Here is a 128,436-nt window from a genome sequence, read left to right on the forward strand (position 1 = left end):
ATTAGTAATAAAAGCAAATTGCCAGTGCACTGACAGAAAAAACTATGCAAGTTGTAATAGAATAAACAAAACTTAAGCAAAAGCTACTTAAATAAATTAATACTAAAATTATAATATATTAACAAAAATTATATGAAACGTTTATAAAAATTATAAAATATTTTTATCTTAACTTTATAATTTGTTATTGCTTATATACAAATAAGAATTTATACAATTACCAACAAAAAATTATAAATTTATTGGTTTCTGAATTTTTAAGATTTTTTAATTACAAAAATTACAAATATCGAAAAAAATTATAAATTTCATGCGTTTATGATTTTTGTTAATATTTTATAATTTTTTGTATAAGCAATAAGCAAATTAAAAGTTAAGACAAATGAATAACAAAGCAATGCAAATATCTTAGCAAATTAAATACTTAATTATTTATAAGCTTAACAAACAATGCATCACAGCTTACTATTTTAATTTATTTACGCACTTCACTTGTTTATGCATTTCAAACTTTAGCTATGCAACAAATCTCTTTGACTTGTGGCAATTGCAATGTGCAAACAACTTTTCCCATTAGCAGTGACAATTAAAAAAAAACAAGTGCAATGTTTGTTGCTTGCATTTGATTTTCAACTTACTTTAGTTGTCAACACTTGCTGGCGCTTAATTTAGTTTAAATTACTGTTCAACTTGGCGTATGCGCAATGGCTGTTATTATTTCATCAGCAGTAGTGCGCTTCGCTGCGCTTAATCAAATGCTTAATTTTCAGTAGCTAATTGTCGTTGTTTTAATAAAAAAATTTAATTTTTTCGTAGCAGCAACAGTTGCTGCTGCTGCTTTCAGCTTGAACAAACTTGAAGCAGCTGCTGCTTAGTTTTACGCAGCCCTGAGGGACGACTGACTGACGTTATTTAGTTAGCAACAATGTTACAGTAATTGAAATAAAATGTTTCAAATCAAATATTATTCTAATTATGCGCAAAGAAAATAATGGCAAAGCAACAAAAAAAAACTTTTGAGCGCTAGCGGCAGCAGCAAAACCTGCGCAAGTTCGCAGCGACGCTTGAGCTTGAGTTGAGACATGGGACTAACTGTAAATGTAACTGTCTATAATTAGTGTAGCAACTGTAGCATACTTAGCTGCGCGCATATACAAAAGACCAATAAAATAAAATTGAATTTGCGCACAACTTTATGGCACTTCGCTTTGCACTTATGCCAAATTAAAAAAAAAAAAAATAGCAGCTAACACATACACGTAGTTCGCGCCGGCATGCGAAATATGCCATTAAGTTTAATTCAATTACAATTTCATATAAGAAAAATATTTTTTGAAGCACAAGACGCCGCCGCCGCCGCGCGTACAAATTCAATTCAATTCAATTTGCCATTAACCCATTATGGTTGAGCGCGCAGCAGCAGCATAGGGCGTGTTGCTGGGCGTGGCAACGCATATGCAATAACACATAAAATGTGCGTGTGTGTGTGTGTGAGCTATTGAATACTAATATACGCTCACATAAGCACACACAAAGCGGTGCTTTGAGCGTTGTCATCTGCCGTGGGCTAAATTGCCAGCCAGCCAACAACAAAGAGCATTGAAGGTGTGACATGCATTAAAAAAAAAAGTGTAAAAAAAATGTGAAAAGTCGCTGAGGGCGCAGGCAATGCAGAAATTTTTCAATTTTCCAGCTTTTGTGTGTCAATAAACGTTCAATTCAGCAGCATCCGCAAAGTGCCTACAACTGCCAAGACACACACACGCACACTCGCGCACACATATGTGTCTGCGCAACAGTTTTTTGCACACTAACCGTTGCTTCTATAAACATTGCAACATCTCAGCGTGTGGCAGCCACCACAAAAAGCAGCATCGTTAGTGGCTTTACGCTCTATTTTTTTTCACTACATTTTTTCTACGCTTTTTTTGTTGGCCAGCTGCTGCTTTTGTAGGCGGCGTTGCTTTTGTACTTAATAAGCCAGCTTCAAAGACAAAGCCAAATAATTGCAAACGCCAGCAGCATGACATACAACATAACGTTAAAAAAATAGAGTTAATCAATTTTTGCCTTGACACCTTTGTATCAATGCCTTTGATGGCGGCCAACTAACGCGTCATTTGCTGAACTTGCAGCAGAGTCATAAAGGACATGAGCTTAGTCTTGATAGGGGAAAGTGCTCAACGCTAGCTTATGAAAAGTTAAGTCTAAAATATATTCTTATTATATATTTGGTTAGAAAAATTACATTAAATTTAACTATGAGTTGAAAATAACACGTTACATTTAAATTAACATTATCATCTTCCTATATTGGTTAGCAAAATTAAAGTTTATTTTTAGTTTAAATTTAAAACACTTTTTTTTTATATTAGCATAATAATTCAATTCAAATAAATTCTTTAAATATATATTCAGTTAGCTGAGAACTTCTTCTGTAGTTTATTAAATTTAAAACAATTTTATTTATATATAAATTGCATGCAAATTAGTCAAGGCGCTCAGACATAATTCAATGCCTTAGTTAAAACAGATTAAAAATTGTGGCAAATTGAAATTTGTTAGGAGTGCGGCGCTTGACTTAACAATGAAATTATTACAAGTTTAATTTATCAAATTTAAAAACAAAATTGCATTCTTTTTAACTTTTAAATTTTTTAATATTATTGTAATCATTTTCTTTTATCGTTGACTGTTCATAGTTGACACTAAACAAATAAAATAAAAAAAAAATAATAAGCTATTTTTCTGTAATCCTTTCATTTAGTTAACGTTTAAAAAATGTTGCGCACATTCGTTTTTGGAAAGTTGCAAAAATATAAGAAATAATTATAAATTTAAATATTCTTTTTTTTTTTTAACTAGCAAAAACAAGTGTAGTCAATTAGCTTAGTTAGTTAGAATTGAAAAATTATTGACTAATAATTTGTTGTTTGTTTTAACATTTTTAGACTCTTTATTACTTAGTTAATAAAAATTGCAAAGCACAAAGAAAATTAAGCTGACATTCAAAATTTAATTCGATTTCTTCTTTTTATTGTATTTATATTATTTAGTGCCTTTAATTTGGCTCAATGTACTTATTAGTGTACTATTTAGATGATATGGCACAGTTATATTATAAGCTGCCATAAAGTGTTGGGCATATAATCAAACATACTATGGCACTAAAACTCTGGGGAGGCATCATAAATTCAAACGGTTATAAAAACTCAACCCAAGTGCCCCCATAGCAAATATTTTTTGGCCCCCATATATTGTTTATAGAGCTGTGCTAATTCGATAAGTTCGAGTACGCAGAAATGTAATAGATGCGACTAATGAAAAATCAAGCACACACTTGTACACCAAACTCAGTTTGGGGGCTAACGACAAACATAACAAGCATTGATATGACAACCTGAACTGAAGTGTTTCCTTTCTAGTTAGCAACTAGTACAGTATGAGTCAGCTTAATATTTAACTGAATTTTTTTTTGTCACACTTTTTATATTTTGCAGAGATTTATTGCAGCAACAATTCAACATTTTATGCACTTCACTTTAGCACTATAATTATGATTATTTCATAATTTTTTTTTTTTTATTTTAATATATATAATCTATATTATAATGAATTTAAATAGATTTCTTCATTACATGCTTTTTATTTTATTTAGTGCCGAACTTTAATAAGTTTGCTAACTGTTTGAATTTGAAAAACAACGCTTAAGAATATTTTAGATTTTTAATATTTAATTTAGTTAAGACTTAAGCGCTTTGCCATAATAAATGTTAACTGCTTTGCTTTATATAAAAGTAAAGCGGCGTCTAACTAAGTGAGCTGCTGCGTCATGTTGTTGCATGCAACATATTATGCATTAAGACTCTAGGGCGAGAGTGCAGCACACATAAGTAGCAAGCACTTGGCACTCAACTCTGGGCGCTTTGTATAAAAATATTGCATATAATTTTGTTTAGTTTGTTGCTGAAAGGAAAAGGAAAAGGAAAAAGGCGTTGGGAATTGCTGAAGATGGGCGCGCAACTTATGATCTATGCTGATATATATCAATTTGTAAATTTATGCACACACACACACACACACACACATGCAGGCAGACAAGCCCTTGAGCTAGTTTTGTTGTGTGTGCTTTGCATATTTGAATAGTTTTTATTTACTTGAACTTACAATTGCACTTTTAGCCATTACTATGGCTATTACACTGACGCTTTTAGCGTGTGTGTGCTCATTATTTATGCATAGGTGTTAGCGTTTGTTGGGGTGGCTTACGCTGTTGTTGTCTTGTCTTTTCTTTGCATATTTAAGCAACAAGCAACGCTACGCTCTTCTAAGCTATACACATGTGGGTGTATTGGTGTGTGTCTGTGAGGCTATTTATTGTGTGCACAACAAAGAGTTCAACGCATTACGTATACGTATTGCAATTTTAATATGTTTTGCGTTACAATTTATATTTATTATTTAGCGTTAAGCGTTGTCTGTGCTTAGTAAATTTTCATAATTCAACGCGCTGCAGCGTCGCGTCGCGTCTTCAACTTTTTTAATTAAATGGCTGCTGCGCTCGCTCTGAGCACAAATCTTAGTTAATGTCAGCCTGACACTTGGCGGCGGCCGCTGTCTTGACAAATAACCAGTGCAACGCTTTTTGCTCATGCACTTTATATTTTCTAAGCAATTTATACAAGTAGCCATAGCCGTGTTACCTGCACTTTGCCGTTATCTGCTGTAATTACGCTGCTGCTGCTGTGAAAAAAATTGTTTATTGTCGCAGCAGCAGCAGCAGCAGCTAGCAAAAAGTTAATTGAGTTTACTTTGGCTAAGGGTAAAATACAATAAAGCGCAAAGAGCAGAAAAAAAAAAACGTTGACAAAGTTGTAAAATTACAGACGCTGCGTCGCCCCCGCGGCCGTTTCCTTTTTCCAACTGCAACCCCAAACGTCATGTTAATAATATTGCCAACTACTTAACATTTGCCAGCGGTTTGTTTGTTAAACGTCGCAGCAGCCCGAATCGATATTCGATGCCCTGACGAGTAGCAAAATAATTAAAATGTTAAAAAGAAGCTGCCAAACGGTGCGCCCCCTTTCAGCTACTCGACATTACAGCTAATTGCAATTTACATTGACTGAAGTTGCAACTGCTGCTTGTTGCTGCTGCCACATTGTTTATTTGCTAATTTTTATGCCCGTTTTTATAAGCCGCTTATGCGCAACGCAAGACGAAAACTATGCAATTTATGCTATTCAACATTCAACATTTTGTGTCATTCACATTTGTGCAGCAAAAGGCGCTTAACTCAAGCAGCTTTTAGTTTTACTACAAAATCATGCATCGAAAAATGCAATTTACCTTAGAAAAATTTGTGCGTATGTGCAATTTGTTTTTAATAAAGTGCATTTCGCATATAAATGTCTCTCTGCTCTATTCAATTTCAATACTTTTCCATCAGCAGCACACACACAGAGAGCGGAGCACAGAGCACAGTCTAGTGGCTTCCTGTGGTGCCCCCATATGGATCGCATTGATGATGACGCACGCATCGGTTTAAATATGCTTTTGTATATTGGCTGCTCACCATTTTGTGTGTGTGTGTGTGCCAGTCAGGGCAGCAGTTTTAATAAATGGAACAGCTTGAAGTATTCAATTAAATTTGCTCAAAGCGCTTGACACCCTCAAGCGTTTGATTGAACTCAAACCAAATGCTAGAGGCATGACGTATGTATGTGTTGCATACACAGTTAGAAATAGTTGTGAGTTCATTTGAATTAAATTTAAAAGCTATAATAGTTATAAATTATAATTTAAAGCTTGCATATTGCAATATACTCATTTAAATCGAAAGCGAGTTATACAATTTTTAAGCTTATTGCTTTTTTTAAGTGTAGCTTTCAAAGAAAGTATTAATGTTGTATGCTTTGGTATTTTATCTTGTACGTAAGTTGCAAAAATGTAAGAAACACAAATGGAAAACTTTAGCAAATATCAACCAACTATGCTATACACTTAGCAAGTAAGTTTCAAAGCAATATATAAGCAAACTAGTATACTACTATATACAATATTAAACTCAGCTGACTATATAAACTTTGCTATATTTTATAAAGTAGAAAAGATGTCAGAAAAATAAATAAAGCTCGTAAGCTTAAGCGTTAATACACTTAGCCTAGTATTTTTAAAGGCAAATATTAGGCAAGCATACTACAGGCGATAGTTGAACTCAGCTGACTAAAATATACGCTTTGCTATATATATATATATATATTTATTAAGTGTATTATTTATTATAGATGTTTATTATTTATTATATATATTTTATTAAGTTTAAAATATGTCAGAAAAATAAATAAACAAGCTCGTAAGTTTAAGCTAAACGCATTCGACTATGTAAAGAAGAATTTATATAGAAAAGATAAGCAAGCATAATACAGAATACGCTTTGCTAGTATATAAAGATAGTTCAACGCAGCTGACTTCAATATACACTTTGCTTAAAGCTTTAGAGCTAATCATATAAAAAGACTATAGTAAAAGTTATACACTTTGCTATAAGTTCTATTATTTAAATACAAACAACTGATTTAGATATAATCCTCTAAACAATTCCTCATACTATAGTAAAAGCTATCTGACTACAATATACGCTTTGCTATATTTTATTTTATTTTGCACATAAGCAGAAAATAAGTTAGAAAAGCAAATAAACAAGCTCGTAAGCTTAAGCTCAGAATTTTTATTGTAACTAATTTTATAAGCAAACTACAGAATACGTTTTGCTTAAATATATATATTAAATATAAATTTACGCTTTGCTCTGCGATAGTTGAACTCAGCTAACTAAAATATTCACTTTGCTTTGGATATAATCCTCTAAACAATTCCGCATACTCTACTAAAAGCTTACTGACTACAATATACGCTTTGCTATATTTTGCTTTATTTAGCACATTAAGTTGCAAGTATGCAATGAAATCTAAACGCATCAAACTACGTTATACACTTAGTCAATCATATTTAAAGTCAAATATAAGCAAGCAAACTACAGAATACGCTTTGATTAAATATAAAGAAGTTTGACTGACTACAATATACGCTTTGCTTAGTAACAGCAAAGTTAAAATACATTGCAGACGATTTGTTGAACTCAATTGACTACAATATTCACTTTGCTAACTGCTTTAGTTATAGTGCTATAAACAAGTGTGCATAGCATACTAAAAGCTAACTGACTACAATATACGCTTTGCTATGAATGTTAGAGTAACTTGCCTGCCAAATTGTTAAGATAAAATCTAATTGTAAGTTATTTACGCAATACTAACTTTTAAGCTTTAACAATTTGTTGCTGTGTACTAACTATAAAAATAATTTGGGCGGCACACACAAACGCAAGTCTATGAAAAACTACAACAGCAATAGTAAAACCCATAATAACAATAACAACAGCAGCAGCAACAACAACAACAATGTGTCTATGAATGAGCAACAGTCACGTAAATCCTGGCAAAAGGCACTTGCTTAGCTTCAACAAAGTCGCCAAGTCTGCGCGCTCTCGCTCACACACACACACGCACACACACACACACTTAAAGCGTATGTGTGTGTATGCTTAGTGTTGTCATTCTACATGCTGTTGCTTATTTTTTTTGCTATATTTTTGACACTTTTACTTACGCACTCATATGCGTGTGTGTTTGTTGTTTTTATTTTGCTCAATTGCTTTGTTGTTATTGCAATAGTGTTGGAAGAAGAAGAAGAAGAAGCCATGGAGTAATTTATGTAGCGAGAAGCTTTAGACTGACACTCAGCTCAAGATAAAGAGGATAACAAATTGCGCTCATGCAACAGATTTCCATGCCAAGACGCTACGCACACACAGACAATCCAACACAGACTAATACAAATGCAAGCACAGCTGAGAGCAAGGCAAAGAGAGAGCGACTGAAAGAGAGCGAGAGAGCGCGCGCATAACGAACTTAAGGCTGCAGCTATAATAAATAATTAATTTATTTATTTGTTTATTAATTTTAAATTAAATGCAGCTTAAATTAATTAAATTATATAGTTAAGTTTCAAATTTAACATTTGCCGCTAACAGCTGTTGGTCCTTGCTGGGCGCACGCTCTCTCTCTGGCGCTCTCAAACTCACCACAGCGAGTGGTGAGCGGCCTGTGGGCAACTCTCGCTTGTGAGTTGAGTTTAGTAACGAATTGTCAAGGTGCGAACAAATCAACGCGGTTTTTGGACGCTGCACACACTGCGTGGTGCTTTAGCCGAAAAAAGAAATTAATAAAAAATTGTTAAATAATACGTTAAATGCTAAGACATGTGCAGCGAGCAGAACAAACGTGAGTGAGTGCAACTGCGTATGTTGCATGTGGCAAGGGTGAGTTGACAGCTGTTTTGCCCGCAAATTGCAAATTACGGCATCACAACCAAAGAGCCAAAGAGCCAAGCGCGTGTATTTCGAAAGGTGTATGTGTGTGTGTGTGTGCGTATACACGTGTCTCTACGTCGAGACTCTCGCGCGCGCTCTCTCACGCATACAGCCACAAAAGTTTGTTTATATATACGTGTGTGTGTGTGTGTTTGGAAGGCGACAACGTGCTTAAGCAAAGGCGCGTGTCAAAACAATCAAACAATTTAATAAATGAAAACAATAAAAATATTTTAAATATTTAAAAAAAATTAATTTGGTATTAAAAGTGTACGCTGGCATATATGAGTTTAAATTATAATTATAAACTGCAACTAAAACAAAACAATTGACATATTAAGGCAAAGGCGCGTGTCAAAACAATTTAATAAATAATAACAATAAAAATATTTTAAATATTTAAATAATTTAAAAAAATTAATTTGGTATAAAAAGTGGCACATATGAGTTTTAATTATAATTATAAACTGCAACTAAAACAAAACAATTGACATATTAAGCATACGCCCCGCAATGCCGCTAAGTCCAGCAGCATGCCGCTGTTTGCCGCCTTATGCAAGTGCGTGCATAATTTAGCGCATTTAACGCTGCCAAGTGAGCTTAATTACTCAAAACGCTTAAAAACACAACAACAACAACAACAAACTGTGCGACTGGCTGCTATCTCAGTCCACACACACTACTATATAGACTGGGCTTACATTGTTTCAAGGCTGTGACTCGCTGCTTATCTTAATAGCAAGCAACATACACACAAGTGCCACTTGCAGTGGCAACAACGCCAACGCGCACGTGCAACGTGCCAAAGCAGCGACCGAGCGTAGAAAAGTGAAAACACTTGAACATTTGACTTTTCAGCACACGTCAAGCTGCTGCCTACTGAAGCGTTGCTAAACCAGCAGCAACAACAACAACAATCCAAAAGCAATAAGACCGCAAGCCCCAACCTAGCGACCATCATAATAAAATAGCACAAGCACCTGACCCACTGTAACGACAGCTGTTGCCGCTATATATATATATATATATATGCTCTGCAGCATATGTGGCGCACTAAAAACCATAACTACAATAGCAGCAACAACAACAACAACAACAACAACAACAGCAGCAGCAACAGCAACCACAACTACTCAACGCAAAGAGCGCGCTAAACAAAGAGGTGAGCATTAAAGTTAGTAACTGAAAGTTGCTTAGCTGTTTGGCAAGCATTGATATTGATAACTGCGCCGCACAGTGTCTTGCAAAAGTTTCGCCACATGCACATTTTATTAGCGGCATTTAACATAAATTATAAAGTTTATGCCCCAGCGCTAAGTACTGACTTTATATAATGTTTCTATATATATTCGCTGCATTATGTTTTTATATAATATTTCATATACATTTTTATTGGTTTATTTTCTTTTAAAATAAAAAATTTTATATTTATTTTTTATGCGTTTGTTTTAAATTCTTTTGTATATTATATTTATTATTATATTTGTTTCTTTTCTTATAATATTTAATTTGACTTCCTTTCATCTTATTTTTGTTCTTTTCAACCAAAAATGTATTTTAGCATTTTATTTATTTATTTATTATTTAGCATATTATTATGCCAGCGCTAAGAATTGACTTCATATACAGCTTGGACTTATTTTTTTTGTGTTTTATTTTTATATTATATTTAATGTATATTTTTATATAACTTTTTTGTATATATTTAGTTTTAAATTCTTTACTTTTACTTTGAATTCTTCTTAATTTTAATACTTTTCATCATATTTTTAATTTTTAATTTTTTAAAATTTTTTTAAGCATATATTATATTTTATAAAAATTTATTCTTGTTAAATTTTACTTCATTTTGCTGTTCATTTTTTACTACTTTTCATCATATTTTTAATTTTTATTTATTTAAAATTTTTTTTAGCATATTTTATATTATAAAAATTTATTTTTGTTAACATTTATTTGTAAAAGTTTAAGTTTATGTATTTTATTTAATTTTGTTGTTTATTTTTTACTACTTTACTACTTACTACTAAATTTTTTTTAGCATATTTTATAAAAATTTATTGTTGTTACCATTTATTTGTCAGAGTTTTAATTTATGTATTTTAATACAATTTTTTTTATAAAATTATTTTTTATTGTTTTGTAACATTATTTTACTTAATTTTAGTATAGTAATTTCTGCTTTATTTATAAAAATCTACATTGACTTTTAGTTTTTGTAACTTTTTTGTTTGTTTTTATGCCATTTTAACCCACTGTGCGCGCGATTATGTAGGACATTGCTTATTGTTAAAACATATGTATGCTTAAATACAAAATAGTTGTATAGTGGGCGAGCTATAGTCGCTGTTTTTTGTATGGAACGCTTTTCAAATGTACCACTGGCTATTCATTTCCGCTTCCGAGTGCCACATCCGCAAAGGGTACATTGTTATGCTAGACGCACAGATCCATCTTCATTAGAAAAAAAAGGAATGAAACGAATATATATGTGTATATATAGTATATATAGCATGGCAAGTACAGTTGAAGCGGCGGCACTCGTGGCATTTCGTCAGCTTCACTACACTTGAGTTGCGTCTTGCAGCAGCAGCGGCAGCGGCAGCGTCTTGTGGCCAGAGTTGCCCTCACGCTGATGCTGATGGCGGCAACCCAAATGTCATGTCTTGCTGTCAAATCAAATCAACTGTCGTGGCTGGCGCTGTCTGCCTCGCTGGTTTGCCAGTCAACGACCACTTGTTAGTCTGTAATTTGCGCTCACACATACACACACATAGACAGAGCAACCCTCTAAGCACACACACACATACACATGGAAGCAGCAGTCACGTCAAACACAGACACAGACACAAGCAGTGAGGCACAAAATGCTTACACTTTTTACTTGCCAGGCTTAGCAGCTCACACACACACACATACATGCGCTCTCACACACACACACACCCACACACTGTTAGCTTAGCTGCCTTACTGTTGCTTTGTCATTTGTTGAATCTTCGCGCTCTATGCGCGCGTGTTTATATTTCTGCTTTCATATCCCAGTATTTTTCTAGAATTTTAACGAGTTTTCTTGCCTCAGTCTCAGCCTCAACCTCAGCCTCAGCCACAGCCGCTTGCTTATTTCTTTGTTTTGCTGTCATTTGCTCTCTCATATGCTCAAATATTTTATACGCTTGTGTGCTTATGTGTGTGTGTCGCATTTATGTGTTTTTATTCAGTTAGGAAACTCACCACGCACACACACACACACACACTAACACACACAGCTTACAGTTCAATTCAGTTCAGTTGAGTTCAGCTCAGTTCGCTTGAATTTTGCTCAAGTCAAAAACGTTTGCATGGCAAATTCAATTTTTATTTTCCTTTGCGCACTTTGCGTGGGTGGTGAAGACCAAACACACTATCTAAAGAGGGTGTAATGCTTAATTTGGCAATTTCAAAAAAATTATGCGAACGAAATTTTAATTGAGTGTTAAAAATTTATTTAGTTGCTAATAAAAATGTTAAAAATAAAAACTCAACTCATTTTTATTTAAAAGAATACAAGCATAAGACTTACAAAATATTTAAAATTCATTAGTTTGTATAACAAAAATTTTAAAAATAATTGTTTGAAATTTTATAGATTTTTTTTATTATTTTCTTAGTTGCTCATTCTCAATTTACAAGCTAAATCAAGCACAGAAAATTTTCTTTTGAAGCTAGAATAAAATTTTAAAATACTTAAAATTCATTAGCTTGTTTTTTAAAATATTAAAAATAATATTTGCTGATTTTCTTATGCTCAATTTACAAGCTAAGTCCAATACAGAAAAGTTGCTTGCTTGCTTTTGAGCCAGCATAAAATTTAAAAAATATTTAAAATTTATTAGTTTGTAAAACAAAAATTTTAAAAATAATTGTTTGAAATTTTATAGATTTTTATTATTTTTCTTAGTTGCTCATGCACAATTTACAAGCTAAATCAAGCACAGAAAAGTTACTTGCATACTTTTGAGCAAGAATAAAATTTTGGAAAATATTTAAAATTTGTATAATAATAAACAAAAAAAAAATTTGTATTTTAGTTTGTTGTTTGTAGCGCTTGCTTGAGTTTTCAACTAACAAATATTATTACTAAATTTAAGTTTAGTGTATTTTTGGTTTGTACTTGACTCACTTTTGCTCTGCTTAACGTTTTTGACTTGCTGCCAGCAAATTTGCCTTGTGCAATTCGATAATGTGTGACATGCAGCTGCTGTTGTCAGTCTAATGTTCATTTCTTCTGCTGCTGCTGATGCTGCTGCTGCCAGTTGTGCTTTTTGCATTACAGTTTTATACTTTACAGCATGATTAGTGTGTCATTGTAAGCACGTGACTGGCATAACAAATGACAAGAGCAAGAGAGCGAGGGTGAAAGCGTGGCGCATGTACTAAGTGGCGCTTCAAGTGGCATTTTTTTGTTTTTGCAGCTCATTGACAAACCGAACTAATGACAATTTTTACTTTAATAGTGCCAATGCATGTAATTTGTGTTGACTTTAAAAGCAAAAATCAGCAAAGCTTTTAAATTGCATTTGGCACTGACAATTCAATTTTCGCAGCCAAGACAGCAGTTGGCTATAATAACAACAATACGGCTGGTGTCGTTGTTAATATGCCCAACAACAAATAAAATCAACAACGTTGTTGTTGGCGCGCAAATTGAGTTAAGTGCCTGGCCACATGCAATGAGTGCTGGCTCATGTTTTAGCTTACGATATGGGTCAGTATATATAAAAGTTGAGTACGCCGCAAATAATTTGACAGGCTGTGTGTGAACTGAGTTAGATTTTCAATAAAAAGCAGCGCTGACGTCATAGCGCAGGCAGGCAGCGCGTTAATTAAGTCAGTTTGCAATACACACACACATACACATACACATTAAATATGCGTATATAGCTTTTAGTTGCACTGCACTATGGGAAAAATTACCAGTTTAAGAGGCCAAAATTAAAAACACAAAAACGGAGCAAGATATTTCAGTTTGGTTTTTTGCATTAGGCTTATGTGACCGTAGGTTATTACTTTAAAAAATTGTGGGCGTGGCACCGCCCCTTTAGGAAAAAACAACAATTTTTTTTAAATTTAAAAACATTGGCATAGAATTTGTGGAAAATGCTAAAATAATTTTTAAGGATATTTTTTTTGACGACAGTGGCGTGGCATCACCTTAAAATACTGAAATCGATTTAACTAATGCTTCACTTGTGCCAACGGTAGCTAAAATTTTTTAGTCATTAATTAAAGCTTTATTTGAGTTTCTAATTGTGTCTCAGGTTTGGTAGACCTCCCTTTTGTTTTTCTGAACCGCTTCATGCCATTTTCCACGAAATCTCCATTTTCATATCTGAGGTTATATCCTAAAAACTTAAATATCTCGGAAAGTGGCTAAAAGTGGCTTTTCTAACTATATCCATTTAAAAGAGAATTAAAAAATCTACAAAACCGAATATATTTCATTGATGGACTCCTCTGGACTCATTTTGAATATCTATTGAAAAGTGAGACATAATGCAATTTCTTTATTTGTAAGACTGCCTACACATTTCTCATTATTCTGGGAACAGCAAGAGTGATTTTAACATTTGAAATTCACAAATACATAATAAAAGCCTCACTTCATCGAATGCATTTCAAAAATTTTACTTCTATCGCGTATTTGTTAGTTTTTGATGAACTTATAAATTGCATACAAAACTTAGCAAGTTCAAACGCACGTGCTTTGCTATTGCAACAGCTGTGTTTGACAGCTGATATCTTTGTAGTGGCGCCATCTATTGAAATTTCTGGTACGCAACATTAATAATAATTCTTTCCTGAATGAGTTCCAATTAAAAAATTTTTAGTTTTCGACTTTTGAAAAATGGGTTTTGGTCTCTTAAACTGGTAATTTTTCCCATAGTGCACTGTGGGTGGCGCGCACTATGGAGCAGCTATATATAAATTAATATTTAGCTGCAACTAACTTCAGTACGAACGCAAGTGTTGCCTGCATATGCATATATTGCTGCATGCATTTTGCATTTTAAGCCGATTTTTATTGTGGCACATCCATTGTGCTTTGGCATGCTTAAACGATTTCATCATAATGCGCTGCTGCTGCTGTTGCTGTTGCTGCTGCTGAGGCGCCCCGTTGCGTTTTAGCATTTTGGCGCAACTTTTAGCACAGCAGCCAACCAGCCAGTTAGTCAGCCAGCATCTATTCTCATACAGTGGCGTACACAGCGCACTGCCTGTTGTTGGGTTTGTTGCCGCCTCAGTGTGTTTTGTGTAGCGTCGCTGCAAAGTATGCAACAAAATTTGGTTAACTTTGACTAGTGTTAACTTTTGAAACGCCCCAGCACTTCACACAGCGCTAGTTACCCGCCTAGCAACTGTAACTTATGCTGCTAGGTAAGTTAGTTTAACGCGCAAATGTGTCTATTGTCAAAAGCACAATTAACATTTGCCTAATGTTAGTTAGCCACTTTATTTTAAATGTGACAACTTGTCAAACTTAAGCAGCAACTTTTGCTTTAACAAACTGTTTGCATTGATTTTATAAAAGGATATTGCGTTACGCAAACGGATACAATTGTAATCAATTGATTGTTTTATTGTGAATTAATTGTGTACATGCACATGAGCAATGCGCGCGGCTCCATTGAGCTGCTGCTGCCTTTTTTGTTGGCCACGCTTGTTGCTGTTTGTTTGTACTTGTGGCCTCTGAGCCTCTGTTACTTGTTGTTGATTTAAAACAACCAAAAATGCTAAATGAGTTTTCCAAACGGAAATTGAGTTTTTGGTTACTCTTAACGAAAAACTGTTTATTTGTGTTATTCTTTTTTTTTTGTTGAACTGTCTGTATAAAGTAATGTTAGTATGCCTGAGGTAAAATGCGTTTTGAGTAAATTGGTTGTGCTCGTTGTGCAAAAAAATGTTAAGGTTGAAATTTTTGCAATAAAGTTTGCACAGGTTTTAATTAAAGTTTGGCTACCAGAGGCAAAATCATAACAAAAAATTCAAAAGGCAGTTGCAAGTTGCATGCAAAAAATTCAGCATTGATTTTACAGTTAGCTATAAGCAATTAGACTTGTCTATATAGACTGCACATTCATCATAATTAGCTAGCAAACATTAATATGGCTAGTTACTTAATTCTAAGTGCTTAATTAAACAGTTTTATATACTCAACTGGCCTGGCTCATCAATGTTGAGTTAAGTAAAGTACTTGGCTTTGACTTCGACTTAATTTTTGGCATATCTAGCGCCCATGACAAATGACAAAGTCGTCGAAAAAGTTTTGCGGCCATAAAAACAGACGGAAAAAGTTAACAAGCAAACGCGTCGGCGTCGGCGTCGGCGTTGCGTCTTCTCTTCGCTTGACATTTTTGCTTGTGTTATATTCCCATCATCATTAACTCATCAATGTCAAAGTTTATCAACGGCAGCAGATTTAGCGTAAAATTAACACAATCTAACGCCAGGCCCAGCCTATTGCAAATCAATTTGGTGCCTGTCTAAACTGTCGTTGTCCTCCGCTCATGAGACAGCACGTGCAAATTTCTCTGTCTCCAGTCGCTGCTAAGCTGCCTGCGACTTAAATCAATTATATGCTCGGCTTATCGTATGTGTTCTGTCTCTAGTGATGAATACGCAACGCGGTCTACATTGTTTGCTTGTCAAAGATTTGCGTCCTAATGAGTTTTCGGGCAAATCTTTGGTTTGCAGATTGGATTGGCCTAATATGCGAGGCCATAGCCATTTATACATTTGAATTATCATCCATCTTGTAGTAGAAATTATCATAAATGTACAAAATATATTTATAGATTGAATTGCCAGCATTAAGCATTTTGAATTGTTAGCTACTTAGTAGTAGTAGTATTAGTATAAATGAAGAAAATATATTTATACATAAAGCGAACGTAGCAGATGCAGAGTTTAGTGTTAGTAACATTTATATAGCTTTTGTGGCTGATAGATTTGAAATTGGGGGCCAACTTATTGGCAATTAATGTTCTGCTCTGTTAATTTGCAATACTTATGTTGCTTTAAATACTAATGTTGTCTTCAGAATAAAAAGAATTCGGAATTTGCATATATGTAATTTTTAATGGATTAAGATATCCATTATCATCAAAATTCATTTAATTGAACAGAGATTTAAAGACGAGCGTCAATAACAAATAATAACTAATCAATGCTAAAGATTTCAGCTCAATATTAGCAGCGTAATTGCTCAAAATAAAAACTAATATATACTTATTTTCGATTTTAGATTTACATAGTTAATAAGCTTAAAGTGCTACTTAAATTATTCAGTATCATTCAGTTCTTTCATATATATGCGAAACTTCTAATGAATTATAAAATTCAATTTATTTCCAGATGTGTGTTTTGCTTTTAAATAGTGGCTATTACCTATGTGGCAACTTTACCTATTTAAAATTTACTAAATTAAACTAAACTATACTATAATAAAATAATACTATAATAGGCTGTATGAATAACTAGGTTATAAACCTAGTTGACAAGTCTTGGGGCTGTGGCCTCTTAAGTCTTCTTCGACCCGCGTAATCCAATCTATAATAATAATTTTTGGCCTGTAGTTGCAGCATATCTCCAACCTGTAGGTCTCTTTCTATGTCTCTGGCTCGCATATTTTTAATGGATTAAGATATTTCCATTCCAATAACATCACAATTCATTGCATTGAACAGAGATTTAAGAATAGGGTTAATAACAAATAATAACTAATCAATGCTAAAGATTGCAGCTCACAATTGCGCAAATAAACTTACCAGACTAATTGCTCAAAATAATAACTAGTATATCCTTATTTTCGGATTTGTGAACCACTTTACAAGCTTAATACAAATTCATATATACTTTTATACTTTATAAATAAATCAGTAAATTGTGATATACAAAAATAATCTAACTACATCAACAAAATGTCAATATCAAGCAGCAGCTTCAAACCCAAAGTGATGATTTTTAGAAAAATGATTATAAAATGACGAAGTAAACAAATTAAAAAATGTTGTTGCAATTAAAACATGAACTCCGTGTAATCCAGTTGCAGACCCATAAACGGAATCGGCGATAGTGAAAGTTAATTCTTCAAATTACTCTAGATTCATCAGTTCTTTCATATGTCTATGTATGTGTTACTTCTAATGAAATGTGCTGCTCTTTATAAATTCATTAACTTAACTCTACAGTCTATGCCCTTTAGCTGTTAATTGTGTTAACAATAAACAAAGCCAACGCAGTATCAGCCACATGTCGCAATTATATTTATGTTATAGTCTATTTAACACTTTTCTCTATGCTAACAAACGTTGTTACTAAAGCTTACAATAAGCTTTGTTAGAAATATGCGAATTTTTCATAAATAATTGTTAGCGCGCTGCGACTATTTTAATGATTGCGCACTAGATGACGCGTGTGTCTATATATAGATTGTATATATAACTGTAGACCATATGCTGGTTTTTCTATATTTGCAACACGTCACGTGCATGCCACAATGTATGCTACATTATTTTTCACTTTCTTTTTTTCGCTTTCCTGCTGCTGCTGTTTACTTTGCGCTGCACTTTGCTGCAGTTTTACAAATATTGTGCGCGTTTGTTTGTTTTTGTGTGTGTGTGTGTGTGTGTGTGCATTTATATATTTAGATATCGCTGCATTGGCATTGGGTAATACACAATATTTGCCATCGATTTTTAGCGTTATTGTTTCAATCGTCAAGCTGCAAATCGACACTTTGCTAAGCACACACACACACACAACTATAAAAATATGTGTTTATACACATGCAGCTTTTAGTGTGTGTGTGTGTGTGGCAAGTTGTGCTGTGTGACAAGTAAATTTTTATTTAATTGAAATGCCAAAATGCTGCACAAATTTTTGTAAATTGCATGCAGTACTTTTGCTAATAAATTAAATTATATGCTTTAATTTAAAAATTAAATTGCACTCAATTTGTTGTCAGACTTGCAAGCAAATTGAATTAATTTAGTTGCTAGTCAAGCTACAGTTTCTATGTGTGTGTCTGTGTGGTTTGCTGTTATATTTGTAATAAATGTATAAATAATATGCAAATGTGATGTGCACATCAATTTTTAATTAAAATATTTGTAGGCAAAAGCCACTGGCTGCTAATTAGCCGCCCCAAATACAACTGTTACTTATGTATGCGTGTGTGTGTGTGTGTGTATAAGGATATCCGCTTAAAAGCTTAGGCAGCAAGCGTCATTAGCAGCTGCGGCTACAACAACAAGCAGCAGCACAACAGTCAACGTCATCATGAGGCTCGATAATATTTTGAGCGTAATTGTTTCAATATCGAAGGCTGCTTAAGTTTAAGCCACAAATTGGTCGCCAGCTTGCAGCACTGAGTCATCAGTTGTTGTTGTTGTTGTTGCCATAGACGCGACGCGTAAGAATTGTTGCCAAATGCTAATTAATTAAATTCAGTTGAAAGTCAAAGCGCTGTCTGCTCTCCCCCCACTCAATGTTAATTACACAATTTTTGTGCTTTGTTGTGTTTTGTGATTTTGCGCTTTAGCTTGATTAACATTTGGCGGCGTCGACGGCGTCCAAGCGGCAGCTGCTTAATGACCATTGAGTGAAAACTTTCTGCGCTGCGCCATATTTTTGCTTGTAATTCATTTAAAAACGAAATGCACTCAACTGCAGCAAATGCGAGAGAGAGCGCAGCGAGCTGAGCTGTTGTTGTTGTTGTTGGTTACAGCGATTAGCATGAAATGCGTTCTTAATTGGTTAGAGTTTCTAAGCTTTGAGTGCTTGGGCAATGTTCGTTCGTACAGCTTGGGGGATTTGCTATTTGTAGTAATCAGTTTATGAAAAGTGAACGCCCCGCCCCGCCCCGCACAGTTCGCTAGCTGCGGCGCTAAGCGCATTATTTGTTAAGTGCTTAAGTCAATGTGATTATCAGCAGCAGCGGCAGCAGCAGCTTGTGGTTTTGGCTACGCAGACAACTTGGCGTATACTTGATCATATTTAGCCACAGTCCATTAATCAATTTTATTAATAAATTAACAGGCAGCTCACCTGAGCAGCTAACATGCAACATTGGCTTGTTGCAACGCCAGCAACACACACAGACTGTGGCACATATTTCAATTAATTATTACTGCACTGTTCAATAAGCTTGCGCTGCTGTCCTCTGATATTGTCAGCCGCATTTTAATTACATTTAACACAATGTGCACAACAATGCACAAAAACAATGTACAATGTACCACAAAGCTAACAATATACGACTTTAGTTGGGGTATATAAATGCGCTGGAATTTAGCGCAAACATGTTTGCCAATTAAATTTTTAAAACAAGCCAAAAATTACATTTTTTATAAAATAAAAATCATCAGCAGCCCAAACGTATGCAACAAAAATTGTACAAGCGCCATTTTATAATTTATAACTATGCAGCGCAATTAGAGCGTAAAAAGAATATGCAAATTATTTTATAATTTGTTACTAATTAAATTTATACGCACATATTGTTCAATTAGAAGCAAATGCGATTAAACATGTTTTTAACTTTTGCTGACCCCCCCTTGGGGTAGCCAACAAAACAATAACTAATTTTTTTGTTTTAATTGCAATACAAAGGGCATAAATAATTGCATATGTGCCAACATTTATGTTCATTATTATATGTTAATTAACGTGGACAATATGTGCAAGCGAATAAAACAAATAATTTGACAATTTGTTGTGGTTGAGCATAAGCTCAATGTTGCAATGTGTCGTATACTTAATATGCCATTTAGTTTGAAATGCGTGCACGTCGTGCACTTAATTATTTTTTATACGCTTTTTAATGATTTTCATATCACACACACACACACACAAATAGTTGCTCGTTGGTTGTGCAAAAGTTTCGCCGCCTGTTTGTTTGCATTGGTAATGAGTTTACTTTGGCTGTAAGTTGCGCAAACAGACCAGAGCGGCACCCCAACCCACTCAACCCCACCCCACCCCACTACACAACCAACTCATTGCCTCAAAGCTAAGCGCGTTGAGCAAAAAACTTGTGCATTAAACTTTCGCTTTATTGTAAACTTCTGTCAACAAAATCTTTTTGCCCGCAAAAATGTGTGTGCGCTCTCACTCACACACTCACTTGCGCTCTCACTCGCACTTGCCACACATATGTGCATATATTTTTTTCTCTGTGGTTTGTTTTGGCAAATTGCTTTGCTGACTCTAACTTTGATAAATATACAATTTTTAATTAGTAACAAAATTATTATAAAAAAATTTGCTATTTGCTGCGCTTGCACTTAAAATTTCGTAGCTTGCGCTTTGTATAAATCACAGCTGCTGCTGTTTTGACTTATCGAAAGGTTTGTTGCTGTTGCTGTGAGCGATAAGCTGGCGCTCCCCTTTTAATTTTGATAAACATCAGGCGCCGGCACATAAATTATACAGCCGCAGTTACATTTGTATAGTTCATTATATTTCAATGCTTGTTTGATTTGGCAGCTACCAAAATCAATTCATTAGTGTACCAAAATTTAATAAAATTAGCACAAGTCATAGCCAACTTTAATATACATTAGCGTTGTTGTTGTTGTTGTTGTTGTTGTTGTTGATGAGCAAGCCATGGCTAAGTAGACAACACACACACACACACACACCTATACAAAAAATAAATAAAAACATATACTCTAAGAACTTCAAACAGCTCCAGGGACTTAATGTTGTTGCTGGTCGCGTTTGGACGGCAGCAGCGTTTGCTATAAAAACAAAATCCGCCACTAAGTAGCGGTGCTTATGACATAATAGCATTGGTGCACAGTGGTGCAAAAGCTATGCGAACTGTATGCAAAATAGAACATAAATATCTATAAGTTTATCAAATTTAAAAATAAAAACATCATTTTAACTAATTTTAAATTCAAATTTAAATATTTTATGTAATCTTTGCCTTTTATCGTCGACTGTTCATAGTTGACATTAAATAAATAAATAAAATAAACATAAATCTCGCTAATTTAGGCTTAAAGCAAAATTAATTGATTGATAATAATAATAATTAAGACAGAAAACTGTTTTTTTTTTTCAAAACTAAAGCAGAGCAACACTTTTTATAAGTAGTAGCATTTGTATACTACTATTTACTACGTTCTAAAAAGTTGTAGCATGTGTATACTACTTTTCACTACGTTCTAAAAAGCAGTAGCATTTGTATATTACTTTTTACTACGATCTAGCATTAGTATACTACTGTTTGCTACGTTCTAAAAAATAGTAGCATTTGTATATTACTTTTTACTACGATCTAGAAAGCAGTAGCATTTGTTTATTACCTTTTACTACGATCTAGCATTAGTATACTATTTTTTACTACGTTCTAAAAAGTAGTAGCATGTGTATACTACTTTTCACTACGATCTAGAAAGCAGTAGCATTTGTATATTACTTTTTACTACGATCTAGAAAGTATAAGCATTAGTATACTACTATTTACTACGTTCTAAAAAGTAGCAGCATATGTATGCAACTTTTTAAAAATGGCGATCAGCACTGCTCAACAGCTGAGCTCAACTGTTGCGCTCTGCTAAGCTTAACAGCTGTTAATCGCAAGCTAATTAAACACACTGTCATCCAGCAACAAATGGCGCTAGCTTAAGCTCGCCAACGCCTTGCGCTATTTTCGTTTTAATTTCAAATTTATTAATTTATACCACTGTGCGCGTTTCAAGTTGCTGACAATGGGGACGCCTTGAAAATTGTTCATGTCCTGCTTTGCTTTTAGTTTTTTTTTTTAATGCTGCTTCACGTGTGCGAACAACATTTTAGGTAAATTAAAAAAAAAGCAAAACAAACAAGAATATTATTTGCTTAGCGTACGCCGCTTGTTAGTACATATTTGATTTATAATGTTTATAATGTTGACGAAAAATTGTCGTATAAAAATTATGCGAGGCTAATTTCTTTAAAAGCTTTGGCTGCAGCGCTGTAATCTCAGCTGTGCGTGTGTGTGTGTGACTGTTAACTGTGCATATGTCAGGGCGTTTGAGCTGACAGTTGGCAAAAGTAAATGTCAAATTAATTCGATGCCTTTTACACATGAACACCTTTAGCACAGCTGGCGTCAATTGTAAACAATGGAGCCCAAGCCTGCTGGGCAGGGCAGGGGGCGGACTTCAAAGCCAGCAAAAAGGTGAAGGACAACAATGAGGAGGAGCTGCTGGCTGGCTGGGCTAGCAACGTTACCTGCGCATGCTGCTGGCTGTCAGTTTCATTTATGTTTTCAATCGATTGTGCGGCGCTGATAGCAACGCCCACACACACACACATGCACACAAAGCGCAGCCAATATTGGTTAGATTTTTGACAGCTCAAATTGAATTTGCCTTTGGCCTTTTTGCCTGTCAGCCAAATGCTGTTTGCTTGACCAACCCACAGACAAACATTTCCCATTGTTTAGGTACAAGAATAATTTGTCTAATTTTTTTTTGATTGATTGTTTAGCTCTCGCATTGACATAGGCCAACACACACACACACACACACATATTTGTCACTACAGCGCTTGACATGTTTATTTATTTGTTCTAACTAAAAACATTTTATTTATTTATGGCTTACGCTGCTATTGACTTTGCATTAAGCAATATCCGCAGTATAACGTCTGTAAATTGCAACTAACGCGCTGTATTTATCCCAGAAATTGGGTGTGTGGAAATTTTCGGGAAAAAGTGACGTCATACGTTCCACAAGATAATTAGCCAAGTCTCGCATATGCTCTGCTTCATATCTATCGTTCAAACGACGCGATTTAAAGCGGCACAACTCTTTGATAGCATCCACTGCCTCCTTATTGCGCAACATCAGCAACGGGCTCAACTGGTGCATCTCGAGCAGCTCCTGAAACGCCAATTGAGCTGCCGCATAGTTTTGATTTTGCCGCGTTAAAGTGCGACGCAGTTGATTCACTTGTTGTATAAAAAATGGCTCCACCTCCAGCAATGCGCGTTGGCGTCGCAATTCATAGACAAAATCCAGCTCCCATTTCTTCTGTTTACTTCCCTCGCACATTTGCTCGCTTTCCCTCATTGCATCACTGAAATCTTCATAGGCCAGCGTATCCGCAGTTACGAATCGCGCTTTGCTTTGCTCATTGTAGGGCCAGAGTTTGGCATAAGTTACCTTATAAATGCCTTGAGTCAATACGAACTGCACTTTGGCCTGGCGTTCATGTGAGTTGTCCAAGAGTCTGGCCGGCCATGGTATGTAGCCGGTCATTTGGGCAAATACCAGATCGCCAACAAGAAAATTAACTGCAATATATAAAGTTTATAATAGTTTAAACAAGTCAAATATAAAAGAAGAATTCAGAAGTAGGAATTGGGAAGTAAGAGCTAAGAATTAGGAATAAGGCATTAAGAATTATAAATAAAAAATTCAGGAGTAGCAATTAAATATTAAGAGCTAAGGATTAAGAATGAAGAATTAGGAATCACGAATATGGAAATAAGAATTAATAATTTACAATGAAACAAGTCTGAACTTAACGTAATTCGCTTAGAAACTTTCGAATTTAGAAATAAGAACTAGAAAGTAAGAGCTAAAAATTAGGAATTAAAAATTATGAATAAAGAATTAAGAACTAGGAATTAAAAATTAAGAGCTAAGGATTATAAATAAAGAAAATATAGATGAAGAATTCTGAAATAAGAATTAGGAAGTAAGAGCTAAGCATTAGGAATAAGAAATTAAGAATTATGAATAAATAATGAATTAAAAATTTAAAGATAAGGATTAATAATGAAGAATTAGGAATTAGGAAATAAGAAAAAGAAATTAATAATTAATTTATATATGTTTATATATTTATTCAATGTCAACTATGAACAGTCAACGATAAAAGAAAAATATTACAAAAAATATTTAAAATTATATATAAAAGTATTTAAAATATGTTTTTGTTTTTAAATTTGATAAGCTTATAGATTGGGAGTGGTTTAGCTCAGTACTAATTATTAATAGTTAAAAAAGTTAAAAGAAATATATTAATAATACAATCAGAGGCAATAGAATAAAGTTTGTTGTAATCAGCAATTAAGAATGAATAATTTGAAATCACATAAGAAATAAGAATTAATAATTAACAATGAAGTTGTTTTCAAATTGTTGGAACCTAATTAATTAAATTGCTATAACACTGATTGCTAATTTATTAGAAGTTTGACATGTGCTAATAATGCAGAACTATTTGTTATACTTTAAACTATTTTGTGTTAAAATTTCGTTATACTATTTTGCATGCTTAAGGCATGAGCGGAGTTTAAGCTGGAAATGTCAATTAAGAATTAGGAATTAAGAATTAGGAGTAAAGAATAAAGACTTAGCAACTAAGAATTACAAATAAAGCGTTGAGAATTAAGAATTAACAATTAAGTTGTTTTCCAATTACTGAATGGCTAATTTATTAGAAGAGTGGCTTAAGTTAATAATGCAGAAATATTCGTTTGTTATAATCTATAAATTGTTGTGTATAAATTTCATTAACAAATCATTAATGAGTAGAGCTTGGGTTGGAAAGGAAATGCAACTCTGCTAATAAATTAACTATATATAGTATAGTCTAAGAGCTAAGGATTAAGAATGAAGAATTAGGAATCATTAATCAAATTAGAATTAAGAATTGTTTTCCCATTGCTGGAACTAAATTAAACAAATTGCTAATTTCTTAGCAGAGTGACATGAGCTAATAATGCAGAACTATTTGTTATACTATTAAAATATTTTGTGTTAAAATTTCATTATACTATTTGGCATGATCAAGGCATGAGGCGAGCTGGAAATGCCCATTTCTAAAATATGCCACTCTTCTAGTTATTAACTACATATTTAAACAAATAGCTAAAATTTATTACACGCTTTAAACTAATGCTATATCTTTATCTCTTGCAGCTTAACGAGCAACAATCTCACGCTTAACGGTAAGCAGCTTAAACAATTTTTTAAATCTACATAAACACTGTTTACTCTATCAGCTCTACTTTCAACTCTATAAAGCTCTACTCTACTTTCTACCTATGTCTCTGTCTATTACCTCCCAGTAGATAAATTATGTTCTTGCCATTTAATCTTCTAAAATTTTACAGTCTGCTGCTGTTTGTTGTAAATGTCGTTTTAGTGAAGTTCTTAAGTATATTTCTGTGCTATTGTCCTTTTCATTTTTTTATACATTAAGTTGGCCAAAATGGCCGTGCAACATGTGGCAGCTGCTTAGACGCAACTTGAGCGCCGCTTTGGCTACTGGCGCTGCTAATTTGATTTATATTTATAAAGCCAGAATCATTTGCTTTCGATTGCCGTAATAATAAAGCGTCGTTACATTTAAATAATGACCAAGTCGAGAGACGACGACGCCGACGACGACACTGACGCCCTGGTAATGGCTATGAAAATTCAATTATAACCCAGCCGCAGCCTGTTGGCCACACACACACACACAGAGAGACGCCTGCGAAGAAAGCACATAAAACATGCTGGCCGGCAAGATTAATTGTAGCCTGTGCTGTGCGTATATTACGTAGCGCATACGCCGTGTTGTACATGTGTAAATAAAAAGGCGGCGACGGTGGCGGCCCCATCAACATTGTCGGCTGCTGCGACTGCTTTTTTGGTCATCATATTTAATTCAAGCATAAATTTTTGCACGCATATAAAAAAGGACACGGCAGCGAAAAATAAAAAAGAATTAATACGTTTCGGTTAATTTATGTTTTTGTGGGGACGAGACGAGCGACGAGAAACGTGAAAAATTGCTACGACTACCCGAACCCAATGAGCCACAAACGGCCGTGACGAACGGCCAGACTCAACCCACCAACCCCACACCCCACCTGGCGCTTTTGTCTCGTCACCCTTTTGGGGGGCGGCCAGCTATGACCATTTGGCTGCCTCTTTTGTTGGATAATTACGGCGGCTGTTGCATGCAGTGCGCATGTGTTGGTTAGCTGGACTCACTGACTGTCTGACTGACTGACCCACCTGCTATTGTTCAAACGCGCAGCGCTTGGCTGCATTTTAATTTGTCATAATTTAGCTCGTTCGCTGCCTAATTAGCCAGCAAAAGCGCAAAAAGCAAAAGAGAAAAACTCACCAGCTGATGCGTTCGCAGCCATTTGAAGTCTCCACACTACAGCGCAGTTTGTTGTATCAGCAACTGCAATTTGTTTATTAACAAATTAAATGCAAACAAATATTAATTTACTGTCTACGCAGCGCTGCGTCTCGACGATGATGCGGCACAAAAATGACTGTGACTCTGTTTATTTGTCTAACGTCAGTTCACACACACACACACGCACAATATTAATCGTAAAATGCAACCTTGCAACTGATTTTGAGTTGAATTACAACTGACAAAAGGCAAAATCCGGGAGAGAGCAAAAAAGCTTTGCAGCTCACATGAATTCATTGGAATTGGCTGCTGTTATGTTTGCAAATATTTTGCATAAGAGCGCAGCAGCGCTGGGAGCGAGTAGTTATGTTAGCTGATAAGAGTTAACTTTCCTTTTTTTTTGCTTTTGGCAATTTGCAACACTTGGGGCTAACTATAGTAAAATGTATCGAGTAACTTGTATTCATTAAGTTGCATTTTTTTATTTTTATTTATTTAAATAGACTTTAATTTATATTTTATATTATAATTTTGCTATATTTGAGGTACATAAACTCTATGTTAGGAGATCCTTACATTATAAGACATTATAGCGCATATTTATTATTTATGTCAACAAAATCACAAAAGATATATGACTTAAAGTAGAGTTTACTTCTAATAATATTATATTCGATTATTGATTTATGACAATTTATTTTAATCAAGTATAATGTATAATATAAACAAATCTAAATAATAACTAACTACTAAAGCCATCGAGCTGATCTAACTTATCTATAAGTAAATTTAACGTGAATATTTATTTAGCAAATTGCTCGCAGGTATTATGAGCGAGGAATATTAATTAACTATATAAATTTTTTTTATTTATAATGAAAAGATATAAGTACATAATAATAAATAATAAATAAAATAAATATACCTACTAATAATTAAGTTATTATTTATTTATTTATTTATTTACAAGTTTAGTTATTATAGCAAACTAATATAATAACTAAACTACTAAAGCCATCAAGTAATTAACTTATTAAATTAAATTAAAGTAAAGCGAATATTTATTTAGCTAATTGGCATATGTCAAGTAACCAATAACGAAGCATCTTATAATTAACTTATTATTTATAACATAATAACTAAGTGGCGAGTGCTAGCTACTAAAGCCATCGACTGATTAACTTAATGCATATTTATTTAGCTAATTGGGCTAAGCTGCGCTTTATAATTACTTTTAATTTCTTGTAATGTCAACTAACCAAATATATATCAAATATAATTTTAAATGTATATCAATGTACCTACTAATAAATTAACTTTAATAATTTATTTATTTACAAGCATTAATTATTATACAAACTAATATAATAACTAAAAGTGTTGATTGCTATTGACTGTTTAACTTATTAAATTAAATTAAATGAACTGCATATTTATTTAGCTAATTAGCAGCTGCTCTTATTTTAATTACTTATTATCTAAATGCTTTTAAATGTTTAAGTGGCTTATTATAAGCTAGATTCAGCTTTTTTTGAAAGTGAAATAGAATTTGCAAATAGCTTGAAATTTAGCTTATTTTAATTTTGCTCGTATGTCAAAAAAACAAATTTTACATAAGAGCGTTTATAATGATTTATTTCTGGTATAGCCCTGATCAAAATCAAAGAAGTAATTTTGCTCTATCTTTATAACTATAGAGAATATCATTCTAATATTTATTCAGATGATAAATGATGGACTTTAGCACAAGTTTGCATTAAAATCTCAATTTTAATAAAAAGTGACATGCGATACTTTCGCGGAAATACGTCGATACGGTAATTTATTTCATAATTCAATAAAATTTGCAGGCAATGAACTTTTTTTTTAGCTCTGCACATGAGTTTTGACACAAATTTTGTGTTTAGCTTATTCTAGCTTATTTTTTCTTAATCTAGCTTTTATTGGGTCTCAAAATTTGGCAGCTGTATTTATCATTTCAAGCTGGTTCAACTTTTTTAGCGAGCCAAACATTGTGCTTATCAATTTGTAGCAGTGTTGGAAAACAACTAAACTAAATTGACAATTAAAATTATGTTAACTGTCATTTTTTATATGAAATTTTTACAGCCATTTGCAGTTGATTTACTTAGTAGCTAGGCCTGCCTTACTTTAGTTATTGCTTAGCCTGTTGCATAATAATTAATTATCAAATAAATTAAATAAAAATACAGCGCATTTATCTTAAGCGCTGACGCACTCTTGAGCTTTTGCCTCGCTCTCTTATGCACTAAACTCTGCTAAGTGTCTGCGAATTCGTTGCATGTTGCTGACATGTTAGCCATGTTAGTTGCTAAGCAACAACAGCAGCAGCAGCAGCAGAAGCTACTCAAATGCTTAGCTCAACAGACAGACAAGCCACCCAGCCAGGTAGCTGTGCGCTTTGGCAACCATAATCTGGATGCCTCATCACTTCCGGCATACTCAACACTTGCCACACACTATCGAGCGACTTAATTTTTCAGCCAATAAACCAACAACACGCCAAATAAACTCGACAGCAGCTACAACTGCAACAGCAACGACTACGGACTGGCAACCACATAAATCAATGTCTGAGTTGGCCAAACAAGCCACAATAAAAGCGGTAGTATGCAGCATGCCACAAACCCTTGCCTCAAATCGTTGCCACGTTCGCAGTGACAGAAATTGCAAAATATTTGATTTGTGCTTATTTAATTTGAAATCTTCTAAAGCAGCCGCCCACACAGCAGCGCACACTATATGTGTGTGTGTGTGTGTGTGTGCCTGTGTGTGTGTGCGCTGGCTACTTTGACTGAAGTGCAACGATTTAGATGAATGAGCAGCAACAAACTAGAGCAAGAGCTTTGCCTGCCAGGCGGAGGCGCCACAAGGCGTAGCCAAGCCTTTCAAGTGTGTGTGCGTGTGCGTGCGAGTGTGTGTGTGTGTGCTTCAAGTGTATATTTGCTGCAACTACTCAACTCTATAGCTGATGAATTTTCGTCGTAGCTACAAAGCAACTGCAACTGCAACTGGAGTGCGCCTTGCCACTGGAATTGGCGACTGCTGCTCGTGCTGATGATGGTATGATGACATTGGTAATGCCAAAGGATGCCATTTCATGTTCAATTAGTGTTGCTGCTGCTGCTTCTCGTGCAATCGTCAGCAGCAGCAGCAGCAGCAGCAGCAGCAGCAACAACAGCAGTTCATATAAAATGCCTGCAAGTCTAATTAATTACTGTATCAGCCTGCTGTGTACCACTCGCTCGCTCTATGTATTAGTGTGCTTGTTTGTATGTGTGTGTGTGTCGTTTGGCTTGTGGTTTAACCCGCTAGTTGCCCCAATGGGAGCCCAGCAGCAGCAACATTATTATCAATGTCAGAGGCAACCATTTGGCAGCTGCTGCTGTTTTGTGGTTGTTTGTGCCGGGTCCGGGTCCGGGTCCCGGTCCGTCTGCATGTTCGAGCCCCAGCTAATGACAAAATATGTTGATACTCAAATGGATTTTGGTTAGCGGCTAAATGTTTGTATGCAGCCACTACAATTGACAGCCACCTAAAGCGCACACACACACAATAGTTGTGACTACAGCCGCTCTTGTTACTGTTTATGGTTGCTGCTTTACGATGTGTGCTCAATTAAGCAAAATTAATAAAAAATGTGCAGCGTAGAGGACTTGGAATATTATATTTTAGCATAGACTGCGTGCGCTACTTAAAATAGGCATAAAGTGCAAATAAAATGGCAAGGAAATGTCCAAGAAAAATTTATTTTAAATAATTGTGACTTTTAATGTTGAATTCTGTTAGCTATATGCTATTTATTATAGTAGCTGGCAGCAAGTACTGCATAAATTATATTATAATAATAATCTGCTGCAAATTATTAGTTAAGAGTTAGAGCAGCTCGATATGACAAAAGCAAATTAGAATCAAATGCTGCGGCCAAAGTTATGTTGACAAAAACTACAAAACAAATTAGAAAAAGTATAAAAAAAATTACATAGCTATAAATTTAGGCGCTACAATCATAATTAGTAAATTTTACACTTTTTTATAGTTTTAGCAATAATTTTAATTAATTATTATAGGTCGAGTTGACATGATGAGAAAAACTACAAAAACAAATTAGAAAATTTATAAAAAAATATTGCAAAGCTATAAATTTTTTAATTTACAATAATAATAAGTAAATTAAAAAGTCTTAATATTTATTTTAACAATAATTTTAAATAATTATTATAGGTCAAATTAATGTAGATTGTAGATATGATGAGAAAAACTACAAAAACAAATTAGAAAATTTATAAAAAATATTGCATAGTTTGAAATTTACGCTTTGTTTGCTTTGCTATTTGTTTTAGCAATAATAATATTAATTATTCGAGGTTGAATAGAATTGAATTGAATTAGTTTGCTATCAGATTGAGTTGTATTGATGCAATGTTTAGCTATAAATTTACGCGCTACAATAATAATAAGTAAATTTAATAGTCTTAATATTTTTTTAGGAATAATTTTCATGAATGATTATAGGTCGAATTGCTGTAGATTATAGATATGATGAGAAAACAAATTAGAAAATTTATAGAAAAAATTGCATAGTTTGAAATTTACGCTTTTTAATAATAATTAATAAATTATATAGTTTTAATTTTTTTAGCGTTAATAATATTATTAATCGCGTTGAATTGAATTGAATTAATTTGCTATTAGATTGAGTTGTATTGATGCATTGTTTAGTTATTTAACTAACTTTTAATTAGCTAACAATTCAAATTTGGGATTTACAATAATTTTAATTAATTATTCTAGGTCGAATTGAATTAGATTGCTATTAGTTATCTCAAATTCAGCTGGATTGATGGATTATTTAGTTATTTAACTAACTATTAATTATGTATTAGAATTAATTTGAATAAATTGCAGATGTAGCTCGAATTAGGGATGTGTATTGAAAATAAATGTTATGTATTTAATAACTTTAGCGCTTAATGCTGAAAAACTAGCACAACAAAATGTTGAAGTAACTTCAATCGCTCTCAATTGTCTTGCTTATAAAAAAAAGTTAACTTTTGCTTTATTTATTTCTGCTGCTCTGACTGTTATATTTATGCAACTTTAAGCTACCCCTTTTGCATTTTGTTGCAAAGTGTATGGAAAAAAACTGCGCTGCAAATTGTTGTTGTTAATTTGCATATTGAATTACATGCATTGTTGTTTGTGTGTTGTGTGGCATGCCTTGCGGCAAGCGCTTTTGCTACACTTTTTGATGCCACTTTGAGTGGCATTGACAATGCGCCCAATTGGCAGCTGCCAAAATGACACAAAGGCTTTTGTTAAGCAACAATAAGACAACTTGCAACTAAATAGCGTCAAGCTTATGCAATTTGAGCTTTGATTAAGCCAAACAATTTCGAGTATAAATAAATTTAAAACTTGATTTAGTTGCAGTAGAATTTCCTGCTGGGCTAATGGCAAAAACATTTGGTCAGCAAACGTTTTAATTTCTAAAGTTAGCACAAGTGCAAATTAAATTCTTAACTTAATAAGAGAGAGCGAGATTTTGATTGCCTTTATGTGTGTGTGTGTGTGTGTGTGTGTGCGTTTTGCTTTTAGTGGCAGCTGCACTCACCTTGTTGATGTTGCACAAACTTTTTCAGGGGGGGGGGACTAGCGCACATTAATTAGAAGCTGCCACGGATAGGCAGACACGCTGCACCGAAACTTGCAACACGCGTATGTGTATGTGTGTGTGTGTGTGTTGCAAGTTTGGTTTTGAGTTTTAATTTGAGTTGAAGTGCAAGTTGTTTGCCTGTAAACTGCGCAACAATGAGCAGCAGCTAAAATTAACAGCAGCTAGTAAAGGGTATATGCTAGTCGAGCATTGTTTTAATTATAAAAAATTTTTGTAAATTTTTTTTGTTGCTGCCAAGTCATCAAATTGGTAGTAGAGATGCTTTTAATTAAGGAACTAGCGTCATGCAGCGTGGCGCACAAGCGTTGGGGGTGCTGCTTGCCACTGCATGTGGCAGGTGTTAACTTTTTAAAGTTAGCTTTAAGTTATTTTATTTTGTTACGTTTGAAAGCGCGCTGTACCGTTATAAATAACGCAATCTTCACGCACGTAACAGTAAATGAGGCAACTAATGGGCGCTGCACTGGGCATGGGCGTGGTAAACCGCGTCGCGTCTCATTTAACGCACGTATACAAATAATGAGCGCCAAAATGTACTGATGACCAACAGCGCGTATACATAATGTGTAAAAAAAATGCGCATAGGCTATAAAATATGCTAGCCAAGTATATAAAACAATTAATTTTATAAAATAAATTTTTTTTTGAGTTTTTATATATTTTTAATTGCAGCGTAATTCAATATTTGCTTGCTAAGCTGCAGTTTAAATTTAGTAAATAAAGCAATTAATTTTATATTAATTTACAATTAAAATAAATTTTTTTTATATATTTTATATATTTTTAATTGCAGCGTAATTCAATATTTGCTTGCATTTATTTTTTTTTTAGTCTAGCATACCCTATATTTGTGTCTAAAGGTCATTACAGTTACACGCTGCGTGTGTTTTGTAAATAAAATAAAATGAAATGTTTTATCAACGTGCCAAGCGCACTAAACAGACAACAACAGAGCCAACTTGACTGATGTTGCTTTGACCAGCGAGCAGGAGCAGGAGCAGGAGCAGGACTCGCCGCCCTTATTATCGCCACACACACCATGTGATATTTGTTGTTGTAATTGTTTTGCTGCTGTTGTTGTTGTCGTAAATGCGAAGATAGATTGCAATTGCCACAGGCCCATTACCAATGGAAATTACGAGCCGAGTCCAACCCTCCTCATTGTCATTAAATTAAAAATAAACGACAATATTTTATGCGCCTATAAATATGCAACGCACAAAACAAACTTGCAACATTAAGTGTAGCAGCTGTTTTATTATTTATACGCCTCGTTGTTTGTTTGTCTCGCCTTTTGTTTTTCTTTGTTTTTAGTAGTTGCCACAGGTGTGGCTAAGATTGAAGACAACTGATTTGCTTAAGCCTTCAAATTTTAAGCCATAAATATTGCTTACAAATATTTGTAAGTCACTTTTGCAAAAATTTTAGTCTGCCACAATAAATTTGCATAGATTTTGATTTACTTAACAATGGATTTATGTTTGTGCAATTTACAACCAAAAAGTAAAGTTTGCAAATGACTTAACTTGGGCTAAGTCAATTGCAAAAATATACAAAGAAAATTTATAACTATAATTTATGGGTACTAACGAAAAATATTAATAAAAAATTATAGAACTTTAGGCACTTTTATTTGATATAATTTGAATTTTGAATGTAACAATAAATAATTAATTTTTGAGACAAGCACAAATACAAAAATATATTCAATTTAATAAATAAATACAAATTATGCACGTTTATTTTATATAATTTGAATTTTGGCTGCTAAAAATGTAATAAAAATAAATAAATAAAAATTAGAACTTTAGGCACGTTTATTGCTTATAATTTGAATTTTGGCTCATAAAAATTTAATACAAAAATTAATTTATTTTTTAGACAGGCAAAAATATAAAAATATATTCAATTTAATAAATAAATAAAAACTATAGAGCTTTAGGCACGTTTATTGCTTATAATTTGAATTTTAGCTAAAATATATTCAATTTAATAAATAAATAAAAATTATAGAACTTTAGGCACGTTTGTTTTATATAATTTGATTTTGGCTGCTAAAAATTTAATAAAAATATAATTTAAAAATATTTTCTCTGCAGTACAATTTTATTTGCTAAAAATGTAATACAAAAATTAATTTATTAGCTATGATTTATAATTTATTTATTATTTTAACAAAAATATATTTTCTTTTAACGCATTTCAATTTTAATTGCTAAAAATGTAGTACAAAAATATTTTGTATGCTTATTAATTTATTAAAAAATTATACAATTGGCTGCTTTTAGTTTTTATTTGTTAAAAGTTGATACAAAAATATTTAATAATGCAAAATTTGTGCTACTTAGTGTAGAAATTTTTTTTTATGAATGCTAATTAAGTAATTGCTTACAAAACTAAATTAGTAAGTTATAAAATTTGAACACAGCGTCTAGGTAGTTGCTATAAATTGAACTATTGCTGCAGCTGCTTGAGCTCAAGCTTGGCGCCTTCAAAGTCGCGGGTGTCGTCATCAAGCTGTGGTTCAATGTTGTTCCAAGGCTGCGTAACAGCTGTGCCCCATATGAGGTAGACAACATTGCCTAGAAATAAAACCAGGGCAGCTATGCTGAAGACCAATTGCCACTCACTGCGCTCGCTGGGATGTTTCACCAGCAGGCCAACAACTAAAGGTGTAATGAGAGCTACCAGATTGGTAAAGGTGCTTAGAATGCCAGCCAAGATGCTGGCATGCACTGGAGACAGATCAATGGTGTTGAGTTCGCTGCCAATGGTGGCAGCGCTGCTGACGCCGACGCTTAGCGTAACCAAAGCTAAAGCCAAAGGCTGCTGCGTGGACTCAACAAAGCCCAGGGCCAACATTATGGCCGCTGGAGTCCAAAGCGCAATGCTGTTGTAAGTTTTGCGCAGCGCAGTCAAGCTGAGGCAGCGACGTCGCAGCAGCAAATCAGCGGCAAGCAAATAAACATAACACATGGCCCACATAAGGACAAAAGGCAGCGCAGAGTAAAGCGCATTGCTTTGCATGCGCAGACCCAAAACGCCGCTTAGATAAGCGGGCAGCTCCGTTTGCATTGTGGCCAAGCCCCAAGTGTCGGCGCAGCGCGCGCAGAGCAGCGCATAGAAGGGCGGTGAGGTAAAGATGCCGCGCCAGGGTATGGCCAACTGACGCTCGCGTCTAACGCTGCGCTGCAGATCGCCCACAATATAACGCTGCTCAGCTGCGCCAATGCAGCGCGACTCCTGCGCACGATTTGCGCCCAGCAGCAGCCAAAGCAAACACCAAACAAAACACAACGCGGCGGATGCGTAACTTATGCCAGGCCAACCCAAACTGGAGCTCGCTAGCATGCCAGCTGCATACATGGCCAGCACATTGCCACAATCGAAGCCTGTGTAAGCAAAAGCGCCCAGACGCGTGCGCTCCACTTCAGGCGCCCAATTGGCCAAATGCTGATGTATGCAGGGCAAAGTGACACCGAAGCACAGACCCTGCAACCAGCGTATGGCACAATAAGCGCGCCAGCCTGCCACATAAATGCACTGCGGCGTCCAGGCGCTGAGCAGCGCAGAGCCAAAGCTGCCGCCGAACAAAACGCACTTGGCGCCAAAGCGTTTGCATAAATAGCCGCCCAGAAATTGCGTCAGCGCCGAGCCCCAATAAAAACTTGAGAGCACATAAGACTTTTGCACCTCACTCCATTCAAAGTGCTGTAATTTAGCTTATTTAAACAATTGTTTTATTTTATATTTAATACTTACTGGCAGCGCTGTGCTATTTCCACTTTCTTTTGTCATTGCCACCACAGCCACGCCCACATTCAGTTGCAGTATCGTATTGACAGCCAGTCCCAGAAATAACAGCAACGCCTGCAAGTGTCGCAGCCCCAGGCGTGGCACTATAAAATGCAAATTTTTCACAGTCATTGCCACACATGCCACACTCACTCACCTTTCTCCAGCTCCAGCTGTGTATCAACCATTGCCGCCGCTGTGGCAATCTTTGTGCCTGACACTCCACTTAATTGTCAATGATGCAGCAGCGTCAACCAAGCGTGGCGCTTATATTTAATTTATTTAATATGCCTCGTCTGTGTTTTTATTGTCGCACTGTAATCCAAATAATTAGTGCAATTGTTAACAACAATTTGTTATTGAGTTGTCAGCGTTAGCAGCCATTGAGTTGTAATGAGTTTTTAATGTTTATTTAATGCTTTTAGTTGAGTTTGTTTATCAAATTTACGCATTTTAGTGTATTTATATTTTATATAAAATCTATATAATTTTGTTATTTTTACTGCTTTATTTCTCTTTAATTTTGTTCATTTTTTATGCCTTTCTACATTTTTTTTTTAATAACTTCTGTCCATCTGCATGTTTGAGCGCCTATTTCGCAGCAACTATAAGAGCTAGAGTAACCAAATTTTGCATATAGCTGCTCATATATCCTACCCCAAACGCTTTTATTTTATTTTATTTTTTATTTCCTGCCCCTCCTCGCTATACGAAAAAAACTGATTACAACGTAATTAAAAAATATAAATAGAAAATCTGACTAAATCACAAATCATGTTTGACAAATGACAGATAAATTTCAGAACGATCAGATAAATAACTTAGGAATTATTTACTTTTCAATTTTCAATATATATATATATATCGCTGCCTTTGAATTTTTTTTTTTTTATATTTATTTTATATTTATATTTTTTATGCATGTGATCTAGTCAAAGTGTATACAATAGTTGGCTGCGCCCAACTTTAATGCGTCCACTTGTTATGATAGCTTTTTTTTAATAATTTAAACCAATTTTTTAAGTTAAGCATAGATGTATTGTTTATTTTTTTAAACATTTTCATCAGCTGTTAGGCTGAAAATTTGAAATTTCTATAGAAATCAAAATATGCTACATCTTTTGCTTTAGGACATGTTTAGGTTTGAGAAATGGAATTTGCTGCAACTTTTTCATAAACTTTTTTGCTTAAAAACTAAAATTCAGAGACTGGCAAAAATACAAAATCCCAGCTGAAAGTTTTTACTGCCAGTTATGCATACATGCAAAAAGCTGAACTCAAAAAGCGTTAGAGAGCTTGTTTGTTGTTTAACATTGAGCGTAGAGTGGGGTGGGAGGGGTAAAAAGAGATTTGGATGCACAATGTGTAAATTTGTACGATAATATCAACGAAAAAAATGCAAATCTCAGAATTTACAATTGTAGCTGCGCAGCTAACAAGATACTTGCCATACACAGATACAGATACGCACACACACACACACACACACACGCACACATGTGTAGACAAACGGATACGCAAACATTTTGCAAATGCAAACTATGCTCGGTCTTTGTTTTTGTTTGTTGTTGTTGATGATTTCGTATGCCTTTTCAATTGTTCTAAAAGCTGTCAATACAACAACAACAAACGGACATGAACAAAATTGTAAATCGTATAAAAAGTTGGGGGTGGGGATTGGGCCGTCTAATGCCGCATATAACAACAATACAGAGCCCGAACGACAACAATTGCAATTGCAATGGCTGAAGCATATTTTTGAGGCCCATGCAAATATTTGCACATTCGAATTTTTGTTTACATTTTAGTGCAAATTTTGCAAATTACTCGCATAGCCCCGCACCCAACTGCAAGCTATACAGTTATATATATAGTTATATATATACACCCCCAACTATAGCCACACAATGTATATATGTATTAAATTTTTTGTTTGTCGTGCTTGAGCATTTAATTTAAGTAAATCTGTCGCATGTGCAAGCGCATGGGTGGCGCCTAGGAGGGGTTTTAATAATAAAATTAAGCACTCATTGTTTGTATGTGTATTTGTTTAAAACACTTGCTGCTTATATGCTTTGCTCGCCCCCTTTTGGCGCCGCCACTGCTCAGTTTCTAATATTACATTTTCTAGCGCACATATTAAATACAAATAGTTAAACAACGCATGCTACATACATATATTTATTATAAAAATGCGCACAAAATGTTTTGCGTTTTTTTTAAGTTTAAATAACAATTTGATTGTAAGAATTTGTTTTAGTATAAAGTGTGTAGGCGCCAACACTTGCCAAATACTAAACTATGCATACAGCAACATACAAATACACATATACACACATACATACACTATTTATTTATATTTTCAAGTATGCATGAACAAATACAACATTGTTGCGCGTTTTTATAAATAATAAAACAAACACTGCAGCCAGTAACACTGCAAATAGTTAACGCTTTTTTTAACACAACTTTTACTGTCAACTTTTTTATATTCTTTGTTACGTCTGTTTTAATTCAATTTATTGTATTATTTGCACTAATCGCGTTGCTTTTGGCTAATTGTTGCTCGTACGTTTGTTGCTGGCGTTTTGTTCAACTGCGCTTTGTTTATGCGAATAAGTTGTAAACGAACGCTGCCAATCAATTTAAATCTTGCTTAATGAATTCTACGTTTTGTAGCTGCTGCCCAGAACAATGGTCATGGAAATTTTTATGGAAATATAATAGCAACGGCTACAGTTGATTGATTTGTTACGGCGCCTGTCATCTTGACAGCAAAATTACGCTTAAATTTATTGCTAATTGTTTTATTATTTATAAGTTATGTTGAGTGTAAACAAACGCGTTAACTTTAAATATTAACGCTTATTTGCACGCTTGCAATAGCTAACTGCTATGTAACGCAGCCTAAACAGCTGATCTGCAGTTATCGTGAGCAGCAACACAACACGCAACTGCAACATGTTTGATCGCTAATGCGCGCTCGCTTACACACGCGCGCTGCACTATTGCTGCACTGCTCACAGCATGTTGGCTGCTTGTCTGATAACAATTGCCGGCTACGATCGATTGTAGCGAATCGAATTTCAACTTGTTCTTCAGTTTGTTATCGAAGGCGAACGAGTGCCGATCGTACTGCGGGTGTTTTTTAAAAATTATAAACAATAAGAAAACGCGTAAATATTGCAAATAGAATTCGCGTGGACAAGACGTGCAATCGAGCAAAGCGCGCAACGCATAACAAAAAAGAATCTGCAATTGTTTAAGAAAGCGTGTAAACGATTTAAAAAGTTTTGCAAAAAGAAAAAAAACAACGTGTGTTGTATGCCGTGCGATAAAATACAATAAATAGTGTGAGTTAAGTGCAATAAATAAGGCAAATTAGTTGGTAAATAAGATAAAAAGAAAATTTAAGTAAAATGCGCTGAGTCGGCGTGTGCGTGCAAGAGAATAAATACGGATGCGTGTATGCGTGTGTGTGTGTGTGTGTGTAATTAAATTGTTTAAGCAAGCACCAAACAGCAGGCAGCGCGTTTGTTTAACTATTTGATTGCGGTAACAACAATAACAAAAGATGACGCGATAAAACAACAGATAAATTTAATACGTCATAAATATTATAAACAACAATAGCATTTGATGCTAATGTCAGTGTCATTTTACATTTGATATTTGTTACTCTTTTTTGCTTTTGATTTCGGTTCTTTTTTTTATTAGTTGTCATTTTTGTGTTTATCTTTTAGTTTGCGCGTCCTTTTAGCTCTGGGGCAGTGAAAGAGAAAAGCGCGCGAAACTTTTGACTGCCTATCAAACAGTCCTCGCCTACACCTTCTTTACCTCACACCCACCCCCATCCCGCTACGTATTCTTTTTTTGGCATTCTTATTGCATTCCCCACGTGCGTTTCGTGTTTTTGTTTGTCTCGCTACCGTCTCGCCGCCTTCTTTTAAACATTTGTATGTATTTGTAACTTACAACGCTCGCTCTCGCTCACACACACACTCACGCTCTCTCAATCGCGTTGTAATTCCAGTGCCTTAATTTTAAAATTATCTGCGTAACGTCTTAATGAACGTGTTGAAAATTAACAAAGTGAAAAAGTAACCAAAAAAATAAAAAAAAAACCAAGGCAAGCTCAAGTTCAAAAAAAATTGTTCAAGTCATCGATACCAAAAGCAACAACAACTTTAACTGTTGCGCTACGTTTTGTAAGTTTCTTTTTGCATACACGTTTCTTTTAGCTTATTTACACACATTTTTATTTACTGATATCTACTTTACTTTTTTGCCTACTTCTTTGTATTCCTTACACACACATACAAACACTTAAGTACACACATACATGCATACATAATGTTTGTGCGTATTTACCCTGTCGCCCTCAAAATCCTCGTCTGTTTGCTACCCCTACTCGTTCCATATACAAATTATATATACATATTTACATAACTACATACATACATAACTCTTTGCTCATTGTCAACGGTTATTTTTTTTATGATTGCGCGCCTTGCTTATTTCCACTCCCTTCTAGTTGATTTTCTTGTTGGCAAGCTTCACCTTTTGTTTAGCTATCTACGCGTCTTTTTTATCCCTGCAGCTGTATTTCAAGCATTTCTTGTATTTTGCGTGCAATGTAAACAACAAAGTTATAAACTTTATTTTCGAAACATTTAAACTTGCGCAAGTCTCTGCGATTTAATAAGCTGCAATATTTTAATTTCATTTTAATTGCAAAAAAGTTTCATATTCAAGGCATCAAGTCAGCTGGCTTGTTAAACAAAGAGATTGAACTGGCACAAAATTCAATAAATTTTATTTTAATTTTATATGTTATTTTTATTATTAACAAAATTTAGTTTTAATTAATTGTTTTAATAAGTTCCACAAAATTGTTTCGTTTTGTTCTCAATTTGTTTCATATGCTTTTACCTAAGTGTATCTCTGCCTCGAACTGCCTGTTGAGCAATTATTGCTAATTCCTTAACCCACCACCAATTGCCATAACCACCAGCTACATAACTGTAGCCATAACAATACTAAACAAAAAAAACCTCACGCACTTCAGCTCAAAACAAAAACTCGGCTTATCTTTTTTTCAACGTTGCTCATTCTCAGCTCAAACTGCGCTCAGTTGCGCTCGCTCTCACTCTCCCGCTCTCTCTTGCGCTCGCTCAAAGACGCGTTCATTTTCATTTTCATTTGCTCAATAATTATTACCTTTGCTTCCTTTTCAATGCATGTTATGTGTATTTGCATAATTCCGCTGACTCATTGCTAAGTATATAAAGTTTTATTAACAAACTATATACAACACGTTGTTGTTTTTTTAATACATAGACCGCGACGCTGCTCTTGTATCTGTTGCTGTTGCCTTTGGCTTCGGTTGCGGTTTTTTGACCACACGCACAAATTTTTTAACGCCGCTCACTTTACTAGTCTGAGTTTGACTGTTGACTGGCCGCGTTTTGTTGGTTTTCCATTGTGTTGACATTTTCGCGCATTCGCTCCAGGGAGGAGGAGTGCGTGTGTTTCTAGCTGTGGGTGTGAATATCTCACTCTCTCTCTCTCTCTATGAAGTGTCAGGCCTTTCAACTTTTTTTCGGGTTACGTTTTGTCAGGGGCTCGTTGCTGATAGCGTGTCAACACCTAAACTTAAATATGCTACACGGCAATTTATTATTTGCTAAAATTGTAACTAAAGCATTGCTAAATTCTTTTGATTATTTATTTTCGAAATTTATAACTATGCAGCCCTGGCAACTTAAGCGCTGTTACTGCTGTTTACTTTTTACTTAAGCACACGACGTTATGCGTACTTAAATAAATTGAAATCGATAAGATTATATATAAATTAGAAGTTTGAAAACTGTTACACTCAGAAAAAAATTGCCTAAAATGAAAAAACTAAACTTTGTTATAAATTAAAGCTATTTTAATTGAATTTGAATGTTTAAAAAATAGTTTTATAAAAAAGCTGCATTAATTTCTTAAATATAATTCTAGATTTCAAAAACTTGTTGTTGAAAAATGTTTCTCCAATTTAATGTACATTTTTTTTGGCTGTGTATACAAACCTATAACTATAGTAACTATACAACCGACGCCGTTATTTTGAATGGAGCTTTACTTATAGCCTAGCTGTGATTATGCAGCTATATATCGCCCAGTTGTAACAACAATAACAATTGTTGAGGCAACAGCAGCGTGTAATTTGCAAAAAACACACAAAAAGTCGTAAAAAAATATCAAATTAACGTCTGGAGCGTAAGTTGATTTTTAGTCAAGTGGCTTTAAATAGTTTTTTCCAACGCAGGCTATAAAAATCGAAAGTATATATAGAACCCGCATAAAGTTATGTTTGCTTTTTTTATGGTTTCATGCAATTGGAACGTCTGGGCGCACAAATGAATTTTCTCAGAAAAGTTAACTAAATTAATTTCACTTTTTATGTGTTAAAAGTGTAAACTTTATCGATAGCAAACAATTTACATGCCACACAATCAACATTTGTGGGACCATTGTCAAGGTCGTAGATAGTAGCTTGAAGTGGGCTGAGTGGGGGGCGCGCGCGCATTTGTAATGTGCAATTAGCGATAAACAATAAAAAGAGCTGAAAACACGTTTTAGACTCTCACACAAAAACAAGTTATGATTCATTTTCGAACGCGAGTTGAAGGAACTTACCTACAAATTAGACTTAATTTCTTATACGCAACCAGTTTGCGGTTCTTTTGTTTAAACATTTTCAAAACATTGCAACAATTGCAGCTTTAATAGCAATCAAAAGCATTAAGCGTTTAAATTTATGACGACGTCTACACAATTTACAAAATTATTATTATTTTAAGCATCCCAGTGACTTATCGGCGCAACGATCTTTCTCACAATGCCGGCCCATCACTTGCTCCATATTTGGATACAAATACAACTAAAAGATACAGTATCTATGTGTGTGAGTGTGCGTTTGTGTGTGTGTGTGCAAAGTTCTCTTTTGTGGAGTTACCCTACCCTCAGTTATACATGAACGCGTTTAATAAATTATCAAGTTGAATGCCCAGTTTTGAAATTTGACCTTGAGCACAAATTTCGGGTTCTGCCCTCTCTTTACTTTACTCTTTGTATATCGTAAACTGTGCGTGTGTGTGTGTGTGTGCGTCTGCTGAATCAGTGTTGCCAGATGTTGTGCACACAAAAAAAGCTAAATTCGAAGCTAAAGGCGACAATTATTTATAACTTTTCGGCATTTTGCAAGCTTGTGACTTTTATTTGATTTCACAATTTTATAAAATAAGCTAAAATAAGCTAGTCGCTATTTATTTATTTATAATACGTAACTTTTCGTTATTTTGCAAGCTTGAGACTTGATTTCACAATTTCATCGGTTAGACAATAAATTTACGATTCTATGCAGAAAGTCTAGCTAAAAATCGAAAAAAAGAAGCTGCTATAATTTTTGTGCTTATAAAATATATTTTATTCATAAAACGAGCACATTTATTATTGAAATATGCTTTTAAATGTGCTTGACTTGTATTAATTTTCAAAAATATGCTAAATCTAGCTTGAAATAAGCTTAGCTGGCAACACTGGTCTGCTGATTGTTTGTTTGTGTGTGTGTGACAATCTTTTTGTATTGTGTGTTTAGTTTCTTTAAGCTTCGTTGCTCTGCTGCTCAGTAAGTGAAACTACAAGTAAAACTCACGCACTTGGCTTAACTTAATTAACGCAAGCATACAAATTAACTAACGCACATGCGTAACCTATGTACAAAAAAAATAGTCATAATTATATATACATACAAATTTGGTATACGCATGAATTTGATTAATGTATATATTTTTTTTGTATAAAATTCGACTCTGAACTTGGCTTTAATGCTTGGTAAAATAAATTGGTTTTCGTAGGCCGCCGCTCGTTTATCACTTTGCAAACCGGTTAGGCCCTTGAGGTTTTATTATAAGAGAGTTGCCCTTGATTATGTGTACAGCTCGTCTGCATATTGTAGCTTCAAAAAAATTATAGCTATTTGAACATTGAAAGTAACCATTGTTGCAACAATTAAAGCTTTATTAAGGCGAGTATTTTGAATACAACAATGAGTTTTAAGTTAACTTTATTTATGAAAAAAAGTATGTTGAGGCTTAGAATTAATGCAGCTAACAAATCTATGCTTTAAATTATTATTTAGCATTTGTTTTAAATAAGCTTTGAGCAATTTTTATATTTATTTAGCTAAGCACAGATTCAAAGGCAATTTGAATTTTCTTTGAATACAACAATGAGTAGTAAGTTACTTTTATATACAAATAAAAAGTATGCTGAGGCTTAGAATAATTATAATTTATTTATTCTAACAAATCTATACAAAAATATAAAATATAAAAATATAAAATCAATACAAAAATAATAAAATATAGCTAAGCACAGATTCAAAGGCGAGTAAATTATGAATTTTTTTTGACAGCAATGAGTTTTAAGTTATTTTTATTCAAAAATGCATTATAAATTATTATTGTACATTTTTTTTTAAATTTTATTTAAATTTTTATATTTGTTTAGCTAAGCACAATCTTCTTTGAATACAGCAATGAGTTTTCAGTTACTTTTATATTTGAAACTTAGAATTAATTTGCCTACAAATATGTATTATAAACTATTATTAGGCATTTTTTTAAATTTTCTTTAAGCACAACAATGAGTTTTAAGTTACTTTCATATAAGAAAAAAAATCTATACAAAAATGTTTTATTATTATGTTTATTATATTATTATGCATTTGTTTTGTATAAGCTTTGAGTAATTTTTATATTTGTTTGGCTGTATTATAAACTATTTATTGCTTGTTAACTAAGAAAAATATTTTTAACTGCATTAATGTTAAGCCAGACAGCCAACAGTTTGTACGCTTATTGTTTATATACACAGGCTACTTAATATTACTCAAAGTAAAAACATTTATGCTAATCAACTAACTCATGCTGTTAGATTTGCTTGCCAACCAATATAAATAGCAAAAAACACATATAATAATAATAATAAACACATGCAAAGCAGCTGTCGAGCACAAAATATTTATTGATATTTGACATGATCGATCAGCAAATGTGTGGGTGGTTGGGAGGTGCTAACGGCTTGGCACTGATGAGCCAATTTGTTAAGGTGTTGAAAATATGCAAATGTTGTGGCTGCTGCTGCTGTCATAATATGAAAGATTTTCCACCACTAATAGTGGGGCCAACAAATGATTAACAACAAATGACAGCTTGGCTGAGAACTTTTGCTATCTGTGCGCGTCGCTCGCTATCGCTCAAGCCTTTTGCTTTTGCTTTTTATCAGAGTGCACGTAAATATAAAAAATTAAGTCTACATAATACTAAAATACCACATGTGTGTATATGTATTGGTGTTGCACGTTTTTTTTTTTATTATTGATAGGCAAGCGGCGCCGACAGCTGTGCGAGAAAATTTCTTTGTATAGTGTATGAGAAAAATGCAATATATTAATAGCAACATATATGTTGTTAGTACAAGTAAAATTAAAGCAACATTTTTTGCAGTGTATTAACAAATAAATGCACATTAATTCGTTTCAATATCAAATTTCCCACAATTTATTTCACTATGGTTAGACTTTTATTGCTAATCTTGTTAATTTTATTGCATTTTAAATTAAATTATTAATAAATTTTGTTAAATTTAAATTATTGTATAATTTTAAGCAATATTTTTTGCAGTGTATTGACATATAAGTGAAAGTAATGCACATTAATTCGTTAATCAATATCAAATTTCCCACAACTATAGTCAAGACTTTTATTGCTAACAAAATTTCAGTGCTCCACTCTTATTTATTTTATTGCATTTTAAATTAAATTATTATTTAATTATTGTTAGTTAAAGTTAAATTATTGTCTAATTTTTAGCAATATTTTTTGTAGTGTATTAACAAGTTAGTAAAATTAATGCGCATTAATTCGTCAAATTTCCCACAATTTATTCCACTATGCTCAAGCCTTTTATTTCTAACAAAATTTGAGCGCTCCACTTTTATTTATTTTGTTGTTAGTTAAATTTAATTTAATGTCTAATTTTTTTTGCAGTGTATTTACCAAATGATTGTGTTGTAATATGCTGTTGCCATTGATTAGACTTATACTATATATGTTGGCTATATCTGCTGCCTGTTTGTAGCTGTCCTATTATTATCTATAAATGTTTTTTTAATTAATAACACACAAAAAAATTCAACAATTTATTACATTAATGCAAAATTTTTGCTTACACCATTTATAATTAAATTAATTCACATTTATTCGTTATGTTTCAATATCAAATTTCCAACAACTTATTCCCTACTCTTTATAATTTTATTGCACATAAACCAAAAAACCGTAAACAATTATGCTGTCTATCTAGATATTCAAAACTTATTTGATATGTTGACCATTTCACACATACTTGCGCACTTTATTGTTTATTGTTGATGCGCTCAACTGTAAACCACACACGACCACTAAATTAAATGCGATGATCAAACAAATAAACTGCAAATAAACAAAAAAAAAAAAAGAAAACCAAACTAACAATGCCTCGTTTTTCCACATAAATGTTTATATATATATGTGTATATTTATATATGTATTTAGCCACATCAAAAAGCAATATATTTCACTATATAAAATACAACAACAAATATTTGTACTATGCTCTATGCGCTGCTGTGTGAACATTTTGTGTGCCGAATTGTTTTCTATATATTTTTATTTTGTTCACACTTGCTGCGCTAGCTTTTTAGCTGTCTTCTTCTTCTTATATATGCTATCTCTGTCATGCTCAATATGCCGAGCTTGTCGGCTTTTTGAAATGATATTCAAAACATTTTCCTTACACGTTTTGTATATTTTTTTTTTGTTGCTGTCATTTTCACAATAAATTATTGGCTCTATGCATATTTCCTGTCTCACTCTACAACAAAACTTGCTAAATGTGCAGTCACCCACGCCAAAACACACACACACACACACACACACACACATACACAAGCTGTCAGTTACACACACACGTACACACACATATATGTATTATACTCAAGTGTTGTGTCTAAAGCAAAATCTTTTAACATTTCCTTCCTTTTTGTTGTTGTTGTTGCCAAATGCATTTTCATACGATTTTCGAACGACTATCCCCAACTAAAATATATATCTTACTATATGCCCTATCTCTCTATCTCTCACACACTCTTCTGTCTATCTCTGTCTCTTTCTATTACTTGCAACGCGCCTATGCCTGCATTTGTTTCTTCTGTCTCAAACTCTTTATAACCTTGATATATTGTTATATTTATATATAAATCTAGTGTCTCATATATCGAAATTGTTTTGTTCTCTTTCGATTCTTACAGGCCCAGCCCAGTCGTTTAATAATTAATCAAATAAAAAAAAAACAACAACAGCGCATTATATTAATTTTCATTTAAATCTTCGATCAATTATTTGTTACATTTAAAGTGAAAAGTCAGCGCCCCGCCCCGACGACTATAAATATAAACAAATGCTATATATATATAGAATTTTGTCAAGTTTCAATTTCAAATGAAATTACTGCTGTGTATTTAGCAACAATTTATTTATTGTTACTACTACTGTCTTAGTGTGTGTGTGTGTTTTATTATTTGTTTGCTGCTGCCTGCACAATTACTATAAATTATTTGCATTCAGTTTTGCTGCATTAAACTATAAACAATACCAAATATACCAAAACGGAAAGCTGCCTCCAACTCTGCTACACGAACGTGCCCCAGCAAAAACAAAAGCCGGCTCACATGTGTGGGTTCCTCTAAAGTGGGTGAGTAAGTCAAAAAAAAAAATCAGCCCAACGATTTCGCTCTCTCTCTCTCTCTCTCTGTCTCTCTCTCTCTTGCTGTTTTATTTTAATTCTTATTATTTTTAGCCAGCCAACAACATCTGCCTTTAACACATGTGTGTGTGTGTGTGTGTGTGCATAAAAAGCAAACAAACATACAAACTCAATTATATTATAAGTATGTAAGCTATAAATTCATTCATGCATTTGACTTTGACAATAAGTCAAGCCTTGCTGCTGCCCTTTGCGTGGCTTTCGTTTCTCTGCTCTCTTCAGTTGACTTGTCAAGGCATTTATGCATAATTTTTGCTTTATATTGCATGCACAGTGCGTTAATAAAGTCTATGCACTGAGAGAAATAAAGTATGCTGCAAAAACTGCGCCTAAAGTTGCAAATAAATTGCTGCAAAAATTAAAAAAGTTGGCAGCAGCTGCAAGAAAGTTGCAGATTAATTGCTATAAAAAATTAAATAAATTAAGCTTTGTGCTAATTGGCTAAAATATTAAAAATTGTTGGCATTGAACATTCTTTTGCAGCTAAATTGCATTAAAAAATTGTGTAAAATTCTCTTAAAAGTTACACTGGCATAAAATTTTTAACTAGCTATTAATATTTCTGTAAACTTTTATGTCTATGCATTAAATAAACAAAAAACTGAAAGAACTTTGTGCTAAAGTTGCAAATAAATTGCTGGAAAAATTAAAAAGTTGTTGGTAACGAAGCTGAATGAATTTTGCGCTAGGGTTGCAAATTAATTGCAATAAAAATTAAATAAATTAAGCTTCATGCTAATTGTTGGCATTGAACTTTTTTCTAAATTTGCAGTTAGATTGCAGTAAAAATTTAAAAGTTTTTGGCTTGGAAAATGAAAGAACTTTGTTCTAAATTTGGAGATCAATTGCAATAAAAATTAAATAAATTAAGCTTTGAGCTAATTGTTGGCATTGAAATTTGTTCTACATTTGCTGATAAATTGCAGTAAAGATTAAAAAGTTATTAGCTTCGAAAATTAAAGAACTTTGTTCTAATTTTGCAGCTAAATTGCATAAAAATTTAAAAGAAAAGTTGGTAAAACCTTTTTAAAAGTTACAGAAATTCAAAAATTGTTCGAAACATAAGATTATCTTAGCTATTATTATTATTTCTTAGCCTTTCTTTTTTAATGCACAGTTCGTTAATAAAGTCTATGCATAGAGAAAATAAAAAAAAATGTCAGCAAGGCTGAAAGAATTTTGTGTTAAAGTTGTAAATAAATAGCTAGAAAAATTTGATATTGAATGATATTTTGATCTAAAGTGAGGTTCTCTAAAAAGTTACCCTGGACGAAAATTATGAACTAGCTATTATTATTATTGTTATTATTTTATGAGCCTTTCTATATTAATATTCATGCACAGTTCGTTCATAAATTCTATGCATAATTCAATAAAAAAAATTGAAAGTACTTTGTGCTCTGAGCATAAAATTATGCACTAACTTTTATTATATAAACTAGCAGCTCACATCACACTTATGGCACTCAATTTCTTTAAGTGTAGCATTAAATATATATACATTGCTTTTATGTATATAACGCTACTCTGCGCATTCTTTATGCCTCTAACCCATGGGCTATAATTTTTAGTGACACTGCTAACCGACTTTGCATGTTAAATAGAATTTTGGTATTTAACCCATGTCTTGGGTCTTGCCTTGACACTGACTGTCAACTTCATTGCTTTTCCTTGCTCTTCTTCTTCTTCTTCTTGTTAGTTTAACTTACTAAACTCGTGTCAAACGCACTCTCGAGCCACATCATCATCATTATTAAAGCCACACTTTGAGCTAAAGGCGTAGAGCAAACTTCAACTCGAGCCACTTGGCAGTTATTATATTTCATGTGTGTGCGGCAGCTTCATTATATGCAACAGCTGCAAGCAATAGCTAAACTTGATGCTGCTGCTGTTGCAAGTAGAAAAATAGTTGCAACAACTAAATGGCTGCAAGCAATGAAATGAATTTGCAAAGCAAGTTGAGCGAGGGATTTGATACATTTTTATTAAACAGCAGTTTATTAAAATAATGAATAATATGAAACTTTAGTATAACAGTTGAATATAATAAATTATGCATTAAATAGCTGCACTGTTTGCTTAATACATTAAATTAATGATAAATGACATAAAAGTTTTAACCAAATAAAAATTAAAATTAATTTTAAATTTTCTATAACTTTAATAAAGGATAATTTAATAAATTTGTGTATTTGGCATAAAAGTTTTAACCAAATAAAAATTTAAATTAATTTGAAATTTACTACAACTGAAATATAGAATAATTTTAATAAATTTGTGTGTTTATCTAACTAACTAATTAGCTATATATTTATATATCTAAACTGCTTGCTTGATCTGCTAAATTTGCTATCTCTATTTTATTTGCTTAACTCAAGCGCATCGCGTGACTTTTTGCCAAATCAAATTGTAAATATGGCGCTATAGTATTTAAAATTATTTTTGCACCTACTTAGTATGCGCGTGGGCGTTTGCTAATCACTTGTACTACGGCAATTGAAATGTCAGCTGGCTCAATTGAAATAAATTTGAAAGCAGCGTAGCAAATAAAGCGACACTTGCAACTGAGAAAGATTTCTATGCTACAGCTACAATCTGTTGCTCATTTATTCAACTATTTTCCTTTTTTTTGATGTTCGAATGCACTTAAAAATTTTGTGCTGCACACAAAACACAAAATGTGTCTTCGGTTGGCCATTGAAACTTTTTGGCTCTTGTCAACTTGAGCGCAACTGGGAGCAGACAAATAGCATAAATGTATATATAGTCCATATATATATGTCTCTTCACCACAGCACACATGTCAACTTGTTGAAATGAGAGTCGCGTGGGACCAGCGCGTTCTCTATATAATAATAAAGCAGCTCTATATACAAAAAAAGAAATAAAGCTGAGCTAGCAAATTTATCTAAGCTCAGTGCGTTGCTATTGTGTTACTATTTTGTTTAAATTTTTAGCTACGCAACAGTTTTGGTTTAAGCAAAAATTCATAATAAATAATAAACATGCGCTTAAGTTACATTTGCAAATTCAAAGAAATAAACAATTAAAAGCAAAGCTCAGCGAGTTTTTGTTTACACAATTCTTAAAGCAAATAATACAGTTATATATTCATATATAATATAAGTAGCGCTTAATTAATATGCTAATGAAATTAAATTTAGTAAGAAAGTTTGCTGCGTATACAAAGAATAAATAAATAAAATATGCTAATTATAATATTATAATAAATATAGCTTAATTAATGTATTTATTTTATTATAATAATAAAATACATTAATCAAAATTCTTTACAAACAATGTAGTTAAGATTAAATACTTTTTTATTTATTTTTATAGTTATTAAGCAAAAGTTCGTTATTTTTAAATGAAAAATAAATAAAATACAGCAATAACAACTCATTATAGATAAAATATGTTAAGCAAAAAGCGAACAATTATAAAAATTTGTTATAACTTATTTTATTTATTATTTATTATTTATAAATAAAATACAGCACACATTTTAGTTCAGCTAGCAACTTATCAATGTATTTCATTATATTATAGATGACTTTTATACTGTTTTTATTTATTTATTATTATTCATAAATAAAATACAGTAATAAAACTCATTATAATATAAATATAGCTTAATTAACTTATTTATTATTTTTTTACATTATATTTATGCAATTTTTGTCACAATTTTAAATTTCTTTAGTTAAATTTAGAAGCTTAAATTTCCCACTAGACTTGCCGCTTGCTGCTTTTTGTTTTAAAAGCCATTGAGAGCGAACTTAAAACTCGCCAAGAGTATTTAGCAAATTAGCAGCTGGCAAAGCGCTAAACGAAAAATTGGCTAGAGCATTGGGCATACACCTGTTGCCAATTGTAAGCTTCAAAAAATATCATTAAATTTCACTTAAGCCAGCAGCACAAAAGTTAAGCAACTGCCAGTGAAAAAAAAAAATGGAGCAAAGCAAAAAATTGTGACTTAGTTTGCTGCTTAAGATTTTTTCTTTTTTGTGTGGCACGCGTGCTGTTGATGCCACACGCTGCATACTGAGCGTGTTGATGTCTAGGCAGCTGCAGCTTGTTTCCAGCTTGCCACACCACCCCACTGTGGCAGTGTCTGTTGCACGTTGTTGTTGTTGTGGCTGTGCGTGCGGCACTTTGCGCTTTCGACCCACATTTGTTGTTTGTATTTTTATTTTTTTTGTTGCTGCTGCTGCTGTGTGGTCGCCGCGTTGGATTTTCCGAGGATTTTCACAAGTTGTTTGTCTACGTTTTTATATGTTTTGTATTTAAGCGAAATGCTTGCGCATTCTTCTCAGCCTGGAATGCGGTCTGGCTATGCTTTTGCCTCTTGCCGCGGTCAACACACTGCCCTGCTGAGATTTTTCAGCTTCAGTTTTTTTCGGTCTCTCACTCAGTGGCACAATTTAAATTAAGTTAAATTTGCTTTTGCATAATGCACTCGGCTGTGGCGCCTTTGGTCAAGGCGTTGACGTCTCTCTCTCGCCTTGGCTTGTTCTCGTTTTCGTCGTGCCCCTTTGTGCTGCAAGTGTTAAGGCATCTGAGCAATTTTTACTTACCATACACTCAGACATGGCAAATATGCAGCTTAAGCATTTCTTTCGGTTTATTTATGATGGCAATTCGTATTTAGCTGCATGCAAGTGACGCCAGCGTCTGCCACATGCAACCTGTTGACACCCCAAAAGAATTTCAGACTTTGTAGTATTCAGTTCAGTAAAATAAAACAACACGTAGCACTGTAAACTAATAAAATTATTAAGCAATTTTAATTCTTAGCCATTTATGAATGAATTAAATATTCTCAAATATTCAAATATATAATTATTTTCTATCATTTAAATTGTAAAGTTTGCTTAAATAAAGCAAAATCTTAATTTTGTGTATGATAAGTAAAATATAACAACACATGATAATAAAATAATTAAGCAATTTGTTTCTTATTCAATTATGAATGCATCAAATATTCTCTTTAATATTTTTTGCTACATTTGCCTACAGTAAAATATTTATATAAAATTATTTTCTATCATATATTGGCTTAACTAAAGCAAAATCTTAATTTTTGTGTATGAAAATTATTTTCCCTGCATTTCCTTAATTCGTTTTATTCAATTATGAATGCAACAAATATTATCTTTCATATTTTTGGTTACTTTTTTCTACATTAAAATATTTTTATATAATTATTTTCTATAATTTAAAATGTAGTTTGATTAAATAAAGCGTAAATGATTTTAAAATCTTAATTTTGTGTACTCAAATATATTTCACTGCATTTTCTTCAATATTTTTTAAAATGTTTGTTTCATTTGTCTATATAAATTATTTGCTTGCCATTATTTTAAACATTTTAAATATTATCTAAAATATGAATGAAAAAAAAATATTCTTTTTATTTTATGAGTGTGTTTATTTATGAATTTTAACTTTTCTTTGTATATAAAAATATTTTTCCATGCATTTCTTTAATTCGTTTTCATATTTTATTGCATTTGTTTATAAACGAATATTTTTTTACTATTATTTTGTTGCATTTCTAAATTTAAACATTTTAAATCTTAGCTAAAATATGAGTTATACAAAATATTCTTTTTATTTTATTAGCGTGCTTATTTTTGAATTTTGAAAATATTTTTCACTGCATTTCTTTAATTCGATTTAATATTTTATGTCTATTTGTTTACTATTATTTTGTTGTATTTCATATATTAAACATTTTATAGCTTAGCTAAAATATATATAAAATATTTCTTTACTATTATTTTAGTACATTTTTGAATTTTAAATTTGCTTTGTAAAATATTTTTCACTGCATTTTGTGCTTTACTTTTATTACCAACTAAATGATTTCCATCTGTCAACTTGTGCTCGAAATGTAAAGCACAATATTTTTTTAATTGAAAAATCTATTTGCTACATTTTGTTGCCTTTTTGTGCGCCTTGCATTCAAATGATTGAAAATAAATTTCGAATACTTCAAATGACAAGACAAACATTTTTAGTTTGACATATCATTTCTTGGTCTGCTAAAAAGATTTCAATTTTAGTTTTTAGACACAGACATACGCATTTTGGTCTTGACTTGTCTTTTGTCACTCTGCGGCGTAAATAAGATGAAGATGATGATCAGCAGTTTGTCTGGCCGCACACGCGTATTTGACGAATTGCCAAACATGAGGCGCATCTACAGCCAACATATGTTTTGCCAAAATAATTGAGAAGCAGCGCAGTGTCAATTTTTTTGTGTTGCGTACATTTAATTTCAAGATTTGGAAGCGACGCTGGCAAACAATTGGCAAATTGCCCATAAAAATTTATCAAAATAATACACAGAGCCCTTTTGGCCAAGTGGCTGCTGCTGCTGCTGCTGCTGCTGCTCTGCTCGGCTATCTCTATGACAGGCAAGTGTCAACGCTCTTTGCACTGCTGCTGTATGGGTAATTGCCATGTAAATCAAGTATGCAAAACTTGTGCTAAATAGGCGCAAAGATTTAGCTAAGCATGCAAAAGATAAACATGCTGTCATGTTGAGAGTGCACGCTTTATTGTTTATATTGTTATTGTTGTTGTTCTTGTTGTTGCTGTTGCTAGAGCTGCTGCTTAAAGTGCTCAGCACTCAAGCAGACAATGAACTAACAACTACAACAATAAGATATATATATATATATGTATAAGTGATGACATCAGTACAATGTTTCTATGTGTGTGTGTGTGTGTGTGCCGACACTCACTTGAGCGCTCGCCTCGTTGTCCATATGCTGCCTGTCTGCTGTCTGCCTGGGCGTTGTACATTTTTATCAATTTAACTAATAAACTGCATTGTTCTGTAGCTTATTCTAATTGTTGATACCCTGTAGTATAGTTATATATAACTAACATATAGAAAAGGTAAGAAAAGTTGAGCTATAGTAGTTAGACAAAAGTATTTTGATATCAATTTGCTTTTTATAGAATTCAAAAATATAAAATAAATTACCTTACTATAAAATATATTATAAAAATATGTAAAAAATATTTTTATAAATGATATATATAATATAGTTATATATAATAGCTAGGGTCATTGCACTGTTATTTCTGTTAATTCCACAATTTACTTATTGTTTAAACAAAAATATTTTAAATAAAAAAGAGACAAAAGAAAAAAATAAATGCACAAAAATAATAGAGAACAAATATTTTGCTGTAGACAAATTTAAAAAAAAATTTAAGAAAATAATTTTTTAAATTGTTGAAATTTAATTTCAAAATTATTTATGCTGTTTAGCTGTAGGTTATATTCACAGAGTCTAAACTTTTCCTTCTTTTGCACTACCAATAATGTGAAAAATTATTTTTCCCTTACTATATTGACATGAATCAATATATAATGTAATGAAAAATATTTTGCTGTAAACAAATTAAACAAAAAAAATTAACAAAATTTTTTTTCATGCATATTTTGTTAAGATTTTAAAACGTTGATTTTTAAGCATAATTCAAATGTAATGTAGTGAAAAATATTTTTATAAATGCACAAAAATAATAGAAAAGATATTTTTCTGTAGGCAAAATTTAACAAAATATTTTTTAAATCGTTGATTTTTAAGCATAATTTCAAAATTATTTATGCTGTTTAGCTGTAGGTTATATGCACAGAGTCTAAACTTTTCCTTCTTTTGCACTAATAATAATGAGCAAATATTTTTCCCTTACTATATAGACATGAATCAAAATATAATGTAATGAAAAATATTTTTAAATATTTTTCTGTAGAAAAATTAAGCAACCAAATTTAACAAAATATTGTTTCATGCATATTTAGCGAAGATTTTAAAACGTTGATTTTTAAGCTTAATTCAAATGTAATGCAGTGAAAAAAAATTTTATAAATGCACAAAAATAATAGAAAACAAATATTTGGCTGTAGAAAAATTCAACAAAAAAATTTAAAATATTTTGTTCATGCAGATTTTGTTAAGATTTTTAATTCTTGATTTTTAAGCATAGTATCGATATTATTTTATGTTTTTTAGCTCTATTATATTGATATTAATTCATAGAAAATTCATAATGCGCATACATAAATCAAATCAATTAAAATACAATTAAAAAGATTATTAACAATTGCTGATTTATTGTTAGATAGTTGCTACTTGATAGTTGACTAACATAAGCTTAAGTAACTCACTCATAGCTATTTATTAGTTAACAGTTATCAACAAAAGATAAGTTCCAAAACGCATAAATTAAAATGCAATTAAAATAGCGCTACAAAAAGCAGTTTAAACTAAGTAAAGGCAGCATATTGATAGTTTTATTTATTAATCGATGCTTGACTATATTATAGGGTATGCTGCAGTCACGCTTAATTAAAGCTTTAATGCTTTTTATGCTTAATCTTTTATGTATGTGTGTGTGACGCTCATTAAGCTGACTAATAGCTTGTGGGTTGCCATTAAAATCGATAATAATTTACAGAGATTTTGAGCAAGGCATATAACAAACGAATGAGTTAACCTCTGTACACATTATGTGTATGTGTGTGTGTGTGTGTGTGTGGGCTAGTTGAAATGTTTGTTGTCGGTCTGCAAAAGGTAAATAACAACAAAGTTATAACAAATTAGATAAGCGGTTTATTAACGTAGATACCAGTCATACATATGTGTGTGTGCATGTGTGTGTGTGTGTGCAGCACAAATAATTTACACATGTATTTTGGGCGCTTGTGTAGCAAATTTCCCACAGCAGTTAATAGTTGCTAAAATGTTTGTGAATTGTTAAAATGTAGCTGAAGTTGTATTACAATTAATATTGCTTATTTTAATTAGCAGCAAGCACTACGCTATATATAACTTTAATTTATAAAGACATAAAATTATGTACGCTTTGTTTTGTTTATACATGTGTTGCGTCTTTTGTTTACAAAACTGAAGAACATAAACAAAACATAAATATGTAGCTAACTAAATTGAGTATTTAATTAAATGTCTGCTGTTTTTTTATTTTTATCATTTTAGGTAAGTTGTTTGTTTTTGGTTATTGACAGCAGCGCGCTTAGCATGAACCAAGCTGTAAGTGTTGATTTTATTATTAATTTAACTAGTTTAAGCATTGAATGCATTGAAATTGTGCAGAGCAGACAGACAGACATATTTGACTATTTGATCTGCTGCTGCTGCCAATTTCCTGCCATTTGGCAATTGCATTTTAGCCAGGCCAAGTGTGTGCTTGCTTTTCATATTTAAATCTATTTTATTTTATTTGATTTGTTGCTTCTATTGGCAATTGTATTGCCAATATTTGTGCAACAATTCGTTGCTTCAAATGCAATTTATATGCATTGCGTATACGCAATATGTGCGCCACTTTAAACATAAATACGCAGCTTTGTTTACTTTAGCGCTTGTTATAAATAAATTCAATTTTAGTTGCTGCTACTTTAATGTTTATGTCGTTTTGATGTCTTGGGCTACAGCCTATGCTTATAATTAGACGCTGCTCGCTGTTGGTCATAAGTCAATAGTTAGCGACGTTTTAATGGGCCTTGTAAATCCAAGCGCTAATGAAAAATTATGAATTCATGTTGCTGGGCGCAGCATTAGCAGCTAATTCATGTTTATGCTCAACACACACACACACACACATAGACAGCTACTGTGGCAGCTTTTCGTCAGCCACGTGTCTAGAATCAAAGTGAAAACAGTTTGTGTTGAAGTTGCAGCTACAAACGTTCGCCTAATTGAATTATATATTAATGTAGCATAGCTCATAGTACATGTGCTAAGTTTAGAATGCATTTAATTTTCACTTTGTTATTAATGGCGCCGCTCGCTCTCGCTATATTTATAGTCCAAAATTTTATATATTAGTTTAATATTTTTGAAAGCATTTTTTCGCAAGTCGTATTTTTAATGTTCTGCACGTTGTGGGAATTAAAAAGAAGCGCGCGCAATAAAATAAGAAAATGCCAAGACAACAGTTTCCCAGAAATTAAATAATCCGCTTGGCTAGAGCTGGGAATTAAAATTCGAACGAAATTTTTGAGCAATGTAGAAAAATTCTTTAGATAAAAATTAATTCAATTGGCAAAAGTTTTTATAAATTTTAAAGTATAAAAATTTGCTCAAATTTCACAGTAATATTAGACAAAAATTATAGAAATTAAATTTAGAAAATATTTATAAATTCTATTTATTTTAATATACACAAAAATTAGGAAATTTATTGTATTAAATGTTAGAAAAATGTTTATAAATTTATTTCACAGTAAAATAGACAAAAAATAATAGAAAATTAATTAGAAAAATTTTAATAAATTTATTTCATAGTAATATACACAAAAATTAGGAAATTTATTGTATTAAAATGTTAGAAAAATGTTTATAAATTTATTTCAGAGTCAAAAGTTAATAAATTTAATGTATTAAAATGTTAGAAAAATGTTTAAAAATTTATTTCAGAGTAATAAAGACAAAAGTTAGTAAATTTATTGTAGTAAAATGTTAGAAAAATGTTTATAAATTATTTTCAAGTAATATACACAAAAATATTAAATTTATTTAAGTTAAAATGTAGAAAAATGCTATAAATTTATTTTTCAGTGTAAAATAGACAAAAAATTAATAGAAAATTAATTAGAAAATATTTATAAATTTATTTCATGGTAATATACACAAATTAGTAAATTTTTGTAGTAAAATGTAGGAAAAACTGCTTATAAATTTTTTCAGATATATAGACAAATTAATAAATTTGTTGAAAGTAAAATGTTAGAAAAGTTGAATTAAATTTATTTAGAGTAATATAGAAAAGTTAGTATATTGTAGTAAATGTTTATAAATTATTTCGTTAATATAGACAAAATGAAATAAATTTATTGTAGTTACAACTGTTAGAAAAAGTTTACAAACTTATTTCAGAGTCAAAAGTTAAATAAATTAATGTATTAAAATGTTAAATGTTTCACTTGCTAGCAAACTTTACGCAAAAGTTAGGTAAATTTTATTGAAGTAAAAATGTTTATAAATTTATTTCAGAGTAATATAGACAAAAATAAATAAATTTGTTGTAAAATGTTAGAAAAATGTTTGTAAATTTATTTCAGAGCAATATAGACAAAAGTTAGTAAATTTGTTGTAGTTTATAAATTATTTCAGAGGAATATAGACAAAAATGAATAAATTTGTTGTAGTAAAATGTTAGAAAAATGTTTATAAATTTATAAACTGATAAAATTCGATTTTTGCCAGCTCTATTGCCAACTTATATGTTTATAGCAAATTAAGAAAAATACAAACATGATTTATATGACAGTTTTATACGCTTTGAAGTGTTCATAAGCATATTTAAGGTTCATGTTTTTAAATAACAACATTTTGTTGCCTGGCGCTTTAATTACCGGAAATGTTGACAAAGAAAAATGCAAATTGTTAGCAATCAAACGACAAATGATTTGTAGTTGGCTTATTGCAATTTGCCACATTAAGTAGACTAATCCCGAACTAAGCAAAATTTATGCGACAACTAAATATAAATAAAAAACTGTTACTATTTAATGTCTGTATATTTGCTTAGCTGCAAAAATAAATACGCAGCTAAAAATATAAATTTATAAAAATGTTACTTAATATTGTTTTATGTTTTTTATACAATTTGTTGTTGACCGAACAGTTGGCGCTCGTAAAAAATGGCTTTTTAATATTTTATAGCAATATAACATTCTCACAATATATATATGCTATATAGTTGCTTTTATTTTATATTTATTTTTCGCGTGGGTCGTTGGAGCGTGGCCAAGTTATGTATGCACTTCTTTTTTGGGCTGAACAAAAATAAACCGCAATATAAACAGACAGACATATATGCAAAGTATAAAGCTATAGATATGTTAATAATGTCTGTGGCAACTTAAACGCAACGTCATCAAGCTATAGCTAATGCTTAATTAATTTAAACAGCTATTGGGTGTGATGTATTAAGTGAGTGCTGCTCACCTGTTGTTGTCGTCGTCGTCGTCATTGACGTTGCTTTTGTTTATAATTTAAATTTAAACTCAATGAGTGATACGTATACGTAATATTGGCTGCTTATTTGTTGTTGTGTGCTATCAATTAGCTGAGGCTAGACTAAATCAATTGCGGCAATTGTGTGGCAATCAATTAGCGTATCGATCTTTGCTATAGCTGCAGCTCTTTCATATTATAGATAAATTGAGTCTCTCTAGTAAGTAATACTAGCGAGCCTTTTAGCTAATGAACTTTTGTGGCGTACGCGAGCAAACTTTGGCAGCAGCAGCATAATAAGAGCTATTATGATGCCTGAGTTGCATAAAATCAACGCACACATACACAGAAACACACACATACACACACATAGAATTGCTAGCAGTGCTGCCAGCTGTTGAGCTAAGGCGTAAGCTAAAGTTGGAGCTAGTCCGCGACTTAAGCTTGCAACTTTAGAGTCAAGCATATGGCATAATTTTTATATTTGCAAACTTGAGACTTTTATTTGATTTCAGTATTCCCAACTCGTTTAGAAAATAAATTCAGTTTATGTAAAAATCGAAAAATAGAAGCATAAGCTATAGTCGGAGCCAGTCTGCGACTTAAGTTTGCAACTTTAGAGTCAAGCATATGGGCTAAGTTTTGTTATGTACGTAATTTTATATATTTTGCAAGCAAGAAATTCTGAAATTAAAGAAAAGTGTTAATATTTTATTTCAGAATTTCCCGCTTGGTTAGAAAATAAATTCAGTTTAGGTAAAAATCGAAAAATAGAAGCATAAGCTTAAGTCTGAGCTAGTCCACGACTTAATCCTGCAACTTAACAGTCAAGCATATGGCAAAATTTTTGATACATATGAAATTTTAGATATTTTGCAAGCTTGAGAGTTTTATTTGATTTCAGCATTCCCAACTCGGTTAGAAACTAAATTCGGTTTATGTAAAAATCGATAAAAAGTAGCATAAGCTAAAGTCTTGCAACTTAATCTGGCAACTTTACAGTTGAGTATATGGCATAATAATATTTTTTTATGTATTGCAAGCTTGAATTTTCTTTGACATAACAATAGACGCGTTTAGAAAATAAACTTACGATTGATATGAAGCAAGTTTATGTGAAATTTAAAAAAATAAAAAGTAGCTTAAGCAAAAATTTCATTGATATTTTATATGCATTTATTATTAGAATATGCTTTGATTGGTATTATAATTGCATCGGTTAGATATTATCTAATTTATTAATTTGCAATTTATCGATTAAGAAGAAAGTTTAAGAAAAAATCGAATAAACCAGAAGCTGCTAAATTCTTTTGCTTAAGCAAATATTTCATTGATATTTCATATACATTTATTATTAGCATATACTAGATATGCAGACTATAAGTTATTTGCAAATTTTTTAGCCCTTTTTGCTATACAAATCTAGCTTGAAATAAGCTAAGCTTGGCAGCACTGCTTGCTACGCATATGAAGCTCAAAACTTAAGCAATGTCCATTTCACATAGCCAAAGCTCACGTGCCACACTATATATATATATATATATATATATGTGTGTGTGTGTTTGTGTGTCTTTCAACAATTCTTATGTGTGTGTGTGTGCGCAATTTGTATGCAACGCTGCGCTAAGCTGCTTGATGGCAGCAGCAGCAGCAACTGAACGATTGCGCCTCGAGTGTGTGCAACGTGTGGCATGCCCCAGAACGTACATACAGCTGCTTAGCTGTTGTGTTAACCTTGTTAAAGAGCTGACCTCTCTGTGCATGTGGCATGCAGCAGCACCACCTATGTATATGCCACACACGCATTTTGACATAAGCAACGTCAATTTAATTGCAATTTGTTTGGCATAATTAATAAAAATGCAGCAGCTACAACTTGGCGCTGTGACTTTAATCTGTCTGTTGACCTCAACAGCAGCAGCAGCAGCAGCAACTTGCAACACATCAATGCATTTTTAATTTGATTGCCCCATAACTTTCGACAGCAGCACGAGAGCGCTGGAGATTCGCTTAAGTGTGCAACAAAATGTTAAAATTAAAAATTAATCACTACACATAAACACACACACACACACACAGCTACACTCAACTAACCACTAAGCGTCTTTGCTTGTCATGCATACAAACATACATACGTGACACAAATGATTGCTCGGTACTCAGTCTGGGTCAATAGACATACAATATAATACTAAGCAATTTCCTAGAGATAATATAATTTGTTTTAATTATAGCGTGCTGTCTTTTGTCGCTATCACTAGCTGCCTAATACAACTTTTCGCGACATCTATTTCATGTTTATTCAAGATTTTAGTATACAAAAAGGGCTTGCAACACTCTATATATGAGTTAGAACTATTATAATAGAAGTTCAAGCTTCGCAATATGCATATTAAAATGACTATTATGCGAGTTTATTGACTACGCATAATCAATATATCAATTTATATAAATGCCTTCTCTTAAACGCTAAATTATCTAATACACTCCGTTTATATGCCATACCCATTCATAGACTTATGCATCGTGTATTGACATGCTCATAAATTTTATTATATAGCTATAATTCTATAATATTTAGTACTCTCTGTTCTATAATGGTTAGATTTATAGCTATAGCAATAGACTATTAAATTATTTGAAATGAGCGTTTCTAAATGTAGTTGCAGATTGAATAGAACTCTTACTTTTTGCATACAGTGTCATATTATAACTCGAGAGGCGTTGTTACTAAAATTTTTAGTGATTTTTTCTTTGTCACTAAACATTAGCACATATTTTAGTAACAAATACACTGTGATACTCATTTAAATATAGTTCCTTATATAGGGACCCAGTTGACAGGCTTCCAACCTACTATTTTCTTATTAGTTTGTATTATTTGTGTATAGTGCTACGGCAAAAGGATTGCTTTTTTTAAATAAGCACGTGGCTTTCATGATAGATTTAGCGCTACTAATATATATCGATACTTTTTCAACTAGCTTTTCCTTTTTAAGAATAACAGTGCTTTATAAATTTTTAAATATAAATGTTATTATAAAAAATGTGAGTAGAGAATATGCAAGCCAAGAGGGTGTTCGCGCCAATATGGCTAATGCGTTTAGTTGTTAACAATTAAATCTAAGCTCGCCAGGAACTGTACATAACTTTGTATTAAATCATTTATAACTTAAGCTATTTTGCGATCATGATTATCAAAGTTAAATAACTATGACATTCACTATAAAGAAAGACTTTTACTTAAATTAATTAGTTGAAAGCTCTTATAGCATTTAAGTAATTTATAAAAACTCAATTTAGCAATTTAAATAATTTCTATGCTTTTTTTTGTTTGCATAGACCTTGAATTAATCAACGGGCTAACACACCTGTGGAAATCACCGAACAGAAATGATCTTTCTAAGAAATTATCGCAATCTAACTAAATTTTATATTAAAAATGCGTTACAGGTTTTCTTAAAGTTGTATTATTTTTTTAAGCGGCCAAAAGGATTTTAAAAGCGTATAAATTATTTAAATTGCTAAAACTGCATTTATAAATTTAAATCTAAAATGTTATATAAAATGCGTTCAGGTATTTCTAAAAGTTGTGTTAAGCCGTTGAACTATTTTCAAAAGGTTCTTAATGCAAACAAAAAGCATATAAAATTATTTAAATTGCTATTTAATTATTATGCTATTATTGAATGCATATAAGAGATTTATAAAATTTTAGTAAATTTGCTTTGATTGTTAAAATTGCAAATTTACTTTGCGTTCAGCTATTTCTAAAAATTGTGTAGCAGTTGAACATTTTTTAAAAGGCGCGAAAAGGATTTTAATGCAAACAAAAAGCATATAAAATTATTTAAATTGCTAAAATTGCATTTATAAATTTACTACATGCATATAAGAGCTTTATTACATTTTAGTGCATTTTCTTTAATTGCTAAAATTGCAAATTTATTAACATAAATTTTATATAAAATGCGTTGAGTTATTGCTAAAAACTGTGAACTATTTTTAAAAGTATTTTTATGCATTTAAAATTTATTTTAAATTGCTAAAGTTGCGTTTTTGAATTTACTAAGCATAAAATGCGCTAAGAATTTGTTTAAAGTAAGCTAAAATATTTTTTGAATGCAGTTTATTATAATGAATTATATTTAATAAATTTGCATAAATTGCTAAATCAGCTGTAATACATTTTAATATATTCTCTTGAATTTGCATCAAGTTTGGACTCAAATTCGTGCAGTTCTTAGCAAGTGTAGCAGCTTTAAAATTCTTGCAAGCAAAGAGCAGCAGCTAAGCAGCTAAGTTGCAACTTGACTTAACTTGCTACATGCTGCTGCTGCTGCTGCTGAAACACAAAATAACACGTGGAAATATTTTTTTTGCAACTGCAACAGAGCGCGGAATGTATTTAGCGCCAGTACGTGCTGCTTGCCTAGCAATCGTAATTTGAAGTTATCATTTATTTAGGCAGCCATTAACGGGGGCCACATATTGATGGCCACACAGCCAGCGTAGAATGGAATGTTAGAGCGAGAGGTGGGCGTTAGGTGGGCGTGGCTGCTCTACTAAGCAATTACTTTTGAGTTAGTTGGCGTAATAGAAATTCAACGAGCGTATTTTGTTTGTCTACTTTGCCGCACAAATGATGCTGGTTGGCCACTCCCACGACTGTTGTTGCGATTTCCCAGGACACGCTTTGATTTTCATAGGTAAATGTTGAAACAACTTTTGGCTTCAAGTACGACGCACACACACACACACACACACTTTGACCCCAAGCTGCGCTCAGTTTTGTTTGCACAAAGCAAACAGCGACAGGAAAAAACTTGAACGTTGCCGTTGTGTCCTGCGAATCGATTATGTTTTATATTTGACTTGCGTAAAATGACTTATGAGAGTTGCAGACAATGGAGTCGACAGCACACACACATGTGTGTGTATGCGTGTGTGTGTGATAAATGTTTGCTACACTTGCCTCATTGTTGCCGCTTATGTGACACTAATAAATTAAAAGCGTAGCTTGATGTCTATTGAATTTAATTTAAGCATTTTATGATTTATATTATATAAATGCGCATAAATCAAACCTAAGACTAACTAATTTTATTTTATATTTTATTTTTCAGGTAAGTTTGCACTACGAAGAAAAAGAAAACGTAAGTCGTTGTATTTTATTTAATTCCCCAACACTGTGCGCCCTTTTAAATAATTAATGCGTCTAGGTAATCGATATTCATATTAATTGAGATTTATTTCCTTTGCTAAGGCAAAAATTCAGCTAATTTATTTTCCCAGTTGCGCATTTTTATAGTGCAATTATCACGCCCTGTTGAGTTGGCTAAGGTAGCCCTGGCTATTGCTGATAAAAATCTTATAAATTAGTTAAAGCGCCCAATGCGGCCACAAAAGTCAGTGGAGCTATTTGGGCAGTTGATTAATCGCCTTGCATATTATGCTGCGTGCTAAGCTGGCCACACACACACACAAAGGCCTTAGCCAATTAGCTATTGAGTGTTCGATTGTGTGCCGCTTAAAGTGTCATCAATGTAGCAATATCAATGGAAAATTAATAGCCTGCAAATTTTAGGCAATTCTCTGATGCTTTTGCCTATATCATGTGGTCGCATTCCATTATCCATTATTTTGGGCAGCCTTTGTGTTGTGTGTTGTGTGTGTCCTGTGCCACTTGAAGTGGCACTCTGGCCAATTACTGCCACATAGCTGTGACTAATTTGTGCTCACCTTGCGTCTTGCCCTTTTCTTTTTCTTACTTCAAAGCATTTCATGCTGACTTAAATCACAAGTGTCAGTCGCACACACACACACACACTTGCCACACTTAGTGGCATGACTGTGCGCATAAATTGGCTTTTGTCGCAAGTTAAAGAGTTGCCTCGATATATAAACTAAGCTGTTGGGCATTTTAAATTTACAATTTATTTATAAAAAATGTTGTTGCTGCTGCCAAATTATGAAAAGAAATTATTAAGTGTTAGCTGCGCTAAATTAGCGCGCAATTGAGTGTGGCCGTTGTGGCATAGGCACGAGTGCATAGAACCCACCCCACCCCCACCCATTCCGCTCACAGTTGAGTGTGTTGCTGTTAGCGAAAAAGAGACTAAGAGTGAGCTGTCTCAACTCAGTTCTCATGCAATGTCTTTTGCGGCCTGCCTGTGGCCTCTGCCTCAGTCTCTGCCGCTGCCGCTGCTTTGTGTTGTTGGCTCATATTTTAGCCTCATAATTTTTGCCTAGGCAGAGGCGGCACACGTCAAAATAATGCCACAGACACAAAAAGTACACAGAGAAAAAATACGGCATTACTAATAGACCGAATTCAAACCGAAACGAAGTATAAAAGAAAAGCTTGGAGTTTCAAAATTAAAATAGATTTCTTAAGCCTTAAGCCCTAAAGTAATTTACATTTAATGATACCAAAATACCTAAATTAATCCTATATAAGTAGCTCGAACTCAATCAGAGTTTACAATTAAATAAAACTACACTGTTTAGATTAATATAAACTTAAGCCAAACATTTGCTTAATGTAATTTACATTTAATGAGGTTAAAATGCTCAACACTGCATAACAAAATGCGGCATAAATAGCTCAGCTTTAGTACAAAACAATAACAGATGCTTAGGTCTCAAATATTCTTAATCCAAAGTATGAAATACTTCACTTTTTGAACTGCGTATAGTTATAAATTCAATCACAAGTGGCCTGGAGTAAACTTTGCATATTATTTTTAATTTATTTATATAGCTGTAAGCTTAAAGTTGAAACTAAAGCTATAGGAGTGGCAGCCATAGCTACTAGGGCGGCCTTTCGTATATGAAATACTCAAAACTCTTAAACCAAATCGTAGCAGCCATATTAGCTAGACAGCTTTATTGCTTGTCATATTAAGTTATGTCAGCTACCTATATAAAAAAATGGCTTAAAATGTATCCATTGCCCACAAAAGTGGAATTCGAAGCTCATTGTGGGTTGGTTTAAAGTCCATTTGAAATTCTGTGGCTAGCTAGTTTTAAAATAAATGGAGTATTTACCTTATAAATAATGTCTTCACATAATCCCAACGCTCAAAAAATTGGAAACTGTAACGCCTGAAACGAAATTCGCAGCTGATTTTGTGTGGGTTTGAGCTTGATTTGAAATTCTGTGCCATGCCAAATAGTTTTGAAGTAAACGCAGTATTCGAAGCTAATTAAAATATTTGCATACTTTAGATTACATATTAGAGAATTAGTTACGTACCAAGTTAGGGCAGCAATGATTAGCTATCTATATAACAAATGGCTTAAAATGTATCTGAAACGAAACTCAAAGCTCATTTTGAGTTAGTTTGAAGTTTATCCAAGATAGCTTTGAACTAAATGAAGTATTTTAAACTAATTAAAATATTTGCATACTTTAGATTTCATATTAGTTTAGCTAGCTATGTATATAAAAAAATGGCTTAAAATTTACTTATTGCACACAAAAGTGGAAACTGTAACGAAACTTGAAGCTCATTTTGGTTTGGTTTTGAAGTCGATGTGAATCACTAGATAGTTTTGAAGTAAATGCAGTATTTGCTGCTAATTAAAATATGTGCATACTTTAGTTTATATATTAGAGCAGTAGTTACTTACTTATTAACGAGTACAGCAGTTGAAGGAGGAATCTTTAACGAAATTCGCAGCTGTTTTTGTGTTGGTTTGAGTTTGATTTGAAATTCTTCTGTGGCACTCTGAAGTATTTAATGCTAATTAAAATATATATAAACTTTTGATTTCATATAAGAGTAACTACTTCACTTACTTATTAACGAGTACAGCAGTTAAAACAACAAGCAACGCATTAAGCATTTGTACTTTGAATAAAAACGTATACTTAATTTATTCCGCCTGCTGTTTTTTGCTGTGTAGCAACAAACTAACAGCCAAGTGCTCTACTGTGGGCCATAGCTCTAGCTCTAGGAGCTGCTCGCCTTGCATGTTATAAATGGCGCAAATTTTGTGCATTTCATCTGCGTGATTTGCCAGACCCCAAAAAAAAGTAAAGCACAAATATGCAAGCAGTGAGTAACATGCTGCTTGTTGTTGTTGCATGTTGCATGTGGTGGTGGTGGCATAAGTACTGGCTGATGAGCATTATGATAATGTCTGGGGCCACAGAGCGTGAGTGACGCACTGCATGAATTTTATGTCTGCTGCTGCTGGTGGCAACAGGTTGTCAACGTTGGAGCATTGCTACTTAGTTCCTTGCAGCTGGACACGTGCCAGCAACTTGCAGTTGCACAATTGAGCAGTCGCCTGTCTTATCAGGCCCTGTGTACGTTAATGAGGCATTTACATTTTGCTGCTGCTGCTGCTGCTCCGCATTTCATCAAATTAGTAGTAGATTATTGCTTAATTGGCTGTGAGTTTAGCCACACGCTGTTTTGCCTTTGATGCCAGCTTCAAGATAAAGTTTGTGCAACAAGCAAATTCTATATTTTGTTGCTGTTGGCGGCAGTCTTAGCCAAATAAACAATAGGCGACCCACTCAAAGGCAACAGTCTCAACATAGCAGCAGCTGCTTCATCATTAACATTTGCGCTTCAAAGCGCTTCAAATCAGATCACTCACTTTTCGTGGCAACAACAAAGCCTCTGTGGGGGTGTGTGGGGGGCACTAGCTAAATATTTATGCATGAGTATGGAAATTTGCGCTGTGTGCAGCGAATGAAATCAACATTTGATGATATTCCTTGGAACTTGAACGAATCTTGTTAAAGTTTTTTTTTCGCTTCTGCTGCTGCTGCTTTTATTTTTACATTTTTATGTGCGCAGGCAACAGTTACGCGCTGCTTAGATCGGCAGTGCACGCAAAGAAATTTTAACAACAAAACTATAAATTTTACGCTAATTTTCATTTAACAGCCAACACTTAACGCTGATTTAAACAATAAATATGCAACTCTAAAATAGTAGAAAATGCTGCACTCATTCTAAAGCTAATATTTAAATTAATAATGGCAGCTTAATTGCTTAAATATTTAACTCTAATATAAAAGAAAATTGTTTTGTAATAAATTTATAAAATTTATGGCAATCTTAATTGCATAAATATTTAATTCTAAAATAGCAAAAAATTATTTATGATAAATTTAATAAATTTATGGCGCTAATTGCTTAAATAGAAATAAAATTGTTTGTACGATAAAAAAAATAAAAAATAAATATAAAATTTTTTATTTTAAAAGAAAATTTAATAATTCTAAAATAGCAAAAAAATTATTTTTGATAAATTTATAAATTTATGGCAGCTTAATTGCATAAATATTTAATTCTGAAATAGAAAAAAAAATCGTTTGCCTTCAGCTATAAATTTTTAAAATTTGCAATAAATATTTAGCTACAAAATTGAAAAAGAAATGTGGCTATTAATTTCATTTTAATATATGAAAATTTATGGCAGTCTAATGCAATAAACATTTAGCTCTAAAATAATAGAAATTCTATCACTCTATAATGGAAAGAAATGCTGTTCTCATTATTTAAAATAATAATGGCAGCTTTTAATTGCATAAATATTTAATTCTAAAATAGAAAAAAAATTGTTTGCCTGTAAATTTTTAAAATTTATGGCAGCTTAATGCAATAAATATTTAGCTTCAAAATTGAAATATAAATATGGCTAATTTTATTTTAAAATTTAAAAATTTATGGCAGTCTCAGCTCTAAAATAATAGAAACTCTAGCACAATGTAAAACGTTTTAACTTTGAAATTTTGTGTCTTTCTTCTTTCTGTTAAAAATTCCAATTTTGTCATTGTATTGGCTACACTTGCTTTTCTCGCAGTGCACATCTATTGATTCATTGAATTATTAAGCAATGCCAAATGAAAACTTTGAAGAAGCAACTGGCTGCAAGTCTTAGACGCTCAATGCAAATTGAGTACGAAATTGCGACTTCAAATTCAAACCTAACACAAAAAAATAACGGAAACTTTCCATGGCTACATAATTTACGGAGGCAGGCAAGCGAGCATCTTGAATGAATTTCAAAATTAGTTCAGGCTGTTTAAATCGGTCTCACTAGTCATAACAGCAGCAGCCAAGAGCGTGAATGATCGGCAAACAAACTGAGGGAACAACAAATTTTGTACAGTTGTTGCTTTTTCATTTTGTTTATTATGCGACGCAGCAGAGCAGATCATTAACACACGTTTGAGTGTGTGTGTGTGTGTGTTTGTTTTTTTGCGCCACATGTGTCTGAACGGATACAACGCAAAAGGGAAGTGAACAATTAAAAACAAAGCTGCAATGCGTATAGTTTGTAGCTTTAACTTTTAATATGTTTAACTGCTAAATCGCGTGCGTTATAAGTTGACATACATTTTAATTGAACGCAGCTAATTTGCATGAATTGGCTTGGCCTATATTAAAAATGGATTTATGCCAAGTTAAATTTGCAAGCTTCAGTAACAGGCGGGCGCATTGTTTGGCATTTGATAAGCGTTAAATGAAATTAATTAAAACTACACAGCAAACTGCAGGCGGACAGACAGACAGACAGACAGGACTCTCCTGTGTAGCCTGGGCGCTTGATTTTAACGTTTATTATTTTATGTGCGCGTCAAAAATTCAGTACAACGCTGCGGCTACGTCATTTCACTGTCACTTGCAAAACACAACACACATACGCACAGCTAGCTGTCGTTTTATTCAAAGTTTACGTTGTGTGTGTGTGTGTGTGTGTGTGTATTGCCCGCTGGCATAGTCATGCCGCTTAATCGGATATAAAGTTATAGTTGCTGTTTAATTTTTGCTGCAGCGTTTTTTTGATTTACTTGATTTTTTAATTTAAGCCAAGTTTGTAGCAACACACAAGTCGCGCCTAATGAACTAACTTAGTTTATAAAAAACGCACGCATATGTTGCTAGTTTAACAAAAACCCTTGCTAGCCATTTACAACAGCTCGCTAACTAATTGGCAACACGCTTTTGTAGCTGCTCGTCTGGCTCTGACTTTGGCTCTGGCTCGTGTGTGTTTTAGTCCTGTTAGGATTTTAGCTGCTGGCTACGCGTCGCGCCAAAGAGCTTAACTTGTTGCACTAGCTGTTAGCCCAATCAGTCAGTTTTGTTGCAATTTGATTGAAGAGCTAAGCGGCAGCTTTAAGCTTTCATTTTTTTTAAATATTTATGCTGCAGCAATTGGGCGCAACACGTTCGCAACATCGTCCTCAGTTTAATTGCTAATTAGTCACGAGCAGCCCTTTTGAATTTTCGGCTGCCCCCCAAGCGCTTTACAATGTAATTGAAATTGGCAGCTTGGCTAAACGTTGCTAGCCCCAGCGACTTGCACGTGATTTTATTGCTAATTATTATGTAGACCACTGGTCTCTCCCAGACGTCGCTGTCTGCTTAAAGTGTCACTTGGCATTGGCTACGTGTTAACAAGAAATGCTCCTTTATTAATAACTTAATTACTAATTAGTAATGACAGTCATTAAATGCGGACTTGAATTTGCATTACAAATAATTCTTAAGCATTTCTGCTGCTTAATTCTTGAGATTACAATCTTTGACTGTCTACAAATAATGTTGGGCCAGCTGGCAAATGAGCCACGTTAAGCTTTGATTAATTACTTCAATGCCAAGTCGGCAAGGTCATGAGTAATAGTCTCATGCCAAAGCGTTTGCTAAGTTAATCACAATAAAATAACAATAACGAGCCAAGCGTTTAGTAGTTACTAAGCTTCAGCACTAAGGCTCTGGCTCTTGTGTAATAATTTTTATTATTTTTATTGTGCTGCACGTTTCGTTTGCTTTCTCACACTTGTGTCGGACTGAACCCTGGAACATTAAAAGTTCTGCGACAGTTTCACATGTTTTACGATTTTTGTGTTTTGTGCTTTTTGCTTTTCTAGTTAAATTTAGTTAGTTAGTGCGTTAATAAAGCGAAACTTGTATGCGCTGCAAGTAAAAATTGTTTGTTAAAAGTTTTTAGGCAATTAAAAAAATATATAAAAATAATTAATTGTAATAATATGCCCAGCAGCTAAATTTACAATTAAAAAGTAAATAAAAAGGTTTAAAAATACAAATATTATATGAGGAATCTAAAAAAATTAAAAAAAAAATACATAAAAAATTAATAGATTAAAAATCAGCTGAATTTAATATTAATAAATGTTTGATATCACTTTATAAAATGAATAAATTCGAAAATAGCAGTTTACAAATACAAATATAATAAATAAGTAAATAAAAAAGTTTAGAAATGCTAAAATTTATATTTAAACAATCTGCAGAAAAATACATGCAATAAAAAAAAATACATAAAAAATTAATAGATTAATAATCAGCATATAAGCTGAATTTAGCAATAATAAATATTTGATAAAACTATAAAAAAAATTAATACGTAAATTCGAAAATAGCAGCTTACAAATATAAATAAGTAAATAAAAAAGTTTAGAAATGCTAAAAATTATATTTAAACAATCTGAAGAAAAATACATGCAATAAAAAATACAAAAAAAATTAAAGGCTGATTTTTAGTCTATTAATTTTTTTTTTTTATAAAAAAAGGCTGATTTTTAATCTATTAATTTTTATGTATTTTTTTATAAGTTGAATTTTGAACATTAATAAATATTTTATAGAACTTAAAAAAATGAATACAAAAATTCAAAAATAGCAGTTTACAAATATAATAAAAAATATATACAATTTATTTAAACTTTACTTAAATTCTTAAGACTTTTAAACATGCATTTCTTTATTTACTTTTTGAAGCAAAAATTATGTAAAATATATAACAAGTTCAATGTACTTAGTGCATGTTAGTTCAGCTCATAAGTTTATGCATTTCATTAGTCTAAGTCGTTTACAAACGTCTAACATGGCCAACTGAGTGGGCACTGGCGGCTTGTATTATATGAAATTCATTCAACGTTAAGGTCTAGTGCGCGTTGTTGTTGGTAGTGAGTAAGCCAAGCCGGCCGGCGTACATAGCCGGGCTAGCCAAGTTGCTTGACAAGTTTTTCCACTTGCTGTAAAACTGATGAGCTCATCGGTCTAGCGATCAGCTGTTAAACTCTACAAATGTGTAAAGTCTACACCGCGCACTTGTTGCCTAGCGCGCTCTCGCTCGCTCCATAATGCGTGCGTGTGTGTGTGTGTGTATTTTGGCATTTTGGGGTATCATTAATTTGACGGTTTGCTAAATGAGAATTTATGTGTCTGCTGCAGCGTGTCTCGTTTTTGTTTTTGGTTAAGGCAATTTCTCATGCACAAACATTTTTCAGCCTGCGCCGCTGCCGCCGCCGCTGACAGCGACGACTCGTGAACAAGAATAACAACTCGTTCTGAAATACAAATGTCATTAACACTTGCTGCGCACCAGGCCTGACCAAAAACCAAACAAACCATCCAAAGTTATGGCAGCAAGAAAAAAACATTTTGTTTTAAAGCTCGCCTAGCTCAGCTCAGTTGCTTATTATGCAGTCCAAGTTGGGCATAGACTTTGAAAATTTAACAAATTTATTAATATGAATTGCATGTTGCAGCACTTAAAAGGCGCTAGACATGTAGCTAAGTTAAGTAATACAGCTCGCTATACATTTATGTTTATTAATAATAGTGCAGTCCAAGCAGCTGCACTTTTTATGGCATAAAAAAACAAAAGACGACACTTGTCTGCATTGAATATCACACTCCAGGCACTTCGCTTTAAGCTTAAGCCATATCCAATGGCTTCACAGCTTGTTTAAAATTTACTGGGAATTGCTTTTGTTTGTGCGCCTTTGTCTCTCTGATTTCTCTGTTTTTAATTCGGTTGCTGATTCTGATTCTCACTTGACAACTCAATTGCGCAGTCGTGACTCTGTCGCAATTCAATCCAAAGCGCTTCGCAGAGCCTCCACTCAGTTCAAGGCCAATTGTTTGGATTTCTTTTGCCATACAACGCTGCTCCGTCTGCTTTTGTCTTTTTGCTCTTTTTTTGGTTGGGGGCGTTGCTTTCAGCAAAAGCAAACTAATTTCATTGAAATGCTGCTGAATTCAAAACTTTACACTAGCCAAGCGATAAGCACATTAGTTTTCAATATAAATTGCAACATTTGATTTTATTTTATTTTTTTTTATATATAAAAATTAATTTACTTGTTTATTATTTTATTTTTTATTTATTGCCATATATATTTAATATTTTTATTTTATTTTACTAAATTTTTGTGTTAGTTATAGCTCAAATTTAAAAAAAAATCAATTTTTAATTTAATTTTTTGTGCAGTTTGTATTTTTTTTTTCATATATTTAATATTATTTTATTTACCTCAATTTTTGAATTAGCACATTAGTTTTCAATATAAATTGCAATATTTGATTTTATTTTATTTTTTATACATAAAAATTAATTTACTGCGCATGCATTTGTCTCTTATTTTAATTTTTAATATAAATTGAAACATTTTATTTTATTTTTTTATATATAAAAATTAATTTACTGCGCATGCATTTTTCTTACTTAATTTCTTTTATTTATTGCCATATTTATTTAATATTTTTATTTTACTTAACTATATTTTTTATATAGTTATATTAAAATCAAATTTTAATTTAATTTGATGTGCAGTTTGTGCGTTTTTAATTTTTTTTGTGCTTTTATTTATTGAAATAAATATTTTTAAAAATGTATACAACAATTTCTGCGCTTCTTATAGCTTAAGCTATTTTTATAATATTTTTTATGCAGTCATTTCTCTAATTTTCAATATGCAAAGCGTATTTGTAGTTCGTGTTCGCTTGCAAAACTCTTTGCCTTTTGTTTGCTTCGCTGTAAACTAATTTTTCAATACATGTGCGAGTGCGAAGAGCTAAAAAAAGGCAACGAAAAAAACAGCAAAGTAAACAGAAACTTTAAATGCGCTGGCAACGTGCTGCCCATTTGCTTAACGCTTCAAAATTGGCTGCCTTCGTCATGGTTTGTTTTTGTATATATAAACACACACAGATATAGACAGATATATATAGCAAATTGAATTGCAGACAACAATGACAGTAGATTCAGTTCTGAGCTGTCTAAAAGTTAAAGCTTGACAGTTAATATAAGTTAATATAATTGCAGAAATAGTTCACAGCAGCTGTGACTAACTGCAAATCAAATGCCAATTGTTGCTACTCATTTTTTTTGCAATGTTTGCGCAGCTTCAACTGCTGCTGCTGCTGCCTGCTGAACAATGCAATGAAATAATATTTGCTTTGGCCATAAGAAATTGCTAACATGGGCGGCAGCGAACGTTGGCAACAACATTTCAAAATATCATCAGGTGTTTTCATTTAATTTGCGAGAAAAGTTGTTGCCTGTCTGCAGCGCCCAAAACACTCAACGCGCTGGAAATGATGAGAAAAGCTGCCAGCAATCCAAGCTGCAACTCAACTCTATGTGTGTGTGTGTGTGTGTGTGTAAAGCAAACATGGCGCAGATTTGAGCAACGTCTGTAGCTTTATCAGTGACGTTTTTGTTTAAACAATAACTTAAGCGCGTTTAACAATTGTAGCAAGCCAATTGACAATTCACTGGCTCGCTCACTGGCTAGTTAATTAATAATGTGCTGCAATTTTTGTACGTTATCAAGCTGAATGCAGCAGCATCAGCTTTTGTGCTGCAAGCTGTAGCTGCTGCCTTTGTTGTCTTTCATTTGGGCAACTCGAAGCTTCGCTGCTGCTGCTGCACTGTCACCTAAACCATTGTCGCTGTATGCGTTTGACATTTTTAATTACAAACAAATGCAGGCGGCAATGAGTGGGGTGGGGGTGGGGGATTGGACTCAGCACACTGTTAAATGATAAATGATAGCTACTCGCTACTGCCGGCAGCTGGCAGCTCAACCTGCTGCCTGCAACATGCAGCAAAACACGCATACGCAGCATTGCCTGCAGGAGCTTGCAGCAGTGTTGCCAATTATTGAGGCAACAAAATAAGCTAAATTTGGAGTAAGTTTGCAACTTACGAGCCAAGCATATGGTTTAATAATAGTATCTAAATTTTGCTGTTTTTGGCAAGCTTAACTTTTATTTAGAAACACAATTAGCTTGGCTACAAAATAAATTCACAATCATTTAAAGCAAGTTAACATAAAAATCGTAAAAAGAAGCTGCTATGTTTCTTATGTTTTCAAAATATATTTAATTAAAATTAGTGCGTACATTTATTATTAGAATATGCTATATATGTAGACTTTGAGCTGTTTAATTTATAGAATTTAGAATCACAATTAGCCGAGTTAATTGGCAATCATATAAAGCAAACGAAAAAGGCAAAAAACGAAAAAAAGAAGCTGCTATGTTTTTTGTGTTTTTAAAATATATTTCATTTATATTAGGTTTATTTCTTATTAGAATATGCTAGTTATGCAAGCTTTAAGCTATTGAATTTTCAATTTTTCGATATTTGGCAAGCTTAACATTTATTTAGAATCAAAATTACCTCAGCTAAAAAATAAATTCGCGAATTATATGAAGCAAGTTTATGTAAAAATCGAAAAAAAAGAAGCTGCTATAATACTTGTGCTTATCAAATATATTTCATTGATATTTGGTATATATTCCTTATTAGCATATGCTATCTATACAGACTTTAAGCTTTTAAATTTTAAATTTTTCGATATTTTGCAAGCTTGACTTTTATTTATTTTGCTATTTTACTGTGTTAGCAAATAAATTCACAAATGATATGAGAAAAGTTTAAGCAAAAATCGAATAGAGAGTAGCTGCTACTAATTCTTGTGCTTATCAAATATATTTTATTGAAATTTGGTATATATTTATTATTAGAATACGCTTGGATTTCAGTCCTTCAGCTATTTCATATACAATTTTAGCTATAACTAGCCTTAAATAAGCTAATCTGGCAGCACTGCCTTGCAGCTACGTCATGCACTTACGTACTAGCTGTGGTTTTACTCTCTCCCTCTCTCTCTCTCACTCTCTCTGTGTGCATAAAGCACTCGGCTGACAGTGTTGCCTGCTGGGCTTAGCCAAAGCCTTGCAACAGCAACTGCATTCACATTGGCTTTGGCTTTGGGGTTTTGCGTACTCGGCCTGGCACTGCCTGCCAGCCAAAAAAAAAAAAAGGACGCTTGACGTCAGCAACAGCAGCAGAGCCTCATCATAGTCGTAGTCGTCGGCGGCGGCGGCATCAAAATGCAAAGCAAACAAACGCCCAGCCCTCAGTCATAGAGAGCGAGAGAGCGAGAGATTGAGGCTGAGACTGAGGCGTCGCATGTATCTTTTGTCTGTGTGTGTCTTCTTTCTGCTGTTGCAACACTAATGCAATTTGATGCCACGCAAAACCGCACAGCACATGTAGCTACACTGTGCGAAAAGTATGAAAGGTGCAATGCCTATAATAATAATTATTGTATTAAAAAAATGCATAGCTTAATCGCTGTACAAACATAAATAATGTCTGCTGGCTAAAATATTTAAACAAAATATGCACAAATAAGCATTAAAAATATATTCAATTAATTTTATGCATATTTATTGTTAGCATAACTTTCAAACCTAATAATAAATTCTTACAACAAATATGAAAAGTCTTTAAAAAATATGCACATATTTATTAGAATATTTAAACGACATATTTAAACAAAAGCTGCAACAATATGCAAAAGTAAGCATTAAAAAGTTATTCAATTAATTTTATAATAATTTTCGCATATTTATTATTAGCATAAATTACAGAAAATAATTTTTTAGTCAACACAGCCATTTCCATAACCAATAAATTCTTACAACATATATATAAAAATCTTTAAAAAATATGCACATACTTAAATAAACCATAAATATCTTGCTTTATTAATATATATTATTTAAAGTTAATCATAAAAATATTTCTATAAGCAATAAATTCTTACAAAAAATATAAAAAATCTTTAAAAAATATGCACATATTTAAATGAACTATTAAAATATTTTTTTCTTGGTATATATTATTTAAAGTTAATCATTAAAATATTTCCTTAACCAATAAATTCTAACAACATATATAAAAAAATATTTAAAAAATATGCACATATTTAAATGAACTATTAAATTGTTTCTTTAATAATATATTTACATATTTATTTAAATTAAATTGTTAAAGTATTTCTATAATATATGCGCATTTATTCAAATTTAATCTTGAGCAAAATTCTATTCCATTCAAAAATGTATTACACCAAGCAGCATTGTTTGATTGTTTTTTTTTTTGTAACCCACTCTTTTCTCTCAGTGCATTAATGCATGTGTTATGTGGAATGGCTCAGTTTTGAGTCTGAAAGCTTACAAAAGCCGTTGCCGCCTTGGCGTTTGATTTGCAGCGCTAAATCCTTAACAGAGTAGGATTTTCAACACATTTGCTGCGTATGTATGTGTGCATGTGTGTGTGTGTGTGATGTTGCACAGTTTTAGGCGCTGCTTGCAACAACATGCGCTAAGCCGCAGCAACGACGACGACGCGTCTCATATTAAATGCACAGCGCACAAAAGCAAACTACATATTATTTTAGCAACACGCCACGCCCACACTAAACTAACTTTACTTGCCACACTTACATGCAACGCCTGCTTATCATTATTATCTTGCTTCCGTTCAATAGCAGAAGCAACAACGTTGCCCATGGAAGTGAATTTATGCAAATGTTGCATATTTTCCACTTTTTCTATTCTCCTCGTTGTTGTTGTTGTTGTTGCTTTCTTTTATTCAATTCAATTTCATGCGCTTTACAATTCGCACAGGCAACAAGTTGTGTGTGTGTGTGTGTGTGTTGCAACTTCTTGACTGCTGTTTTCCAAGCGCATTAAGCTCTCACTCTACCTCTCTCGCTCTCTCCCTCTCTCTCTCTGTTGGATTTGTGTAAGAAATATGGTGCGCTATTCTTTTTTGCATAAAGTGGCGTCGCTACGGACGAAAGGATGGACGCTTTCTATTTACTTTCACTTCACTTTTCATTCACTTCACATTGGCAAATCTGCATTTCTTGGCTTACCCCAGCAGCAGCTCTAGCGCTTCTTCTTTTTGTTATTGTTGTTGTTGTTGTTGTTGTTGCCATTGGTAAGTGTCACAAATCTGAACGATTTGAGCTTTTTAATGCGCTTGCCTTCGGGCACTTCGATTGCTGCAGTCAACCGTTTACTTCTCTTATGCAGCAGCAGCAGCGTGTGGCGCTTAAGCTGAAATATGGTGTAGCAAATGCAAATCAGTGTTGGCTTATAGCTAATGCTTATATATCTGTAGAAGCAGAGCTGGATAGCTAGCATTACTACTGACTAAAGCTTGCCTGTTGGGCTGCATAAAATTCCAACATTATAGAATTAATAAAAAAATTATGGGTAATGACATTAAAAAGCTTCAAAGAAAATATTTTTTTAAGCAGCGCTAAATTTATGATATAACAAAAAAGTTAAGCTATGGCAAGTTATTAAAAAATTAAACTCATTGGCAGCGGATGTAAATAAATTAAATAATATAAAAATAAATAGCACAAACAAATAATTACACACTTCTTATTCTAGTTAACCTCTAATTCTTTAATTTTAGTTCATTGCATAGATTACAATTTTCCCAAAAGTAGTTTTTTGTTTCTAAATAAATTCTGAAAAATTATAAAAGCAAAATATATTCATAAACGTCTAATTTTTATAATACAACAAATAATTATTATGCTCCCTTCTTTATTTTATGCTAATATTTATTTTAGGCAACATACATTGCTAAAATTTCACAGTTTTTGCTCAAATTCCATCGAAATTTCCTTATCCATAGCAACTGCTGCATTTCAAATAGGAAATGGGATTAAAAAGCTTAAAAAAAAAGATATTTTCTAGAAAAGCAAAATTTATGAGCCACCAAAGAAGTTAAGATGAGCGTATTAAAAATAAATACGTATTGAAAAATTAATCTCATTGGCAGCGAGCGTAAATAAGACAAAAACCACAAACAAAGGGTTAAACACTTCTTGAATAATCTAACTATATTCTAGTTCACCTCTAATTCTTTAATTTTAGTTCATAGAATGGATTACAATTCAACCAAAGTAATTTTTTTTTATTTCTAAATAAATTTTGAAAAAGTACAAAAACGAAATAAATTCATTAAGCTGTAAATTTTTATAATGCAAACAATTATTGTGTTCTCTTCTTCATTTTATGCTAATATTTATTTTAAGCATCTAAAATTGCTGAAATTCAATACAATTTTGACACCAATATCAGCTAAATTTACGTTTCAGTTTGAAATGTTTTTTTTGCTCAGTTGTAGTTGCAAATTTTTGAAATTTCTTCATAGTATTTTATACGCTTTAAATCTGTATACAAGCAAACATTTATTATGAGCACTGGCTCAGTTTTAAATGAATTTTTATCTTAAGTAACAAACAAACTAAAATTTGTCAGTACTTGCTGCAGTTTTGCATCAAATTCCAGCGAAATTTGCAATTGCAGCTGCAAATTTTTGAAATTTCTTTATAGCAAATGCTGCAATTCATACGCTGGGCTGAGTCAGCAGCACAGTTAGCTGCAAGTGAAGCGCAACCTTAAGTAAGCGCCTGGCCAGCTGCTCATTAACCTGTTCAGCATTTGTGCTGTTTGGCCAATATCAGTGCCAGGGGCATGCAACTCCCCCGCGTATGGGAAAAGTATGCGCTTCATTTACTGCGCACAGCTGTTGTTAACGTTATTGGTGAAGTTGTTGTTCAGTTATTTGTAACCATAGCCTGCAGCTGTGAGCCGCGCATGTGCAGCCATGTGGCAAATGCCATGAACTTGCAGCGGCGGCCGCTACTTGGCTTTGGGCATGCCACCGAATGATGCATGCAACTTAACTGCACATTAATCATGGCTATGGCCAATGATAATGATAATGATGATGTTGCTGCTGCTGCTGCTGGGCAAATTGCTGGCTGCTCTTTCATTCGACTATGTCGCGCTCTCTTTGTTTTTGGCATTTATAATGCACAAACGCAAAGTATGTCAGCAAAATGTTGCGCGTGGGTGGGTGGGTGTTCATGCATCAATGTCAATGTTGTTGTCAGTTGCAGCAGCAGAACAGAAACCGTTACAATTGTTCGACGCTTGCGTGTCGCACATAAAAGCAAAAGCATTGCAACAATGTGGCAAGTCGCGAGTCCAACATCAATTTCCGTTGGTTGTTGTCATTAAAATGCAAAAAGCGCAACACACATGGCTCGCCCTTTGGCTTCAACTTTGGCCCAAAGCAACACACACACACACACACACACTGCTAACTCAAATTTCTATTAATTAGTTTGCGCTGCGCGTGACACTTTTAGCAGCACTTAAAGCAATTTGTATTCAAAAACAAAGAAAAAAAAAAACGCTTGGAAATTCGATGCGTAAACAAAACTGACAAACCAGTTGACAAGTTGGACAAACAGTTTAGCTGAGTGCGCCTTAGCCGCAGGTAATCGATGCTGCTCTTTAGTTCAAAAAACACTTTTATTTGTTGACATGTCGCGCTGCTGTCACAAATAGTTTAGACCATAGACCACCTAAGTCTAGACACAGGTAATGCGATGATCATTTTTTTCTAAAAGTTAAAAATACAATTGCTGCGCCTATAATAAATGTGCGCATATTATACACATATGACATGTTTAACATATTTAAATATTTTTGTTGATATTTTAAAACACATAAATTCCTTTGAAATTTAACTTAAAGTCAGCATTTCATGTGGGAATGGCAGTGCTGGCATTTTAGCTAATTTTACTTTTGGCTAGTTGTGGACTATTTTAAAAACAGCCTGTAAATTTTTGAAATTAATCAAACGCTACAATTTTTACATACGTTTAATTAGCAATCAGTTTATTCTAGTAACAAATTTATATTTAAATTTTTCTGGAACAAAAATGAGCGTTTGAACAATGAACTGAAAATGTCACATAAATAAATCCTAACAAAATAATTAGATAATACGATTCGATAAATTAAATGCCAGTTTGTTTAGATTTTTTTAGAATTTGATTGCTTTAGTATTCTTAACCAATTTGGGCTTTAACCATTTTAATTTCAAACAGAAGAGAAAAGAAATCCAATGTAGTAAAAATCTCATTAATTATCAAAAATCTCATAAGTATCAAATGTCTTTTCTTTAATTTATTTTTAAAAATTCTTTGCTTTAGCTATTTGTATATATTTTCTAGTACTTTAGCTACTTGTTTACTGTCAGCATTATCACTGTATGTAAATCATTATTCCATCATTAAACGCATTTATAAATTTAATTAGCAAACAGTTTATTCTATTCATAAATTTATATTTAAAAAAATTGAACAATGAACTGAACATTTTACAAAAACAAACGCTACCAAAATAATTTGAAAATAATACTAATTCTCCTATAAATAAAATGCCAGCTTGTTTGATTTTTATAGAATTTATCTTTTATATATTTAACCAGTTTGAGCTTTAAAAATTTCAATTTCAAGCAGATACGAAAAAAGAGTTCAATAGAGTAAAAATTCTCATTATTTAACATATTTGTGTGCTTAGCTATTTAATTTATTTTAGTATTTTTAGCCAATTTGGTTTAAACCATTTTAATTTCAAGCAGAAAAGAGCCCAATGAGTAAAAATGCTCGTTATTAAACAAATTTGTGTGCTTAGCTATTTAATTTATTTTAAAAAATTCTTGTCTTTAGCTATTTTCTAGTATTTTAGCTACTTTTTATTGCCAGCACTGCTTTAGTATATAAATCATTATTCCAACAATGTTTTTTGTTTGTTTAAAACTTTTTCCGCTCTTAATTTCGTTAATTTATTTGTGTACTGCAAGCAATAAACATTAAATTGCAATTGCCAAGCGAGTGAACGTAAACTGAGCCCGAAAATCAAGAGCGGAAATTGAAATGTTGTAAGTGCATGCATGCAACAATTTTTGAGGCACTGTGGTGCATGCAACACCCCGCAGCAGCAGCAGCAGCAGCAGCAGCACCGCTGGGCTCATTGCTGTTAATGCCAACGGCAATGCTAAAGTTTTGACAACATTTGCCACTTTGTCATGCAATTTTAATTTCAACGCTCGTTCGCTTACGATTTTACTTTGTAGTTGTTTGCTCAAAACACAACGCGGCTCCCGCTCCCGCTCCCGCCCCCTCAGACTTGCTCGTATTCCGACAAAGTCGAAAAGTTTTTATATGCTCTATGAGACTGCTGGGGGGTGGGTGGGTGCTGCATTTATGATTTATTTGGCGCACGCTGCTCCCAAAAGCGAAATGCAACGAAAAGCGAAAACGAAATGAAGCCATCAAAATGGTTGACGTCGTTACGCAAAAGCGGAAATGACAATGACGACGATGTTGATGTTGATGATGATGCCAAATGAAAATGCTGGCTGAAAGTGCTGGGCGCTAGCGTTGAAATGTGGTCGTGATTTCTGTACAGGACCAACCAGGACCAATTCGCGCTTAAAAACGCGTCAAATTGAAAAAGGCGAAAAATTGCAATGCCAACAGTATTGGCAAACTGTTGAACCAACTTGCATTCATTGCTGACACAAGCCAGCGGCTAAGGACGAAGGACGCAGTACGAAGCACAACGCTGGGTTAGAGCCAAACAGGAAACCGTTTATGTGGAACGGCAGCGTTAAAAGCTGTCAACTATTTGATGGTCATGCCTCAGCTTCCTAACCAGCAGCTGTTTGGCCCCGAACAATGCAGCCCAGTGGGCAACTCGTAAAAGATTTATCCTTAGCACTCTATCTCTATCTCACTCGCTCAGCGATTTATCAAAGTTCTGTCATAAACCCAAAGCGCGCAACAAACGGAAATTTAAATGTTGCGCAGACAAGTTCAAGTTGTATACAATTTATTAAATAAACTATTTAACTAAAAAAAATTGAGTGCCAAGCAACTAAATGCAGTCAATTTATATAATTAACTATATTTATGCCTTGCTATGTATTTATTTAAATGTTTACAATTTATATAAATAACTATTTACTCTTTTCTTAAATAGAAAACTAATGCCTAACTAAAAGAATTGAGTGGCAAGCAACTAAATGCAGCGTTGGTTGCTTTTTTAACAGGATTTAAGCAATTTATATAATTAACTTTATTTATTCCATGCTTTATTATTATACAAATATATAAAAGAATTGAGTGCTAGCTCTTTTTTTTAACCTAAACATTTGACTTGCTCTCATTTATTTAATTCCTCAACTAATTGTAACGCTTTTCATGCTCTTTACAGGTAGCGACCATGATGTCCTGCCCCCTTCCTATGCCATTACCAATACCAATATCTTCAATACACAAAACAGAATTCTCACCTACGGTACACATTGGAGTTAAGGTGAGTGGCGCACATTTCATTCACTTGCATTTGCTATTTAATATTATGAAATAGTAAATTAAGCTCATAAATGTGTAAAATATGCAAATCGCAGCCTCAAAACGAAGTCAAAAAGTGGGGCAAAATGCTAAATGTAAATGCCAAAAAAAGAAACAGCAAGAGTGTCACATATGCTGAGCAGCTAACACTTTGTGTGGCAACATGTGTGTGGATTCGGGGGTGTGTGGGCTGCTTCATTGTTGACATTATTGTATACACACACACATATGCATACTTAAAGGGGCACTCATAGATCCGAAAAAAGCGAGCTGACAACACAGTTACATATTGTTTATAAATATATGCACTGTGAAAAATATAAGTTGAAATGTAAGCACAAAAATAGTAACAGAAGTTGGGTATAGTTTCAATTTTAACAGGTTTAAATAAAAATAAAATTATTATGAATAATTGAATTACAAAGCAAAAGCAGCTGCTAACTAATTTTAATGTGCTACTGATTGCCCCCATAGAGACAATTTATTATATATTAAGAATTAAGAAGAAGAAAAACTCTTAGTCGCGCCCTATTTAAATATTCCGTAGGAATAAAATATGTTCAAGCTTTGCGCTGCCTACGATTTGTTTTGACATTTCATTAACACAATTTATTATATATAAAAAATATATATAATAGTTAAAGACATGAGCTTAATAAATGATAAAACTAGATATTAGAATTGACGAAATATTCCTAGCACTAAAATATGTCCAAGCTCTGTGGGTACTACGATTTGTTTTGACATTTGCTTGCCACAATTTATTATATATTAAAAATATATATAATAGATATAGATATAACATAGATATTAGAACAAATATTAGTCGCCTTAGCTGAATTTTCCATAGGCATAAAAGCTCTGCGCTTGCTACGCTTTGTTTTGAGATTTCCTTAACACAATTTATTATATATTAATTAAGAATAAATATTATAGATATAGACATTAAAATATTAATAAATGGTATAGGTAGATATACGAATAATTATTGGAAACTCTTAGTCGACTTAGTTAAATTTTCAATAGAAATAAAATGTCTAAACTCTGCGCTTGCTACGCTTTGTTTTGAGAATAACCTAACACAACTTATTATATATTAAGTATATATATAATAGATATAGACAAGTATATTAGGAAATAGAACAAATATTATAAACTCTTAGTTAGTTAGTTAGAACTCTTAGCTAAATATTCTTAAGAATAAAATATGCTGCGTTCTGCGATTTGTTTTGAGCTTTGACTTGACAGCGCTGTTCACTTTTCTTATGATTAATAATTATTGGCAGCCTAATATTTTTATTAGCAGCTTCTTATACTATTTGACTAGCAATATTTTTAACAATTTGTATTGATTTAATTAACTTTGCTTTGCATTTAAATTTATTGTCTACATTTTATTTATGTAAATGCTCAAACTTTTCATTAGCTAGCTACTACAATCTGCTTTAATTTAAGTTTAAATTGCCGCTGCCTACGCTGTTACATTTTAAAATATAAATTTATTTTTATTAGCCACACTTTTCGCTCAGTGTGCTCATAGTATAAATGTATGCCACTAAATCAAATTGCTGTTGCCGCCGCTGCTGCTGTCGCTGTCTATGCAACAGCCCAGCCACCACCCACTTGAAACTGAGCACAACTTTAATGCGCTGTGATCACATTTTAATGATATCAAAATGCAGTGTACACTGTACACTGCCGTTGGCTGTGGAAATAATGATGTCAAAGGCAGCGCACGTATGGTTAATGTTATGGAGACGCGTCACGTTTGATAAATGCTGCAAAATATTTCTTTATTTTTCTCATTGCTGCTGCTGCTGCTGCCGCTGCTGCTGCTGCTGTTGTTGGTCCTTTCGTTTAAATGCCAGCACATAAATCTATTTTTGAATGAATGACAGTCCAAGCCAGCGTCGCGTATACGCAATATTTTTGACTGTCGCATTTCTTTTGTTGCTGCTGCTGCTTGTTTACTTTTATCTCTATGGAGAGGAAGCGTTTGCTTATTGTTTGCATAATGGACGCTCGTTAGCGCTCAGTCGCTGGTGTAAAAAGGACTTTAAGAGCAAAGTCCTTTGCGATTGCAACATGCAGCAGCAGCAGCAAAACTTTTAAGCAATACAAATGTTTTTTTAATTTTGTGGCATTTTAAAAACAAAGTTGCTGCCTGCCGTTTAATAAATGATTTGGGTTGCAATCCCTTGCGGCAGATCAAAAATGAGTGCTGACTACTGTTTATGCTTTATGTGGTGAGGAGGGGGGGGGACTGTCTGTCTTTGGCAGACCACAAAGGCTGTACAACATTTTGCTTTCATGCTAAATGAAATTTTTGACAAAACTGTGCAACAAGCAAAAGTTTGCACAAGTGAAAGGCAAGCTGCAAGTGCATTGTGTGTTCATTCAAGGATAAATGTGTGCAGAGTTCGCATGTGTGTGTGTGTGTGTGTGTGGCTGACACACAAAAGTTTACAGTTTGTGTGTGTGTGACCGAGCGAAAAGAGAAAAATGATGCTAATGTATCTTGACTGTTTCGACTCTATGGCACAAGTGCATTCAATTAAGCACTTAAACAGTTCACAGCTTCATTAAAAGCGCTCATGCACACACACACACACACACACACACACAGGTATGACAGGAGCAATAAAAAAATCAAAAGCCTATTAAATTGGCAGTTGTATTCAATTTTTCATTTGATTTATACGCAGCAGCAACAACAAATGGCAGGTTAATTGGCAGCTCATAAATTAACTTTCATTGCTTTTTTTTGTTATATGAAATTTATGCAAAGGCTTAAACTGTGCGGTCAGCACGCCCAGCTAATTATGAGGCACACCACACTGATCCAGCCGCAATGAACTAATTAAGGCAAATCACAACATGCCAAAGTAGTCGCCGCCGCTGCTGCTGACAGTGATAACCGTTCACTGCCTTTAAAAAAAAGCGCGTATTTAATATAAAACAAAGGCGCAGAATTTTATTTAATAAAATGCCAGACGCAGACGAACACAGCACGGGGTTCGAAATTTAACGAGCCTGCCACTGCCTACGCCGTTAAACCCAAGGAACTAACACTTGACCGTCGTCGCTTATAAATCACCCAAGGTGTTGCTCTTTGTCTGCTTAAGGTGCGGCCAGCACATAAAAAACGCAAAATTAATGCATAAAGCAGCGCAAAATTAAATTTAATAGCTGCACAGATAAAAAATGTTTATGCCTGCGTTACTAAATAGTTAATAGCGCGCTAGGCTAGCAAACTAACTAAACTAAATTTGGTAACTAACACGCAGCTGAGGCTTCACTGTATACGCTTTTTACATTTGTTTTTCCCTTATGGCTTGGTTATTAATAATTTAAGTTGCGTTCTACTTTGGCATGAAGACGACGACGATTGCCATTGTTTGCTCTGCGCTGTCTGTCTGTCTGTTTGTCTGACTGTTGCTTATCCTTACAAAGGATTGCGTTTCAGTTACATTACCGAGCATTGTGTTAAGCGTGTTGCCAACTGTACTTGCACTTTGTTTTATTTTTTATTTCCACTCAAATTGTTTTATTTGCCGTACAGCGCAGCGCGTAGCTCTTGGGTCCTGGGGTCTTGGCTTTATTACGGCGATTTTTCTTGCCGTATGTTGTTTGTCGTTTTTCCTTTTACCTTTTGTAATTTTTATGATTTTATTTCTGGCAGCTTTTATTATTGTAATTCATATAAAAAAAAAGCAGCAACAGCAAAGTAGTTGCTCAAGCTTAATAAAAACCTTTTTCAGAAATTAAAAAAAGCAACAAGCAAGTTGTGAATCGAAAAAATCCGTGCAGTATAATTTTGTGTGCCAAGGGCATTGCGTATACGCAGCGTTGTGTGCTGCTGCTTGTGGCTTTTGTTATATGCGTTAAAAATTATAGTTATTTAGTATGAGCACATTTTTGGCACATTAGACATGCCACATGCCAAGGCTTTAAAATGTTGCAGCATTAACAGTAACTTACAACTGTAACTGTAACTGTAACAAAAGGCTAACGGCTTACGGCTTATGCCTAATTATTCCCTCGTTTACGCTGGCGAGAGCGCAGCAGCGCACACAAAACAATCGTTAAACAAAAATATTACACTCGTTGTTTTGTTTGCTTGCTGCGCGTTGCGTGTCCAAAACTAATGTATGTGGCACGCAGCCCCAGCAACAACGACGACGACAAGTCGTCGCATTATGTTTTGAGAGCAGCTTGTTATGCGCCTGTGTGTGTGTGAGACATCAGTGAATCTGCTGCTAGCTTAGTTAACAAGCAGTCCTTGTTGCTTGCCTTGCTTTAGTTTTTTTTTTAACAACTAGCTACAACTAACAAGTACTAGTTTGTGTGCGTGTGTGTGTGACAACTTGTATAGAAATCGAAAAGGGATATACATTAATTTCAATTAGGGCGTGTCGCGCTGCAACAGCAAACGCCCCGCTTGTTGCTCAAGTGCCAAGGCGGAGTTGAAAAGAAAAAGCTCAAGCTACTTGCGCTGCCCTTTGGCGTTGTCTGTTGTTTCTTCTAAGCAACGTTTTGTTTGCAAGCATATGTAACACACACACACACACAGACATAGACACACATGCACGTACGCATACTTAGACAGCGACAAGCAATGCGCGCATTATTTATTATGCCAGCAACAAAGGACAACTAAGGACAATGTGCTACTCACACAATTATCACAGCAACAACAACAAAACTAACAGAAGCTGCAACAATTCCCAGCACAGTCGTTTAATAAAACTTAAAATTAACCAAAAACTTTAGCACAAACTTAGTTAAACAAATTAGAATGTATAGGCCAAGTAAATAATTATTACAATATAAACTGTGTTAGGTTTATGTGTAAAATTTATAGTCTAAACGACTAACAACTAAAAGCAAAATGGACAACACTTTAAAGCAAACTTCTCACTCCCTTCGCCTTTTCTTGCATTTGAGCTGCAGGGAACTTACAGCCTGACTTTCTAATCATTCATTCTAATCATTCTAACAAGTCACTAAATAATTATTATATTGTGCATTAGGCAACAAAAAGGAAAATGGACAACACTTTATAGTAAACTTCATTACTTTGTCACTCCCTTTGCCTCCTTATGCATTTGAACTGAACTTACAGCCTGACTTTTCTATATTCTAGCTAAACAAATTAGTAATAATTATTATAATGTGCATTAGGCTTATGTCAAAATTTATAGACGATTACAAAGCCATAGACGACACTTCAAAACTTCATTACATTCGAGCAATAAACTTATTTCATGCTTAGACTGAACTTAGAGCTCGACTCTAGTTAAACAAATTAGAAGCTATAGCCAAGTAAATAACTGTATCAATGTGTATAAGGCTTATGTGTAAAATTTATGGTCGTTTAGCAAGCAAAATGGACAACACTTCAAAGCAAAACTTCAACACTTGCTCGCTAACTTTGCCGCTGCTTGCATTTGAGCTATAAGCTCACTTCAAACTGAACTTTTGCACATTTTAGTTAAACAAATTAGAAAGTATAGTCTAGTAACTAAATAATTATTATAATGTGCATTAGGCTTATGTGCAAAATTTATATTCGATAGACGACACTTCAAAACTTCGTCACTTTGTCGCTTTGCTGCTGCTGATTGAGCAATAAACTTAGTCTAAACTTAGACTGAACTTACAGCGCGACTTTAGCTAAACAAATTAGCAGCTATAGCCAAGTAAATAATTGTTATAATGTGTGTTACGCTTATGTGTACAATTTATAGTCGATTAAAAAGCAATGGACAGGACACTTCAAAGCAAACTTCAGCACTTGCTCTTGCTGATTGAACAATAAACTCATTGCAAACTTGGTCTAAGCTAAACGCTCGAGACTCTGCTACATGCTAAGCAACTTACACAACAGCATAAAGTTAATTATTTAATTATAACAATACAAGTTGCTGCTAAAACTTTAAAGCTTTGGTTTGAGCTAAACTTTTGCTACTCAATTTCATATTTTGTAACATAATTTCTTGCTAATTTATTTATTGCTTTAAAGCAGCTTTCGTAGCCTTCAAATTAACGCCGCTGTCTGCAGCTGTGACTCAGCTTTAACTCTTACAAGCCTTACACACACACACACACATACATGTTAAGCACACACAAACAAGCAAGCGTAGAGCTAAAGCTACTGTTGACTTTGGCTTTACAGTTCAATATTTATTTTCGCGATTTTCACGCTGTGTGCGGCAAGATTGTTTTTCTTTTGTCAGCGTCTACCCCCTCAAAAAAAAAAAGATGGGGCGCAACTTTGGCAACGTCATCTTGCTTTTGTCGCATGTGGACACAACAAACAATCGGACACATGCATTAGTTGAGCTTAAGTGTCGTCAACAGTTGCTACTGCTGCTGCTGTCCTTTGGTTTCTGTCTGTCTGCCCAGGTGCGCGCATCGAAAACTTGTTGACCAAACTCAAAGATAAACACACACAAAACTGAGTGTAGAAAACTTTCAACGCCGCAAGGCAATTGTCTGCCTTGCCAGCGGCGAAAGTGTTGGGGGGAGGGACGCTGTGCAAACATTCGACGGCATAAAATTTTACAAAAACTAAATCCTAAGAGTGAAAGTTAAGCGGCAAGTAAAAGTTTTCGCCACACGGCAAGAAAAATAGGCAAATAAGCTTGCCAAAAATTATAACAATGGCTTATTTAGCTATGAAAAAAAAAGAAGAGATTTCCAGTTTAACTTTAGGCTACTTGTCTATTTGTCTTGTAAGATTTTTGAGCGCTGCAAGTTGAAGTGGAAAAACGGAAGGCGGCAGCAGCAACTAGAAAGGTAAGAAAGTGGATGCTAGAGATGGAAATGGGTGGAGGTTGAAGCTGCGTGTTCCGTAGGCTTCTATCAAAAATTTCCATTCATGAAAATCGAAAACGGGCTTTAGCTAGTGTAAGTGTCTGGAATCAGGTTTGAAGTTGAAACTAAAAGGAAATGAACCTGCTTGGGTTTCTTATCCTGAAGCGGGTCTTGGGTCTTCGAATCCCACAGATTTCGTTTATGAAAGTCGTCAAAATGATGAGTCCGCTGCCAAACCGTCTTTGCTTGAGTATTCCGAATTCAGAAGAGAAGAGCGTCGTGTCTTAAATATTTATTTCCGTTCTGTTCCGACTTAGGTCTTAAAAAAGAGGCATCAACTAGAAAGGTAAGACAGTCGTTGCTAGAGTTGAAAATGGGTCTTGGTTCAAGCTTCGTGTTCGCTTCGAAATCTCCTTTCATTAAAATCAGAAACTGGCTTTAGCTAGTGTAAGTCCGAATTCGAAATATAGTAGTGCCTAGAATCAAATAATCCCTTAAAAGTTTATTTGCGGCCCAACTAGAAGAGGATGAACCTGCTCGGGACTTGTTTCCTGAGCCCAAACCGTATGTTTGAGTATTCCGAATTCAGAAGAGAAGAGCGTCGTGTCTTAAATATTTTTTTCCGTTCTGTTCCGACTTGGGTCTTAAAATGGCGTCCCATGCTCATCTCTAGTCTTGACTGCCCCGCTTGGTGCGCATGGACGATTTATTTGCATGTGCGCCTATAAATTCGTAATAAAAACTGCAAACGACCCAAAAAGCTGGTTGGCAACCCACCCTAATACAGTCATCAGCGAAAGGGTAGCTCACACCCCTTAGCCTGGGCTGGAGTGGGTGGGTGGGTTGCTTGGCTTTTGTTGTAACTCATTTGACATTATTATGTACGCGTTTTATGGCCGCCAAGGCTCAACGTGCTGCTCACCTGACACTCTCACTCACACACTCTCGCTGTCTGTCTAGGCACATCAATAAATTTTCATGTGTGTGTGTGTGTGTGTGACTGTCGTTTTGGGTGCGTGCGTGTGCGGCTTTTGTTATAAAGTCTGCGCACAAAGCTTTGTGGTAATTATTATTTTGGTTTATGATTTGAAGCATCTTTAGAATTTTGCGTTTATTACAGGCGGCGAGTCCGTCCAGAGGCGGCGGCTCAACGTGTTGCCATTAAATTTGCAGCTTGATTTACGCTGCAAAGTAGGCAACACTTTTTATAGCTCCCCAAGTAGTTAATGCAATTTTCTTGTCAACACACACAGGCCCAAGGCTTTGGCTATAATAGTCGCATTAAAAGCAAATAACAATAGTAATATTGAAAAGTGGTTAATAAATAATGCAGCTAGTTATAGAAAATTGTTTGCCTTTGCTGCAACTTGCAACATGCCACATATCGATATTGTATACATATCCTTAGCACACTTTGCTTATGTCAAAACACTTTGATTGCACAATTCGTTGTGCCGAGACCAGAGACCAGCGCACATAAAAAGGCAAAAACGCATAAAAAAGGAGGAAAAGGGAAACGACAAACGAACAAACGTCGTCCACTTGGCAAGCAAATACAAATATTGACATTGCATATGCGATTGCTGCCAGCCGCACGCTGAGCTTAAACCAATACATATGTGACTTGGGCGTAGGCAATGGGCGCACGTAAGAAGTTGCGGTAACGATTTTGTACCTTTACGATGTCAATATAAATTTGTATTCGCATTACAACAATAAAAGCAACGAAACCCCGAGCAGCAACAACAATTTTCTGATTTATGGCGCTAAAAGTGCACTCTAACAGCAGCAGCAGCAGCCCAACGCCAGCAGCAGCAGCAGGCAGCAGGCAGCAGCAATATGGCGACGTTTTTAATTCCACAGATAACAAAGCACTCGTGGCAAAAGCCGCCTAACGACACAAAGCGCAAGCAACAAGCGCCAAATGGCAAATAGCAAATGGCAAATAGAGCGCTCTATACATGTGTCTATGTGTGTGTGTGTGTGTGTGCCAAGCAATAAGCCGTCGAGGCCGCAGCAGCCAGCAGTGCCACTTAGCTTAGATAAAAATCGAACTTTAGCGCACAAAATGTGCAACGTGCAACGTGCAACAGGCGCCTGGCGATAACAATTTCTAATAAAACCGCATGACAGGCAAATTCACGCCTCCCCCTTCGAACTGCTCGAGCAGCTTAGCTCGTTGTTAATGCTCATGCCGCGTGCTGTTGCAAGCAAAGCGGATTATTGCAACGCGCCTGCCGCATAAAACTGGCGCCATATAAAAAACGCCCATGTCCGAATGTGTGCATTGCATAAATCTTGCACACACACGTCGTATACTTAATATGCCACTTTACTTTTGAGGCGCTCTATGCTATAATTGGCTGCTTAAAAGTTTGCAGCAAATTAGCTGTAATAATGAGCCAACAAATAAAATACAACTTGCCTTGGCTGGAGCTAAAGCATTTTTCATTGCTTGCTGCTTTCTTTCGATTTTCGTTGAGAGTTGGCCCAATTGTTATAGCCAAACGCGCGCGCGTCAAGCACTTGAGGCTTTTAGTAGCGCCAAGTTGAAAAGCAGAAAATAATTGTTTGCAGCTTTGCTGCCTTCCACCGAACTATACACTTTGCTAAATAAAAAGGAAGGCGTAAAGGGTATGACGAAGTGTAGCAGTGAAGAGAGACAGACATATCAAAGAATTTGCAGTTCTATTACTGATCAGAATATAGTCAAATATGTAAATCATTATATCATTATAACTAAACCCATTAGAAAAAGTCATTATTTAATTAAATAATAAGTGACTAACTTTAGCACAATATTTGCATAAAAATCTCAAAAAGTAATATAACATATGTTGATATATAGTTATATATATAATTTCTTAAACTGACTGCTTCAATTGGCTTAACAAGCTGCTGTTTGATTATTAATGTTCATTGAGTTATGCAAATTTTAGTTCGTTTTAGTCATGTATTAATAAATCTTAAACTTTACGTATTCGGAATAAGCTGACTATAAAAATTAGTAGACCTAAGTGATGAAAAATAAAAGACATTTGTCGATCTAGCTCAATTGGCATAAAAGTCTGTTGCTTGACTATTGATAGACTGAAAAGTTTACCAAGCTTTAGTGCGTTTTAGTCTTCAATTAATAAATCTTAAGCTTTGCGTATTTGGAATAAGCTTAAAATAAAAATTATTAGAACGAACTGATTAATTATAAAGACATTTGTTGAACTCCAATTTTTTCAGATTTCCAATTTATTCAGATGTGTATTACCTTTGTTAAACTCATAGCTCAATTGGCATAAAAATCTTTTTTTTTTTTTTTTTTTATTAATATTTAATAAGGTATACGGGGTATTCCGTGTACCGCTTTATGACCTTGGTCTTAGCATAAAAATCTGTTGCTTGACTATTGAAAGACTGAAATGTTTTGCATACATTAGTGCGTTGTAAGCTGCAATTCATTAAGCTGCAGCTGCATGAGTTTTTAATAAATTAGCAATAAAAATAATTAAAAAAATTTAACGCGCTGCCAAACTAACTGCAGTCTTAAGCTAAATAAATGCTGCTAGACATAATTTAACTTTAGCTACAGCTCGCTGAACTTAGACTCTAGCTCATATCCTGCGCATAGTCGCGCAATTTTGTCACTCCACGTGGCATGTTAAGTTGCCACTTGAACCCAAAGTATGTTTCAAAGTCGGCTGCGTTTGACTTCGCTTCGCTCAGTGCTGTTGCTGCTGTTGTTGTTCTTTATAGAAAACTTTGCTTTGCATACTTTTGCACAATAAAAAACCCTTTTGGGGCCCAAATTGTATGCAGATTGCGGCGGCGGGCGACGCGCGAAAATTTCCTGCGTACGCTAACTGCGCTTATTACCCCATTGTGTTTGCCACCGCCTAACTTTCAATTTATTTATATTTATTTTAAATATTTTTTCAGCAGCGCATTGTAAAGTTTTTTCTTTTCTTTGCTTAATATTTGCGTTGCGCTGCGCTGCGCTGCGGCTTTCGCCTATTTACGCGGCAGCGCTACTTGTTACCCGCAATTTGTCTTAAGTGGCAGTCCAAACTCTTGAGCCCCCCCCCCCCCCCCCCCCACACACACCCGACACAATATAACAAAAATCAACCCGTTGCCACAAACACTGCAAGGCGCTTTCATTTATCGCGTGCGCAGGCAACTGCTTAGGCAAAAAAAAAGAGTGTGAAAGCGCGTACAAAACGCCATAAAGTATGCAGAGCATTTGCATTTAGCATTCAACAAGACAAACACAAAATGAAGTGCAAAGGCACAAGCCGCGACAAATTTTCGAACTAGCGCCACATTAAATCAGCGCAACTAAACGAATGCGCTATAAAATTCAAAGCTATAGATTGAGCTCATACCAGCCTTTCTGAAATTTTTAGCTGGGTATAGCAGCAAAAAAAAAAAAAAGGACGAACCCTTGCTTTGGGGTCTGTCTTCGATGTAGCCGCGAAATTCTTTTTGCTCATCGTTTGCCTTGGCTTTTGTGCTGACAAATTCAGGCGTGATAAGTTTTATGTGCACGCTTATTTGACTGTTTTTAAATAGACCAAGCACCAGCGGTAAGAGTTCGAGTGGCAAAGGCAAAGGGTTCAGGGCATTTCATTCATTCAGTTTTTTTTTGCTTTAGCTGCGCCTGTCACGCAAAAGTTAAATAATTGATGTTGACAATCAACAAAGCAAATAAAGAAGAAGCTGCTCAACTGCGAATGAATGTCTTAGACAAAGTGGGGCACAGGCAGAAATTTTGAAGTGGTCGCCGGGTCTGTTTTAGAAAATTAATAAAGGCATATTTATTTTTTTATTTTGGGTGACGACTCAAGTGCGGCGCTGCAATTAACTTAAATTTAATTTATTTATGTGCAGATTAAGTGCTGTATTAAGATTAAAATGCGTAAAATATAAATTTATTGCGTAGCAAATTTATAAGCAAAATAAATGTGTATTAAATTAAAGCTTCAGTTTGAGTGTTGCTATAAATATTAAAATCTTATTACGTGTGCGGTCAAGCAAACAAAATGTGCGTCAATGTGTCAATGGGGAAATCTATTTTGCGGATTTGCGCGCGCTTCACTCAATCAAAAGGCTGAATGCTGTACAAGCTGCGCCTAAAAGTCTGCAGCATATATATCAATATAACAAGAGCATGGACATTGCTACTTATGTGTGCACCTGAGCTGTTTGCCCTTTTGGCACACGCATATTTAAGTAAAACTTTTGCCACCATGTCCACATATAAATAAAACATTTGCGGGCGCGGCAGCAGACAAAGCTAAGAATTGGTAGATGGATGACCCAATGGCGCAAGATGACAGCAGCAGCAACAGCAGGCGGATGCAGGAAAATCCCTTTACGAGCGAGCATTGGGGTTGGGCTATGACGGAAGTGCGTACAAAATGAAACATTGGCTTGAGTCAGAGTCTGAGTTTCGTTTCTTTATTTTTGGGGGTCATTCTCTGTGTCTGCTGTGCGCTTGGTCAAGCAGATATGCGCTCGCCAAGGGGCAGCCAAGGCAACGGCAACGGCAACGACTGATGAACACTTTGGAGACACAAGACGTAGCCGTGTGGACAGCAACATTTCAGCGTGCCGCAAATTGAAATTGGAATTGAAAGGCAGCAGAACCGAACTGAACCAAAAACAAAATGAATTCTTGCTCTCACGCTAACTGGCCAGCAGCCCAGCTGGGCTTCCTGCGCTACGCATTTGGCTGGTGGCATAATTGCTGCTTATTTCCTGGACAGCTGACGACGTCCACAGCATTTCATCAAATATTTTTGCTGTATGCCTGTCGTTTTTATTGGTCACTGGAGAGTAAAGCCAGGAGGGGTGTGCTGAGCGCTGTGATTGACAGCTGGCAAGATTTTGCTGTTTTGCTTTGCATCCGTTAAGACTTGTGCATAAATCTCAATAAATTTAAATGCGCTAGCAACAAATTGAAACACTTTTTGTTTCAATGCCTTTGACAGGCAAAACAAAACTTTCAAGTGCAAGCTGCATACAAAGCGAAAAACACACACACACACACACATACAGAAGTATGTCTTTTTACTGTATATAGCAACGTTTGTGTAAAACTTTAGCAAATCAAGCGTATTAGCTTTGCAAACTTTTAATTGGTCAAATAGCTGCACACATATGTTGCAGGTACCTATACATATAATATGTGTATGTGTGTGTGCTGCTTGTAAAGTTGACTTTGTGAACTTTGTGACGTAGTCAAACAAGCTAATGCTAAGCGGATTTCATATTGAAAACTGTCAACATGCTTGCAGCACAAAACTATGCTACAATTTTTTGGTTGCTGCTTATTTTATAACTTTGATGTAGTCAAATGAACTCTTTTGTACGCTTGATACACAAAAGGAGGTTTAAGCTTAGACAAGCCTAGTCTTGAGCTGCTTTAATTGGCTGCTACATAGAATCGCTTTGCACGCCCGCCCAGCTGTCAATTAAAAAGTGTAAGCTGCACACAAATTTTTGTAGCTGCTACGCTGCCTGCTGCGTAGCGTGTCAGTAAAGTCAAATAATCATAATCATAATGTTACATAGCAAGCGAACGAGCGAGCAGCACCAACAACAAATCTCCAACGACCACTTAAATCCAACGCACTTCAAGTCAATCAGCTTAAAAAGCGTCAAGCCAAGACAGACAAACAGCAGTGAAGCCAATTGGAAAGTTCTTGCTGCGCTGGTGACGCACATAAATGAGAATCAAATCCTTAAGGGTCGGTCCAGGCAGCAGACAAGTAAGTCAGCCTGTCAAGCCAAGAGGCAAATGCTCAAGCGCAAAATATATTTATGTTTGATAAAATATGCTAAAAATGAGATAAGCAGCAAAAATCCCATTGGAGCCTACAACGTAGCAGCAAAGACACACACACACACACACACATTATATATGTATGTGTGTGTGTTGTTTGTGTAGACAAACAAAAATATTCCGTGTTAGTCCAGCATGCCAAGGATTCAATTTCACAAAAAGAATTTTTGAGCAAGTGCTAAGGCAAACAATCAGTGCATAGTGCTGCCGCCGCCGTCGCCTGCCGCATGTGGCATGAGTGGGGCAGATTGCTACGCAGCATTGCAAGTAAATTACAATTTAAGTGAATTTTTCATGCTCGACAACAGAGCAAAGGGCTAAGCTCAGCTGCTGATTGCAGCCGAAACTGAAATTCGATAAAAATATTAAAGCTGCGCTGAGTTCAAGTGGCAGAAAAAAGTGGCAACTAAATTATGCAACAGCCAATGTAACTCAGCTAAGCTAATAACGCACATGAAAGCAAGTGGGTGGTGTTGGTGGTGCTGCGGCTGCTTTGTTTGTATGCGTGGCACAACTTAAAGGCTACAAGTGGCAAGCGTCATAGTTTGCTGCTCGCAAAGTGGCAAATCGAGACGCACAAAGTTTGCCACTTTTGAAGTGTTGCGTCTGTTGTTGCCGCCGCCGCCTTTAAAGCTAATATGAACCACTTCATTTGTGTGACTCAATGGCACTTCACACGTGACAATGACACAAGACACACACACACACACACACGCACACACGTTGTGGGTGGCTGCAAGTTTACAAAATCTTCAAAATAAATACAACACACGCAACAGCAGCAGCAACAGACACATGGGATTTGCATTAGCAGCTCACTGCTCAGCTCTGCGCGTTTTAATGGGCAAGCATTACGCATGCAAAACTAAGAAATCAGCCAACACGTCTAACTCAGCATCAGAGCTAAGCAAAACGCCGCATGTTGTTGCTGGGGATTACTTTACAATGTGCATACATTTTTGGGCTTGCTAGCTCACTAATTTGTATAAGAAATGCAGTTTGTATTACGCTAAAAGTTGCTTCATATGCTTATTAAATTTAAATGTTTAAAAATGTGTCCTTTTGTTTGCTTGTTGATTATTGTACAGTCAACATAAATTGCTGCAATTGTTACAGCAATTATTATAAATTGATTGAAAATCAATTTGTATAAGATAAAAATGCAGTGCAAATTATTTATGCATTGTTATTTACTTTATTAAAAATATATTTAACTCATTTTAAAAAGCGTTGCATATATATAAAAACATATGCTTTGACTTACTTGATATATAAATTCAACATCATAAATCAATCGTGGCGCGAATGATTTTAAAAAGAAAAACAAATTTGATTATTAGAAATTCAACTTCTACTTAAAGCAATTTTAATCAAGTTGTATAATATAAAATGAGTGAATATTATATGGATTAAAAATATATTCTTTGACTTATTTTATTTATATAAATTCAACAACTTACATCAATCGTAGCAAGAATGAATTTAAAAAGAAATACAAAATTGATTATTAGTAATTCAACTTCAACTTAAAGCAATTATTATTATTAGGCTGAACAATTTAAAATGAGTAAATATAAATATATTTGACACGTTTTACAACAAATTAAAAAATTTTTCTTTGACTTATTTTATTTATATAAATACAGCAACTTAAATCAATCGTAGCGCGAATGCTTTTAAAAAGAAATACAAATATTATCTCATATTCTTTAACTTATTTGATTATTTTTAGTATTCAACTTTAAGTTACTTGATTGATAAACAATTTGATTAAGTTACAATGAGTGAAATTCTTATAACTTATATCGCTGTTTATTATATTTATATTTAGCTCGTTTTAGAAAAAGCTAAAAATGTATTCTTTGATTTATTATGAGTAATTCAATTTCAATTAATAGAAATTAGGTTGAATGAGTATATATAAATATGTCTCGTTTTACAATCAACTAAAAATTTATTTTGTTGACTTATTTTATTTATATAAACACAACAACTTAAATCAAACATCAAACGATTGATTTAGCAAGAAATATGAGCACATATTGCTGCTCTTATTGTATTATTATTAATTCAATTAAAATTGCTTGCCAATGATTATAAATTGCACTATAATTCTTTACATTTCTATGCCAATAGAACAGTTTAACTGTTTAGCAACTGCTTTTTGGCGCTGGCAACTAAACGGTTTAGTTGCCAATTAGTTATTGTCAGCAATGCTAATTGGCGCGTCAAGTTGCGTGTTTGTGTTCGTCAAATGGGGAAACGCAGAAAAGTGCTGCCGCCCAATAAATTTAATGTTAAGTGATGTTCAATTAATTACAGACAGCCTGTCAGCAATTAGCTTAAAACTTGTGCAGCGACGGCAACGGCAACGGCAACTGCAGCAGCAGCACAAGCGGCAGCAACAGCAACAAGATGAACTGTCGCAAGCTATTTAAAGTTAGCACAGTTTTGGGCCAAGCGAAGTAGACGTGTCGCCTTGAAATTAACACTTTTCAAACTAATTTGATATTCATGCACTTTCTCAGGGGAGGAGCAACAGCAGCAACAGCAGCAACAGCAGCAGCAGCAGTGGCAGCAACTTTTTGCTTGGCAAAGTGACAGGCAGGCCGCGTGGCCAAAGTGGCTGCTGCAGCAGCGTCAAGAAAAAGTGTGAAAAATTATAATTCCCTCAACTGTGGCACGCTGCACTCGCAACGGTGGCGCCACCCCCCAACTGCTTGGCTGTGTTTTTCCGTTAATTTGAAGCCATGTTAATGATAAAAGCCAACAAAGGCAGTTGCCTTTGCCTCAGCAGCTTCGGGGGCTGTAAGCCGACTGATTTGAGTTTCTTTTTGGAGCTGCTGACTGCGTGTTTGCCTTGCCAGCAACAACAACAACAGCAGCAACAACATTCGTAAGCCTTTTGACGACCGCCTTCAATGTTGCCTTGCATATAATTAAAAAAATGTAAAACAAAAATAAGCGTTGCTTGACTTTGAAATACTTAGCAGTGAATAGCAGACAAAAGGCAATAAATGTTGCATAAAGTTTAAACAAAATAGTAAATTATACAAAGAAAATAATTTAGTAGGCAGTTTATAGTTAATTTTAATAAAATACGCGCTACTTTAGTGCGGCATGTGCGCTTTGTTTACTCAAGTAGTGATCGATCTGTTATGCTTACATAGATGGTTTACAGTTTATGCTAAAGTTAGCAACGAGCGCGCTCTGTTGTCTGTAGTGCGCCAATACTTAACGATCTGTTATGCTTACAGTTTATGTTAAGCTTAGAATCGATAGGCTGTTATTATCGAGCGCGCTCTGTTGTGTGTAGTGCGCCAAGAATTGACGATCTGTTATGCTTACAGACGCTGTTATTAGCACTTACAGTTTATGTTACACTTAGAATCGTTTGGCTTTTATTATCGCGCTCAGTCTGCAGTGAGCAGTCAGCTGTGCTGATCATTTCGCTACAACTTTTTACAGGGCATCAACGTGGTGGACTTTATAAATTTTTAAACTTTAGTCAGTTGTTTTTTTTCTTTTTGGTTTATTGTGTGCAGTCGCTGCTACTTTGCTCTGCTTGTTATGTAATGTAAGCCACAACATATTACGCTTTTAAGCTATTTAATGCCTCAACATTGGCAGCAGCGCATTGTGCGTTAAGCCTTTCAAGCCTGTTTGGCTTTGTCCTTGGCCGTAATTATCAGCAAAACTTTTGCAGCGCTAAAAATACTTTAAGTGTATATTTTAAATTTAATTTAAATGCATTCAGCGCTATGTTTGGCTGTCACAATTCAATCAGGCCGCACTTTTTGTTACGTTGTTCAGCTCTTAATAAATAAATACAAGTAGAAAATTACATTTGGCCTCAAGGTGGGCGCCAACCCTCAGTCAAGCACGCAAAACCGTAAACAACGCACGCAACAAAAAAAAAAAAAAAAAAGAAAAATGAAAAATTCATTTTATTTGCAAACTCAAGTGGCAAGCTACAGTTCATATGTGAGTGGCGATGTGATTTCAATTTGCCTGCCTACCCCCCGCTCCGCTGCGCTTGTTTTTCTTTTTCGGCCAATTTGCAAATTTTCACGCATGGGGTTGGGAGTGTTGCTGCTGGTGGCTGCAAGGGCTGCAAGATTAAGGTGGCAAACACACACACACACGCAAGCGCTAAAGCAAATAAAACAGTTAATGCTTTTATGCAAATTTATGCCATTAACACAAATAAGCAGACAGCCCAAAATTTGAAAACAATTTGTCACTCAAAAGTCACTTTCGCTTCCACTTCCTGTGCGTGTGTGTGTTTCGTATAAACAAAGCTGCAAATCAAAGCATAAATGACAAATGCAAAGTGAAAAATGTGGTAACCAAAGGCCGCCGGCTTACGGCTCAAGGCTCAACTGTGCAAATGTTAATGAAGACGCTTGGCCTGTTAGCTCAAAAAAAAAAATCAAAGTCACTGCAAAATTAAAAGTGATTTGTTGTATGCTAAACGCCAAGCACCCAACCACCCAACCACCCAAGTGCCACCCAAGTGAGCTAACAAATTGAAATGTGAAACTCATGCCAAGTGTTGCCCATGGAGAGTTTCGTTATAAATAGAGCTAAATTCTGTGAGACAAATTAAACAAGAGCAGACGAGCAGCTTTAAGCAGGCAACTAACTGGTGTGTGTGTGTGTGTCTGTCTGTGTGCGTGATTTCTCACTGCCAGCCTGAAAGTATGCAATGAAACAAACACAGCGCATAAATAATTGAAACGCTTTGGCACTCAGCTCAACTCTCCCAACTCCTCTCAGTGTTAAATTGCTGCCGCCAAGTGGCAAATTTATCAACACAAAAGTCACTGCAATTTCAATAATAAATTAAGTTTGCTATTTAAACGCAATTACTATTTAATGCAATATATTTTATTAACATTTTTGCTCTCCCCATTTATTTGCAGGTGAGTTTTGAAGTTTTTGCGCATTTTTTTACACTTCCGTGAGTACATACATAAATCATTATGTTTAATTATGATAAATGATAAAATCACGCACCAAAACTTATTTTGACCGCAAGTACAAAAATTTGTTGTGCTCTCTGTCTAAAATAATAAATCTAGCTTGATTATGTGCGTTTGGGCTAACTGATTTGTTTATTTATTATGCTTAACTTTTGCGTGGATGCGATGCTCTGGACTTTGTTGTTCTTGCGCGCGCAAAAGTTTGGCATATTTTGTAAACTTTATTATTAGCCTGGCAGGCTATTGATGCCGCCGCTGCTGCTGCTAAGCAACCCCAAAAAGTCAAATGCCCCACCCAAGTTTACGTTTTATGCCTCAAATGCATTTAATTTGAATACTTTTGAGCCTGTCGCAAGCAGCAGGCAAGCATTTCAATTAAAATGCCAAATGAAAAGCGCTGCATTAACCACAAGAATATATAGAAAAGTATTGTTGCACTTAAATGTTGCTGCAGCACAGCAAACTGGTTTAGAATTGCAACCACAGTCAGTGTGTGAGAGAGCGAGAGGGAGCCAAAGTCAAAGTCAGCGCACCCTTGACTTGTTTGGTTGACTTTGTTGCAGCAGCAGCAATCGCAGCGTGTTGGCAAACTGCCGGCTTGTTTGTTAGCTGATTTGTTTAGGCCGTCAGGCAATTGGCAACACGCTTATTGTTTGAGTTTGGAATTTGTATATCGCAGGTTCAATAAACGCCAGAAGCTGCAAGTCCAAAGCAACTGATTAAGCTGCTCAGTTTTATTTTAAAGTCTTGCTGTCGCCGCCGCCGCCATTTCTAACCAGTTTTTTGTTGTTGTCTGTTCTTTTGCCGCTTTTGGCCAAGACAACACTTTTTTGCGCGCTCTGTCTGGCCTGTGCGACTTTTGTTACAAATTTAGTTGCAATTCATGAGAAATTAACAACAAAGTCACTCAAGTGCTGTAATTTTTCCCATGATGACGACGACGACGACAAGCGTCAACAGCAGCTTCAGCTCTGCTGTTTGCCAAAATGGTCAATGTACTGACTGCTTGAAGTGGTTTGACTTGTCTAGCGTGCCTCTTCCCTCTTCGGCGCTGTGGCATGCGTTTTGCTGTAAAATCTGCATTCTTGCTAGACCATTTAGCCAGTCTAGCGTCTCCGACGGCATTAAGTGCAGTTTTATGCTATTAGCCAGTTGGTCTGCGCATCAGTTCTTGGCTAGTTGTCTGTTGCGCTGATTTGCCGCCGGAAGTTCACAACATGCGCTAGACAGCGGCAGCAGCAGCAGCAGCAGTCGAGCGACGCCGCTGCCACTGCTAACATTTGTGCTATGAACTGTTAGCTAAAAGCTTTTAACTAACAGCGGTAGGGGCTGCATGCTGCACTGTTAGCTAAAAGCTTTTATGTTAACATTTCCCCTACGCGTATAACAGTTTTGCTTGCTGCTGCTGCTGCTTCGGGCGCTGGTGTCGTCTCCTTTTTGGCTTAAACCGGTTTGCACACCAGTTGCGCATTTATTATGCATGTATTTGTGTGGCCAACGTTTGTTTCCTGTGGCAACGTTTGCTGCCAATTGCAAGCGCTTGGCTTTTTGCCGATCAGTTGCTGCTGCTGCTGTTAAACCTTGGCCTTGAGGCCCTTTAATAGCCACAGCGCGCTCAGCGCTGCTTGAAATTGTTTCCAGTTTTCTGACTTGGCTTGCAATTATATAAAACTGGCTTGGCCTTCGTTGCAAGCAGCGCTTAAGTTCAAAGTTTATTTTGTAGCAAAATTCTGCAGCTCTGCCTTTGATTTCACTTTAGACAACACGCAGCCTCATTAGCCGTTAGTTGCATTTAAGCCGCTGTCCAAAAAACCTGCAACGCGCTTTTGTTGTAAACTTAATTTGAGTTGAAGCAATGGCGGCAAGCCATAAATACAATAAATCACAATTTAAGCAGTGAAACCAACAGCAGCAGCATCCAAGGCTTGTCCTGCATTGTTCCTGCTGCCTAAATAATTCCAATCAGCAAAACTGCAGACTGAGCTGTAGCTGGCCAACTCGCTTGCCTTCTACTTTTGCGTGTTTCGTTGTTGCTACGCGAAGGTCGCCAAAGGTAAAAGGCAAGAGCAGCAGCAGCAGCAGCAGCAGCAGCATCAGCCACAGCGCCTTATTATCTACACCATTGTTTTTGTATTTTTTGTAGCCCCCACAACAACAACAACAACAATGAGCAGCCAAACTGGATTCTTGTTGCGTTTATTTAATTCGCCCAGTCTCCTCAGTTTATTTTCTACAATGTCTTTTGGGGCTGCTCGCTGCTTCTTTTGTGGCTGCTTTTGGTTAGTCGAAATTGAAATTAAAATTTGCGTTAAAACCCTTTTGCCTTTACTTATGCTGCACGTTGCTCTCTTTTTGTGTCTGAGGCAGCCGCCGCCGCCGCCGCTGATTGTGTGCGAAACAATTGCAATAGTGAATCACCAGATAATAATTTTTGTAACTAAAGCTGCTGCAGTAAATGAAGAAAGCCAGCCCAAGAGTTGTTAGCCAAGTTACTGTTGAGTTGAGTTTGGGATTTAACTGAAGCCTAAAACTGATTATGATTTCGGTTTTAATTTAGTTGCGAGCTTAGAGAGGTAAATTGAGTAAGCTGGGAAATAAATGCAGCATGTTGAATGAACTTATAGATATCGCCAGTCGGAGAAAGAATTGAACAGAGCTGCATAGAGCAGCTTATTGCTCTCTTGGGTGTTAAAGGAAAGTAAAGTAAAGTAATGTAAAGTACTGTAAAGTAATGTAAAGTAATGTAAAGTTCTTTACATTAGTAAAGTAATGTAAAGTAATGTAAAGTAAACTAAAGTAAAGTAAAGTAAAGACGTAAAACTAAAAGCTTAAGTATTAAAGATAACAATAAGAACTATAACATAATAAGATTATATCTCTATTAAATTACTTTATAAATTCAAGCGATAAATTCTACAAAAGAATTGTTTTGTTTGTTTGCTTTGTTGTACTAATAATTATTGCTATTGATTAAATAGTTACTGGTTGAGTTACTTGCTCAAAGAGTTTAGCCTCAGCTGCTAGTTTAAGTGATAGATAAAGTTGAACAGCGTTGCCACAGAAATCTTCGACAGATTTTAGTTTGAAATCAATCAAACTAAATCGTAGGAAGCAAAGCATCTAGAGAGATTTTTATTGTTTGAAACACTTAAGGCAAATATTTGCATAAAAAAATGTCTTAAGCTTAACACTTTGCTTAACTAAAAGCAAAATTATAAGGCCTGAATTCAAATCGTAGCGAATTTTATGTACGTTTGAGGTTGATTTCAAATTTTGTGGGGGGCACTCTAGCAATTTATTCATCTTTCCTTTAGTAGACTACAAAAATGAAGTCATATTAATTAGTTAGTACAACAACTGCCAGTGGTTGCTCAAAATGTAAACAATTTTATGCTTTTTTCTTTACTTCATTTACAATTTGAACACTAGCTGAACACAGATTTAGTAATCTAGCGCTAGTCTGTGATTTATATATATAAGAAAATATAAGCCCAGTAGCCAAAGTTGCTTGCCCTGAAGCTTAAGTTTTAACTTTAGGCCAACAGTTATATAAATAAATAAATATAAGCCAAGCTTTTCTTGCTTTACTTTAAATATAGTTTACCCAGAAATTAATTACACTTGAAAATCTGAAATTCTGCTTTCTTTGCTTTAAATATAAATTGACTACACAGTTTAATTCATTAACTGACTACATATTAAGTTATTCAGTACTTCTATCTATAAGAAAAGTAGTTTTGCTCTTCTTTACTCTGCATATAAATAGTTTAGGCACTAAGCTACTACATGGCAGTTAGTCTATGACTAGTACTAATACATGTTAAGCTTATTGCATAAAATCTTTTACTTAAGCATTGCTATTAACAATAACTGCGCACAAAACTCCCTTAGCGACTATTAAACGCAAATTGCATAAGTCAAACAGCTGCTGCTTTTGCTATTTGCCTAATTTTTTACTATTTGACACTTAAAGTGTCAATAGGAGAGAGCAGCGTACAAATCACGCTAATGAAAAGCTTTGGCAACTGCCAACGACAACGACATAAATGGCAAATGGCTGCAGGACGAAAAAGGACAAGTGGCTGTGCAAGTAAATAAACTTGAAAGCAGCCACTCGATGGCTTAGAGAGAGAGTCAGTCAGTCAGTCAGTCAGTTGCCGGATATGCCAAGTAGTGCGCGCCTGGCTGCTGCTGCTGCTGCTGCTGGTGACCCAATCCGCTTAGCGGGTGCTCGTTGCTGCTGCCACTGTGACCTTATTGGTTGTAAGTGCTAACAATGGGATTATGCTTCATTACGCGCGCCCGTCAGTTCGACAGGTCGTCGGGTCGTCAGGTCAGCAGCCCCCAACGTTGGTGGCAATCATAACGAGCTTTATGCGCACCATTAGCCTCGCGGTTTGGCTGGGCGATAATAGCAAAAGTGCTTCAACTAATGGAATACGTCCTGGCACAAGCAACAGCCACAGCAACACAGCTGCGCCCAATTGCAATTGTAAAAACCGCACAGAGGCTGCCCACTCCCACTCGAGTTGCAGTTGCAAGTGCAGCAATCGCTGCTCGTTGCTGCTCATCAATGCAAAGTGAGCTCGAGCACACGGAATCTCAAAAATGCAGCCAGTGCCAGACTACAGACTCGAGAGCACAACTCGACTGCAGCGCATTGTGGCATGATGAAGTTGCTGCATGGATTGGAACGTTGCAGGTTCAGACTGTTGCTGCCACAAAATGCCTGTCGCTGCGTAAAGTTGCCAAACTTGTTTCATTTGCGGTAGAAATATAATTGCGGCTACAACACGATGCGGCAGCAATGCAATGTGAGGCAGCTCGCCCTTTTTAAATTGCTGCTGCCACAGACTTGGACTGGAATTTTGTTATTGAAAATGTTTTAGATGCGCAAAATCTGTTGAGACCAGTGGGTCAAGACTCGAGCAAGCGTTAGCAAGTTCATGGTCAGCTAGTTGCATGTTGCATGCATCAACGACTTAACTAAATTGCTGTATTTAAGTTCAATTTTAATTGTTTAACTTGCTGCTATTTGCATTTTGGCCAAGCCAACGTTAAATTTAGCTTAAAATAAAGCCAAGTCTATAATTCTATTGCCTTACCACATGGCACTGCAAGTCGCTGTCTGTGGCACTGTCGCTGTTGCTGCTTTTTGTGCTGAGGAATGCGGTGAGGCAACACCAATGCCAATGCCAAGTTAAGCGCAAGACAAAGTAATAGCGCAGAAGAGCAAGACAAACGTTTTCTTGGCTAGTTTCAAGTGCAGGCAAAGCCGCAAGTCGCAGTTGCATGCAACTAGCCAAGAGTTGCTGCTGCTGCTGCTGCAATATATATGCAGCTAAATAAAAATGTGGCAAGTTGACTATTTTGTGCGTTTTGTTGTTTGCTTCGCTGCGTTTTGCGCCGCTTGGTCGCTTGCTGGCGACTTAAGAACCAAAGCTGTTGGCCAGGCTTGTGCGCTACGAAAAACATTGCCAAGTTGCTACCAAAGTCAACGGCATGAGTCGAGTCGCTACGAGATTGAGATTCATTGCCTGTTGCATGCAGCGCTTGCCCCCACTGGCTGTGGCAGCTGTTGCGCTCGACTAGCAAAAATTATATAGATGTATGTGCGTTCATATATATGCGCATATATTCATGGCTATGTCTGTGGCGACATTGCATGTGTTTGCTGTACTTGGTTTGTTTTACTTTTCGCTTAAGCAACTTGTTGCCAGCAACATTGTTGCCAAACAAAAGTTTGTTTAGCAATCAATTTTACAGCTTAATCAATATTTGAGACTCTATAAATTTGCTTTATTTGTCTTTTATGCTAAGCCTCAAACATTTTGCTTATTTTTATATGCACTCGCTCGTTGGAGTGGCTAATGCTGCAAACGCAAATCATTTAACGAGCGCCCAGCATATTGTTTTATATGCAACAAACAGTGGCAACAACAACAACCAGGCATTGAAAGTTGCCCCAACAAATGGCGCGTAAATCCCATAAACCGTTTACAACTACAACAGCTCAACGCAATTAGCGCGGCAGCAGCAGCATCGATGATGCCGCCTGCAACAATAACAAAGCAATTTTTATGCTGCTGCTGCTGCTGCTGCAGCTTTAGTGTGAGCCTAAGGGTTGCTGCTGACACAGGCTAAACTCTCTGTCTAAAAATTGTTTTGTTTTGCACGCCGTATTCAAAATAAAGCAAGTGGCTGGCCATAAAAGAAATTTATATTTATTAGCGTATTGCATTCATGTGGAGTTCAAGCGGCTTTCGTTCGCTTATCAAGTACAGCATCAGTTTTTATATATTCACCAAGCTATAAACTTTATGCAGAGTGCAAAATTGCCAGCAAGCAACAGTTAATTTAAGTTAATTTGGCGCTATTAAAAAGTTAAGCGCGCAGAGCTCAAGGGCTTAAAAAAATTTACTTTATATAAATAAAACTTTGCAGTGTTTTATTTACTAACTATAAAAAAATGCAGCATTAATGCTTTAAAATAAGTTGTACTACTTTAAGAATACTAAAATAATTTATGCTGCATTTTTTGTATAGTATTGTAATCAAAACCTTGCCAAGCTTGTTTAAATATTTTTAAAATGAATTTCTAGATTTTACATATTTGTGCTGGCAGCAAGTTTGTTTTTTAAATTTAATTTCAGCATTACAAATTTCGATTTTCAAAAGTTAAGCGCGCAGAGTTCAAGGCGTTAGAAAAAAATCTTTTTTATTTATTTTTATTAGTATTTATTTTATTTAGTATTTATAAGGTGCATCAACTTATTTTTAAAGTATTTTTGCTGCATTTTTAATCACTAATAACACTTAACAAAGTTGCAAGCTTGTTTATTAGATTTAAATATTAAATATTATATTTGTTAAAGATAACGATATGATGTTCTACATATCACTTATAAGTGCTGAAAAAAAAGATTTTTTTAAATTTAAGTTAGTCATTTTTTTTCTGTATATATCACTGGTGTGATATTTTTGTGTATACATATTAAAGGACTCTCAAATAAATAAATTATTGCAATGTTACAAGCTTATTTAAACACTTTTAAGAAGAAGTTCTAGCTTTTACGCTGGCAGCAACATTTTTTTAAGATTTTATTTACTCATTATAAAAAACAAATATTTTTATAGCTGTTTTTTTTTTTATATTTAAATGTATAAAAGTATAAAGCTTACATTATCTATACTAAGACAGCAAATGTTTAAATATTTGTGCATTATAAAAAACAAATTTTATTATATATATATCGTTATTATATATAAAACGCTGCTGCAAGTTTAAAGCTTCCATAAACAATTTTTCTTTTTATATACACAGCAGTGTTAAAATATTTTTAAAAATTTTTTTTAGCTATGATAAGACAGCAATAACCTTAATATTTAAAATTTTTTTGGCTTTACCGCGATAAGTGGCTTAATTCAATTTTAAAACATTTTTTTATATATATCGCTGTTTTAATAATATTGCATTACAAATTTTGTTTTTTTAGCAGTGTTAAAATATTTTACAAATTTTTTTTTAGCTATGCTAAGACAGCAAATGTTTTATATTTAATAATTTTTTTTAGCTTTAGTGCGCTTAATATATATAATATATATTTAAGCATATTGTGATGAACCCTTGACATTTTTTTTCGCACTGTATTAAGTTTGCTCTAAGGGATTACTTGCTGCAATCGAGCTGTAATATTTTTTTTTACTTTTTTTTTATAGTATAGCGTGTAAATTTTTAATCCCTTTGGCTAATTGAGGGTAACAGCGCTGCTTTTAATGCTTTTTTTTAAATGTAGTTCAATGCTTTGTAGCTTTGCTTTGCACTTAGTATTTAAATAACTAATTAGTGCTAAATATTTAAAAAAAGAGTAACAAATAAATATAAGCATATTTTAAGTGTTGTGCTAACAGCGTGTGAGCTTGATAAAAAGCTTTGTTAGGCGCTGCTGTTAATGCAACCCCTAGTTGGTAACTGCCCCTTAGCGTTAACAGTGAACTACCCCTGGCTGTTAGCTACCCCTGCAAACCGCATTGGGTGGCCCAAGCAAAGCCCAACGCATTCTGCTTTATTCACACCTACGCACAAATTCGCACCTTGGCGTCATGCGCGCTGCGCCGGTTCGGACTACACAACACCCAACCCCACAGCAAACCCAAACGATTAGTCGTTGCTGTTCGTGTTCGTTTCGCAAGCTTCGGCATTTCGTGCGACGTCGTGCCATTGGATTTGTGTGTGTGTGTGGGTGGCGGCGACGTCGACGTCGACTCACCTGCAAGCGAATGCTGCGCTTCGTCGTCGCTGCGTTGGGTGCTACAAATTCCACCCCTTGCGCGTTTTCCGAAGCAGGTGTAACAATTATTATTTTCTCGTTGATTTTGCTGCTGCTGCTGCTGCTGACGTCGACGTCGGCCAAGCGACGATGCTGTTGTTGTGTTTTTTTGCACTGCTTGCTGCCCCACAACATGCGGCATGTCCAACTTATGTTGTTGCTAGCTCGCTTGCACACTATAGCGCGCTCGCTTGCACACACACGCACACACGTGTCAGAGGCTAAGGGCGCACGCATGGCGCTTGCATTTGCTGTCTCATATGCCTGCCTGCCCTTTTATGTGCGTGTGTATTGGTGTGGGTGCTAGTAATGCTGCAACAATTGACGCTATTACAACAACAACAACAATAGCAGCAGCAGCAGCAGCAGCAGCAGCAGCAGCAGCATCCACTGCGGCTGTGGCACGAAGCTGTTAACATTAGTAGCTCGGCTCATAGGCTGCCCCTGCTGCGATCTTCTGTCTTATACGCAGTCTTATACTCAAATAATATAACAGCTTTATAATAATAATAATTATGCGCACAAAACGACGTTTTAATTAATGCGGAGGCAACGAAAACAAAGAACGCACAAACAAAAGCCGCGCTCAAAATATAAAAAGCAAACGCAAAAATAAATGCTCAGCAGGTAACAACAGCTGAGAGAGCAGCAGCGAAGAGAGCGGGAGAGAGCGCAAGCATAAGAGAGCGCGCGCCGCTGCTGGAGAAGTTACGTTTTATACAAAGGTGTGCTACATACTCCGAATTGCAGTTTTCGGAGTTAAGCGTGCGCCTTCTCCGCTGTTGCTGTCGCTGCTGCGCGCGCTAACGTCGCTGTCGCTTGGAGAAATGCTGCCTGCTGCCGACGTCGTCGTCATCGTCGTCATCGTTAACGCTCGTTCATTCGCTGCTCGTTCGTTCGCTCGCTGTCGCTCTCACGAGCGTGCGAGCAACGCATTTGCCTCAATATGTTTTTGGGGTCTCTTGCATGTCCGTGCTCGTTGTAGCCTCGTCCGGTTTTTGGCCTTCCTACTGTTGCTTTATTTTGGTTAATACGCGTCGCTGCCAACGTCGCTGCTGGCGTCAACGCAACAGCTTCAGTCTGCGGCAGCGGCAGCGTCAGCAACACTCCGAAACAAAAAGGTATATTACCTTAGAATGCCAGTGGTTCTTACTTCAGTCTTCGTACAGTCTTTGCTTTAACCCGTTCCAATTCTGTCCGCCGTTCGTAACGCTCGCTCGCTCGTTCGCTCTATAGAAATCACACACACACACACACATACAACTCTATACATTAATATATAATAGTAAGCAATAATAAACAATAAAAGCAGCAACTGAACTACCGCCAAGCAACTCAACAGTCAGTCAGTCAGTCAGTCGTTCGTTCGTTACTCACTTGAGTTGAATTGAGTTCTTCTTGGTTATCAACAACAACAGAGCTATCTTCGCTACGCCGTCGCCGCCGCTGCCGCTGTCGCCGTCGCAGCCAGCAGACAACAACACAAACCACCACCAACCCAGCTCCACTACTACTACCACCTTCAACAGCAGCAGCAGCAGCAGTAGCAGCAGCAGCCACCAACGCAAAGCAGTAGCAGCAGCAGCAGCAGCACCCACACACACACACAAGCAAAACACTCACTCACGAAAATTTCAATATCCAAATCAAAGTTGAGTTCAAATCGAAAACAGCCGCAATAGCAGCAACAACGTCTCGCAAAAATTTAGCACGCGTTACAAATAAAATACACCAGCAATAGTCGCAACTTAGTACAAGTCGCTAACAAAATAATAAACAAATAAAATCAATTTATTTTATGCAACGCGCTTTTATTAAAACGGTTATAATTTCTCGTACGTGTGTGTGATCAGCTATAAACTTGAACTATCAAAAACAGTGTCTAAACTTTTTTCAACAATCAAATGTAAGCTGCAGAAAAATTCAAATTAAAATTAAACACGCAGCAAAAGTTCGTTGCTCGCATAGCAACAACAACAACAACAGCAGCAACAGCAATAAGAATGAGCATGAGAATTGAAGCTAAGCTTCAAACATATATAGCCAAGTAGGCTCAGTCAAGCCGGCAAAAAAAAACAAAAATTGTGAGCAGCAAACGAAACACGTTTTTGTATTTGCGCGCGCCCCAAAAGCAAAACACAACAGCAGCAGCAGCAGCAGAAGCAGCAGCAGCAGCAGCAGCAAAAGAAAAAAGAAAATTCAAACAACAACAATATATAAAACTCGAAAACGTGTAGCGACTTCTCTGACGCGTCGTCTGTCTGCCATAAAACCTTATGGCCAACAACGTTCCAATAGGCCGCACACACACTCAACACTCAACTCGAGCTCAGCTCTGCTGCTTCTAAGCCCAGAAAACCTGTACCAACTAGCGCGCGCTCTTTCTTACCTTTTTGGCCACTTGTCGTGCCGTCTCTGCGTACTTAGTACGCATAGAAATAATTCCCGTAGTTTATTTTTATTATTGTAATTACACGTCGCCAGTCCAGCGCTCAGCTCAGTCTGTTGCTCTCACTCGTCGCATAAATTCTGGTTTCTTTCTTTTGGGCTTGTAGCTCTTGAATTTCTAGTGTGTGTGTGCACTGCTTACTTAGCAACGCTGTCAGTTAATTTTTGCACGATCCACCAGCTACAGCTACACACAGATACTCAAAGTTTTGTTTGTTTGTGTGACTCACAGCGAAGCGTCAAAAACCGGTAAAGCCAAAAGAATTTCGTGCGTGCTAAACACGCTAAAGAGAGAGAGAGAGCCGCACAATTGTTAGAACCTTTGGTCAGAACGTTCTGCTTGCTGCTTGTTGTTGTTGTTGCTACGAAAACGTGTTTTTTTGTTAAGCAACAATACATTTCATATATATCTATATAGCAGAGCCAAACTCACTTTATAAAGCTGCTCAAATTTTAATTTACGCACTTGAGAGAGAGTAGCGCACAGAATTGTATTCAAAACGGCATTTCTTTCATTTTTGTTTCAGAGTCTCATTTAAAAAAACGTTAACCGTACAGCCCACAGCAATATATATTTAAAAAAATTAATAAACTAAAGCAACGACGCGCAACAATCAATTCAAATAAACAGCAACAACATTTCACAAAACTTCAGTTTCAACTACTTCAACGACTTTGACACGACATTAATTGGTAATAAGAGCAAATTTATAATAAACAACAACATTATATAGACATATATACATGCCCTTTGTGTGTGTTTTGTTTCATTTATTATTTGACATTTTGTGTTTTTTGCTGTTCAGTTTTTTTTACTTTTTTACGTTTCAAGTTTGGCTTTGAATTGGCTTTCAACACAAAATTTAAATCAGCAAACAAATTTGTACAATTGGGTATATTAAATTCTCAAAATTTCAAAATTATTTCAATTTTAATTTTCAAACACTGTCTAACAAAAATAATAATGCAACTTGTTACTTTTCAAGCAGCAAACTAAAATATAAAACGCAACAAATTTTCCAACTGGTATTCAATCCTTATTATCCTTATCCTGAAACACAACAAAATAAAAAAAAAACACGAGCAGACGAAATGCGCTAAACAAATATAAGTGGCAAATTGTTGCTAATTGTTGTAAACAATAAAAAGTGAAAACTATTTACAAATATAAAGCAAATTTAGTGAATTGTATATTATTGTTAATTAACGAAGAACAGCGCGCTAAGCAAATCAATTAGAAAATCATTAAAATAAACAGACGCAGGTAAAAGGTTAGCAAATAATAGAGAAAGAAGTTGAAAAAAAAGGTGATAACATTAAGCAGCGAGCAGAAAGCGATCAAGGGTTAGGCAGCAGTTACTTTTATTTAAAGAGCGCCGCGCAGCAAACTCAACGTCCTTTTTTTGTCTCAACATTTGTTGGTGTTGTTGGTGCAAAGGTTGTTAAATTGAAATTAAGTATAAATATTTACAAACGGCAACAACCCGTTAAATAGCAACATATCAAAAAAAAGAGGAAAGGCAAACAAGTAATTAGCATTTTTTTAATTATATAGAAGGCAAATCTAAATAGCAGACAAAACAGACGCAGCCTAAAATCAAAATTTTGTGTGTGTGTTATAAACTGGTTGTAACAGTCAATTGTAAAAGCAACAAAAACATTAAATATTAATTAAATAAATAGCGCTTAGCATTAGACAAAAACGGTGTCAATCACAGACGTAGAACGAAGAAGCATCAAATTAGTGTTTATTGTTTTTTAAAAGCCATCGAGAAGGTCTTGCAGCCTCCGATCGACAAGAGTACGCGTTTTGACAATCAGTAAAAACTTAGCGTATCTATATACATAAAGTCCAAGCTACAATTTGGCAACACAATCAAATTATATAGCAAACATATATTATACATATTTATATAAAGCATAACGACTCTATATAGGAGTGTGACTTTTTCGCAACTTTTGCTCTCAACTCAAACCTCAACTTTATATCTAACGACAATCTTTAGGGCAATCTTCAAACCCCGCAACAATCAAACAAATCTATACGGTTTTCAAATCTATACACTCTACTATATATACTATAATTAATTAACATAACTAAGTAGTATTTATATATAGACGACAATCTACGCTCGTTGCTCAACAACAAGCAATAATTTGCAAGCAAACTACCACAATTGGCATACATATATCTCATATATATACACACACATATAGCTGCTATACACACATCCCTAACCCACAAATCCGTGCAATTCCTTGAACAAGCAAAAAATACCAAAAACTAATTTAAAACAACGCATAATCAAATCAAAACTTAAACGTTACGCAACAAACTACCAAATACAACTAAATAAACAACAACAACAACAAGTGCTGTATACAGAGCGAGAGAGAGCGCAGCATTAATATTTCAATCAACATTTGTTGCCAATAAAACTGTCATCATTGCCGCGTTAACAGAAACCACGGCGTCCGCAGCGATTGCAGCGCTCAGTATCAGCAGCAGCTCTCAAGCGTCGCTTGCAAGCAGCGCCACAAGTCCAGCCAGCGCCAGCGTCGCACCAGCAACAGCAGTTGCTGCAGTTACAGCAGCAGCAACAGCGCCAGCAACAGCAGCTGTAACAACAACAGCAGCAGCAGCAGCGACGCCGCCAGCGCTTAAAAGCAACGATATCGTTTCAACTGATACCACAGCCGAGTCCTCCCCTATACAAGATTTAATTATGGTAAGCGACGCCCACAATCTAAGAAAAAAATAAAACAATGCACAAGAATTGCACTTGAAAGAAAGAAACGCATAAATAATGTGACAACATTGATCCATATATATATGTTATATAACAAGAAATCGAAACAAATTAATCACTATATAAAGCTACAAATTTTGTACAGTTAACAATGAATTTATACAACTATTGCTCTAAAATTTACAAAATTATTGTTTTGTTGTTTTCCGGCTATAAACTATAACTATAACTATCTGATAAATAGCAAATCACTTACGAGTTGGCATTGAAACTGCTGCTCGTAGTTGAGCTCTTTGGCTTTGTCGCTCTCTCTTTCACACACAATCTGACTGTCTCTGTCTACGCTTTACCAACTGTCTGTAGTTTTTTTAACTCTTTGTAACATAATCTCTGCTGCTGCCTACACTTAGACCATTTAACTAACTCAAACTCACCTACAATTAATTTTTGTTACTTCACCTATGGCGCTGTCTCTCTCTCTCTCTCTCTCTCTTTCTCTCTCTGCAATTTTTTTCAACTGCATATTGTACGCTTTTCATTTGGCGTTTTGTATATAATTATTTGAGTTTTGCTTGAGTTTTTTTTTTGTTAACAACTTTTAGTTTGGTTTATAATTTTGCCAATTGAAACGAACTGTTCGCCTTTGTTTGCTCAACTGCCAATTGAAACAAAGTCAAAATTGAAACTCTGCAAACAAAATATTAGATTAATCTGACTAGCGCCTTCAACCAAAAAAAAAATTCACACCAACGCACCACCTACAGCAAATGCAACTGTTGCAAGCACCACCGCCCACTCATCCGCATCATCTGCATCATCTGCAGCATCCGGCGGCAGCTGCTGCTTATCAGTCTCAAATGTTGCAGCCAAGCAACGTCGTCACCGTACAGCAGCAACAGCAGCAGCAACAACAACAGCAGCAGCAGCAACAGGCAATGTTGCTGCATCAACAAGCGCTCGCCCAGCAACAGCAGCAGCAGCAACAACAGGCAGCAGCACAGCAGCAATATCAAATGCAACAACAGCAGCAGCAGCAGCAGCAAGCACAACAGCAACAGGCCGCCGCCGCCGCCGCCGCCGCACAGCAGCAATATCACTATCAGCAACATGCACAAGCAATGCTCCAAACTTACATGCAGCTGCAGGTGAATAATGTGGCTGCAGCACCCACCACGCCCACCAAATATGCGCCCACTGGCGCTCAATACTTTGCAGCGCCAACAACACCGCTGACGATTATACCGGCGGCCTGTACCGCCGGCGCTGCTGCGGTCGCTGCTGCTGCCATGTTTGCCAACGCTGCCACGCCCACATCGGCAGCGACAACGCCGAGCAACAATGTAAATAATACAGTTAATCTATGTGATGTAACTAGAACTACTACCACTACCACTACTAAGCAGCCTGCCGCAGCTGCGTCCGCCGCTCAGCACCACCAAAGCGTTGGCCACCTGCTGCTGGCAGCGCCGCCGCCCTTGGCACAGGCCAGCGCCTTGGCTGGCTGTGGCCGCAGCAGCGGCAGTAGCGGCTGCAGCTCTGCATCTTCTGATTGTTCTATGCCATCGCCAACTTCACTACACTTATCTTCTCCTAAAAAGGTTTGTGTGTGTTCACTACAAAAAAAAACAAAAAAAAAAAAAAAGAAAAACTCAAACTAAACACAAATTTGATTACACATTTCATACAATTCATAACAACAAATGCAAGTAACGCTTTTTCGCTCTCTAACTCACTCATTTTAATGCATTAAACCAAAACGTAGTTAAATCTAACACACAAACTGCTGACCTAACTTACATTTGCTTTCTTTCTTGCCTAGAGTTTGTTGCCTGCCTTAGTTATTGTTGTTGTAGTTAAACTAGCTGTAAGTCTTTGATTTATAATTAACTATCAATTGTAGCTAAGCAAACTAATTAGTTACAATTGCTTTGTGTGCCAATTTCTTAAGCGATTTAAATAATTGCCCAGCGCGTTGGACTTAGCTAACCAACTATAATTAAATGCAATTAAAATACTATGCAATATTTATAGCTATAGTCCTTGCTCCCTTTTTCTAACACACACACACGTGTGTCTCAGTTCAATTGTGCGTAATAAAATCCGCTTGACCGTTGTGTTTGGCATACTGATGAACTGCGCACGTCCATGCGTATGCGTAATATTTAGCTTGCGTCTTTAGCTGTGTATTTTAATTCGTTGATTTGCTGCAGCTGCAGGTTGCACACATTATTATTTTATTATTTTATCAGTCATAAGTATCGCGTCCAACATGCGAGCACATTAACCGCAATTGTTTGGCTTGCACTTACGCCTTGACGTAGCCCTGCTAATGACTGTGTGTGTGTGTGTGTGCTGCGCGCCTGTGGCGCCACATGTGGCTGCACATATTGATTAGTTGGCGTTGAAAATGTCACTGCAAATTGTTGCAAGTTGCGCTGGCACACACATAAAAAAGAGCGTAAAGAATAAGTGGGTGCAACCAACTTTGCAATACACTTTGATTAGAGCAGCAAACACACGCACAAACACATGCACACAAGCAGCCAACGCGTTACAGTTCGTTTTCTTTATTCTATAGAATGTGAATAACTTCTAAGTTATTAACCCAAACTTTAAAAAATTTTTGGATTCGTTCACGCGTTTTTGTGATTTATTTAAGAATTTTACATATTTTTTAAAGGGCTTAAAATTGTGTTTTTTTTTGTTCTGCGGGGAAGGGGGGAGTATATAAAAAAAATTAAAAGATAGCGTTCAGGTTTGCATATAGAAGCAGCTTTATACCAAATTTGGTTGCACTAGCTCTTATAGTTGCTGAGAAAAACGCTCTCATACAGTCAGACGGACAGACGTACATGGCTATATCCACGCAGTTTGTGTTGCGGATCAAGAATGTAAATACTTTGTGGTATATGCCACGCCTCCCACTCCCTGTTACATACATATGCACCACTTTATTACACCCTTTTCCATTTTTTAAGTCAAAGTGTATAAAAAAAAATTGTCAGCTCGCTGCTGCTGGCGCGCTAACTGTTTTTAGCTAGATTTCCCACATGTGTGTGTGTGTGTGGTCAGCGCATTTTTCTAAGCTGCGCGCCATATGCTCACATTATCGATTTGTGTGTCCTGCGTGCTGCGTCCTGCCCGTGGGGCAACAGTCGTTAAACTTTAAACTGCCAGCCAAATGACTCTATTATAAGCTTTGGCCTGTCCTGGCCGCAGCAAAGTAAACAAACAATGCAATGTTAAATTATCTGTAATTGATTTTGTTGCATTGTGCCACACATGCCACACACACGCACATAATGTGTGTGTGTTGCCTGGCAAAAAGTCAAATGTTATGAAATTATTAATAAATGTTTTATGTGTCGACCGACGCCGCCGCCGCCGTCGCCGCAAGCTTGCAATAGTTGCAGTTTGTCTGCGCCGCTTAATTGACAATGTTATAAATGCCTAAAGGCTTTTAGCCATAACAGGCGGCCTACCTGCATCTGTGTGTGTGTGTGTGCAAATAAAAGCCACAAAAATATAAAGTCAGCCCTGCGGTTGTTAATAAATAATGCTGAACAAAAAACCGAACCGTGTACAAATAGAAATTTTAATTTTACACACTGCGCTGAAATTCACTTTGTGGCAAGTAAATAAATAAGACAGCGATTCTAATAAAGCTGCAAGTGTCAAAGCCAACGCTTGTGTATTTTTTTATATTACGCAGCTTTGATGTGTGCGAACTTAGCAATGCACAAATAAACTTTTCAAATTTAAAAATTCATCAAACTTTTGAAGCAAACAGCGCTGGCTGCTGCAACGTCAAGCTATGGGGGTCAAGCAATATGAGTACATCATAAAAATATATAAGCAAGGAAAAAATAAAAATTACATTAATCCGTAATCGGAAAACTTGGCTACGCTTGCACGGCGTACAAAGTTTTTCCGGCTTGCGTACAAATTTACAAGAAAAATTTTTACATTTCACTTCTTTTTTTTTCATAATAAGCGATTTACGCGCGCGCGCTTGGACGAAAAGTGTTTTTCAACTAAATTTTCAATTATTTTGACGCAGCGGCAGCAATAAAATAATTTGAAATTTAAATGCACTAGCGACCCACAATAAATAGCACAGATTGTCAAAAAAAAAAATGAAAAGTTGGTCACAGCTTTCTATTTTTCTTTTTTTTTTTTGGGGGGAGACATCAATTTGAGATGAGAAAATAAAATTCAATAAACTCTTGTTAAGCACGCAGTGCTTAAGTTATCAAAGGGGGGTGGTTGGGGGGCAGGGTGTGTAACACAGGGACAACGTTTTAAATATTGACAGGCAGCTGAGCTGAGCTGAGCGGAGCAACTGCCTGTCTCTCTGTTATAAGGTTGTCGATTAAATAGATAAATCAACCCTAGGGACATGCACAGCAGTCAGCAGCAAAAAATATTCTTTGCTATTGATCAAAAGCCGAGTCCGAAATAACTGTACATAACATAAGGGTCGTCGTTTCCATTGTAAGCTGCAGCCTAAAAAAAATCATAGCACACTTACTAGCGCGTGACAATTAGGAGGCTGCAACATTTCATACAATTGCGCTAATCAGTGCTGAGTCTCAGTTTAGTTGTGGGTGGGGGTGGGGTTGGGGGCTTGTCTTGCTGCCGCTGACAAACAAATTAAAAAGTTATGACTAAAAACGTTTGGCTATGAAATGAAATTTACGCTCGCCTCGCCGCTTTGGCCAGAGCGAACGCTTTGCCCGCTGGCCAAATTTAAATTGCTTTTGTTGCGCTTTTGTAGTTGCATTGCATTTTGCCTTAGCTGCCGCTGCTGCTTTTCTGCTACTGCTGATGATTTTCCTTTTGGCGCGCTTGCAAAGTTTTCTTTGTTGTTTGCACAAATAGTTTTTTGTCGCCAGTGCCATAAAAAAAAATGGCAGATTTCCTTTTAAATGTCGGCAGCACAAAAAAAATGCAAAAGCTGTAAAAAAAACGAGTGCAGCGCGAATTAAGTTTTGCAGCTAAGCGGGGCATTAAACAAAGTTCGCTCTGCATTTTGGGCGCAAACTTATTGCGCAGCCAGCGAAGCATAACTAAATCATTAAAAGCTGCCACAGTCTGTGTGGCATGCATAGAAAAAATTATGATTATGAATATGCATAGCATATAAATATGAATATTGAATGTGTAGCCAGCCAAGCCATTAAAACTTGACGTGTGTGTGTGTGTGTGTGTGTGGCAACCCCAAGGCCAAGCTTGTAAGCTTAAGCTGCTGGGGGTTGTTGTAACTTCCACACTAATTCCGCTTAGCTTCAGTTGCTGACCAACTTTAGCTAACTAGCGAGCGAGCGAGCGAGCGACAAACCAACTTATTAATATGCAATGCACACTTTGTAGCTGTATTAATTGCAATATTAAATTTCCACTAATACACGCTTAGCACTGAGCTAGAGAGAGAGAGTCGGGCAAAACTATTGCATGGGCAGGTAGCCAAGCGGCGCCGCGAAGTATGCACTAAAAAAAAGTTATACACAAAACTTTTGCGTGCAAGCAGCGCAAGCGAGACAGCTACAGCTTGAGCAAAGTAATTATTACAGTTACGTGCTCTATGTGTGCGTGTGTGTGTATGTGTGTGTGTGTGTGCAAACACGCTGCTTGACTGAACTCACATTGCTGGCTGTTGGCTTCATTCGCATGCAACGCGAGTCTGCTGTAAAGCGATACTAATGATGAGTACTACTGTAGGCAGCAAATGAACTCAATTTGCTACGTTTTACATTTACACTAGCCAAGCGCGCGTGTATGTGTGTGCTTGTGTGTGTGTGCCAGACCAACTCTTGCTGCCTGCCTGCTGCTGGTTTGTGACTCTTTGGCTGGCAGCTGGGAAATTGCAAGGCATTGCACATCAAAACACACAGCACAAACTGCAAATACGCATTGGCCACGTCAAAAGCGCGCGCTATGTGCTTAAATTTAGTTAGCGAACATTTTTGAAAATAAATTAAAAATATAGCAAATGCCGTCATAGTAAATAATGCTAAAGTAAATAGCAAACTTTTGAAAAATACATAAGTTAAAAAAGAAAAATTGAGAGCAGAAAGCAAATACAAATTATAAAAATACAAATTTGTTTACATTTTGTTTCTTTTAAAAAAGTGAATTTAAATTAATTTCTAAATTAAAAATATAGCAAGTGTAGATAAGTGAAAAAATGCTAAAGTAAATAGCAAACTTTTGAAAAATACAAATAGAAAAATTGCAGCGAAAAAAAAGCGCTAAGCAAATACAAATTTTTAAAATTAAAAATGTCAAAAATTCACTTAAAACAAAATGTAAACAAATTATTTTTATTTATTTTATTTATTAACTATTTTGTATTAATTTTACAAATTGTTAATATAAAAAGAAATTTATTTCTTTTCTATAAATTTTACAAATTGTTAATATAACAAGAAATTTTTTTACAGTTTGGTTGTTATTAAAAAAGTGAATTTATATAAACATAAGACAACCAATATTTTAGTTTAATAACAAAGTTGTTTATGATTTATTTAATGTCGACTAACAACAGTCAACAACAGAAAACAATTTTTTAAACATATTTTAAATAGAAAAAATTATACATAATTATTGTAGACGAAATGATAGAAAGAAAGAACAAAATAGTTTGGGTTATTAGTCAAATCCAACAGTTGTTGCAAACATTGGAAAAAACACAAACAAAATAATTGTTTGTATTGAATAATTGTTAACTTTGATTAAAGCAGATAAGATAAATGTTGAAGCCTGTTTAATAACAAAGTTATTTATTATTTTTTGGTGACTATTTTAAATAGAAAAGAAATTATGCATAATTATTTTAAACTAAATTATAGCAAGAAAAGGCAAAATTTATTTATTTTTTTATTTTAATTGTAACTTAGAATTAATTCTATGGTACAATTATGTAGCTAGAGCAACTGAGGCCTTCAGGCTGTTTTTATATTTTATCTATTTTTTATATTTGATTTTTTTATTAGGTTTATGATTATATTTTTTATTATTGATTTTTTTTATTATTTTTTTTTTTTTATTTTTATATTTTTTTGGGTTAATTTCTGCGATAAGTTGGGGAAGTTGTAAATATAATTCAGACCCAACTCTATGCACAAGCATGTGCATTAACCCAATCAGTCTAATTGTTTGCATAGAATAATTGTTAGCTTTGATTAATGCAGACAAGAGACAGAGAAATGTTGAATTTCAAATTACTTTGATCGAGGCTTTAATTCAGCGCTGCAGCACTTACTTTTATGGCAAGAATGGAATTCTGTTTGCGTTAACAACAAGAGTTTTAAGCATAAACTACTTGGCTTAGCAAGCAAAACACTTTGCTGTGTGCAGTTGACGTGGCAGCTTCTGCTTTATAATGCTGAACTGTATTTAAAGAATGGCAAAGCTGCAGTCTGAGCAGACTTTAGGGGGAGTTCTGTGTGCTCTAAATTGCGCGCAGGCTGCCAGACAGCAACACACACACACACAAACACACACATACATGTGAATAGCACATGCATGTTTAATAGATAGCAGACAGCAGGCAGCGGCGTCGGCGTTGCAGTTGCGCCGCCTGCAATGTGTTGCGCTTCAACACGCGCAAATGCAGCACGTAATGCTGCCTGGCTGGGCCTGAAGTTTGAAGTTAACAAAATTTTCACACACGCGCACACACGCGCGCAGCAAAAGGTAGCAGCAGAAATCTGTTGCAAGCGCAGCTGATTACATTAACTAAAGTTTGGCATATGCAAACAAGGCTAAAATAAGAGTGGCAGGCAGCACTCGTTGCTGTTTGTGGCAAGCGCGGGTAGAAAATTAATTTGTTGAAAATAAGTTGTCGAAAAGTTGATGCAGGCAAAAGCTGCAGCGCAGTCGAGCGCTCCAGCGCTGATTAATAAATACTTGAGTAGTGCGACGTGTGTGTGCGAGTGAGACAGACAGAGTTAGTTGCTCTACTTTATGCTTTAGTCTAATTAATGTGTCGCCTGACAGTAAAATGCTGTGCATAATTTTTAGTGCCTTAATTATGCATAAACTTGCTGCTGGCGCTGATTGCGTGCAAAAGAGAGAGAGAGAGAGAGATAGCATTATATGTAATGCATAATAAATTTAGCAGCTTTGATTTGACTTTCGACAGTAAACACATGTTTAGGTTCAATTTTGTGACTGTGAGTCGAGCTATAGCACTAACTGTCTATCTAGCTAGACTTTTAAATGCCTCGTTATATGCACTGAGTCTACGACTGCGACGGCAATTGTCACCTTTTGTCAACATGCAAAATTTAACGCTCTTGCAACTGCTCAAATGCCAGTGACTTTTGATGAGTTGCGCAAATTCTGTGCCTGCAAAAAAAAGCAGCAGCAGCAGTAAAAAATTGCCGTCGCTATTGTCACTAGTTGTCTTCACTTTTAAGCAAAAAGCAGCAGCAGCAGTAGACTGAGCGCTGTTTGATTGTGTGTGTAAATGCAGCAAATGTTGTCGGCGTCAATTTTTTATGCTCATAAATGGCAGCGACGCACTAGTCGACGACTCCTAGTCAAGTTCATTGTATTTGCATGCCACTGACCCAGCCCGATGCGCTCACATTTTTGTGCTGTTTCATCATTTTCAGCAGCAGACATTGCGCATACGCCCCATGTACGTCAACAAAAGCATTGCTCTGTGCTCTGTGCTTTTATTTGTTTGCTTCTTGGCTTGGCTACAGTATTTTTCAGCATTTTCGAGACAGTGTCATAATTTCATGGCATTTGCTCGCTCGCTTGACAAATCGTCAAAGTGTCAGCAGCGGCAGCAGCAGCTACTGCAGTTTATTTAAAGCCTTTAAACGCTTAAATAGACTTACTTACGCCTAGACTCAATTACAATAAGTCAACTTAAAATATTTCGCAAATTTATGCGCACTTACAGTTCGACCAATTTACTTGCCTCATATTTGTGTGACTTGACCAAATGTCTAACTTATTTATGCAGCGCAAAAAAAAGCAGCAGCAGCAAAATGAATTTCAGAATTTATTCATTGAAGTTTTTACAGTCAACTACACCTTTTCAATGTTGGCATAAAGATGAGCAGCTGAATGATAATGTTGTTGTTGTTGTTGCTGTTGCTTTCGCTTTCGTAATCATTCATACTTCATCAAGTTGACCGACTATGGGCACAGGCTATGGCTTTTATATGGCTTTAGTGCCTCTTGCTCTCGTTTTGTTGCTTCGCCTTTTGGCTTCATTGCTATGCAAACTGCTCCCAATGGCTACGTTTAATGGTCAAGTGTGTAAAATTGCATAGCAAATCGTAGCCATACGCTTTTAGTTCAGTTACCAGTCACTGGCTAGATGGATGGCTGACTGGCTGACTGGCTACGCTGCTTAGACAAACATCTTTTGGCCCTGTGTGTTACATATTGATGTGATTTACCACTTATGTCTTTGGGGCGTCCAACAGTTTACTGTGCAAATTGTTTGGAATTCACTTTTGAATCTCTCATACGCTTTATCACTGAATTTATGTTACATAAAGCAAATGCTAGGCCACTTGCAATTTATGCGCTGCATTTACTCAAATTTGACAGCTTTGAATTGTATTTTGAATTGCAACAAATTAATTGAGAATTTGCGCAAAGTTTTTGAGGCTGATTTCATTATAAATTCGAGCACGCTGCTGGCTGCTGACAGTTCATCAACAGCCTACATAAAGCTGCGGGGCTTTATATCTATGTGTGTGTGAGATAAGTTCAACTGCTTGTCAAGTTATGTGCGACAGAGACAGCGAGAGAGTGAGTGTATCAATTTTCCTTACGCTAAAACCCACTTGGCCATGCTGTGCCTGCTCACATTTCATTAGCTTGTCAACATTTGTATAGCTCTAGCTCTGCGCCATGTCTTTGACACTTTAGCCAGCGGCGCAAGGGGCAAGACGCAGGCAGCAGCAAGTAGCAAATTGAAGTTGCCATAGATGCTGCTGCTGCTGCTGCTGCTGCTGCTGTTGCCATTGTGGCTGCTCTTTGTACCTAAGTAGTTAAACTGCTTGGCGTATCCATGTCTTGGCCAACAGTTTCAGCTATATATATATATCTATGCTGATTTAGTGCGAACTTTGGGTTGCTATGCAAATCAATTTACTTGGGCCCGCACTTGGTTTTGGCTATTTGCCTACTTTTGTGCGCCAGTTGTTATTGTTGCTGCTTTCATTAGCCTCGGCGACTGCCTGCGCTTAGTTAACTTTATTGAACAACGCTTTGAGCTTTGATAAGCACAGCTGCTGTTTTGCTTTCAGCTTAAATCTAATTTAATTTAATTGCCATAATTTAGCCAAAAGCGTTCGCATGCAAATTGTGACTGGCGCACAAATTTTAAAGCTCTATAAATTTGCCAAACAGCAGCAGCACAAAAGCCAAAAAGCAGCCAAATCCTTTTGAAAAGAAATCATACATATTGCCAGCAGCCATAAAAAATGTGTGTGTGTGTGCGACACCGGCAAAGTAAATACGCGTGCCTGTGTCTTTCACTCTTTGTGTGTGTGTGTGTTATCGATACGCCAAAATCTATACAAAGTGGCGCGCACAAAAGGCAGAAAGGCTGGCAGCCTAGAACAAATGTAGACAAAGCGAACGCGCAGCACATGCGATACGCTTTGCCAAGACTCTGCTTTAAAATATGTTAAAGATTTATGGCTGCTGTGGCTCATAGACAAAATCACAGCACGTAGCAATGCTTGGCAGCTTGCCTATATGTATTTCATATATATTTGTTGTTGTTATTGTTGTCTTGGCATTTGCTTTATTGTCGCGCCGTAGCGAATTTTATTAGACAGCGCCTTAAAGCATGCAACAGTTTTTAGCAACAGACAGTCAGCCAATTAGGCAGCAACTGGTTGCGCGTCTGGCGGCTTGGCACAGCGCCAAAAGCGCAAAACTTTATTGCAGTTTAATAGACGTTGTCGTGGCTGTGGCTTGGGCTGGGAGGGGGCGTGGCCATTAGTAGGCATATTCGCGTATTTGTAACTGCTGCTTGTTCGAAACCACTTAACGCAAATGATGTTGATATAGCGTGGTTTGCAGTTAGGCCAAAGCTTTGTTATTGTTTTGCTGCTTGATTTTTTGCGCTCACACTCACACTCACACTCTTGCGCTCTCTCTCTCCCACTGTTTGTGTGTGTTTGTTTGTTTGTGTTTTTTACTTTAGGCAAAACTTTGCGCATAAACACACACTTGCCATAACTTGAGCTGTGCCTGCCTGCAGCGCGTTGCGCTACTTTCGCTTTTGCCTAAAAGTAGGCAACAACAACAAGCAAATCAGCAAGCGGCAAAGTCGTTGAGCGCTAAAAGCAACACACAAAATCTAGCAGCCCAAAAATTTTACTTCTACAACTTTTGCGTGTGTGTGTGTGTGTGTGTGTGTGCGTTGATGTGTTGTTAGAACAAGTTAATGTAAAAGTATTTTTATGCTTTGAAAAACATTTGCCAAGCCAAAAATTGTAATGAAAATAAAAACGGCAGCAAGCAGCAACTGTAAAGTAGAAAAAAGTAGACAAGGCAACAGCAAAAATATTTGTTGCGGCTGCTGCTTGCTGCTGCTTGTTAAACAAAATAACACGAAATCGCATAAATAAAATCAAACAGAAAAACCAAACTCGGCAGCCAGAGCATCAATGTCAGCTGCTGGTTTTGGTTTGAGTTTGGGGCTGAGGGGGGGGGGGGCCAAAAGCAAGCCGCACATTATCGTCATCGTCATGGATCAGCCGCAGTGCTGTAATTTTGTTATAGGCAACAGGCGCACGTGTGTATGTGTGTGTGTGTGTGTGTGTGCACAACCTGCCCTGTCGTTTGGCAAGATAAATGTCTATTTAAATT

At 35.0% G+C, this 128,436-nt stretch overlaps 4 protein-coding genes across 6 annotated transcripts in view; 2 read left to right on the top strand and 2 right to left on the bottom strand.

Moving 5' to 3' along the window:
* Nucleotides 1–23,029: 23,029 nt before the first annotated feature.
* On the bottom strand, nt 23,030–26,752 carry LOC108602585 (CG7946). Its single transcript, XM_017990721.1, has 2 exons — nt 26,597–26,752; nt 23,030–23,762 (listed from the first exon to the last, which is right to left on the bottom strand). Exons 1-2 carry the CDS (start codon nt 26,616–26,618, stop codon nt 23,089–23,091), a joined length of 696 nt encoding a protein of 231 aa, XP_017846210.1. The 5' UTR covers nt 26,619–26,752; the 3' UTR covers nt 23,030–23,088.
* A 7,928-nt stretch (nt 26,753–34,680) lies between these two features.
* On the bottom strand, nt 34,681–42,818 carry LOC108603148 (putative inorganic phosphate cotransporter). Of its 3 annotated transcripts, none has more exons than XM_017991695.1 (4): nt 42,798–42,818; nt 36,268–36,425; nt 36,078–36,214; nt 34,681–36,026 (listed from the first exon to the last, which is right to left on the bottom strand). In XM_017991695.1, exons 2-4 carry the CDS (start codon nt 36,296–36,298, stop codon nt 34,770–34,772), a joined length of 1,425 nt encoding a protein of 474 aa, XP_017847184.1. In that variant the 5' UTR covers nt 36,299–36,425; nt 42,798–42,818; the 3' UTR covers nt 34,681–34,769. The 3 variants fall into 3 exon arrangements, with proteins under 3 accessions (XP_017847184.1, XP_017847183.1, XP_033150085.1); XM_017991694.1 differs by lacking the exon at nt 42,798–42,818 and adding an exon at nt 38,456–38,832; XM_033294194.1 differs by lacking the exon at nt 42,798–42,818 and having other exon boundaries at nt 36,268–36,486.
* Nucleotides 39,227–118,238, top strand: LOC108603146 (ras-interacting protein RIP3). Its single transcript, XM_033294028.1, has 8 exons — nt 39,227–39,498; nt 40,144–40,318; nt 57,050–57,103; nt 65,161–65,190; nt 84,271–84,372; nt 114,358–114,523; nt 116,048–116,559; nt 117,345–118,238. The coding sequence occupies exons 7-8, from the start codon at nt 116,557–116,559 to the stop codon at nt 118,236–118,238; spliced, it is 897 nt and encodes a 298-aa protein (XP_033149919.1). The 5' UTR covers nt 39,227–39,498; nt 40,144–40,318; nt 57,050–57,103; nt 65,161–65,190; nt 84,271–84,372; nt 114,358–114,523; nt 116,048–116,556.
* A 10,077-nt stretch (nt 118,239–128,315) lies between these two features.
* The window catches only part of LOC117134650 (polypyrimidine tract-binding protein 1-like), a 16,301-nt gene continuing 16,180 nt past the window's right edge, over nt 128,316–128,436 (top strand). The window contains exon 1 of the mRNA XM_033294029.1: nt 128,316–128,334. Coding sequence (XP_033149920.1) covers nt 128,316–128,334 — 19 coding nt within the window. The remainder of the gene's footprint in view (nt 128,335–128,436) is intronic.

Source organism: Drosophila busckii, chromosome 3R (assembly GCF_011750605.1).
Source record: "Drosophila busckii strain San Diego stock center, stock number 13000-0081.31 chromosome 3R, ASM1175060v1, whole genome shotgun sequence".
Lineage (NCBI taxonomy): Eukaryota > Metazoa > Arthropoda > Insecta > Diptera > Drosophilidae > Drosophila > Drosophila busckii.

Coding starts and splice junctions, on each gene's coding strand:
- LOC108603148 (XM_017991695.1), bottom strand. CDS start 36,298: ATGGTTGATACACAGCTGGAGCTGGAGAAAG. Junction 36,215..36,267: donor ACAGCTGGAGCTGGAGAAAG/GTGAGTGAGTGT, acceptor TGCATTTTATAG/TGCCACGCCTGGGGCTGCGA. Junction 36,027..36,077: donor GAAATAGCACAGCGCTGCCA/GTAAGTATTAAA, acceptor GCTAAATTACAG/CACTTTGAATGGAGTGAGGT.
- LOC108602585 (XM_017990721.1), bottom strand. CDS start 26,618: ATGGCTGCGAACGCATCAGCTG. Junction 23,763..26,596: donor GGCTGCGAACGCATCAGCTG/GTGAGTTTTTCT, acceptor TATATATTGCAG/TTAATTTTCTTGTTGGCGAT.